At 42.6% G+C, this 107,500-nt stretch overlaps 6 protein-coding genes across 6 annotated transcripts; 3 read left to right on the forward strand and 3 right to left on the reverse strand.

Moving 5' to 3' along the window:
• The first annotated feature begins 11,221 nt into the window (after positions 1 to 11,221).
• PLXND1 (plexin D1) lies at positions 11,222 to 54,358 on the forward strand. The gene is made up of 36 exons (XM_053469893.1): positions 11,222 to 12,541; positions 26,834 to 27,010; positions 28,924 to 29,055; positions 29,157 to 29,257; positions 31,318 to 31,450; positions 31,779 to 31,953; positions 32,214 to 32,322; positions 32,537 to 32,633; positions 34,358 to 34,462; positions 35,400 to 35,489; positions 36,244 to 36,337; positions 37,184 to 37,347; positions 37,588 to 37,739; positions 37,901 to 38,000; positions 38,366 to 38,505; positions 38,727 to 38,900; positions 39,067 to 39,157; positions 39,540 to 39,812; positions 39,900 to 40,052; positions 40,523 to 40,637; positions 40,936 to 41,043; positions 41,462 to 41,574; positions 42,943 to 43,050; positions 43,319 to 43,449; positions 43,894 to 44,092; positions 45,603 to 45,749; positions 47,996 to 48,152; positions 48,825 to 48,928; positions 49,253 to 49,316; positions 49,554 to 49,588; positions 50,661 to 50,765; positions 50,890 to 51,053; positions 51,405 to 51,552; positions 52,106 to 52,246; positions 52,875 to 52,949; positions 53,050 to 54,358. The coding sequence occupies exons 1-36, from the start codon at positions 11,396 to 11,398 to the stop codon at positions 53,164 to 53,166; spliced, it is 5,637 nt and encodes a 1,878-aa protein (XP_053325868.1). The 5' UTR covers positions 11,222 to 11,395; the 3' UTR covers positions 53,167 to 54,358.
• A 1,517-nt stretch (positions 54,359 to 55,875) lies between these two features.
• LOC128500474 (protein B4) lies at positions 55,876 to 58,868 on the reverse strand. Its single transcript, XM_053469636.1, has 5 exons — positions 58,769 to 58,868; positions 57,141 to 57,415; positions 56,745 to 56,868; positions 56,443 to 56,498; positions 55,876 to 56,118 (listed from the first exon to the last, which is right to left on the reverse strand). Exons 1-5 carry the CDS (start codon positions 58,866 to 58,868, stop codon positions 55,876 to 55,878), a joined length of 798 nt encoding a protein of 265 aa, XP_053325611.1.
• Positions 58,869 to 62,231: 3,363 nt separating this feature from the next.
• RHO (rhodopsin) lies at positions 62,232 to 66,364 on the reverse strand. Its single transcript, XM_053469773.1, has 5 exons — positions 65,902 to 66,364; positions 65,318 to 65,486; positions 64,427 to 64,592; positions 63,580 to 63,819; positions 62,232 to 62,891 (listed from the first exon to the last, which is right to left on the reverse strand). Exons 1-5 carry the CDS (start codon positions 66,260 to 66,262, stop codon positions 62,763 to 62,765), a joined length of 1,065 nt encoding a protein of 354 aa, XP_053325748.1. The 5' UTR covers positions 66,263 to 66,364; the 3' UTR covers positions 62,232 to 62,762.
• Positions 66,365 to 69,209: 2,845 nt separating this feature from the next.
• Positions 69,210 to 95,080, reverse strand: IFT122 (intraflagellar transport 122). Its single transcript, XM_053469942.1, has 29 exons — positions 94,961 to 95,080; positions 94,280 to 94,346; positions 93,542 to 93,626; positions 93,029 to 93,107; positions 92,381 to 92,457; positions 92,231 to 92,297; positions 91,640 to 91,786; positions 91,258 to 91,333; positions 90,587 to 90,778; positions 90,360 to 90,498; positions 89,102 to 89,304; positions 88,553 to 88,690; positions 87,139 to 87,303; positions 85,514 to 85,711; positions 84,756 to 84,896; positions 83,913 to 83,966; positions 82,004 to 82,165; positions 81,462 to 81,628; positions 78,158 to 78,329; positions 77,823 to 77,925; positions 77,477 to 77,617; positions 76,741 to 76,838; positions 76,228 to 76,328; positions 75,490 to 75,655; positions 72,562 to 72,673; positions 71,716 to 71,844; positions 70,775 to 70,851; positions 70,265 to 70,429; positions 69,210 to 69,376 (listed from the first exon to the last, which is right to left on the reverse strand). The coding sequence occupies exons 1-29, from the start codon at positions 95,017 to 95,019 to the stop codon at positions 69,287 to 69,289; spliced, it is 3,570 nt and encodes a 1,189-aa protein (XP_053325917.1). The 5' UTR covers positions 95,020 to 95,080; the 3' UTR covers positions 69,210 to 69,286.
• Positions 95,081 to 95,216: 136 nt separating this feature from the next.
• Positions 95,217 to 99,474, forward strand: MBD4 (methyl-CpG binding domain 4, DNA glycosylase). The gene is made up of 8 exons (XM_053469317.1): positions 95,217 to 95,244; positions 95,705 to 95,914; positions 96,034 to 96,689; positions 96,841 to 96,912; positions 97,063 to 97,197; positions 97,905 to 98,054; positions 98,534 to 98,637; positions 99,212 to 99,474. The coding sequence occupies exons 1-8, from the start codon at positions 95,222 to 95,224 to the stop codon at positions 99,287 to 99,289; spliced, it is 1,428 nt and encodes a 475-aa protein (XP_053325292.1). The 5' UTR covers positions 95,217 to 95,221; the 3' UTR covers positions 99,290 to 99,474.
• A 1,480-nt stretch (positions 99,475 to 100,954) lies between these two features.
• On the forward strand, positions 100,955 to 106,229 carry EFCAB12 (EF-hand calcium binding domain 12). Its single transcript, XM_053469637.1, has 8 exons — positions 100,955 to 101,470; positions 102,193 to 102,414; positions 102,702 to 102,861; positions 103,344 to 103,594; positions 103,844 to 104,057; positions 104,606 to 104,771; positions 105,429 to 105,563; positions 106,103 to 106,229. Exons 1-8 carry the CDS (start codon positions 100,955 to 100,957, stop codon positions 106,227 to 106,229), a joined length of 1,791 nt encoding a protein of 596 aa, XP_053325612.1.
• Positions 106,230 to 107,500: the final 1,271 nt, after the last annotated feature.

A 107,500-nucleotide genomic window follows, 5' to 3' on the forward strand; every position in this document is an offset into this window, starting at 1 on the left:
TGTTTTATGAGTTGGCCGGTGCTAAGCCTTCTAGGCTCCGAATACTCTCTGGCTTATCCACACGCAGGGCTAGTGGCGTGATTATTGCCGTCAGGGAAAGTGTAATTCTATTGGAATCTTCAGTGGCCAAACTTTTTGTCAAACACAATGATTGGGGGGAATTTCATACCACTTGGCCTGGCCTGCAAATCATTAAAATAGAAAGTATTCCCAATAGTACCCGGAGCCCACAAGTTCCCAGGTATGTCCACTGGGCATTTGCCTGGTATGCCAGGTAGCCAATCTGGGCCTGCACACACTCACTCTAACACTGTACACTTACAAATATACACTCACTGAACACTCTGTACACCTGTGTAATTGCATGTTAACACAAATAGCTAGGGGGCCAATCACATGGCAGCAACTCAATGCATGTGGATGCAGCCAAGAAAATTTGCTGAAGTTCAAACCGAGCATCAGAATGTGGAAGAAAGGGGATTTAAGTATCATTTAAATGCGACAGTCTACCTGAGTATTGTTGCTGACCGTGTCCATCCCTTTATGAGCACATTGTCCCCGTCTTCTGATGGCTCCTTCCAGCAGGATAATGCACCATGTCACAAAACTCACATCATCTCAAACTGGTTTCTTGAGCATAATGAGTTCACTGACCCCATAGTCACCAGATCTCGATCCAATAGAGCACCTTTGGGATGTGGTGGACGGGAGATTCCCATCATGGATGTGCAGCCGACCAATCTGCAGCAACTGCGTGATGCCATCGTGTCCATATGGACCAAAATCTCTGAGGAATATCTCCAGCACCTCATAGAAAGTCTCCCATAAAGAACAAAGGCAGTTCTGAAGGCAAAACGGGGTCTGACCCGGGACTAGCAAGATGTCCCTAATAAAGTGGCCAGTGAGTACATATATACAAATACACTCGCACTCTCTCACATCTACAGAAGAGCTCTGCCTCTTACCCCAAGTACAAAGCCTTTAGTTTTATTTGGGCCTGCTGGGCATCCAGGTGCCATCTACCTGCCTGAAGGTGCCCATGGCAGTCAATTAACAATACAGAGGGCTTTACCGAATCTGCATGGACCCTCCCGGTTTCCTATTGCCTAGCTCTGCATATCCTTAAAAAGCAGAGCACCGGGATATGACATCATATCCCGACACCCAGTAGTAATGACAAGGAGGGGGGTGGCTCATGGCACTGCCCTTGGTTTAGTCATGGGCAGTGCCAAAGATAAATGCGCCGCTGACCAGTACAGGAAAAGTCTAATAAGGGTGAACAGTGGGACTCATTGCATCAGTCACTGAGGGATTATGGGAAACGTAAGGCAATTTTCCAGTAATGCCTTTATAGATAAATTACTGTATTGACTCCGGGTATGACCACTCCATCTTTTACCATCAACATTATATCCATGCTCTTCCCTGTTACAAGAAAGCGCTGATTATGACATGAGACAAGCAGTCACTTTAACATGTCATGCATGAGATATCCCTCTTTGGAGTATTTAAATAAGAATAACACTGCAAAATTACCCAAAAAGAACTTTCAGGACAGCTTCATATAGAGGATGCTGACAGTAGATTCCTTGTAACATCTCCCCTGTATTCTGTTTTATTTCCACCAGAGGGTGCTGCAGACACAGCTGAGTATTTCATGTACAATTGGCTGTGTTCTGCATGAATAGCGTGTTCTGTATCAGTGTGAATGCATGAATAGCATGTTCTGTATCAGCGTGAATGCATGAATAGCATGTTCTGTATCAGCGTGAATGCATGAATGGTACAATGGTGCCAAGGAACGCGTGGGGATCCTCATAAAGTAAATAAAATAAAGGTGTTGGTTATGTTAAAGCTGAAGCATAACATGGGGTATGCTGTATATAACATGCATTACGCCACTCCTAACTCTAGAATTTGGCAGCAGATCAGACCCATTCAGCCCATCTACTCTGCCCATATTTCCTGATATAAAGACCTTAATCAGTCGTTGGTCTCCTCTTAGAATCAGGAGCCGTATGCTCATACCATACATGTTTTCATTCCTTCACTGTATTAGCCTCTACCACTTCTGATGAAAGGCTGGTCCATTTATCTACCACCCTCTTGGTAAAGTGCACATGACGGCTGGAGTGTCCATTTAATGCTGAGTGATTTGCCGTGCTTTGCCCAATATTAGCCACTCCAAAATTACATGATATCAGACAAACACGAAATTGTAAACCTAACATGAGAAAACCACCCCACCGAACGAAAATCACAAACTTTAACCCTTTCGCAGCTGGAATTATTTTAAGAATATGAGCACACACTACATTCACTGCTAGTGCCTAAAACGCTTTACACTATAACATCACAAAGTACAAAATATTACGTGAACACAGCTCCTAGCAGCTCAACAACGTCCGCCATCTTTAAATGACATCCTAAGACCCTTTTAACCCATTACGTCAATGTTTGCATTCAAGGAGAGACATGTGGACCTCGCAGGAGGATGTAGAGGAGATGTGGCAAAAACGTGCTCCAGATGGGCACTTTAACTCTGCTCTCTCTATCTCTGCTCTTGACCATCATGTTGTCTCCTGCTATATAGTTTATCGAGGACCATTTGTATGTGCTGCGGAATCGGCCGGCGCTTTATAAATAAATGTAATGTAATGGATGTGAGTTGTGTTTCCTAGAATGCCCATTTGCCATGGAAACAACATGCGCGAGTATCAATTCGCTGTTTAATGTTGTTTTAATTGGATGTGCCTCCCTGTAGGGCCACACAGCAGATTTTACTACCTCTAGGACTGGCTAATTGGATTCCCGGTACCCTTTTATTCTCTCTATAAACAGTTTACCCATGGTCACTGGAAACAGTGGCCCTTTTTTTAGCGCTATGTTTAAATTTGCTTCGTTGGATCTGGCCCCCTGGACTAGCAGAGCCTACTAGGAGTTGCCCCTATTAATCCGGGACTTTCACTATTTGGGTTATGCAGGGGGGTCTCGCTGATTACATTCTTTATCGAGGCTGCCAGCTCAGCTCCCTGCTTCCCCCGGATCTGCGAGGGTCTGCAATCTCAGACGGCTTCTTATCAGCAGGAAACAAAAGCCCAACGCACACAAACTGGAGCTCCGGCTTTCCTCGTTGGGAAATGGTGACCCCGATAGAACCTCCCAGTTAATCTTTCCCTTCAAATATTTGGGCGCCCACCTCATGCCCCCTGTCGTACGCAGGAACCCACCCATCACCCATGGAAAATAAAACCCAATCTGGCACAAAGTGGTTTTATCACCATAGCAACAACTGTGATGTTCCTGCTGAGTCAACCATCATTGCTTCGGCAATAAGACTTACTTATGAACGTCTACTCCAGAGCCGATTGTTAAACCTGTAATAAAGGGTTAATATTTGGGGGTCAGCTCACTCAGGTGGGATCTGGCCCCGGGGAATACATTATAGTGTTTCTTCCCTTTACACTGAGTGTCACCAAACACAACTGGTCATATAGCGACCCGTATCTCTGAGGTCATCCGTCTTTTTTTTTTACGTGATGTCATTTTCTGTTTACAGGCGTAAGTATTTCTTACATTTATTGCCATGTAATCACTCGCTTTGTGTTTCTGTTGCTGCTGTAGAGCACCGTGATAACGCACACTCATCCAGCAAACATTCTGAGCTCCTAAAAAGTGGGACGCGAAAGGCGCCTGAGTCCCAAAGAGTCGTGGGAGGTATACCACAGAGCTTTCGCTCTGATTGCCTCTTTTGTTGCCGCTGTATCCTGTGCTAACTTCTTTCTCCGAACTCCGTAGAAATCATTCTGAAAACCCATTATCTGCTGACGGGCCGGCTACTGGGGACGCGGGTCCTTCGAGGCAGCGACTGTCACTCAGTAAAGACCCCAATTATCTGCAGGAATCCCTGGGGTGCTGCGCGATGTGAAAAGGGAAGCGGGATGCAGGAAGAAGCTATTCTCACTCCGTTTCCACTCATATAAAGGGTCTCGCTGCCCCCCTGGATGAAGATCCAGGATGTGGTTATTGTCTGGAACAATGATTCACTTCCCCCAGTGATGGCAGCGCTCCCGAGGGCTGCACCGCGGGCTCGGAGATCACAGGTCCCATTTTATTAACCGTCTGAGCCCCGGGATAACCGGAGCTGTCTGCTGTTTAAGTAGTTGCCCTGGGTAAATAAATTAGCGGCACCTCGTTTGGGGTTTAATTACCAAAGTTTATTAATTCCATCAGCCATCGCTTCTCCAAAGCTCTGTACATTTCAAATGACCGAAGAGTCACACACTTCATTCCGAGGGGGGGGCTGGGGGTCAGGGGGGGGGCTGACGAAGGCTTTTCACGTGACGTTGTGATACAAAATATATTTATGTCCGTGAGTAAGGCATTTAAGCCTGACGATTTATTTTAGTTCCAAAATTATATTTACAAACATCACTCCTACTGTTTATAAACACACTATCGGTGGGGTTTAGGGCAGAAGAACCCTGCGATACCCTCATACCCAGCAAACATTCCGAGCTCCTAGAAAAGAGGGGCATCAGGGGAGGAACGAGGAACAAAGGGGTTTTGGTCCCATTGAGCGACTGTCCTTCCTAAACGGGGCATATCCCAGGATTTTAAAGGAAATGAAAGAAATTATATCTTTTGTAGTTTCAATGTTTGTATTAAATGCTCCTCTCCGTCTCTCCTGTGGGTCAGCGCCAGATGATGGACCTGCTTGTATGGTAATATGGCGTTATATATAATATATCGCATGGACCTAATCCATCTCAGAAGGGATTTTGCAGACGTTCTAAGCTTCCAGACCCCAGAGTTCCTCCAATTCCCAACTTTCCTGTGGCTGCCATTGTACCTACGTCCTGTTCCTCAGATGTGACATCCTCTCCGCTCAGACAGAACTTCCTGTGACTTTATTTCTTTAACCTATTTCCTCATTTGAAATAGAATGGTGTCCCCGGGGACCTGCCGTGGGTGTGCGAGAGATCCTACAACTGTATGGTGAAGGTTCCAGGCCCGGAGAAGCTCGAAATAAATCGAATAGAATCACTAATTGGAATGGGGCAGAATTCTAGCAGTTTTCACGTATCCACTGGGGCTTAGTGAGGCTGCCTATGGGCAAGCCAGGCCCTGGCCCAGGTATTGGTCAAGGTTCGGCCCTTTTAGGACATCATTCTATTCCTCTTTTAAAGGTAAAGGTTGTTTTGCTAGTGCAACCTCAGTACTCGGTGATCGCACTTTTTCCTCCCTTCGTATCATCATCACTCGTCCTGGAATATAAACGGTTAAACAAGAAGGAGCTGAGACTTTATTAAAGAAATAAATTGAGGAATTTCTAATCACGGACTGGAAGGAAAGTCTTTGAACAACAGGAATCTGTGTCTGTCCGTCAGCATGTTAGCGCTGGGCACTTCCTTCCTGACACCGCTGCAGAACGGGGTTATAATAAACACTGGGGTGGAAAAGCAACGAGGCTCTTTTTAATTCATTGTTTTTTATTTCTTAGTTGTTTTAGGGAACAAGGTAACCCTTTGTGAGCCAACTTGCTTTGGTATAGTGTGCCAGGAAGGACTCGCCGACGATGAACGGGTTAAATCACAAATGGCCAAATTGTGAATGCACATCTTAATTGATTTCCATGATGCGGCTCTCCAGGGAGGGCTATCCAAAATTAGCTGGAATATCCTGTAATTGAGGATATCCTAAGTATTGCATTTGTCCAGAATTTCGATTGTTTGGCTGAGTGTGATGGGAGCTGGGATTGACAGCACCCGGCATGCCAAAGGATGACCACACGTTGCCCAGAAGTATAGATTTGTTACAAAGCCTTAGAACTTTAGGTAACTCCAAGGATATTTCACTCCTTACCGACCAGGAGCTGCGTCTGATGCCACCCGGAAGGTTAAAGTTCTTCTCAATTGACGTTTCTGTTTCTTTTCAGCAGAGAAAATAGTTTTAGTCTCTCCCTTTTGTTTCTTCCCCAGAAAATGTGTCTGTAATTAAGCAAACATCGCAACGAGATTCCAACATTGCTTCCAAATTGGGGCAGGCCAATGCAAACAGCTGAAATTCGGCATTTTACAGGGAATGGTCGCGTAGGACGAGGAGGACCATTTGTGGCACACGGAATCCAAACTGATCCCGACCCCATATGTGACACGGAACTCACACCCGCATCAGCTCTGTTCATGGCCCGTGTTGACTCCACTCATCTTGGTCCCATTTGTGAGTCCCACCTGCCGGATCCCCATTTGGTTAGCACAGTATGACCAGTAGTTAGACGGCGATACTAATGTATCTTCCCCGATATGTTTGTACCTTGTTTATTTCCTCTCCAGTGGATCTACAGATTTTGTTTGTAGCTAAAGTTTTAATTTCTGGGGGAATTTTGTAATTCTCACACATGCCATGTCTGACTTTTAGTCCTGCTGGGGGGGAAGAATTTAGTTTGCACGATGCACTTCCTGTTTATTGTACATCTGTCTCCTGCTCAAATGTACCCAGGAATTAATGTAGGAGGAAGTAAGAAGGCAAATTGCTTCCTCTAGAATTCTAACAATTCTGTCACAAATAAAATGCTTTTTGTGGCGTCAGAATTTCTGTGTGACATTTATTAATGTGAGATCATTCTTTGTTGAAACTGGAACCATCCTTGTAGATTACCACCAGTCCCTACATGTGGTGGCTTTGAAGGTCTCTATGGCCGGGGCTCAAGGGCGGCCATAGGGTGTGAAATTGAGTGGTGATGGCTTAGGATCCCTTGCCACGTGCCTTGGGGGGGGGGGACCAGGGGCCAACCCTGCTTTGACCCCTTTTACTGTCTCCATATACAGGGGATAAAAAAGATGCAATGGATTCAGGGGAGGGCTCGCTGGATAAAGCCGAGTGCCTCCCCGGCCCCTTGCCCCCTATGCAGTAACTCATATACACACACTCACCCTAATACACACACTAACACATGCACACTCATACTGAAATATACACCTAACAGCACCCGCTCGCTCACACAGTGCGAGAGGGTGCGATACCTGCAAGGTCATGGACGAGACATAATGTGACCCCAATAGCTGGACAGGCCCAGTTTGAAGAATTTGCACTGGCCTGGATTTGCCCCGTTGCCCCTGGGTACTAAGGGAGTTAGTATCTAAAGTTGGCTCAACCCCGCTGATTCTGAGTCCCTAACTTTTACCTAAATTTACCTAACTTTTTATAAGTCAGGTGTTTTTTTCAGCAAACTCCAAAACTTGGTTATATACCTGGACCCCCCGCACCTGCGTGAGACCCCTTGATTTTAAATGACGTCAGCATGAGCCGCATTGCACTCTGGCAGGTTAGCTCTGTATCAGTAAATCCTACCACCCCCACTTATCACACCCTCCCTTCCTTGGCTGGACATCGAGATAATTTTAGGTAATTTATTTTTAACTCTGAGGCCAAGGACAGAAGAGACATAAAAGCACATGGCATCTCACTGATAACTAGCACACATATGGTTACATTGTCATTCCCAGTTTAACCCCTTCCAAGTAGCAATGTTCCATGGTGGAGTTAACCATTTAGGAGCCAGATAATCCAGAATGCCTATTTGTGTTTCTACTTAAAACTCCAGAAAGTCATTAGAAACTATCATGAGCATAACCTCCAGGATTTCAACATGTGATTAGAGGTGGAGATAGGGACTGAGTTTCAATACAATTTTTATGTGTTGTTGGGACCTATCAATGGCTATTTATAAGGCGTCTCTAAGAAGAAGAAGAATGTATTTTTCTGTAACAATTTTAGGGCTGCAACTAACGATTATTTTAATAATCGATTAGTTGGCCGATTATTTTTTCGATTAATCGATTAATCGGATAAAAAAAACAATATGCAAATTTTTCGTTTATTTAAAATAATTTAATGAACTGGATGTTAAAAAACAACTTAAAATTTACATTAACATTCTTATTTTGTTATGATGTAATAAAAAACAATATTTTCAAAGTACAAGAACCCAAACACAATATTTATGAAACAAAATAACCCCAAACATTCTGAAATGAGGTGGACTATTACTGTTCAAGAAACTTTGCCCCAGCCCTGGCACTTTGCACCCAGCACTTTGCCCCAGAACTTTGCACCCAGCACTTTGCACCCAGCACTTTGCCCCAGCCCTGGCACTTTGCACCCAGCAAGCACTTTGCACCCAGCACTCAGCACTTTGCACCCAGCCCTGGCACTTTGCACCCAGCACTTTGTACCCAGCACTCAGCACTTTGCACCCAGCACTTTGCCCCAGCCCTGGCACTTTGCACCCAGCACTTTGCCCCAGCCCTGGCACTTTGCACCCAGCAAGCACTTTGCACCCAGCAAGCACTTTGCACCCAGCAAGCACTTTGCACCCAGCACTCAGCACTTTGCACCCAGCCCTGGCACTTTGCAGCCAGCCCTGGCACTTTGCAGCCAGCCCTGGCACTTTGCAGCCAGCCCTGGCACTTTGTACCCAGCACTGGCACTTTGCACCCAGCACTTTGCACTGTGCCCCTGCACCCAGTCTCCAACTCTGCCCTGCACCCAGCCCTGCCCCCACATTCTGCCCTGCCCCCACACTTACACTCTGCCCTGCACCCACTCTGCCCTGCACCCACACTCACACCCTGCCCTGCATCCCCACCCCCACTCTGCCCTGCACCCAGTCTCCCACTCTGCCCTGCACCCACACTCACACCCTGCATCCCCACCCCCACTCTGCCCTGCACCCAGTCTCCTGCCCTGCACCCCCCACCCCCACTCTTCCCTGCACCCCCACCCCCACTCTGCCCTGCACCCACACTCACACCCTGCATCCCCTGAAACCCCACCCCCACCCCACCGTGGACCCCCACCCCCGCGAATCGCTCTGTGCGAATGGAGCCTCTCGCACAGAGCGAACCGCTCTGTGCGAATGGAGCCACTCGCACAGAGCGAACCGCTCTGTGCGAGTGGCTCCATTCGCACAGAGCGATTCGCTCTGTGCGAGTGGCTCTGTGCGATCCGTGCACATAGACATGAAGAATACTTACCTCCGGAACGCGTCACATCCGTCACGTAGCTAGAAGGCGGAGACTGCAGAGCGTGTAGCAGAAGCGGGGAACGAGGTAAGTAAAAGGAGCCGAGTGCTCCAACAACGAATCGATCACTCGATTAATCGATAACGGAAATCGTCGACAACGATTTCCGTTATCGATTATTATCGATTTTATCGATTCGTTGTTTCAGCCCTAAACAATTTAATACAATTTGTTTATGTACATTATTGGAGGCTTTTAGGGCTGTAGAACTCTGAGATACCTTCATACCCAGCAAACATTCTGAGCTCCTACAAAAGAGGGGTCACCAGAGATGGACAGAAGACCTAGATCCAGAAGAAGGATTGTCCTCCTAAAGAAAATATATATAAAAATTAAATAATGGTAAGAAGGGTCTGAAATAAGGAAAGGCTCTGAGGAAGGGAATGAGGAGGTTCACCACTTTCATTTTGGTTTTCACCCTTCCTTGTCTGAGGTTGGCCATGTGTTTAGCTGTAATCTCCTGTAGTTGGACGGCCATATCTCCAGTTGGACAATGAGTCCATGATAACAGAAGTACGCAAAGCAGTGGGGTTATGTTCACTAAGGGGAGTCCTGTCAACACTAGCAAGTTTGTTCTGCAAGGATGGTTGAGCTGGCCCTGTGTCCTGCATAATTCAAGGGGTGAGGAGACTTTCAAGAAGCTTTCGCTATAAGTTATACAGGGTCAGCCAAGCTCTTCCTGCAGCAGAAGCTTATTGCGGTTGGATCTTTATAATTAATAGTGATATCAAGACAATGAAACTCATCAGTCCTGACAACTCTCCTGTTAAATCTCCCTTTAGTGAATAGACCCCAATGTATGGCGCACTTTCCTGGAGCTCCAACGTATATAGGCCAGGAAGAGGCGACATTTATTAAATGTGTGTAGAATATGTTCAGTGTAGAACACACTGTCTTAATTACGTCACCTTTGATCAATGTGCCAGTCGCCATTAAATCGGTTTAATCTCCAGGCTATGAAAATCCTCTTTTTTGATATAGAGAATCAGACTCAATCTTATGTCCTTAAATTCAAACACAGACCCGTTTGTTAAGGGATTTGGTAATAAAACTTGTGTCTCTTCCCCCCACCCTCTTCCTCCATCCACTTATCTCTCTGCCACCCTCCGTCTCACTATCCCGCTCTCTCTCTCTCTCTTTTTTGGAAAAGTTTGAATTCTGGCAGATTTTGCAAACACAAAGGCAGAAGAATTCCAGTGAAATCCATAATCATCTTCACATGACACACTGGGGGGATACTGTCTGAGGAGCAGAGAACACACACAGCCCGTACGGAGACAGAATCCAGGGCAGGGGTCTCTCACACCCCAGAATCAACGCCATCTACGACAATATCTCCAGGCTGGGGCAGCCATGCCCTTCTGTTGCCCCTGCTTTATGCCCCCCTTCATTCTCTCCCTTGTTTAATTCACATTTTGCATCACATTCCTACTTCTTAATCTTCTCTGATTACATTTGCCCCAATTGCCTCCCCTCACCTTTAAAGGTTTAATAGCGTAAAGTTTAGTGCCCCTTCTTGCCCCCGTCTGTGGACGTCCATGCCAACACAGCTAGCGGGATATAGCAATACCCTGTCCGTTATACCATTAATACTGGTTTTTGTGGGGTTACTGGTACTCCTTGTGCACCCTGGTTTACGCTTAAATGAGAAGGGGGTTATATGTGGCATTACAGGCGAATCATAATATCACACCTCACCCACTGCACCCCAAGAGCTGAACCAGCATGATGGGAGTTGAAGTTCACAGTAGCTGTGATCTCTTAGTTAAAAGGTATCCCTTGTGACATGCTGGGCATGGTGGGAGTTATAGTCCAGGGCTGCTGGAGTACCAGGGGTTGCCTGGCTCTACTGTTAAATAATCAGTTTTCTGGGGATAATGGGAGTTGTAGTCATTACTGAGGATGTGCTGCCTGTTAGTTAGCACCCAGTGCCATGCGATTTGAAGCAGACACCGCATCCGCTGGAGTGTAACTTCTATCCTGCCAGCCTGGAGGAGGGGGAGGCAAGGGGAGGGTCAGAGAGAGAGAGAGGGAGAGAGAGAGAGGGAGAGAGAGGGGCTGGGGGAAACCAGAGTGACAACATCAGTATAGTGAAACATATATCCCAGAGAGGAGAGCCAGGGGTAGGAGGAGGGCCGCGAGAACAGAGACACAGAGGGGCAGAAGAGACCGGGAGAGGGGTCCAGCTGGAACTGGAGGGGCTTTGGTGGGTGATTTGCACTGGATCTGCTGACCATCTCTGAAGAAGGACCCTGCGTGATGTGTTAAGAGCTGAAGGTTGCCCGCTGCTCTCACCCTCATGCCCACTCATGGCATCTCCTGCACCCCCTCTGCTGCTCCTCTCTGCCCTGCTGGTGCTCCCGGCTTTGGGACTGGAGATGATCAACAGGTTCTACTCTCCCCAACTTACCAATAACTTTGCCGTGGATGGAGCGGGCGGCAGGGTGTACCTGGCATCGGTCAACCGGCTCTACCAGCTACAAGGAGACCTACGGCCGGAGCTAGAGGAGATCACCGGACCGGTGCCGGACTCCCCGCTGTGCCATGCCCCCCAGATCCCTGAGACCTCCTGCGAGTTCCCCAGGACCCTCACCCCAAATTATAACAAGATCCTGGAGCTGGACTTGGAGCAGGGCTTTCTGCTGGTGTGCGGCTCGGTGTACCAGGGGCTGTGTGAGCTCAGGGTCCCGGGTAACATCTCCCAGCTGGCAGTGCCCTTCCCACCCCGCAGTGTGGTGCCCAGCATGCTAAACATCGCTGCCAACCACCCCAACGCCTCCACGGTGGGGCTGCTCATCCGAAACCCGTGGGGGGACACCAGGCTCCTGGTGGGGGCCACGTACACCGGCTTTGGTAGCCAATTCTTCCCTTGGAACCAGAGCATTGTGGATCATCGGTTTGAGAACAGCCCGGAGATCTCCATCCGTGCGTTAAACGCGCGTTCGCCGGCGCAGCTCTTCACCTTCGATATTAGCCCATCGGACGATAACATCTTCAAGGTGAAGCAGAGCAGTAAGAGCCGGCACCGGCTGGTCTTTGTCCGGGCGTTCCAGCAGGGGCCCTTCGGATACCTGGCTATGAACGTAGAACCTGCACCCGCGGGGAAGGAGAGCCGCCCCAGCAGCGTCCTAGCGCGGATCTGCCTGAAGCCCGAGCCGCGGGGGGAACCGCGCAAGCTCACCGAGTCCTACATCCAGCTGGGGCTGCGCTGCGAGGGGCCCCGGGCCACACTCTTTGGCAGGGTGCTATCAGTGTTTGCGGAACCTGGACGGATATTCGGCGTGTTCGAGGGCAAGAAGGAGGCGGCTGTGTGCGTGTTCGGGCTCCGCCAGGTCGGGGAGGAGATCCGCGGAGCCCGCAGGCGCTGCTTCGAGAGCCAGGACCAGGGAGATGTGTCCGTTCTGGACAGCGTGGTGCAGGGCAGCGGCCCCAGCTGTGAGCGCAGGAACATCAAGGTAAACCGACTTCTCGACCGATATATCGCCAATCTGCCAGCTGTTACTGCTTGACATGTATGTGAGTGGACATATTTATCAAAGTTTTCCATTGTGACTGATCCACATGTTAAACACTTCCCCCAGATCTGCTCTTTGTTAATACCCCCTGTATTAACAGATTCAGACCAACAATAAGTGGGGTCAATTTCTCTGTGTGTGGAGCAATCACCATGGAAACCTACAGTTACTCATGATAGCTCCACAATTCTCACTTTGTTCCAGAATTACACTTATGTTTCCCCGATTTCTGTATCAGAGCCATAAAGATGTCCTCCTGATGTCCCAAAACAAAATTGACATCTTCAGGCACATCTTCAGGTACAAAGACACACTAACAATGTGTGAAGGGATCTCATGGGGTTCCATGTTAGTTGTGTATCCATAGAGTCATCTCAGAATAGTGAAGGACACCTTCACCTTTTGAGGCACCTCCATGACACCCATAGCTGCTTCCTAACAGACCTTCTCAACCATACCCAATACTAATAGTGTTTTGTATCAATCAATGAGCCAGACATATAATTCTGCCACAAAGTTTTGAAAGTGGTGCAATTATCTGGAATATTCAATTGGTTTCCCTTACCAACTGAACTTTGCCCCAGGACTCTGTCATGGTGGCCAAACATCAGAGAGTACAAAGAAAAGATATGATCAGGATAGGATAGGATAATAGCCATTATTACTGATAATTGGATGGGAAAGTGTTGGCAAATACAGTTCTAGGCCAGATGGGAAAGAACTGAACAGTTCCTTCCAGCCCTCCAGTTTCTGGAGTGTATGGATCTAGAAAAATAGTCTAAACTAGTACTCCAAGGTGCTCATGAATTTATAACATGAACTTATTACTTCAGTGTGAGAATAACACAGAGGACAATGAGAAGGACAGAGAGTTAGGAAGGGACTCAATCTTTGAAAAGCAAAACAAAAAGTGTCCAGTTATGATTATTGAATTAAATTGTTACAGAAAATATGTAAAGTTTGGTTAATGTGTCAGAATCCCAGGTCCATGCTCAGTCAAGAGACTTCAGTACTGAACTGGATTATCATCTTGATTTCCGTTGTCTCTCTCCTGGGTGTTTTTTGAAGTTCTCTTTGAATACTTTCATTTTAAGATATGTCTGAAATGATGAGCATCAGGTGTGCAATAAGTAAAAACTAAAATAAAATTCTGCATGGTGGGAGCTGCCACACTTGTCGCATCATCCATTAAAGCATGGAGGCCTGGAGAGCTTGGGACCCCTAGGCTTATGCCTAGAGTATCTAATCGATAATGTGGCGCACTACATTTTGTCTACCTAAAAGTCTTTTGTTATTGGTGTACATTGTGTATTACTTTATGTTGAAGTGCAGAATGACCTGAGGTTTCTTGGGGAATGGGACAAAGGAAATCTAAAGGAAATGTGAGAACTGCATATTTTAGGATTCTGAATAAAAAAGTGGTGAAAAGATGGGTTTATTAACGGTTTGTGTGCTAGAGGAATGGCCATTACCACCACTGCTTCCGCTGTCTGGCACCCTGTGGCTTAGAGGCACGAATGTAAAAAAAACCCACATTTTTTGGCATCAGATTTTCAAGTTGTGTGTTTAGAGAGTCAGAGGTTTAGATGTAATGTAAGGAAGGTTTACTTTACTGAGAGGGTTGTAGATAAGTGGAACAGCCTCCCCTTAGGAGTGGTAGCGGTTCACACACACACTCACACACACAGTAAGATCATTTTAAGATGCACGGGGTAGGAATAAAGCTATCCTGAATCTAAGGACTGATAAGGGTTTGAGTCTTACATCAGAAAAATGGGCAGACTAGACGGGCCGAATGGGTTTTATCTGCGCCAGGAAGGAAGCTGGCAGACAGAACCGTTGTGAGTGAGATCAGAGTGAGTGTGTGTTGTAGTGTCAATCATAATCGCTCCTCTGTGTGGCCGGAGGGTGCATTCATTCTTATCAGCACCTTTGGGCACTCTACAGCACAAGATCCTTTGGGAACAATGGCGTTTATGACCCCTGTGTGTGTGCTCAGTTTAGTGGCGGACACCTGCAGGTCGGGCACCCCTTCTAATAACATAGAGCTATAGGGGTATCAGAGCAGAAAAAAACAGCGCCCTGATAAGAGCTTCACAGGTGTCTGGAAATAACTAAAAGACAATAAAGTTCAGACGGCGGAGGATAAGTAGAGATAATGATTAACCAGCACTGGGCTTGTAAATACTGGATTTGTTGATGTAAGGAGTTTAACAGCATCTTTACCTAATGCATCAGTTTGTCTCAGTCTGTCGTTCTAGTTTTGTCAGACACTTTGAATGTAATAGAAGAAGCACTGTGTACAATTAAAGATAACAATAACAGTAGTAGTAGTTATAATCATAATAGCAGTAGTAATAAAACTGATACTAGTAGTAGTTGTAATAATAGTAGTAGTAGTAATAGCAATAATAGTAGTAGTAGTAATAATAATGATAATAATAATAATGGTAGTAATAATAATAAGAATAGTAGTATTAATAATAATAGTAGTAGTAGTAGTAGTAGTAATAGCAATAATAATGGTAGTAGTAATAATAATAATAATACGAATATTAGTAATAAGAAGAATAAGAACAGTAGTAGTAATAATAGTAAACATACTAGTAATAATTGTAGTAATACCAGGAATAATAACAATAGTAGTAGAAGTAATAACAATTGTAGTAGTAATAATAATAATAACAACAACAACAATAGTACTAGTAGTAGTTGCAGTAATAATAGTAGTAGTAATAATAATAAGAATAGTAGTAATAATAATAATAGCAGTACTAGTAGTAATAATAGTAGTAGTAGTAGTTATAAGAATAGAATAGAAGTAATACTGATAATAATAATAATAGTAGTGATAAGAATAGAAGTAGTACTGATAATAATAATAATAATAGTAGTAGTAGCAGTAATAATAGTAGTAGTAGTAGTAATAATACTAGTAGTAGTAGTTATAATAAGAATAGAATAGAAGTAATACTGATGATAATAATAATAATAGTAGTAGTAGTACTAATAATAATACATGTCTCTGCCTCGTAATTTGGTTCTGTGGTGCAGTAAGTGACGATATTTCACCCATTTCTCTGTTTTTACATGATATTGAATGTCGGAGAGTATTTTTCGGTGGTTGGAGGGACAGGTACTTTAACCGGTTTTGTAAGTAAAATGACGTGGCTGTTCCTTTAATTTCCCATCCTATCTCAGGGGGTAGCAGCCTTATCTTGCCGATCGTCCTTAACGTTTCTATATATATGTTGTTTCTGCTGTTTTATGAGACGGCTGTGGATTTCAAGCTGCCAGATGAATGTATTCCGGCCTCGTTTCTGGCCAATAATACATCTCTGGGAGGGAAATAAACCGCTTTTAGCGAAGAAGCAAATTTATTTTCCCACGTCCTCTGTCCCTAGCGCTCTAATGAGTCACAGGCGCTCCAATTCTGCTCTGAGCTCACAGCTGGTCCCGTTCCCACGTCCCCTCTGCCTGTACCAATAAGCACATAATGTCCTGACCCTCTTCTCTGGTCAGACCGGCCGTGTACCTACTACTCTTATCACCGAGTGCCTATATTAAAACACCGCAGCTAAGTAAAACAATGGGCACTGAGCTTGTAGCTCCTTCACAGTTGTAGACGAGCAGGTCCTGGAGAAGTTCAGCTGCTGTCTGGGAACAATTAAAGTGGTTATTGTGAACTCCGGGTAGACTGGAAGATCTTTGTCAGATGTGCTTATTTTATGCAGAATACAGTCCAGCTACGTCTGTAATGCCCCTTCTCTTGTACATTTGCCCTAGATGCCCCTCTTTGCCCCCCAGGCGTTTGGGAGTCACGTCGTGCATTCCTGGCCAGAACATTCGCTAGCGAAGAATCGCTGGAAATGGTAAATGAACCCCCCCACACACCCACCCCCTGATCTCAGGGTTAGGAAAATAGACCCTTGCTTTCTTTAGTCTGAGGAATCTGGGGGGATTCGTACTGTAAGCTTGTCAGGAACAGGCAGATTAATTTGTAGGCTCCAGTCCACGGCGTTAACGATTTCCAGTGTGCTGCTGGCAGAGCCTTCTCCGCCGGGGCCAGAGGGGTTCTACACGGAAAGGGTTAAAAGGGCTTCAAATACATCACATGTACCGAATAACGCCAGCTTCGGAATGGATCTCGCGGTACCGGTTCTGCTAAACCCCAGATTAACAATCTGTGATCTCCATCCCCCCGTCAGCATCCAAGTCCCTCCGTAAGAAAGATCTTAGAAGTTCGTTGAATTCTTGCGGCTCCTTCTGCGCCTGTTTGTTAATGTTTTAGGTAATTTGTATATATAACGCATCATACAATAATAATCACACAATACGCCGTGTAATCCTGCATCCTGAATCTAAGGCAAGACCGGGGACTGATGTAAGAACAAGAAGCCATTGTCTAAAACAAGAGAGTCGGAGGTTTAGATGTAATGGAAGGACGTTTTACTTTACTGGAAGGGTGGTAGATGTGTGGAACAGCCTCCCAGCAGAAATGGTAGAGGCTGATAAAGTGTGGGATAGACATATATCTATCTTGAATTGAAGTACTGATTAAGGTTTGAGTCTTACATCAGGAAAACTGGGCAGATTAGACGGGCCGCATGGGTCATTATTATTAATAATTATCATTATAGAGAAGAGTTAAATTTGATTAGAATTTGGCTACCTTAGCCTCGTGGAATCTCTGTATAGATCTTCTTTTTTTTCTGACCTTAATCTTGAGCTCATCATCCAAGTCCCCCCCCCTATCTAAATTGGTTTTATAACAAAGAATATAATTGTAATTCTCAAATTGCAACTTTTTGTAAAGAACGGATAACTCCGGAGGCAAAGAATTCCACAATAACTTTTGTCTGATAAGAACTTTATGACTCCATAGCAACAACTCTTAAAAGAAAATGAGGTTGTTATTTTGGTATAAAAGTGGTAATTATGTTATACAGCAGATACTAATTGCGTTACAGTTGATTAGTTGCCGCTGTCTGGCTATGTACTGGCCGCGCATTCATGTGTGAGTTGTGACATCACAACTCTGCTCACTGATTGCATCACTCCGGCATCGGGGGAGAACGTCGTATCTGTGATGATTCACCGGCTGCTCGATTTCATACATGAATTAAACATAAATAGCTAAAGGCCAGGAGGATGGGCCGTATCCGGCCCCACATTCAGCGTGTCTATCAGATTATTTATGTGGATATTTCTCCTCCACCTCTATTCACAGACCCTCCTTGTATTAAAGGTGATAAGTAATGGGGGGAAAGAGCCTCGAATGTCTTATTCTTGCACCCGAGGCCTGGAATTAGCGTAGTTTGCCAGAACATGGTGGGTAACCGCACTACTCCCTGACTGCGGAGCGCGGGGGGGGGGTGAGTTGTGTAAACGCTTCATTGTGTCATTTTCAGAGGGTTTTAACTTTACTCAGAGAAATCCCACAGCCAAAATTTCCCAAAAGCTGAAATAGATCCCTCGGGGAAGAGTTGAGAACACAAATAAGTTCTCGGACAGCTTGGCTGCTCGGTCCATACACATAAATCAGTGTCGGCGGTCTATACGGGTAGGAGGTGGGTCAGATGCCTACAGACAGAAAGCCACCAGCAATGGCCCACCGACAGTTATCAGCGTGGACAGCGGAGGGACCCCCTCTAAACAAGAAGGGTTTAGTTAGTATAACAAGAGCAGGAAAACATATATAAAGTTTAGCACGGGTGGCTTACAGGCGGTAGATCCAGTGGCCCCTACAGTATCGCCTTTCCTAGAGGGACATCGGTCACTAAGGGGTGTCAGAAACAATGTACGGCTAGAGTATTATCACAAAAATAGATACATTTCTCTGTTTTTGGAACAATACATGACTTGCGCAACAATGTTGAATGTCAAATGCGGTATAAGTATTTGCGTGATTTTGTTGCATCATAAGCCATGTGTGATGTCATCAGGTCGAGAAGTGGCTTCCAGGTCATGAGAACTGGCTTCTCTAACAGCCCAGAAACCCGATAGATGAGTAATTACGTCAACCATAGAAATACATGATAATTTTATCATTTTTAATGAATTAAAGTTTTTTTTAAATTAAAAATTGCCTATATATTCCTTACCACCACAGGCCAATAATGACATAAAAGTATATTAACCCTTTAATACCTCTCTCTTTTTTTTTTTTACGATGTATACAATGTAACAACATACTATGTTAACACAACATTACATCTTAACTAGCTGGATAGTTACATTTATGTTAATTAACCCCTTAATGACAAAGCCCAGGCTCAAAATGCATTGTTTTCAATGGGTTTAAGGACTGACCGTTGTCCTTAAGGGGTTAATGAAGGAAGATAGTATTAAGCCGTTTAATGTGTGTGGAATGAATAATTCTGTATATTGGGACTGGAAAGTAATGGTGATTTCTTGCTGTTGTGAATTGGAGGTACCAACAGCTCATCTAAAACAGATAAGGATCAGGAAACGGGGAGAAAACAGCAGAATAGCATTTTCTTAATAGAATGTAAGTGCTGTTTTTTGGTTATTCTGCGCCGTGTGAGTGACGGCTGAGTTTGTGTTGTTGTTCTAGTATGCGGGCATTGATTGTGCTGCTGCAGCGGGATTCGAGAGGTTAAGGTTAAAAAAACAAACTCAAAAAGCTTTCAATGGATATGGACTATTCTCAAAATAAAAAAAGGACGAAGATCTGATATGCTGATCCGGCCGGAAACGAGAAAAGGGAAACCGGGTGGGGAGGCGAAGCATTCTTATGTTACAAGCTGCTTATGGACACATCTGACGGCACAAAAGACCCCTTCGGCCCACCTAGTCTGCCCGACTCAGACCTTAATCAGTCCTTGGTCTCGTCTTAGATCCAGGAGCCATAAGCCTGTCCCATAAATTTAAATTCCCTCACTGTATTACCCTCTACCACCTCTGCTGGGAGGCTGTTCTGCTTATCTATCACCCTCTCTGTTTCAATATTCTTGATTCTGCGTAACCTTTTCTATCCGTTCTCATCGTGCAGAATGAACCCCAGATGTTTTCGCGTTATCAGACACGGTTGCTTGTCTCCGCGATGAATAACAAGCACATTGCCAGTAACTGCACGTCTAATTTAAAACAGTAGAACAAGCCCCCCCCCCCGTCATTGACATGCACAAAATAAATCTGATCTGTTATGAATTCAGCCGGACTCCCATGAAACGTGAGCGAACATGACAGTAAAACGATGAGGCTGCCAGATCTAAAACCAAACGCCTATCAACGTTAAACATTGTTGTCCGGCGTGTATGTAGAGTTCTTACAAGGCTGGCGGGGGGGGGGGGGGCGTTCTTCTTAATTACGATCAGGATCCCCGGCTGTAAATGTAATGTAATGTAAGTTTTACCTTAACGAAAGGGGGGTAGATTTGTGGAACAGCCTCCCAGCAGAAGTGGTAGAGGCTAATAAGGCGTTGGGTAGACATATGGCTATTTTAAATCTAAGATCTTTACACCAGAAAATAGGGGCAGATTAAATTATATAATATATATAATATATTATGCATGGTTTTAATATCTTTATATTCCAGTTTACATATTACAGTTGCATTCTTAATGCCTACCACCATTGCTTGGAACCTGTGCCTTGTCTGTACTACACCATAAGTGGGTTGATTGCCACTATCACACACTCATAAACCTCTTTCCGTCCAATCTGTCCCCCACCTCTCTCCTTCTTTCACAATCGAGTTTCCTCCGTCATTTCTTCGGTTCCTACTTGATCTTCTTTTGAAACTTTTGCCTTGGTTAGAAGGGATCCCTAATCTGGAGATCCCGGCTCGGAGAACTCGGTCCCTGCCACAAAGATCTCGCGACGGCCTTCAATGGCGTTAACTCACAAAGTGCCAGAACGGGCTTTATGGGGGGGTCCCGCTGATTTATTTGTAACCGGACTATGGCCCCCTCCCCCCAAAGTGTTACTACAGCCATCGTCACAAGTACCCCGACCACCGAGAAACGTATCCTTATCCGTGACACTCCTCGGCACTTAAAGGGTTAATGCGGGAATAAACCCCTTTGAGACGATCTGTTTATTGGGACAGAAACGTCTCCGTACGGCGGACATGTCAGCACCTCCTAATCCCACTTCACATGCTCTCAAAACACAAGTGGAGCGAGGAGGCTGCGATGATGAATCGGGAGCGAGGAGCCGGTCCCATGACGATCACATGCTGGGGGAGGCAGGGGCCGATCGGGTTTCCTCCCCGGGACACACAGCAGTAATTACACTAAAGTGACACAATACGCCAGCCAATCGAGCAAACCGCGTCCTATTAACACTTCTCTTCATGGGATGTACCCGGGGTATACCTCCCAAGTGTCCCTGTGTAGGGCAGACAGTCCCGTTTTGCTCATCCTTTGGGAATTTTACAGCCCTGGAAGCCTCAATAATTTAAATATAGACAAGCGTACAAATAAAACACATTCTTCTTCACTATATGCCCCCGAAACATACTTCTAACATACGTGCAGCGGATGTGATGTTGTGGTCTGGCTCTGCAAACACAGACAAACAGAATAATTCATTAATAAAATAAATAGTGCAGGAGGATGGAAGCGCGGTTAACAGTTTTCATAAATGTCACCCAATCATTTATATATTTATGGATCTCTCTAATATCCGTGTGATGGGCAGACGTGAGAAGTTTATGTCCTGGTTATACCCATAATGCGGGGGATGTTCTCTGTTTGGGGGTCTTGACTTTGGCTTTGTTCCCGTTAGGGGGGGGGTGTTAGTGGTAAACCCGCTACCTGACATTGAACTATGATGGTCTGTGGACATCTTGGAACCTTTTAATAGAACTGCCCCCTCTGGAGTGTGACACTGAGCTTGTGGGGGGAGATGGAGACGGGGTGAAATAAAGCCAGCACCTGTTTAAATGTGACAATGGACAGATCTCGGGCACCTGTGCTGGGTGTCAGATCCAGCTGCTCCCGGCTCCCGATAACGTGTGAAAAGCTGTGTCACGCTGGTGCCTCTGAATCCATCTCCTTACCGCCGTCCTGACGCTAATCTAATGTGTCCTGATAAAAAGCCTGATAATTCCCCTCTGCGGAGCATCAACTGCCACGCATCCCACCGGCCCTGGGTGGACGGCACGCGCGGCGCAGGAGACAGGGGCTCTCCAATCCTACGTGAATATAGACTCCGCGACATGTTTACTTGTCTATGGCTGTGACATTAGTTGACTTCTTTTTTTGGTGAGAAAATCCTTAGAATGGTTAATTAGCACCAATATAATAATAACAATAATAATAATAATACAAATAATAATAATAAATAATAATAATAATAGCAAGATGTATCTTGTCATTGAACTAAGTTTTGGGGCAATTTAAGGCACTCCCTGAATCTTACGCATTATTTACCATTTTAGAGAATTTTTTTGCTTATTATTATTATTTACTGTCTAAAAGTTTTCTAATCCAAGCTAACCCTCTAGATTGTAAGCTCTTGGAGCGAGGCTGTCTTTATCTTCTGTATCGGGCCATCTTGGTCTGTCGGTTCGAGTTTTGTCGGACCCTCTGAATGGACGGAGCGTAAGAAGCGCTGCGGCATGTGGTGGCGCCATATAAATAAAGGATAGTTATGATGTAGCAGCTGTTTACTTGTGATTGGTGTCGGAAGGAGTCATCGATGGAGCTGCATCTCCTGTAGTAAGGGCTCGGCCATCAGTAATGTTGGGAGAGCCAAATGTTTAACCTGTCCCTTGCCAGATGGGCATTGCAGATAATCTCTGCATTCATTGATGAGGCTCGTATAAGAAGTTGTCCGGTCTTTAGATCTGAATTACAAAAAGTAATACCAGAAACGTAGAATTTAACAGAACATAAGAAGCCTGCGGCCCGTCTGGTCTGCCCGTTATTATTACTGATATAAAGACTCAAACCTTAACCAGTCTTCCTCTCCGATGCATGTTGAAATTCCCTCCCTGTATTAGCCTCTGCCACCTCTGCCGGGAGGCTGTTCCACTCATCTACTAACCTCTCAGATGTTCCTCCCTCTCTATTCTGTTTGTGCCACTGGCAGGATCTGCAGACAGCTGTATTACAAAGGGGGGGAAAGAGTGGGAGGTGGGCTACAACTGGAAACATCTGGGGATGGAAATCCTGGAGAGCACATTGTGCGGGGACGTGCCGGGCAGTATTATAAGATATTCACGACCCCCCCAGCCCATACAGCTTGTACACCAAAGCCCCCTCTTAGCGAGTCCCGGCTAATGCTTGTCTGCCTGGACGGTGTTTTCATACCCAATTAAAATAAAGACCGTCTCGGGCTTTCATCTCTAGCAGCCCCGGCCGGCGCGTCATTAATCTGCCATGGCCGGTGTGTAAACCCAAAAGAGCTTTACTGGGTTAAGTACCGAGGAGCGAGGACGCGCCGAGCGGACGTAATGTTTATTATTTCTCCTGATGCTCTTTATACATCACATATGGTGGGTGAAGGAAGCTTTGTTTCACCGGGAGTTATAGACATGGCACGGTACGGCACGGTCCGACATGTCATGGCACGGTACGGCACGGTCCGACATGTCATGGCACGGCACGGCACGGTCCAGTCTGAGGAAACGCAAGGATGCGGGGACGCGACATAATGATTAATCATTATATACATTATTTAAAGAAAGAATTGTAACTGCCGCGTTTCCCGTCTCTCCCCTCAGAAGATGTATCCCAGCATGCCGCAGACCCCCCCCTTTCCTGATTGGATGTTTATTTTTCAGCTTTGGTTTAATGTGAAAATAAAACAAAACAGGAAACAGGAAGTGGTTTCAAAGAGTGTCCAGAGAGCCCAAATGCTTCGCAACGTGTGGGTTCAAAAGTCTCAAAACATAAAACTTGTTAAAATGCTAAACAGAACATTTTTTATTCTTTATTCATTAATACCAATTCTTTTTTACATGGCAGAGTTTTTACATCTCCTGGAAGACTTAATCCTGGTTTTATATACAATGAGCATACCTGGGAACCTTGTGGCCCCGGCTCCCCAGAGCCCCCTTTCGGGTTTCCGCTGATGTTGGGGGGCTCACACTTGTGTTGATGGGGAAGGTGGCATGGAGTGGGTCGCTCTCGCACCCTGGGGTTCCCCTGTGGTGACCCAGAGATATGGAGAAGCGGCGCTTCACCTGGAGTCTCTGGGTTTCACCAGGTATGACAATGAGCATACAAGGAACCTCCCAGGGTTTTTACCCCAGTCTCAGGGTGAAGGGGCAGATTCTCAGAATCGCACAGTCTGGAGCTGACTCCTTCCTATTATACCCCGCTGTGATCATACATAAGACTCCCAAATGGTGCTTTTGCGGTCAGTATGTTATGGTTGATATCCCAGCTTGAATGCAGGTGACTCAATTAAGAGTATCTGTAAATAATGACAAGTCAAGGTTTCCATGACGACCGGTATTAGAGCACTACATAAACTCTTGACAATGGGCTATTAAAGGGTTAATATTTCAAGAGTCTTAGGGTGCGCTCATCTTGAGGGTCACAGGTACGACAATGAGCAAAAAATCTATAGACTTCTTTGTTTTGTTATTTGTTGCATTTTAAGTGACAATAGAGTAAGAACGCAGGGCTCCATATTAATAACACATATTACAGGCGTGCATCAATATGATCCCAAACAGGGGGGCTTTTAAAAAATCTACATAAAAATAAAACAAAAACTCCTTGAAATGAAAGCATTAATAACACAAAGGGACAGCAGGATCGCTTTAGACCAACTGGCACCAGGAAGTTTGTTTCCGCACAAAAATCTAAAAAAAAGTCATTTCTTCCGAATATTGTGACATTTTCATTATTTTTGTGCAGAATAGTCACCATTTCATACACTGTACGGTATATTCTGAAACGTAAGATTATTTTCTTTATTATAAGTTCCTTAAAACTGGAAAGTTAATAATATTTGAAATTTTGTTGTTATGTTACAATCAGGAATATTTTATATTCAGAAAAAAGGTACATTGCGTATATTCCAACACACATAATTATATATACAGTATTTATATATATATATATTTATTTGCAGAGAGAATCACCCCTTATATACCATTTTCTGTGTGTGGCAACTTTATTTCCTTATATCTAAAAGATTTGGTAATGATGCTATGTGGCCACCAATAAAAAGATGAGATATATAAGTGTGGCTATATTTGTATGAAATCATAATTTATGTCTGAAATTGTGATTTTTGGTAATTATCACGCACTGTCTTCCAGTTTCTGTATTATTGCTCTTAATTAAGTTACAACGTGACACTTTGATCTGTTTCTGTACAAATTCAGACAACAGAGCAGATTTGATTATGTTTCTCCCGTCGCTTCCATTACTGAAATCAGGTCCCGTTTAACTCCTCGCGTCTCGGCTCTTTGCCACGTAACGAGGTCAGGGCACACCGGATATAACGATGGGACGGAGAAGTAACGTATTCTGATCTATTCCCAGGATCATTATGATAAACAACACCCATATAAATGCGTTCTTCGTTCCATGTAGATAGACCCGGAATCTGAGCGTCACCACGGGACACTGAGAAATTCGGGAATTCTACAAACACAAGTGCGATGGAATTCTCTAAATTTAGATGAAATGTTTCCCATGGCCCGGGGAATACTGGGGCCAAGAGACGTTATGGGGAACAGCCTGTATCCTGATTACAAAATCCCATAATGGAGGGGGGGGGAGTAACTTATTTGGATCTTCTATAGTCAGCGAATTGGATGCTCATCGAACACGATGGAAATTTACAACAAACTAATTTATCCCAAGATACGGAGCCAAATATGAATTCCATATAATTGTCTTTTTTTTGTTTGGTGAAGTAAGTCTGTCTATCAATCTGCATACTATCCGTAACACAGAAGACGCGGTGACAGTTTGTTTACAATAAATTATTCTAGCGCCGCGCATAAAAAGACTTGTCTGTGAATAATCCTCTTATTTAGGATGTAGTAGGATCTTTTCTGGCATCCGTCTGCTTCCCCAAAGCAGCATGGACAATATACTATATATATATATATATATATATATATATATATATATATATACACCCTGTTTTACGTACTGTTAAGTGTGCGGTATAACCCTGATTAAACATTGATTTCATTTCCATTGGGTATTACACCTTAGGTCACAAATCTGAAGGGAATACAAATGCACATTACACTACTTTGCAGCTCCAGAGGCCTATAATCCCTACAACACTCCCTATAATTCCCAGCAGTTTTTGGCTGCCTGACACGGCCAATCACTGTACAGAAAGCACTCACATTATAAATGGGGACCAACAAATGCACATATATGTGCAGAGAGTCTCTGCCAGGGGCGAGGAAACAGAGCAGATGTATAAAGAGGATTCTAATAAACATGCATTTGGCTCAAAAAATAATGAAGCCAACACTAAATCATCATATGGATAATATTTTCTTTCCTGGATTCCCAGATGTACGTATAAGGACCACATGTATGGAAGTGGTTTTAAAAGTGTCGGTGTCTCTGTGGTCAGTTACTTCTCTTGTGGTGGCTTCCACCATCGTGCTATATTTTTATTTCTGTGGCTACATTACGGCTCCTTTTTCATGTCTTCACCAACGCCCCCCCCCCCGTTCTTGTCCATTTGTGGCTGCGTTCCCGTTAGCAAACATTTTCGCAAGTATGGTTGGTTTTGTAATAGATTTGCTAAGATTTGATGAGGTTTTATTTGTAGAGATATATTGTTACACATCAGAAACCCTTTTTAGAACCTTCGGGAAAAAGTAGCCAGTTCACGAAGAAGGGAGAGAACTTTATTAAGTATTTTTATATCGGACTTTTACGAGTGTCTCTCGGCAGAACATTGAACACCAGGGTGGGTGAGGGGTGTGGAGGAGGACAGTAATATGCGGGGAGGAGGGGAGCGGGGTGCAGCGGAGGATGGGGGGGTGTGAAGCAGTTTGGCATGGCCCCAGATAATAGCATGTTTCAATTATCCCGGAGACTCCAGACAGAAACAATTACCTCTTGGTTATTTCTACTCCATGTTCAGATACTCATTCAGTACACTCCAGCACCCATGGGGTTAATGGTTATTATTCTCAGACAAAATCAAATAATTCATGCTTTGTTGAAATTAACCCTCCACGCGCTGATCATGTCGGTGTTGTATGGGTAAGTGCTTTCCCGCGTCGGTTCCCTGTGTCTCACTCCGCTGTGTATTCTTGTGCAGCTCCAGGACGAGCAGTTGGACTGTGGAGCTGCGCATCTTCAGAACCCGTTGGCTATCAATCGCCCGCTCTCAGCCACGCCAATCTTTCAAGCCCCGGGACTGACATCTGTGGCAGTGTCAAGTGTTAATGGCTACACCGTGGCATTTTTGGGAACAGCCAGTGGCCAGCTTTTGAAGGTACGTAACCACGCTTATGACCGATGTTGGCCAGTGTTAACAAATGAATATTTTATATACATAGAGAATTCCTTGTTGACTTTTGTACATCTTGAGATACCCTCAGCCCTCTCATGCCTCTAGTTACCCAGGGTCAGGCCAGATTGTCCATTTGTTTTTAAGGGACAACACAACATTCTTTCCTAGTAACTCATCTAGAGATTCATGTGTCCTCTTGAGCCTACATCAGACGTGTGGATGGTGAGCCACCTGACAACATCTCCAAACATGGCCTTTACAATATCTTGTCTACTCTTACCTTTTGACATTTCCATCATGATGACAATGATTGCCGGTGGTTGGCCACAGCAGAGGCCTCCAGTTCACAATAAACTTAAAGTTGTTGTCCACACCAAATAAAAGTAACACACTTTGCCCTTATACTTTGGTCATCTGTGGGTTTACCGCTCCCACAGAACGATGTTTGACACCATCTCTGTCCTAAATGTACATCTTCTCACCCGTTTTTTAAATCTTATATTTATATATTTGCTGAGAGTTACAGTCTACTCAAACAGGATCCCTGAGCAGGTATTATCATTTTATATGAAGTTTACAAGAGTGAGGGTAGAGGTAGGAGCCTAAAACGACTTCATATCTTCAAGGATCTGTGATTCCCCCAGTATACGGATCATTAATCTAATACACAATAACAGTGGTCCTACTTGGAGAGACCTTTGACCTATACGTAATAGCCTCTAATGGAGATTTATATTGCTTGGTAGGGCTTGTGATAAAGCATTAATAGAAGCGAAAGTCTTCCTCATCTACTTCCCCTCAGAGGCTCCTACAATCTGCCCTCGGGGGCCCAAAACATCTCAACATAGTTTATTTCATCTCACACCTCCGTCGCAGCCCCGTCACCGTGTATTATTACAGAATAAATGCAAATAACACATACTAATTGAGGTGATTTTAGGGCTCCGATTTAGGGTTGTTATTTTTAGGGCGTGATGGGGGTATCTTGTAGCATTGAAAATCCCGAATGGTTAAGAAAAAGGTGTCTGGAAATATGAGGTTTCAGCCGGAGATAATGAAGGAATGAAGAGAGACCGGCTAAGGGAAGAAGGAACTTGGGTGGGATTAGAGGAAACGGAGCATTGGAATTTCCTCAGAGCCCGGAGTGAACGTATTGTTTCATTGTCACTAAATTAGGCGAAAAGCTTAACATGGGGCCGAGACTTCCTGCATTTAACCTTCTAGCATCCACAATGGACTACTACACCCGCTGAGCAAAACAAGGCATGTCCGTTACGTAACGGTAGTTGATGCAGTGCATAGCCTTCCTGTAGAAGTGGTATGGTCACGTTCTAATACAGTAATGTAATCCAAGAATGCCTGGGAGAGATGAAGGCTTAGGCTATGGATTTATAGATGGTGAAACAAAAGACTACAGTAGAAGGCCCATTTAACTCTTGTTTACCATCACATTCCTTTCGTCGAAAGTCGCGAGGTGACTTATTACCAATATGTTAAATTCGTTACAACAAAGGGCCATGAAAAAGCTCTCAGCATGAGGCAACTCAACTTGCAGTATGATGTCATCACAGCAACAAAGAAAAAGAATGAAAAGGGGGAACTATGTTACCACGTTGAGAGTTGTTAACTTGTATTACTTTATAAAACTGGGCAGTTGTTTCTAAGATGAAAATATATATTTTTGTTGATATAAAAAGAGGTTTTAATAAAATCCGATCCCGGGGCGTCATTAGCTATGTTAGATTTAACATGTTAAGTTGGACTAGGCGTCATTCAACAGGCACGAGGAAGAGATTTTAGTTAGAACGCTTTACTTCGTGACGTGTCTTAACAGCTGCCGTGTTCTAGATCAGTAGGTTATTTTGTTAATTTTGAGCCATTATGTCTTTCTTAAGATAAACTTGAATGCCAGCTTGGCCATAGTGAGCAGACAGTCCATTACGATAGCCCGAGGACAACCTGTTCACCACATCATGCACTTTGATCCAGTGGATCCCACCTACCTCTACGTGATGACCTCATATCAGGTACAAAGTAAAGCCATTCTTTACCACAAGATGTATTATTATGTAGTCATTGGTGAAGCGCCATCACTGGGCGTATTAACCATCTTCTGCTTTTTCTCCAGATGACCCGAGTGAAGGTGGCAGAATGTGACAAATTCAAGACGTGCACAGACTGTATGGAGGCAGCGGATGTGTACTGCGGATGGTGTACCATGGAAGCCAGGTCCTCTATTCACCTCTTTGATCCTTTACTTCTTATCTTAACCGCCATTTTCTTTTTCCACTTTCTACCAATCCCTACCCTTCAAAAATCACAGAAGCGTAGAATTGGACGGCAGTTAAGAACCATTCTGCCCTCCAACTCTCTTGGAGAGTTATAGCTTCGTCACAGTTCTCTCTTCCGATATATTCATTACATTCTTTGTGTCCTCAAACATTCATTCAATTTGATGGATCTCCTCTACGGTCAACCATGTCCTTCCACTACATAAGCCATACTAATCACTTCTTTCCCAAGTTTTTATCTTTTATGCCCATCATAACTTTGTTCTGTCATCTTTACTGCCTCCCCATTTATTATCCAATTACTATTCAAATTAATCCCCAGCATGCCGAGTTTAATCCTCCTAGCACCGGCGCTGTCAGTGTTCTCCTCCATACATCCAGCTCTCATCGTTTGGCTTTAACACAACCAAGACCAACGCTCTCCTCGATCCTCCAAACCCAAATCTCGTTTCCCAGGCTCTATGCTCAAACCATCCATTCTTCTGTAACCACCAACAAAAACTTTTTGCCCAATTTATATTCTGCGACCTTCAGTGATAACCCCTGTTGTTATCTTTTGTCCACATTTTTTTGTCTCCACATTTTTAGCCCATTCCTTAATCTTCTCCATATACCCGTCACTTATTTCTTGTTGATTTACATTTTTTTTTTAATTTCTCACTTGTCATACATCCCCTCAGCTTTTTATGTGACAGACACGTCATCTAGACACACTTCTCACTTTTCTGATAATAATAATAATGTATTTTGGTAATGTACTAATTAAAGCACTGTAGGACAAATCACTGACAGAGTTACAGGCTCACTGAAATCTTTCTATCAAACGAATTAAGCACTTAAAACATAATACGCCCGATACATCGCCTTGAATATTTGATGCTGTGGCTGGATCATGGAGGTCATAGAATGCTGGGACTGTGCTGATCAGTAACTAATTACTCATTGCTATGCAGACATAGCCTGGTTCACTTTCATTAATCCCGGATCAGATTAGTTCCATTAACCTATTAAGCGCTCATGGTGTCTAGCGTGATGATACGAAGGTCTACAAAATCACCGGGAATATTGTTCATAAATGCTTTTTGTTGTTGTAAAATAAAATAAAATTGGTATCTTTAAGTTAAAAGGTTTAAAAATTATTATTATTTCCCATTATATTACTCCGATTAATAGGGTTCAGCATCCCTAGACTTTAAAGTATGTTCTTCATGATTTAAAAGTTAGGCAGCACTGTGGATGGTGGTTTATTTTCTTTACTTTTAGACTGAACCTTTAAGTGTATTTTGATTGCGTGGTTTTGAGATGTGGTTCATTCACTTGTAGATGTGGTTTATTTCAGGGATACTAATGCCTGAACGTAGGGCCGCCATATCAACTTTATTCAAGTCAGGGAACGGGAGAGGAGTGGGAAGGGGAGCGGCAGGGAGCGGGAGAGGAGTGGGAAGGGGAGTGGGCAGGGAGCGGGAGAGGAGTGGGCAGGGAGCGGGAGAGGAGTGGGAAGGGGACCGGGCAGGGAGCGGGAGAGGAGTGGGAAGGGGAGTGGGCAGGGAGCGGGAGAGGAGTAGGAAGGGAAGCGGGCAGGGAGAGGAGTGGGAAGGGAGCGGGCAGGGAGCGGGAGAGGAGTGGGAAGGGGAGCGGGCAGGGAGAGGAGTGGGAAGGGGAGTGGACAGGGAGCGGGACAGGAGTGGGCAGGGAGCGAGAGAGGAGTGGGAAGGGGAGCGAGAGAGGGAGGGGAGTGGGCAGGGAGCGGGAGAGGAGTGGGCAGGGAGCGGGAGAGGAGTAGGAAGGGGAGTGGGCAGGGAGCGGGAAAGGAGTAGGAAGGGGAGCGGGCATGGCTAAACGTTGCTCTGTTGCCTGGAGAAAAAAATAAATGGACCCGTAGAGATACAAGGTCAAATCTGGGGAGTTCTCAAGTATGCCATTAACATATATCCTGGAAAAAATATGGCAACCCTGCCCGCTTTTCCATTCTCTAATGACGGTTTTGGTTTCATTCAGGTGTTCCCTGCAGCAGGAATGTCAGGGATCTGAGGATTCCATGTTCTGGACCAATCCAAGTACAGGAGGGGTAAAGCAGTGCCCTTCAATGACAATCATCCCTGGTCAAATTGATATAGCTTCTGACACCAAGGTGAGGGCCATACCATAGATTTATGGTGAAGGGATGGCTGTAACAGAGTCAAACCATTGGTCTTTCATTATCAAATTATAAACTTCTAATTTTAAAAAAATTGTAACCATCAATAAACATAGATTTTAATTTTTTTCCCTAAACCTTAAACTAAGCATTTGTGTCCAAATACCCATTTTGTGCTGTTCTCAGCTGCTCTACTTAACAGTAAATAATAAATGTGATAGAGATGGTACATTTTTTATTTATTGATATCGTTAAACATTTTCTCTCCCTGTGTTTTGTACATTTTGCATCCATTTAAAGCATTCTTTCCTTTGTTCCATAGTCAATAATTTTGAACGTCACTGGAAATCTCCCCAACCTGATACAGATGAACGTGTCATGTGACTATGGCAATGATGAGCTCATGCCGGCAATCGTTGTGTATGATGCCACCCAACAATGGGTTTCCTGCTCCTTCCTCCCTTCTGACAAATTCCCAGAATTTCCATCAAACCAAGGTATAGTTAATTAAGGTCATTATGGTGAATCCTGAGTGTGCGTGTAATTGGGCTGTATTTGTGTCATCCATGGAATGGTTCTTTTATGATAGATTGTTTATGGCCTTCTACGTAGCATGCCAAGCCTTTGATGGTTTTATTGCATTTCTAAAGGTGTCCATCTCTATGCATTTATGAAATAAATTTAAACATATATTCTGGAATCTGGGGTATGTTACTCTACCTTTGCTCGCTCTAACAATGCTGCCATTCTTTCACAGATTATGTGACAGTTGATGTTGCTGTGACAGTTGGAGGAGTTCAGATCACTCAGAATAGCCTTGTCATCTACGACTGCAAGAGAACCCAGGCTGTTCACCCCAAGACTCCGTAAGATCTCCTCTCTATCTTCTAGTCTTCATAATAATAATTATTTATGAAATTATGTTGATTTATGCACACAGTATATGTCCGTTTATGTAAGATTATTAAAGCAGAGGGTTTATATAACCTTAAGGGAGTTATTCTTCTCTTAAGACTGTTATAGCCAGGATGACACGAAATGCGTTGGTTCAATCACATAGACCTCTAATCTCCTACACAGGTGCACCAGCTGCTTGACTTCTCCCTGGCCGTGCACATGGTGTTCAACCGATCACACATGTCTCTCCAAAACTTCAAAATGTGATACTTTGGTCAAGGTAAGAACATGATTAGGCAAAAGAAATGTCTGTTTCATAATTCACTGTGGACAATTTGCCGGTGGTGGAGTTGAGGTTACCCAAGTTGGACACTTTTGGAGCTCCCTGTGCATTGTCCTCGATGGGGACCCGCCAAGCATAGCATAGTTGTTTGAGGGGTACCCACAAGCTTGTCCTACAGATTTTGTAGCGGTACCAATGTCTGGTAGGCATTGTAGTAAAAGAAGACTGAGCCAAATGTGGGTCACACATCATGACGTATCATGACTACAAAGGCTAGAGAGCTACCTGTTGGCCACCCTTGAGTCACATTATTAAGATGATAATTCTCTTGTGTTCCACTTGGGCTAACTCAAGGTTTAATGAATATGCACTAATAACTGTGCTGTGCTTGTGATGTGTTGCGCAACACATTCAAAGTCTGCAATGTATAGGCTGGGAATGAAAAAGCTTAGAATTCTGGCCGACCTTGGTTAATATGATGGAGCGTGCTTTGAGTTTCTGGCTGGCACTGCCGCAGTGTATATGCAGAACTGGCCGTGAAGTATGTTCTATGACTTCTACCAGTAAACAGGCACATTTATCCAATCCCACTTTACTCAGCCGAGCAAAAACCAGTACTTACTGAGAATGGGTGTCCGTAGCGGCTAGCGTGCCAAAGGTTGCCTATCCCTATACATATATATCAGTAAGTTTCTCCCATAATCCCATTAGCCGGCTCCTGTTCCAGGACTGAAATTGAATCTCGTTTTACAGAGGAGTATCATCCCATAATTAGAGAAGATGGACCTAAAATTCATTATCTAATTGCCTACTGCATTAGAGGAGGCAGCTCTGTTATCTGGTCACTTTGCTGGTAATCAGTGAAATGCAGGAAGCTGGTATATATCTTTGGGTCCGCGTCCTAGAATGTGTCAATTGATTTCATAATGGAGACGTGAAAAAGAGTAACAGAGGTCGATGTAATTGATCCACCTTCCAGTTAAAGCTGCTGTTCCACCTACTCTGCTTTGCAACTAAATACGGCGTTACAAACTGGTTTCCTAATACTGATGGATTCCCAAACCTCTCCCAGAAAGAATTATTTTAATAACATAACATTTTGCCTCATTCGCCGTTTTTTGCTGGGGTCACTTATTTGTCATTTGACACCAATAGGCTGCTGCCACAAAAACTCTAAAAGCTTCTCACATTATCTAAGAAGAACGAAACATTACATCTCTTTTAAAGTGTGTTTGCTTTAAAATACCAGAGACTGCAATTAATGTTTTGTCCAAGTGGAACAGCACCTTTAAACCTTTAGCATAGTGTAGGAAAAAAGTTTGGGCTTCCAGGTGTCCTTGGACTAGAAGCATAAGCAGCCGGCAGAGAGTTATGGGAGTTGTTATCCAAGAAATCCCAGTCTGGACATAGGTCATTTCATTTAACCCTTTATATTTATTTATTTAGATTATCCGATATCTTTATATATTAAGAATCTGTTGTGTTACCGACCTGACATTACTGACATAAAGTAATAAACTGTAATGCGAGGCTCCACGCGCTTTACTATTAATGTTCGTGTAAGAGTTTCTTATTGTGTGCGATTCCCCTGATTGCAGCGGCGCTATGGAATCTGCTGGCTCTATATAAATAAATATGATGTAATATAAGCTTTGTGGCTCATCTCCACATCATGACATCATCTCTCTGACACATAACTCCGCGACTGTTCCATCTTACAGAACGACGACGAATGTCCGGTGATAACCACCTCACGTCTTCCCCCAACGCCCACCGGGGCCGCCAAAGATTTCACGTTGACGCTGTCTAATGTCAATAACTCTCAGGTAATTTACCTCGGTGAAGGGCAATATTTTTTATCTTCGGATTTATTATTTCATTATAAAATGAAGAGGTTTATTCACAAAAGGTAAGTTTCGGGTACTCCGTGGAGGCTCAGGAGATTGGTTACCATCTCGAGTATTACTCATGGGTGAGTCGCAGTTTGCAGAAGTACTCCCAAAAATATGTTCCAATCAACTCATGCTTACACCACAAGTTCCCCAAACATTACAAAATGTGGAGTAGTGTGTACAGAGAATCACTGCCCGGCTTATCTTATATATTAAAATACTACCAGCCTAGTCTCAAGTTTTGTTGAAATACTTCAACTTTGTGAAGCGTTTGTCACGTTATTCGTGTTATTCTGTGCGGGCACCGGTTGTCTTCTCGTGACTTTTCTTTACCAAAAGAGGAAAGTGATCTCTAAAGCAAAGATTCCAGACAAGTAGACTGATCATACATTAAAAAGCTTCTTTCTGCTTCAGTATAACCCCTCTGTCTCTGCCCTGCGATGGACGTCTCTTACCTGAGCCGCGTGAAGAGCGTACCTGGGACATTCTAAATGACTCTATAACTATTGTATCACCTCGCTCATGGTGCCAGTCGGTCAAATAACGGTCCTTACAATAAACATTGCTTGTCTGGTAAAGATATACTGGATGAAGTCAACAGCATTCAAGCAGGGGTTTTACTGGATGAAGTCAACAGCATTCAAGCAGGGGTTTAACACCAGGGACCTCTGAGAGATCTCGCAGTCAGAGAAACATAGGTCATTCTGTAAAAGTACAGCAACTCCAAGACAGAGGCTTAACCACGTTGTTCTTCATGGTGTCCGCTCTTAATTCTACTTGTAGACGTGGTTCTGGTATATATTGGCCCTTCAAGACACGCGCAGAGCTGGAGGGAACCTGACACATGTTTTCCATGTCTTTCACCCTCTAGGAACTCGATCTGGAATGTGACTTTGGAACGGAGCGGACGTTCTCCGCCAGATGGATAAATTCCAGCGCTGTCCTTTGCAGCGACGTCACGGTGAGGAGCCTGCGTGTTTAACTCACCACCATGTCTACGTGTGCGCCTGACAGACAATGGCTGCGTGTTAACGGGTTTTGTTTGATCTTACATGACACCGATTAGTTGTATGTGTGTTTGACTCTGACATACCGCTGGCCTTTACGTTTACCAAGTGTCCCTGTTTTGGAAGAACAGTCCCTCTTAAGAACACAATTCCTTCTTTCCTCTTTTCTAGGTATGAGGGCATACAAAGTGTACATCCCTAAAAGCCACAATAATGTGTATAGAAACAAAATGTGTTTATAGGGAGAGTTGTTTAAATAAAATACATTGTTTTTCTTCTGAATATCTTGCTCATCATCATTAATAGCTATGGCCAAGTCACAACGTCATATAAAAAAAGTCACATCACTAACCGCACCCAATAAAATAAATGCCCCTCTTGGGGCTTAGAACATGATAAATAGACAAAAGTATATTTGTTTGAATATTTAGGTAATTCAGATGTCATTGCAGGTTCACCGGTTAGTTAGAGGAGCTGCATTCAGAGTTCGTAGGAGATGTACATCTAGATCTGGGGCAAAGGGCAGACCTAGAACTTGGGACGAGAATATATCCAGATCCATTGATTTGACAGGGGGGGTATATTAAGATGTAGGGGGCAGTTGGGTGCAACAAGCTTCTGGAACAACGGCTTCATCTATTTCTGGATGGGGTCCAATCTTTAGTTTATATCAGTTCTAGAACTCATAAGTCTTTGTCCTCCTGCCAGCTACACACAACGGAACGGAGCCAGGACTTCCCAGTTAATCTACAGCTGGGTGGGCATTACGGACAATTCATAGACAACCCAGCAACGCTGAGCGGTGAGTAAAACTTGGTGAAGCCCTGAAATAATTTAATAAAATGGCTCCCTCGCTTCTGGTGTTTCTCACACTCTGGACTATATATAACGGGTAAGAGCAGCGTATGTATATAACATGCATATAAAGTATGTAACTTGGACACGTCTGAGTAACGGAGGGCCAAAGATGAGATAAAAGCCATATATATCCTTTTAGTTTATGTTTTCTTCAAATAACCACAATAATTCAAAGCGAGACACACCAGGCCTCCAGAATAATATGTTGGCCATTATCCGACAGTCACCTTAACTCTACTCCCTGTGATAATTACAGAGCTAAATCAATTTCCCGAGTGAGCGGCGCTGCGAGTGGAAGGTGAGGCTGCCTCCATGCGACTGCTGCTCTCCCACAGCCCGGTCTAACACTAGACTTCATATAATTTATAGACGGAGAGACAGACCAGACTGATAACCGGCTGTTGAAGTTGACCCTGAACCACCCTGAGTATTAAACACCCCAGTAGTAAAGGGGAAAAGCTCTGAAAGCTCCCTTTGTGTGGGAGGAGAGCCGGCAGAGGTTGGAGAGGAGCTTCTAGTGGAGGTCACATTATTCCAGAGTTGGATTCTGGGCTAATTCTACACTTTTATGCGTAACAGCTCCAGCTGTGAAAGACGTACGGTAGCCCAAGTTGAGTTCAGCTTGAGTATAGTTTAAACATCTCATGATTTTGGGTTAATCTTTGAAAATTCCGGTAATAACGGAGCTATCATGCCTTCTTCGCGGTTTTAGGATGGGACACATGTGGCGCCATATATTTTATTTATATCAGTAATGTTCCCGTCTTATTATGCCTGATCTCTCTTCCAGTGGAAGTCTATAACTGCGCCTCGGGGACCTCCGACTGCTCGCGCTGTCATGGACGCAGGGACCTAGGGCACTTTTGTACCTGGAGTGAGAGCAGCGCCTCCTGTCGGCTGAACAGTGAGCTTCAGACCGTCCTGGAAGCCTGTCCGGCCCCAGAGATCAGAAAGGTAAAGGTTTAACCAGTGGGGTTAGTGTAGCTGAGACATAAAAGTGACATAACATCATGAGGAATCCCTTAACCGTAACACAGCCTCGGGCCCTTAGACCAGTGGGGCCCTAAGCATCTGCTTATCTGGTGCTGAGGGGACTAGGAAAGCAATCCAGCTGACTGCCTGATCGTTTCTCCATTCACTCGGTCTTCATCACTTCTGAATGTATCTTTTGCTGAACTCTGATTGTTCCATTAGATAGAGCCGGTGAGCGGACCTCTTCTTGGAGGAACTCTTCTTACTATTCAAGGCCGGGACCTTGGCAGCCGGTTCAGTGACATTGATGGAAAGGTCAACATTGGAGAAATACCATGCTCCCCCATACCAGAAAGATACGTAGTATCCGAGGAGTGAGTATTCCCCTTCAGGCTATGATTATGTATCTTTTTATCCTGCACAGAATCATTCCCATTCGGGAGGAAAAATATTGATAAGGGAGCTTCTTTATGATAAGTGTCAGGAATTAATAGATAGTAAAAATGACACATATTATCTATATATCCATATCCAGGATCGTATGCGTAACCAGCATGTCCACAAAAGTGTTCAGCGACTTGGTGACCGTCAATGTCAATGGAGGCGGACAGTCCAAGGAGAAATATACTTTCATGGTAAGAAAGATTTCTCGTATCTCTGGATGAGATGTAGAATGTTTGTTCCTCCTCAGGGACAGATGGAGATTACAAAGTAGTGGCTTGTAGCAGCCTTTCAGTATAAATACTAAATTATCGCACTGCAATTATATTCAAGAATGCATAAATAAGTAAAATAAATAGGGGTATGAGAACTAGCAGACTGTATGGACGGTTGGCCATGTATGCCCCCACAGTCTCTGTCTCCGTTTGATTATTTGTGTGTTTTTGGTAGCATTATGTGAAACATAAGACAGAGACCTCTCAGTGCCTCTTCTGTCCTTCAAATATACACTTCTGATGACGTAAAATGGATTATTGTTCACCAAGCTCTACATTTACAGATGCCAGAGGTATATTCCATTACCCCAAATTTTGGTGCCGAGGCAGGAGGTACCAAAGTTACCATTTCTGGGAAGAAGCTGGACATTGGAAAGGAGATCCGCGTTCTGTTCAACGAGACCCTGGAGTGCAGAGACCTTGTGTGAGCTGCGATAATTGTCTTATTTCACATGCGGGACTTTATTTTGCCATCCTCAGTCCCTTCAGTATGTCTGGTAGACTCTCTGTCTCGCCTGTCTTCTCGCCCATCTCTCCGTAACTTGCCTTCTTTTCTCTCCATCTCTATCTTCACCCCTGTAAATCCTCTCCTCACTCCTCCATTCCCTGTACTCTTAGAGTAAATTTTACACTTTGAATCCACAGGCGCACAGAAAGTAGCATCCAGTGCACGGTTCCAGCTATGGGAAGCCTTCCCGACAGTAACGTCCAAGTGTGTGTTCAGTTTGAAAGAACGTCTTGTATCAACAGCGAACTTAGCTTCCAGTACCACGAGAACCCCGTTATTACAAGCATGGACCCCAGAATCAGCCCAATGAGGTAGGAAAGCCGTATGCGGTGTTTGGATATATGCAGATTTCGTAGATAATCAGGTGGATAAGAAATAAAAGTCCACATTTATTGATCCAGAAGGATCCATCATTATCTATCAAATCCGGTAAGATGCGAATAGCTTGGAAAGATAACTTACTTGTGTCCATTTCAGCGGCGGTCGGATTATCACATTAATTGGTGAAAGATTTGAACTGATTCAAGAAATGACGATGAAGATACGGATCCCAAAAGCCGTACAGACAGTAAGTGATCGTGGTTAGGTAGACATTGTGGTTTCTTGTAAATGAGGACAAGCAATGCAGTGTATGCAGTGTATGGCATGTCACCAAAGTCAAATGATGTATTGGTTATGACATCATCACCATGAAAAATAACAGAAAAGCTTGTAAATCTATAAAAATATGTATATTTCTCAAACCATAAACATATATGAAATGAAAAGCAAATTAATTGCTGCAATGTAACAAAAAGTTGTGCAGAGCCAGTGAAGTTAAACCTTTGTTTTCTTATTTTAAACAAATGTAAAGGTTTTTATAGTAATTGGCATTTGGATTGCGGCTGGGTATGAAATGTTAACCCTTTCCTGATGCCACCTGACCAATGCTTGCATTTTCAATCTTTTAGAATTGCACGGTCCTCAGCTCAACCATGATCACCTGCCCATCCCCTCCTGCCCCAAACAGCACCCTTGAAAACAGGAATGTCAGTTTGGACTTTATTGTCAATGGGGTGTATTTGTCAGATGAGGAACTTGATCAGGATCTGGCTGCTGAAGAGACCGTGTATGTTGGTAGCAAGTTCAGCCTGGAATATCAGCCAAATCCTATGTTCTTCACGGCCAAGAAAGAAAAGTTGATAAAGCATCACGTGGGGGAACCACTGACGCTGGTGATACACGTAAGTGACTAGATGATACAAAGTGTCTGAGATACTATACGAGGCTGATCCCATTATCTGTGCCTTGATTTCGTGTTTGTTTGATAGAAAGAGCCGGACAACTTGGGTCTGAGAGTGGATGAATACCAAGTGAAGGTTGGACAGATACCCTGCGAGTTAAACTTCATCTTCAACGACAAAGTCATTCACTGCAGCATCAATGAATCTCTGAGTTCTTCGGAGCGCTATCTACCTGTGACGGTAAGGACCAAGGGGACCTCACCCAGGGCTCTACACCTCCATAATCCCAGCCTTATGTCCAGACATCATCTTAATGCAACACAAATCAACTTTATCTGCTTCACACTTCCCATATATCTCCATCATTCTGCCCTCGGATCCAAAGTAGGGAGAAGTGAGACAACCTCAGTACTGGAACTTGATTAGATGATGGTAGTTTAGCCACATTTATAACACCAATATTAGTTTCCATTTGGTAAAGTTGTAAATTCTCGATCTGAGACACAATTATACTTATCGACAAGCCAAAAACACAAAATAGTTTATTTAAGATATAAATTGATATAGTTGCTCCAAAAGACGTGATCATGGCGGATCTCAGTTATTGAATGGTAGATGCGGGTATGATCTGGAATGACGAAATCTGAAGCACCCCAGTAGGGAAGTGCTGAATAAGATGAGAAATATTAAAATATGTTGTGGTTTCACAGATACAAGTTGGGAAATTCAACCAGACCATCACCACTTTGCACCTGGCTGGGATTGACACATCTATTATTATCTCAATCGTTATCTGCAGTATATTGTTACTTCTTTCCGTGGTCGGTAAGTATGACCTGTAACTTTTCTTTATGAGGCAACACGGTCTGAAATAGCTTAATATGGAAAACAACCCCTGGATTAGCTATTCCACCGCATATATTCCTCTGTTGGAGAGCCCCAACTGATGTCTTATAATGAGGATTCCTTATATTCAGAGGAACCCCCATAGACAATGAAACCCTGGAACAAGACTGCAGTGAGACACGTGGTATATGGTTGCTTCTCCCATAACACGTAGAACGTATCTTGGGGGTTCACGTTTTTGCTCCTCAATCCCTAAGTAAGTTTTCTCTTCCTCCAGCTCTGTTTGTGTTCTGCACCAAGAGCCGAAGAGCCGAGCGTTACTGGCAGAAAACATTGGTTCAGATGGAAGAGATGGAGTCCCAGATTCGAGAGGAAATCCGGAAAGGTAAGTCGGGGCTTCCGAATCGACCGTTGTGACTTTTTGAAGTATCCGGGACAGAAAAGTAGTAAAGGTTGACTAGAAGATCATTGTATTTACCCAAATCTTTGACTCCCATCATGTTCTGTAAGGAGAGTGCTAGGATATCACAACCAAATCCTAGATGGGGACATCCGCACCGTAGATAAGACAGATTAGGCCATTACATATCTCTTTTTGGGGGGTTATCTGATTATTTTTCCTTCTATGGGTGGCAGGAACATATTAATACTGTTTCTCCCACCTATAGAAGGGAAAATAATCATAAAACATGTGGGTGTTCTAGAATGTAAGTGTGTCAATGTTTACAAAGTTTATCATTTTGTGTCAAACACCAAGTGGAAGTTCTTGAGATGTTATCTGATTCCTCTCGTTCTGCTTCTAGGATTTGCCGAGCTTCAGACAGACATGACGGACCTAACCAAGGAATTAAATCGCAGCCAGGGAATCCCCTTTTTAGAATACAAGTATTTTGTCACACGTACATTCTTCCCAAAGGTGAGCGTGACCTCTTGCAACCTGAGTGTGACCTCTTGCAGCCTGAGTGTGACCTCTTGCAGCCTGAGTGTGACCGTCTGGGCGTGACGTGTCTGGCACGTAATGATTGCGCTCGTTGAGAAGATGAAGTGCCCCCCCTTTGTTGAAGCGATTGGAAAATTGCCTAATTAAGTCACATTACGGTTTCCTTTGCCTGACATTCAGCAGGCAAAATGTATAAAGTGTTGTTGTGACGCCGGGAAATGTGTTCCGCTACGTGCGAACAATTCTTATCAACAGGAAACAAAAAGAATGTGCGTGACAGCTGCACTTACGCCAAAAAATAAAAAGTTTTGTTAAATTTTGTTACTTTTAAAATTAAAAAATTGCAGTTCTGATTAAAAAAAATCTGAACAAGTTTGACCCTCACAAGCAAATTAGTTTAGCCCTCCCAGGTTAGATCTTCCCCTAATCCTTTCTTTTTAAGAATTCTATTTGAGATTTAAGTTGAAATAGCCACAGATGTGCGAATGCGAATAAAACCCATTCATGCGCCTACAACTTGTAATGCAAAGCATGGGAATATTAACACTAATGATTCTAATTAGTTACCGACATGGAACACCTCTGATTTGGAATATTTTGTCGGCGCAAAGATCTGTAAAAATGGCATGAAGTCCGCTTAGTCCAGGGTTAGACTGGGGGAGAGTAAATAACATTTCTCAAGAGAGGAAGTGAAATTGGTTGAAATAACTGAAAGCAAAAACATACAATAACTGTGCATCTATTCCACATCTGCACAGCTCATGGCCTTCCTACAAATAGAGAAGCAAAAGGAAACCACATGTTTCAATAAGATGTAAAACAATGCAAAATCCCCCATTTCGAGCTTCACAACTTCCCATGCCCCACATGCCTCCTGACTCACTCCATCCTCAGATGACTCGCACAATGAGGAAGTTTAAAGTTGCGCTATTACTTACTCAGCTTATATGAAAGATAATATTTAGCGTAGCCATAAAAGCACATTTTATGAAGGTTTGGGTAGTTTCATTGCGTCATTTCCTAGCAGGCGTGCGGCTGCCGCTGGTTTATTCTCACCCGGTCACTTTGACCCGGGAATAGTTCTGGCTGTCAAAAGGTTAAAATGATTTGTGAGATACCACTTCTAGGGATTTGGGAATATCAATGAGTTAAATGCATGTTGTTGAAATTAATTCTTGATCACTGGTAGCATTACGGCTCTCAGGGAGCGGAGATCAGGATGATCGTCTGGGAAAGATGGCGGCCGTGAATACCAAGAGTATGGCGATTCAGTAGATCTTATCGTCAGCCGTGTTGTTTGTGTCAAGGCTTTTACCCGGTTTTACCAAACCTGTCTCTTCGCAGTCTTCCTCGCTGTATGAAGAACGTTACATTCTACCAACGCAGAACTTTAACTCCCAGCTGGGGTTCCACGTGCAGGAGACGCACCCGCTGCTGAGTGGAGAGTGGAGGGTGAGTGTTCCTCTGGAATCTTCCTCCGGCTACTAGGGGGTTTTAAACATACGTTCTTAAATAATGAGGCGTTAACGGACGTATTTACTAAACCTAGAGTGTGAAGCCCACCCCACATTGTGTCCCTTGCGGCTGGAGTATTTATCAGCAAATAAATGCTTTGAAGAACATCGGTTTCTTCTGCGTGATGTCCTGAGATAATGCTTTCATGCTTATGTTCTGTCCATTAGCCAGCAGTGACTTTGGACTAAATTTGCTGACTTTGCAGGTACCGGAGAACTGCCGGAGCAACATGGAGGAGGGCATTTCTTTACTGAGCACCCTGCTCAACAACAGGCACTTTCTGATCACTTTCATTCACGCGATGGAGCTTCAAAAGGACTTTGCTGTCCGAGACAGGTACAAGGAGCTCCTATGGTGGGAAGCGCAAGATCTGTGACACAGGGGGGGTTAAGCTAAACAAGTGTGCAGAGCCACACGGGGTCTAAAAATGAGGCCGGGTGATTTAAATGACCCCATCCCCGCAGTCTGTAAGATTATATCATTTCTGGGATTGAAATAATATTCCTGAGACCAAAGGTCCACCAAGTGTTTGCTCTCCATGTCCTATGGCTTGTCCATCGCTGGGATTACGCGCAGAACAGCGGCAATGTCTCTGTAAGAGCACACCAGTCCTACTTTCATGTTAATTGCATATCGGAGACCAGTTCGCATGGACTCCAATGATAAACCCAATATATAATGATACAACCTTTATATAAGCAACCATCATATCTACAGAGTATACCCAAAGCCGTCGCCATACCTGCTTTCCCCTTCTTGACTTTGTTCCTGCTTATACAGGTGTAATTTGGCATCTCTGCTCACCATCGCGTTACACGGGAAATTAGAGTATTACACCAGCATTATGAAAGATCTTCTGGTGGATCTCATTGACTCGTCGGCTTCCAAGAACCCCAAGCTAATGCTGCGCAGGACGGAGTCGGTGGTGGAGAAGATGCTGACGAACTGGATGTCTATCTGCATGTACAGCTGTCTAAGGGTATGGAGAGCCTAATTAAGAAGCTTTCATACATGCATGTACATTGACAGTAGATAAGCATGTAGATATTTAAAATATTTTAACACGTCGGGAACTAGCATGTTCAAGTCATGAGTGACCCTAATATTCCCCCTATTCACACCCAGACCTTGCGATGGCGGTCAGGATTCCCGTGTACGGTCACGATGGACAGGCAGATAAATTAGAATTATTTAATATTAACCCCTAAATACAGAGGTCAGTCGAATTGGAAAACTAAATGATAGATATTGAAATTTTAAGCGTGGCGTTGCCAGAACGTGTCGCCTAACAGCCGGTTAACGTAAAGGGTTAATGCGCCAAGTCCTTTAGTAATTGCTGGAGATTTAACCTCTCTGCTTATTACTTTTCTCGGGACGCTGAGCACATAGGGGTGAAAGGTCGCTGGTCATGTTGTGATAGCGGTGATCCCGCTAATGACCATGCCCTGTTTGGAAAGTCCTCGGAAAGTGGCCTGGAATTGATTAGCTCCAGTCACTTGGACTCCACAAACAAGTCTTAATATAATTAAGGGGATTCCAGAGAGAAGGGGGAGAAAAAAGAGGGGAGAGGGGGATTTAGCCTCCATGACGGCATATTCCCCGAGGTTTGGTTGGTTGCTCTGATTTACCGATATTGGGCCACATTGTGAAGCTTCTTTGTGTTCTTTATTTGCAATATAACCGCTGGGGAGTCTAATGTTAGAAGTACTTTGGGCATCATCTACATGATCACTGGATCCTTTCTGTGCTCCCGTTATTTCCGGATGATAGATGTGTTCTGTCCTGGATAAGCGTGTTGCCCACCCGTTGTGTTTTAGGCTCTCCTGATTGTTACAAGCCCTTTAAGACCATAGGGACCCCTGAAGTTCTAGGGTGAAAACCTGTTATCTCTCAGCAGGCTATCCACGTGATGTTGATGTTACCCTTGCTGGTTCCCCTTGGAGCAATCAGGGAGGATTTGCCCCCCTCACCTAAGCAGGGATCCATCACCCGGATACATTTGTCATTTACAATGTCAGTGTCACGCTCCAGCGCCTGACCCCTGTGTGTGTTTGTGTTTTGGTCTATAGCAGGAATGTTACAATTAAATCAAATTACTGGCTCAGCGTGTAGACCCCAGCCAAGCCACGTTCCCAACGTTCACATATAATGAGGTATAGATCGATACCTATACGTCAATGTAGCCTATACCTCCTATACAGAAGAGCGTGTCCATTAAAAAAACATTCACATTGATGATAAATAAAATGAACAATAAGATAACACAAGTTAAAGCATCCCGGTACAGAGGGAGGAGACCCCTATACCAGGTGGTCTTAGAGCTATGAGGCTGGGGATCCCTCATCTCCTGGCCTAACTATAATGTTCAAGGCTGCCAATGAGGGAACATCGGAAGATTGACTTGTCCCAAAATTGGGGTTTTAATTTCTTTTTTTTTTTTTTTTTGCTAGAACCGAGCTCCGTGTAACAGATAATTTGTTTTTCCGCAGGAGACCGTGGGTGAACCGTTCTTCCTACTGCTGTGCGCCATAAAGCAACAAATCAACAAGGGGTCCATCGATGCCATCACGGGGAAGGCCAGATATACGCTGAACGAGGAGTGGCTTCTCCGGGAGAACATTGAAGCCAAGCCCATGGTGAGAAATGACACTGGCGTCATACGGTGGGCATCAGTGGTGGGGGCATCGGCTGCGTCTGTAACAAGGAAAATATCCTCACGCTGTGGGTACTCCGTTAATGTCTTTTGACGGGTCCTGCAGGTCAGCATTTACCCGACTTATAGGGTCGGAGCTCCAAGAAAAGAGCCTCATCTTGGGGAAAAAGAGGCATTGTGGTCCCAAAGAGTGACTGCTCCTCTTGAAGAGGGACACTTGGGAGGTATGTGGTGGTTTCAGCACATTCTCACAATGTATTCTAAAAATACCAGCGTTCCAGATGAGGGAATTTAGCTCAGAAGCCCCTTTGGTGCTCTTTCTGATGGATTAGATGGATGAAGGTTCTGTCCTGGGGGAACGTTGATTTATAGCCCCTGTCTCGGGAGGAGAAGGGGGCTGCAGGCTGGAGAAGGGGTCTTCATTTCCTCCGCCGGGTTTCAGTGTAAGAAGGGAACCTTCAGGCTGTAATTGGAGAGTCTGTCACCTTGGAAGCAGTTCATAAACCCAGACAGGAACACACGCATGTCTAAAGCCCTGGATTTGGGATCCGATGTGTTCCTTTCCACAAAAAAATAAATGGAATTAAAAATGCCAAATACTGGCTGTTTTGTACGGAAGCGAATTGTTCTCGATGAAAAGCGGAACTGAATCTTTAATGTTAACATTAAACAGTGAGAAATAGCGATAAAACGTGTGTTTCTTATGTGTAGCAGGAGTTAAAGGGTTACAGTGTGCCTTTTTCACCTAGACGAGCAATGCTGAAAATTAGGGCTCTTAACAAACACCAATATTGTCATACTGTTCAAGTGTCCTTGTTTAGGAGGAACAGTCCCTCCGTGGAAACCAAACCCCCCCCCTGTCCCCTTTTTCCTCCCCATGATGGCCGTCTCTCGGGGCTCCTCTTTAGCGTGTGTAATTTTAGGGAGGTATGCGTTAATGGCACCTGCTTGTAATTCACCCCGTGTAATTAATGAATAATGTATAATTGGCTGCCTTTCATTAGTCTGAAGATAAGTCTGAGCAGTTTGTGTGGCCGAGTCCCTGGAGGAATTGGGGTCATGGGACAAAAACATCAAAGAGCTACTCCTATGGTTACTCCAAAAGTCCCCTTTTAACCCTTCAAGCACCACAACTGTTCTCACGCACACCAATAGTGTAGGACAGTGCCGTTCTGGTGCCAAATCCCTCTGCCCCTCTTTCCTCCTCTGATGCCCCTCTTTCCTCTCCTAATGCCCCTCTTTCCTCCGTTAATTTCCCTCTTTTCTCCCCTGATGCCCCCTCTTTTCTAGGAGATCAGAATGTTTGCTGGGTATGAGGGTATCGCAGGGTTCTACTGCCCTACAAGGCACAATAATATGTATAGAAACAGCAAAAAACCCACTTATATGTTAAATTGTGTCCCTGGGCCAAATCATACAAACAAAAGTGTGCCCTTTTTTTCGTTTTGAAGTGTTGGGAAGTTTGAGAAAGTATCAGTTCTGTACAATAAAATTACTTAGCGATCCTTTCTGACATTACAGAGCAGTAAAGATCTTATATTATACCTGGGATATACAAATATTAGAGCACTTTGAAGAGGAATTATGTGCTTTAAACATTGCTCGTAAAAATATCGTCCAAAGGGGGTTAAATATAAAAATTATTCTAGTGGAGAGTTCCTTAAAACTTTTCACACTTTGTGCCAGGCAGGAATAACATTTCTGGTTCCGTTTCACACGTTTAGGTGTAAATGTCTCCAGTAATGGTATCTTGAGATCTAGTTGTGGCTTTGGGATCTGGGCATGCACTCTACCCTAATGACCTCTCTGTTTGTCGGAAGAGATGGCATCTGCTTTGGGGGCCACCTCTGTGGCTTCTGATCATCAGATTACAACCGTATAATCCAATAAAGCAATAAACCTGTAAGCAAATGGTTAGGAGTTGGGTTGTCTAATGCCAAATAAAACAAACACACCATACAAGGCACATAAACATGGATGATTATTTGTCTGCCCTACATGTTATTACATTCCTGTTACTGCAAGTTAGGTGACCTAGGTCTCATGCTAGGAAGAAGCCTGACCATCAGCAGGGGATCTAACATTAACTGGCCTTTTTGGGGATTTTTTACACTTATTTTCATATTTGTGGATTAGAATGTTCATCATGGCTAGAAAGCCGATGTCTGTTTCATCCCTAACATGTTAAATAAATTGTCTAACATGAATCCCTGGCTTCTCTTCCGGCAGAATCTCAACGTGTCCTTCCAGGGCTGCGGCATGGACTCCCTGAGTGTGCGGGTGTTGGACACCGATAGCGTGAGCCAGGCCAAGGAGAAGATCTTAGAGGCATTTTGCAAGAATCTGCCCTTCTCGCAATGGCCCCGAGTGGAGGATGTGGACTTGGGTGAGTGCTCATTTGTATCGTTGGAACAAAACAGTCCGCAGGTCTCGAATAGTTACGAAATCACACAAAATCTGGGTGATGCCCTGGGACATGCCGTAGAGTTTTAGATAAATAGCTAAAACTCCGTGAAGGTCGCGGTGCTACTCAGTTACACTCCAAAAATTAAACCATGAATCATTTTCTAACCAGAAAGGAGTCGGGTCACCTGAATTTGGCCTCTTTAATCATTTCCAGACTTTGATTTTTTTATTTTTTTTAGCTGGTTGTCATTTGCCACAAGGTGTTTTTGATGTTATTAACGTTCCTTTAAAACCCGAGATCTCAAGAGATCTGTTGGTCCCAAATCAATCTCTGGCCAGGGCAAAGTAAACCAGGCATCAAATGGGGTGTCCTGGAAAAAGATAGTAGAGCGAAACTGCTAGCCTGTTCCATAAAATTACCACAATGTATCAAATTCAGTATTTATTGAGTCAAACAACGATTGTCCTGAGTTGGGTCCCCATTGTATCAGTTCCAGTAGAAGGTCCAGTCCAGCCAAGTTGCGTCTTGGTTCACTTCAGTCGATGCAATGATCAGCACATGCTTTTGTTAACCGACCCTGCAAATAATTTACTGGCATGCGTTTTCGAATGAATTGGTCAAATCTTTTACCCCTCTTCTCCCCGACCTCAGAATGGTTTCCCTCCAGCTCCAAGAGCCTTATCCTGCGTGATCTAGATGACACGTCTCTCATGGAAGACGGGAGGAAAAAACTTAACACGCTAAATCACTATAAGGTAACCAGCAATGGGCTTTGCATGGAGTGATGATTTTTTACATTGGAAGCTTTGATTTTAGGTTAAATTGTCAGGATTTGACCATTTTCTAAGTACAGCAAAACTTTGTCGATGTAATACCTTTTGTACCCAACTCAGTATATATATATCTTTCTAATCTCTATTTTATGTTACTTTGTAACTATGATTCCGACATTTTTAAGGCAAAGTTTCAAAGGTCATATGAAATAAAAAACATGGACCCTGCCATTGTGCATGCATGTGGTGTACACTACATCTTTATTGTGTATACGAACACACAACTGACCGTTTTTGCCCCAGCAGGTTTGTGATGGCGCCTCCCTGGCCATGAGTCTCAAGGACAAGAGGGATAACACTTTGGGGAGAGGTGAGTGGCGGAGGGGCTGCGTCCGTAAACTATATTGGGGGTACAGACAGTAGATGCTGGTGTGGAGATTGCGTTAGTGTAGTTGTTGTCTGTGTCTTCTCCATCAGAGCTGATTGTGTAAGAACGTCGCCCTTATTCCCCCGTAAGATGTCATACCCGCCATAAAGTTTCTAAAAACTCTTTTTTTTATTTAATTTAAAAGTGACACTAATGTATGTACTTTTGTTTCTCTTACAGTGAAGGATCTGGACACAGACAAGTACTTTCATTTAGTACGTTCACAATCATTTCTCTCTCTTTGTCACGGTGATGGTGGGCTTGCCAGCTGTTTTAGTTGGGGGGGTGTTCGTAAAAAGACATGATTTGGCACAAAACATGGCACTTAACCATTTCAGCTTTAAAGAAATGCCCGTGTTGGCTTTGTCATTGTTTGATTAATGTATGAAAACTGTATGAGGTCTTTGGTAGCCACCTGGCCAGGCCCAGACCTGGCACACCAGGCAAGGTTCGGACAGCAGCAGGTCTGAGCTGAGGATGTAAAGGAGGCCACCAAATGGCATAAGTGTGGCTGCCGGCTGGATACGTCTGGCCACATGCTGCATGAACAGCTGGCAGCTGCTCTTATGGCCTTTGGTGGCCACTAGCCTTAAAGTGCCAGTGCTGCCTTGTCATCCCTAGGATCTGCTGCTCCTGTCCTTCCATTCCCGTCCCTCTCCTCACCCTCACCCTGCATTATCTCATTTGTTTTTACTCAACTGTAAAACATAATATTTGGGGAAGGAGCGCATCCTCCTTTGCTCACAGTAGCTGATTATACAGCGAGTTAAGGGGTTAAATGTTAAGGGGTTATGAGTATAGAAGGGGAAGAAAGGATCCATAAGGCTAAACCACAGAAATATTTCAGTAGAAGGGGAAATATATGGACATCTTTAGAAGTAAACCAGAAAAGCCAAGGGGAGCGCGATATAATGTTACACGTGCCGCACGGAGTCGGTCTAATTAGAAGCAGGACTAGTCTGCGACTCGGATAACATTCCAGGGAGAAGAAGGGATTCCGGGGTCATTTCAGGAATGTCATGTTCCATGTTCCACGGTATGTGGTGCCCTGCGAGCTCTCCTCTCGGTGGGCTTAGTTAGATAGGTCTGATTTTGCAGAAATAAACAGAAAACGCGGCGGTGACGGTTACGGTCATTGACGGTTACAGAATGTTGTGACGTTTTCAGTTCTCGCCTCTAGAGCCACTATCAATAAATCAGAAGCGATTTTAATTTTTGCTCCAAGTGGGGATGATCTCCTTGTCTGTTACTGGGTTATATTAACGATTCTGTGTCTTTATCTTGAAGGTGCCCCCAACCGATGATTTATTCGAGAACAAGAGGTCTTACAGACAGAGTCACCGGAAAAAGGTCCTACCGGAGATCTACCTGACACGGCTGCTGTCCACAAAGGTACAGCGAGTCCTCAGCGTGGCCCTTAGCCCTACCCTGAATAAACATTATTATAGTACAGAAACAGACTCATTTCATCCCCCCACACCCCACTCAGCTGCTTAATTATTTTCTTCGGCTACAGGGAACATTGCAGAAATTTCTGGATGACCTGTTCAAAGCTATCCTCACCATCCGGGAAGACCGGCCACCACTTGCCATCAAGTACTTCTTCGATTTCCTGGAGGAGCAAGCCGAAAAGCGAGGAATTACTGACCCCGACACGCTGCACATTTGGAAAACCAACAGGTGAGGGGCGCGGAGCTCTTGGGGCAGATACTCTGCATCGCTGTATAAATATCCCACATATAGCGGGGAATTTGTCACCTGTTGTCCGCGTTTGGCAAGCGTTTGCAGAGCTGCCAGCGAGCCACGGAAGACAAAATGAAAAAGAAAAACAAGTAGTTCTTGCATTTGCTTGCCCAAAGTATGGCTATTTGTGTCCCGTAGTCACCCTGTGAACCCCGGCACTGTTGAAACAACCTTGACTTTATAAAGTCCTTGACACCGAACCCCACTTTTTCTCTGACCTTTGAAAGAGTCATTCTCCGCGTATATCTCCACGATGTCCTACTAACCCCCGGCGCGTTTTGTCTGCAGCCTCCCACTGCGTTTCTGGGTGAACATCCTAAAGAACCCCGAGTTCGTGTTTGACATGGAGAAGTCGGATCACATGGACGCCTGCCTCTCGGTCATAGCTCAGGCTTTTATTGATGCCTGCTCCATCTCTGACATGCAGCTGGGCAAGGTGAGGAAGCCAGAAGACACTAAATCTATCAGACACTTTTATTTATTAATGTGTGGTTACCCTGAACAATTTTACCTCTTCCCATACTCCAAACTTTTTATTATTATGTCTTGTTCTTTAAGTTTTTTACATTAATATCTCGTTGGTTATTGGTCTGTGATTGGGGATTCCGCCATTTGTGTGTTCTTGACCCTGTAGTGTTAAATAGCTGAAAGGTTACATATACACAGCGGTACCATGGGTGAGTGCTTCGAGTTTATTTGTGGCTGTTCTGTAATGACTTCTGGGGTCACCGAAGCCAAATCCACAGCTGGAATTGTTTTAGGTGACAAGAGTTCAATAACTCAAGCCAGAGATAAGACCGTGTAGTGGGGGTGCCCAAGGGGATGGTCTTCACAGAATGGGAATTAATATTACAAGCATCCCACGCAGGTCCTTTGTAGTGAGAGGGCGAGAGTAGACGAGGGTTGAGGAGAAATGGGGTGAAACAGTCAGTGGATGGAGGTCTCCGTTCTGCTCTTCTTGTATGCAACTATTTTTGTGGATTTTCCAGGATTCTCCCACCAACAAGCTGCTCTACGCCAAGGAGATTCCAGAATATCGGAAGATCGTGCAGCGATATTATCGGCAAATCAAAGAAATGAACCCGCTCAGTGATCAGGAAATGAACGCACACCTGGCCGAGGAATTGCGGGTGAGAGAGAGAGACATCATATTCACGCGGACCGCCGCAAGCGCGCTATAACCGGCCGTTACCTATTAAATGCGCAAATCCCACCGATTCTGACCACCCACGTGTTAATACCAGGGACAGGGGTGGTCGGTTTTTGCAGATAGTCTTTTTAATCTTAACCAAGGCTTATTAATACCAGAAGCATTACCATATGGCCGGCCATTTGTCCCCAAACCTCATCCCTTGGGGAACGAGGTCAAATGGAATAGCAGATTTAAGGGGGTACTTCTACCCGCATAGCTACTGACCTTGGATGAAAGATGCTACAGGTGGGGTGCACAGGTCCTGAACTTTGTAGCTTCCCCTTCCAAGATTTGTATCCATTACCGCTTGGATCTTAAGCATATGTTGGGCATATCATAAATCCAGAGGCTCGGATTTTTCCATCTGTGCTCAAGTTGAATGTGGGGATATCCTAAAACCTGAATTGTAGGAGGTTTCTGGAGCTCCTTTTGGACTTCTAACTGCCATGAATGTCCAAAGGATGTGAGTGACCAGTATTGGGTTTGCAGTTTACCCAGATCCTCCAAAGAATCCTCTTAAGATCCTCTTAAGTTTTTTTTTTTAACTAATTTCTTTTGCGTTACAGAAATATCGGAATAAATTCAATACAAACGTCGCAATGGCTGAAATCTACAAGTATGCTAAGAAATACCGTACACAGGTAAGCGGCCGACACAACATACCGTGACAATATCAATAACGAGACATTGACAAGTTTCATACATATGACCTCACTAAACGTGTTAACTCTGACCTCACAGATCGTCACCGCCCTGGAAGCGAATCCCACGACCAAATGGGGTCAGCTGCAGCACAAGTTTGAGCAAGTGATCCTTTTGATGGAGGATGATATTTATACAAGTAGCAGCGAGGCATAGGAGGCAAGCAGGGACGTTCCAACTCATGGAAACTACATAATAAACCCCAAAGCCCCTCTCGGCTCCGCAAGCTCCGGCTCCTGTTGGCGTGGTGAACGACCCAACAACACCTATTAATCTGAACCGCAGGAAACCATTATACCAAGGCAGATGCCACATAAAATAAACGCAATGACAGCAGGATGCAGCACTTTTCCAGGACCCCGGGGCAAGTCAAGAAAAAAAAAGAGATACACGCCATGCCATTTATCTTTAAATGAACTCCTTAATTTACTGTTCTTCTGAAGTTCTAGTCTTGGAGGCTGATGACCACAAATCCTCACTTGATTTAACGCTTGATGTTCTGTATCTAGCTTGAAAGGGCTGTACACTAAATTTTAAAGTTCAGCTAAGTTCAGCTGGTTGACGACTCCTTCCTGCCATCTGGGATTCTGAAAAAGTATCTCCAACCATCATACCGAAGTCATTAAGACGTCCAGAAATCAGCATTGTATTTGGATACCAGGAAAACGTGTGCTATAAGCCAAACTGGGCAAGAACTGAAATGGGGACAAACACCTTCTAAGCCACAACTCACAGCCTTAGTCTCAATAAGTCGTATACCTTGCCAGGGTTGCGTCTACAGCAAACTCGCAAACAAGTCAACTTGCGCGGCTCCAGCTGTCCTCCGGTTCCCGTAGCATGAGCTGCTATAGAGCTACAGGTCGGCTAACTGCATTAGAGCGCCACGTGCGCTGGGAGTGCCTTATCGAGCTAAATCTCAGGATAAAGGGAGACCGCAGAAGCTGGCTGTTACCAGATAAATGATACAATGTATTCCTTAGCTTGTGGTATTATATATATATCAGATATGTAATATATCACCCTAAATGTAATTTTCAGCATATCGTAAAGGCTTGATTATAAGCCATTCAGATCGCTGATCAATGACCCCGGTGCCGATCTGTAAGGGATTCACAGGCTGCTAGACCCTTGTCACGCAGTAGGGTCGTCTAGGTAGGTAACTTCATACCGTAACCTCATGCGTTAATGAATTATGAGTTTATTGGGCACTTTTCCTGCTTTTTGGCACCAGGGAGGTTAAAGGTGCATTGATTCATCTGGAGAGAGAAACATAACCATGATTTAAAAAAGAAAGTTCTAGCACTGATCTGTTTACCGAAGGCGCTGAAAACGACCCAAAGACTAACAATTTCCATCCTCAGCCAAGTCGAGTTCATTCAGTATTTAACCCTTTAGTGACAGATATCAAATCTGAAAAAAATCTCAATGCTGTGAATTTCTGCTGAGCAGATACCAATTCTACAGAAGAGAGCCGACTGATGAAAAGCACACTTTCAAGAAAATACTAAGAGCTTAAGAAGTTATATTCTGTTTAACCCCTTTTATGCCTGGACGCTGCAATTCATTGTGGACCAATGAGTTGCAAGACAGACGTGGGATTTTGCTTATAGCACTGGTGCAAAGGAGCAAAACTGTGCAGTCACCATAGCAACCGATGGAATCTGTCGATTGCTCTACTTTAACTACAGTGCACCAGAATGTTTTTTTGTTTTTTATCCACCAAGAAGGCAGAACGGTTTAAGAGTGTTGCGTCATAACCAAAAAAAAGTGCATTTATATTTCCGGTTGCATATTTTGAAAGAACTGCCTTCATCTGCCACCAACCCCTAGGACTTTTCAAATACTGGCTACTTGAGCAAAAGGTGTCGATCAATCACCATCACACCTTTCGCTGGACCACAGATACTTGATGCATTATGTATCTGATTTCAAGCATTCCTTATTTGCCTTTTTCAAGCAGATGGCAAATACAAGTTGGAAACACGAGACAAACTCTTTGAATGCCTCCGCACTCCTCTAGAAGGGAACTGGCATCAATGATACGCACTGTATGAAGATGTATATAAGTGAATCCTTCCTACATGTATTAATGTTCTATTGTGAGATTCTTTATGAAGTGTTAAATTTGTAATAAAACAGATATTTAAGGATGATAGATTATTTCGTACAAATATGCCCTTTAAACGACCCATTATAAGAATATAGACCTGAGCAAATAGCTCACATCCCACCCATAAGATGAATCTGTACAGGATGATGTCAAAACTGTTTCATTGATCTATTTTAGAAGGGGAAATTGGACACCATGGGACTAACTTGGGCTTTGAATTAAATGCACCCCCCCCTCTTAGATAGCCCTTTCCAGCAAAGTCCTAAAGTGACACCCCTCCTGGACAACGAATGCCTATCGAAGAACATTTAATATGCCTATTAGACCTCCTTTAGTAGAAGCTGCTGCAGCAGGGCTTCGGTTTGGACACACACACTTCCATGTTAGTACGTGGGGCTTAGAAAGCTGAACACGGAGTCCATACTGCTGGATTTCTCTTCCACAGTGAGCATCCGAGAAGCAGATTTGAAACGGCACCAGGTCAGAGTATCTGATGATATTTTATATCTCATTAGTGCCTTGCCACATGGACCTCACAAACCTTGCTTGGCAGAAGGTGGCAGAGTACCAGGCAAATGGGCAGCTGATCCAGCATGCTGGATGCCAATCCTCACTGAACTCAATGAGTCGCTGCTGTCTGTCACAACTGCACCACTAGCCACCAAATAAAACTAACCAGAAATGTGTGAACACTTTATTAATAGAAATAAGTTAGTCAGAATTTACAAAGTTTAAAATCCCAGCACATCTGTCAATCACTTCTTCCCCTTCTTGGTTTTTGTGGTCGGATTCTCTTCTGGGTCCTTGGTTTCTTTTGAAGTCTCTCCTTTTTGAGCTTTCTTTGCCGGCACTTTCTTAGCAGGGAGTTTCTTGGGTTTTTCCTCCTCGTCCTCTGGCTCGGGAGAATCCGCTTTAGCCTTCGACTTCTTGGCAGGGGCAGCGACTGCCTTTTCCGGATCAGCATCTTTCTTTGCTTTTGCAGCAGGCTTGGGTTTCTCCTGGCAGGAGAGAAGTTCATACCGTTTAGTGGAACATGCAACACCATGCAAATTCCATAATTCATTTTTATGACACATGAGGATGGGGGGGGGCCCCTCAGCCCAGAAATCCAACACAAGGGTGCAGAATGTTTACATAGAGCAGAGCCTTCGGATGCTGGTTATCTTTTAGTGGCTTACCCTGGATCATAAGTGACATTTGCCAATGATATCCCCCCCCTCCCCAAAACAAACCACCAATGTCATTGGTAAGAGGCAAGAACTCTTTGGGATCCATCTTTCAACCCAGACCCCCCCCCCCCCCCAAACCAACCAAACACTTACTGAATCATCTTTAGTCTTCTTACTTGCAGCTTTGGCCACCTTCTCAGGTTTCTCCTCTGCAAAAGTTTAATTTGTCAACAAATCTAGAGTTGTTAACACAAACAATGAAGCCGTGGACAGCAAGACCACCATCATCTGGACCAGAGAAGGTTTTTCATATAGCGATGGTTACATTGCATTGTTTCATTGAGACAAGCTAAACTGTTACAAACTTAACTAGGACCTAATCAGATTAGATCCCTGAACCGTTTGACATTCCTTCTCTAGAACATTTTAAGAGATAGCATAACATTTAATCTGACCTTTGGCAGCCTTTGTCTTCTTGACAGGCTTCTTTTTTGGCTTTTCTGCCTCTACATTTGGATCTTTGTTCTCCGACATCTCATTGTTCTTTTCCTCTTTCGATTTTTTCGGTGCTTTGGCCAGCTAGAGAGGAAAAGAACTTTAAGCCTCTGCATGTAGTACATCACTCTGTACAGACTGAAGTAACCATAGACAGCATGGTAGATCTTGGTCTGTTAACCTGATGGACATCCCACCACCCCCCTTATAGCATGTAGTTTGACCATCAGAATCATGAACACAACGGTTAAGCAAGAATGTACAATATAGACTTATCAGTTATAACTGTTAATGGACGAGTTCTCCATTAGTAGGAGAAAGTCATGCACTCAGGTTAGAGCAGACGTGATACACACCTTAAAGCGCCCAGTGGCTCCTGTGGCACTTGAGTTGAGAGGTCGTATCAGAATGCCCTTCTCAATGCCCTTATTCAGGGCAGATCTCAAAAGGAACTTCAGTCGCACAGGGTCCACAGTAGGATGGGTAGCCAGGATACGATTGCGTATGGCCGGCACGGAGGTCCCCTTCCGCTCAGTGTTCTTTTTAAGAACCTCAACCACCATGGACAGAGTTGGCGGATGCCCTATTGGCTTCACTACTTTGGAGAGACGACGTTTGGCCTTAGCCTTACCTGTAGAGACATTGGAAATCCATGAACACAGAGCATCAAGACTGAATGGACATGAGGGATAATTATCACTTTAATGACATACAGGAATAACGTGTGTGAAGGTCACATAGCTTTACAGACAAATTGCACGGTTGTGTTAAACTAGAGGGTTATGTGCAGTCTGGGCAAACTTTACAAGTGGAGTATAAGTGACTTAGAACAAAAGCTCCCCGCTATCCACTAGAAAACATACAGATAGGGAGACAAGATACCAAATCATTGGTATAGTTTTCAGTGCCGACTAAAGTTTAGGCTGTTGTGTCCCGTCTCTGTGAAGGGTTAATAACCTTCATAAATAGGGTAACACACAGCCCATCTAACTTGCAGGGTTAATACGTTCGTCCACACATCACAGTAACGGTCTAATGAGACATCCACTTCCATACATTGGGGGATGGCTGTAGAGGGTATAATGTTTCTAAGCGTCTGCACAAGTAAAACATGAATGGAAGTAACAGTCACCTCCCAGCTTTTGGCCGCTTAAGCCCCGTATGAAGACCGGGGCAGCAGGACATCGTTATATCTGCCACACGGGAATAGATTCACCCCGCATTTAATTCTCAATCACAAGTCTCTGCTAGGAGAAGACTCTTTAAGCTTCCTACACCTCAAAATCATTAGCAGTGTATTGTGAATTTTAGCCAAGGTCTAAAATCGACATTTGACTACAGAGAGGGAGATGCCTAAAACATGGATCTGCAAGGGCCAGTAGGAAGATTATCTGAAGCATCAGAAGATACACCAGGTCCCAAGATCATGGATGGTATGGTCCATTAACAGAGCACCAAAGAAATATTAGACTTTAACAGCACAATACTGAAGTCACAAGGGGCTGCTGAGACAAAGATTAAAAGGGAAACCTTCATTCTCTCATCATCAATGTTCCATCTAATTTTTCTTAGTTGGCGTGCACAGAAGATTTCTCGTGCAAAAATTTTCAGAGAGCAAAAATTGTGTGCACACAATATCCACACCGCATAAAGTTCCAAAAATTTACTTTTTTTGGGAAAAACTGTTGTGCGCACAATTTTTGGACGTGTACGCTCTCTAAAAAAGCTATGTGCGCACGCACAAGCGCACAGCTTAGAGGGAACACTGCTCATCATATCACATTTTAACAATAAGACACACAGTTATATAGCACAGTACAATGTACATTAGAGGCCCCTACTCTTTCATTGAGCCATGTAAGGGACAATTAGTAGGAGAAAGAAACCCCTGAGAACACCCAAGGATTCACAAAAAGTACAGAGTTCCTTCATTCTGCTGAGACTTGTGAAGGTCTCAGACACCAGACGGTCCATAACCACTGACCTGAGGCAGGGCCTGCTTTTGGTTTCTCCCCATTAACCGGTGAAGCCGCTGGAGCCACATCAGGCTCTGGTGTTACTACAACTGCCTTCTTAGGAGCCATCACAGAAAAACCCAGAGCACTTCACCTGGAACCTGCGCCGAGCGCACATTTTATACACCTGCAAACCACTCCTAGTGGAAGGAGGTGAAACAAGGTGAAGCGGGTCAGGTGGGAATCACCTGTGATCAATCTGGGTCATCACAATTAAACCCAGGGATATTTTGAGTCTGTTCTCTATAATCCCAACGAGGTCAATGCAGAGAAACTTCACGGCGTATTTGGTGAAATAAAAATGAAATGTATCCAGAATAAAATGTAATAAGAAACATATAAGTAGTCCCTGAGTCTGTCAAACTACAACTCCCATGACTCCCAGCTAGCTTTTGGTAAAGCGAACCTGGTCGTATATCATGAGATGGTGTTCAGTATCAGTGGAGTTACCGTCTGGATATCTTCGGGGGGCTTTTGAGGAGTTTTCTCTAGAAATCCCAACCGTGTCTGGATATTTATGGAAAATGACGATTATGTATATTATGTGCGTGCGTTCCAGGGGTCGCAGGCCGGCAGGTTAAGGTAAGGAGGTCCATGGGTGAGAACACCATATAAGAAGATTAAGCAGCTCCTTGAGGCCCTCATTGAGCCACGGGGCCCCCTTCTGAGGATGGCGAGGCGCAGATACCCCTGATAGAACGTATCTTGTTCGTGAACAAACTTGTAAAGTTATTATGTCACTTTGTGTAGAATTATCACTTAAAGCCTGGAGCCACCCCTGACCCGGGTATCTGTATATGTGATAACACTGCAAGCTGCTCGGTGATAGGGCACCAGAAAGATACCGCCCGACGGGTTATCATTACGACGCGCATGTAACGTTACGTCCCACCAACATGCTTCTTTTCCGCTCCGGCTGCCTGGAGATGGATGGCTGCTCAGAGCATAACGTGCCAGATGTTCTTATTTTGCACCTGAACAAGGGACCTCTGAGGTCTTGACAGCTTATGTGCTTCTAGATTTTACTCTTATATATTTCTATGCCTTGTAGGTGTTGGCCCACTTTTAGAACTATTTTTTAACGTCCTTTGTTGCAGGTATCCCGCAATGTCAATGATTTGGGATTTTAGGCATTCTGTCCCTTTTTATTTTATCAGGGAAGCGACCTGACAACCGGCGTCTGGTGAAATCAGATTTTTGTCAGTATGCTTTGCTTCCAATTCACACATTTTTAGAGCCCTGGTGAAGACCTTGTTTTTATAAGGTTGAAACAACAGCTTTTTCATGTTTGTAATAAATTACATTTTCCTGAAGAAAAGCCAATCATTTCTCCTTTTGTACCTATGGTGAATCATGACATCATCACCCAGGGCCACAGAAATTATTTAACGTAATGCATAGAAACACGTATTGCTGTTTATCTGATTCGGCTTCAGCGATTTGTCTCAAAGGAGGTGAAATGTCTGAGGCTGAGATGTAATGCAGATGTCATGTCAGGAAGTTTAATTTACTGGGAGGGTGGTAGATAAGTGGGACAGCCTCCCAGCAGAGGTGGTAGAGGCTAATACAGTGAGAGGATTTAAACATGCGTGGGATAGGCATATGGCTCCTGAATCTAAGACGAGACCAACGCCTGATTAAAGTCTTTACATCAGGATAATACGGGTAGGCTTAATTGGGCCGAATGGTTCTGATCCCCAGTTGTGATGCTCGATAACCCGGTTTGTTTTGTACCCGAGAAGCTTATAAACACACACAGACAATTAAGCAGGAAATGTGTTTTTATGTTGAAATATCTACAGTGCTGTACAGAGTCTAAACGGCTACCGGTAAAGAGAAACTCTAGTACATAGATCAGATTGTCCGTGTCACGCCTTGGGTGCTGAGGGCTGATTTGCTGTCAACCATCCAGCACTCAAAGGGTTAACCACATCCAGACAGACGTATATATATATACGCCTGAGTGCGTGCCTGCGGAGACATACACAAAAAACTTTATTCATTCATTCATTCACAAAACGATCCATACCTGGGAACCCTGAGAATCTTGGAATATTAACCCTTTAATAGCTTGTCGAGACGCATCTATGCCGTGGCTTGCCAAACGTGTCACCCAAATGACTTTAAACCTTGACTTGTCGCTATTTAAAGATACACTTAATTGACTCACCTGCATTCAAGCAGGAATATTAGGCATAACATGCTGGTAGCAAAAGCCCCAGTTGGGAGTCATATATGACCCCGAGAATCTGCCCCTTCTCCCTGAGTTTGGGGCAAAAACCCTGAGACTCAGGGGCAAACCCTGAGAGTTCCCAGGTATGACGTGACTCTATGAATGTTGATAGCGTTTCATTCTCACTCCTCATGGGCAGAGCCACTCTCTAGTTCTCCATTATTCATTCTTCGCTGAGTTCTGTGGGGCTGGAAGGAAGAGAAAAGGGCAACAAGCCTCTGTAGCCCTTATCTCTCTTACATGTTCTATACAGCCATACAATACCTTGTAGGAAAACATAAACCTGTTCCCAAACCGGTCAAACCGTCCACATGTCCAACCTCACAGTGGCCCTGGACTATTTAACCCCTTCACCGCTGAGAAGAAAAATACTCAATGTCTCTATTGCACAAGCGGAGGGAGACTTGCTTTTCTCATTGACCTTTCCTCTCTGGCTGTGATGGGGTTAAACAAGCTTCCACAGAGGACGCTGTCACAATTGTCTCAGATTTCAGTGGAAGGGACGGAGTACCTGGAACAACTGCTATGTTTAGAAAGGGGGGTCTGTCTTACAGTTTCCTCCAGCAGCAAACTGGTTAATCCACCCACTGGGACCCATCCTTCACAAGAAGACAGGACGCCCACCGTGTGTTTTTTGTTGGACCCGCAATGTCACAGTCATGTCTTTGGAGAGAGAAGCAAAACAGAAAAGTATTAATAAATATAAAAGTGAACTATACATAGGACTATATTCTCTTAGATTGTGAGCTCTTTGACCAAAGCCTTTTTTGCTCATTGATGTCTAATAGTTTGCTTGTGTATGTTGAGTCCCAGCCTTCCAGCTACACACAATGTGACTAAATGCATGAGCCTGAAATAATATTTTGTATTAACATTTTGGGGGGAAAAAATCTTTTTACCAACACATGTCTTTGGTGGCCTCTTCTTGCCCTATCACTCAATGGCGTGCCAGGGGTATAGCACTGGGACAATTCCTCTGAAGACCACAGCCCTGGCACCCCAGAGAACTACTTTGTTCCAATATATATAATAGATTTTCTAAATTATTAAGAGATCGATGGAAATTATTTTGGGGTGCAGAGATACAATGTCAACCCAACAAAGCCACTTGGGTTCTAAATGAGAAGCCCTCTAGGCGAACCCCGCGGAGGGCTAAGAGCCCAGAGAAGGGTTCAAAACTTAATAATAAAAAAAAGACATTTTGATTTTTTTTTTGTTTTTTTTACTTGCAAAGTGCTCTTTATTACAGGGTTTCTGTGCGAAGGGTCTGTCTATCCTCACGAAAGGAGCTGATTGGAGATCTGATATTATATTACAAAAATAACCTTCAGTTGCATTGTAAAATTGGAGGGGCAAACCGGCTAGAGACACAGCAGCATCATCCTGTCACCCCAAAACTGACGGCTAGTCGGACATTTCCAAAGTCTCTTGTGTTCTTCTGGGTAAAATATTTAAACTAATGGGAAATTTGCCTCGAAGTATGTACAGCCATTATTTTCAGTATTGAACCCCTTCGCTGCCCCAAGGACCTCATAGTATTGCAAAAGCAATGTAATGGAGTCCATTTCAGCAGCGAAGGGCTCAATACATGCACTCGCCTCCAGCGGGCCGGGGCAAGTGGGGTTAAGGGTTACACTGTGAAATCCGTCGCCTTAGCAACATATTGACGAAATCGGGGTAGTTTGAACTGTATGAGGCAGCGGATCCTGAGACAGGCTTGGTTGAAGATCTTATGCTGGAGAAACCTGGCTGGAGGAGACAGATGAAGCTTCTGTCTTGGAGGTGGCTGCAGATGAGGTCTCCTCATCACCAAAGGGATTCTTGCCACAGCACAGGGTGGTGATCATGCAGTTACGGAACTGGGGGGAAAAAAGAGTAACAGAATGAAGAGCTTTTACTCTTGTTTTGCATTTGGGTGCAGAACAGTAGTCTTGGTTGGCAGAGGGATGATTCTGAGACTGGGTTGGGTGGACATTTATTGAAGGACAAAGTTCAGGACAAGCATGGTGAGATTTCAAAAGAAAATTGATTAAAGATCTAAAACATCAGCGTTTGGAGTAGAAGTTGGAATGTGCTTGGGTATTAAGGACAAAGTCAATTGGCCTAAGGGTCAGAAGATATTAGGAGAAACAGTCAGAGGTTAGGAAGGGCTAGGATTATATAAAAACGATAGGTAGGAGAATAAATTGGTGAGAGGGCAAGAAGAAGGAACATCATTCAAAAGGCTGTGAACCAATGTGGCTTCATAAATGATGAGACATCATGGAAAGTGAATATGAATGTCATGGATTTAGAAACAAGGGAATGCGTAGTAAATCAGAACATGTTGATGGGCAGGTGAAGACCAGCCATGGCTTTAAAGTTTGGGTGAGCATGAATGTTGTAGTGAGGTAAGTGGATAAAGTGGGAAACAATGTAGAAGAGCATGAAAGTGAAACAGATTGATAGCAGACAGGGAAGAAGAGGCTGTATTGAGGATGGTAAACATACAATGGAAAGGAAAGGAGCGTAGATAGAAGGGTGATCGTGCTGGGGGGGAATTAGTACCTGTTTATTTAGGACAATGTAGATAACAGGGTTGTAGATTGAAGAACTCTTGGCAAAGAAAGCAGGGATTGTCATGAAGACTGGCCCAAAGTCAGCACCCTGGTGGGTGAAGATGAAGAATGCCACAGTTGCATAGGGCGTCCAACAAACCAGGAAGCCAACAACCATGATGATGACCATTCTTGTGACTTCCTTCTCAGCCTTTTGGGTTGTGGCTGATTCTTGTTGCTGAGCTGCAGCCTGTGAGAAAAAGAAATAAAAGCTAGTGAAAGTCATCCGATGGACATAAGGCTATCATGACTATAAGACAAGGTCCCGGACCAAGCTGCGCTTCAGGTTTTTATCGCAGAAAAAAATGGTCAGGCGAGATGGAGCAAATGTTTCTTATCTGCTCTCAAATTCTACGGCTCTAAGGAAGAGAAAAAGACGGTAGGAGTGTGCATGCGGAATATGATGGCGCTATATAAATCAATAAGTAATAATAATAAATAATGAGTGAACTAGAAGTAAGGGAAGTAGCTCAGAGAGAGAGGGGAATGTGACAAGGAGACTCAGGAACGCAGGACTTCACTGGGGATTCCAGACAAATGCCTCTTTCTCTGTCTAATGGGCATTTGCCCTTAAAAATGTATGCGCATGTTGATTATGTGAGTACATTTGGTGACACCAGTGCACCTCATGGCAGTTGCCGCGCAGGGTATGTGGGGGTTGCAATGAGTACAGTAGTCATACAGATACTACGACGGAGTACAATATACATATATTGGGAAAGGAGATCCCTGCCCTTTACAGTCTAAATGGAGACAGAAAGGTCATATCCCAGGATGAAAAATAACAAACTGCTCACCTCTTTCACAGTGCACACCAGACGGCCATAGCAGAAGAAAATGACCACTAGAGGAATGATGAAGTGGACAACGAACATATAAATGACATATGACTCGTTGTTGATCTCAGGTTTCAGAGTATAGTAATCGATCCCGCATGAGCACTGCATTCCTTCAGGGATGTACCTGCAGAAAGCAAAGAGATGCGCTGTTACGTTTTTGCTTTGAAACTAACCTTTTTCCGAAAAATAAAAAATGATGTTAATCAGCTGAGCTCATTAAAAAACCGCCTATTTGCTGCGTTAATATTTTTAACACACTGCCGGCAGAAATCGACTTCGGACTGAGATTAGGGCAGCCATCCATACCTCCTCTCCCCCTCTGGATTTCTTCACCATGAATAATAATGAAAAATAATGACAAAAAAAATTGCTGCTGATCATGAAGCTGAAAGACGGGGATGGCGAAGCAGCCCTGGCACTTTAAGGCCACCAGCCTCCAAATGATGGGCACCAGGATATACAAGGCAGTATGTCATATAGACTTCACTCTAGCTATGGGGTTTATTATGCTATCGGTGTTTTGGGCACTCACAAAAAATATTTTCTATATTCAGAGGCATTAATCAGATTTACTACACAGAGATAGAAAAATAGAAAATAGGCAACCAACCTGAAATGGGTTGGGTGCATGCTGGGAATTGTTGTGTTCTTTGCAAGCGCTGGTTGGCAAGAATTGTAGTTAAAAGAATTCTTCTCGCCAGCATGCATTAGATTTCAGTGTGTATAGGGCTTAGGTGACAAAGTCCATGCAAATGTTGAATAACAGCCTAAATTCAAATATAATCTATACTCTCTATGTAAAGGATTCTTTTTTCAGGTAGGTGCTTTATTTTCTGGCTCACGACATACCTGGACCATCCAACGAGAGGAGGAGCAGCACATGCCAAAGCCATGATCCAAGTGAAGGCTACTCCCATGATAGCATGGTTCTCCCCAAATCGGAAGTTGCTCATGGGTTTGCAGACCACCACGTATCTTTCAATGGCCAGAACCACCAGGGACCAGAGTGCGATTTCACCTGTTAGAGGAGAAGCAGAGTATGTAGGAATCCCAAAATTTGGCAACATCAAACAGGAGCATTAGGATACCTTAACGTGACGTGAGACGAGAGGAGAAGGCTATTCTAGGAAGATCTATATTCAAGGTAATCTTTACAATACCACCAGAGCTTCCAGTTCCCTTGTTCTAGTCTTATTAGATCTTGTAATAGCTCATTAAAGACTATTTCATAATATATCAAAGGATTCTCTGATTAGTTAACACATTTTTGTGCACTTCTATGACTATGGATTGTGATAAAGTGGAGATTACTTTCTTGACACATAAAAAGTGCGGTACGTATTCATCAAATAAAACGACAAGATTTTTGATGATTCTCCCAAACCCTGAGCTCAAAGGGATAATTCATTCGCATTGTACTTATTGATACTCACCACCAAGTGTGGCACAGAAGCCTTCAACGTAGCACCCGGTCTGTCCGAAGACAAAGTAGCCGTGCAATGAGGAGTAGATTGTAACAGTGAAACCAACGAGGACCATGAAATGATTGGCAAAAGCCAAGTTGAGAAGGATATAATTTAGTGGTGTCCTGAGTTTCTTGTGCTGGATGGTAACATACAAAGTTAGGAAGTTGACGGGAAACCCAAGAAGGATCAACAGGAACATGTAAGCAGCCAGTATGGAATATTTCCATGGTTCTGCTAAATAATATTGAGGATACTCAAAGGGGCTTCGTACCACCCCAGTCTTGTTGGACATGGGAATATAAAAATTTGGACCTTCTGTTCCATTCATGGTGGCAACTCTTAAAAGTCCTTTCCCCTCTAAAAAGAAACCAGTGTGAGTTTCTTCTTCCTCTTAGGGACCCCTAAGAAGCTTGTGTTCCCGCTAGAGCCGCTCTACAGAGTGAGCCAACGCCACCTCGTCTTTATAACGTGCCACTTTGAGTAAGCTGCCAACTCTAGTGTCAGCACCAAAGGATTTAAGACTCAAATAACCATTGTAATCCAAGCTAAGGTTGCAAAGTGTTAATAGGCTTCTCATAAACGTATTAAGGGTACACCTGTCTCTGTGTTAAGTACACTGAAAGAAAGTGTATTTAAAAGTGACACCGAGAAATCCAGGTCAGGAAGAAAGCTGTGTGACCATGTAGGAGAACTTAATAGGCTATATGGTTTATTCATTGTATAGTGAATACATTCTCCCACCTGATATACATACATAAAGTGTCTTCATTAGATGAGATTCCATGGCTCATGATGAGTTTGTTTCAAAATTGTTTTTGTTTTTAAACAAGGAACGTGGTCATAGAAGCAACAGTATTGATAAATATAAGGTAATGCATTTGGATAGTTAGAAGTACACATTATATTTATGAGCCAAATGGGATAAGATTGGGGATATCGTGTCTTGCAAAAAGTGGCTAGTTTACCCGGAATGCAGTAGCCATTTGAAATCTTAAGTAGCAGCTTCTCAGGCCAATAAATGATGATATAAAGAGTATCCAAAGCGAGGAATACGGTATGATTATCTACAAAGCATTAGGAAAGGCATCATGTGGAATATACAGTTCTATTCTGGGCACCAATTCATAAGACAGATGTCATTTAATGGGGAAGAGGACAAAAAGGAGGGATGCAATTAGTAAATACAGTTTTGTTATTTATTATTCATATCACAGACGTGCCTAAGGGGTTAACTTATCGCAATGTGCATGTCTACAATAGAAATTGCTACGCAGGGAAACCTTCATCCAACGGACAAAGCAGGTAGGAGGCCATGTGATGGCTGTAGATACTCTAATTTAGAGTAAACTGAGTTAATTTTTTGGCAAGAAATGGTATTTATAAGAATACTCTGCAATGTAAACGTTGTTGATGCATGGATTGATTCACAGAGGAAATATTCCACTTCAAAATACAGTTTTGTTTTTGGGGTGTGATTAGAGGCATCCGTAGGAAAGAATATCGTTCAGACGTTTATGTGACCGAGATCTATTCTTCACTACTTAAGTGACTGAGTTAACATATATTTTTTTTTAAATGTATTTCCTATACACAATTTTATATATATAACACATAACACACATTGATGTAGCTTTTAGGGCTGTGGAACACTGTGATACCTTCATATCCAGCAAATATTTCAAGGTCCTAGAAAAAAGGGATATCAGGGGAGGAAAGAAGGACAGAGGGACTTATATCAGAAAGAGACAGTGCCTTCTAAGATGGGTTTTGGAAAAATGTTTAGATTTAGCCTTTTTGTTAATGAAACAGCTATTTATGTGTCTGCCACCGGTTTGTTGTGCAATCCCAGGGCAGGTTGAAGGGTCCAGAAAGTGGCTCTAATTATTGGCTACAAAGCATTTAAGAGATAAGAGTCACTAATCTTGTTAATCAAGTAAGAGATTAAAGTTCTGACGGGTATATAGCTGTTCTGGCTTATTCCTCCCCCTACACATTCTAACTCTCTTCACTAGAGGTCTCTTCCATGGGGAGGAGAAGAGGACGGAGCCAAGCACCACTTCCACAACCTGAAGCTCAGAGCACAGCCCCTAAAGACATGTAATCAATGATGGAGGGAGCCGTCCAAGGCTCTTTAACCCAAATAGTTGCTCATCCCTCTAGTTATAAGAGGCAGGTTAATGCAGAACTGAAAAACAAAGTGATCCACACCAGGTCCCTTTGTGTAAATGTGTTTGTGCATAAATCCGAGGCATGCTACATCAGACTCTAAATCGCACAATGTATGTACATAAACATACACATGAAATTGCACGAACATACATGGATTTTGTAAACCATTCCATGGACGACACAGGCTCATATTCTTAACAGGGAATATAGAAATGATCATATATGTGAGTAAAAAGCATATTAGAGTAGATTTTGCATTGAAACCAATGGGCGTTCAGCTCATGTACTTTGAGTTTAGCAGCAGCCAATCACATCCATGCTATCTGCTCTTCAGCCGTGTGCATGACGTGTACTTAAGTAGGTTTCCGCTTTCAGTAGAGGCAGCTGGGGGTGGAGGAAAACGAAACAAAAAATCCATGTGATTTCTACACATTTCATGGTTAATGGCATTAAAATATGCATTAAATGGGGAACTGTAGTATCCCTTTAATAGTACAGTTTTAACAACATGCTCTGCACATGTCCATACCCCAATGAAATATTACACTATGCAGTCCAAAAAGCAAAACAAAATTCTACTAAATTACTGATTGCCTTTAATGTCAATAAAAATAACAACAATACAAAATTTATGGAAAAAATACATATAAAACACATCTGGAAAGATTGTACTTTTGCACCTTTTTTTAATTAACTTTGAATATTTGCTTCCTTGGTTCTTTGTATAAATATATATATGCTGTATAAATATATGCTGTTGTACTTAATATATTTTTTAACCATTTTATTGACATAGCTAAACCCCAAGCCCCTAGACACACATATATATATTACAGATCTAGATCCCTAGTTCTCAACATGTCAACTCATCTACGTTTTGTCCCTTCAATTACGTGTAAAAACAGTGGATCTCGGCTTATCCATAAATTGCACCGTGTAGGGTTGTGTAGAACACAATATGACAACGTTTCGGTCCTTAATCACAAGAAGATTTGCTCAGCTCTATATGGGATAATTCATTGTATATTATTACTAAGGGTAATAAACATTATACGTTTCAAACAATATCGATCATATGGTCTATAGCAATGGTTCTCGGGTTTTGTTGGATTATTGTTATGGATTGTTGGCTATGGATTGGAGGTGCAGCATGACGGCTCTATTGATGGCGTAGGTGATCATATCACAGCGTGGACTCTTCTATGGGTCTCCGACAGTACGGGCAGCAGTTGTGCTGCAGAACCAGCAGTTCATAGTCTTCTGTGTGGAACATCTGGTGCAAGAAACAAGAATATGTCAAATACAATTTAATTTAAAAATCCATAACGGATAAAAAGAAAAGTGCCACTGAATTTAAATTCGGAACAGCAAAGTGACATAACAGAAACCCATGCCTGTATCTATGTAGTTACAGGCATTATTGAATACTCAGCAAATGCAGAACAATTTCTAAAGTGTTATGATAATCAACGGCCTGGTAATTACCAAATCTAATCAAATAAAAAGGTATCAAACACGTAGCGTTACGTACAATGGATGTACGGACTGCAGGTATATATAATATAAGCCATTTGTTTGTCTCCTCCACGACGACTGAAGAAAACATCTCCTAAGACTCCTAATCCCTTCCTATTAGAAGGTTACCTGAGGTTACTGGATCCTATATAAACTTTAAACGATATTCCACTTATAAGCACAGGGCATGTAACCCCCACTACTGCGCTGAAAGTTATACGGTAATATATATATAATATACATATTTAAGCAGAAGATAGAAAAATGCTTCCATACTTATATTAAACAGAAAGTCACTGGCAAACTGTCCTGTAACACGCATGATGTACCATAGCATCTACACGCTTCCTACTAGAGACCACCACTCAGCATCATGCTAAGCACCTACCGCGTGTACCTTCTAGGTTTTACCATATGCAATCTCTTGATTATCAGTGAAGCAATAAAAAGCCCTGGTCATTCTGTGAGTAAAGTGTCTGAGAATATTCTGCCCTGGTCAGCAAGTAGCAGATTATCCTTTAATATGCGTCTCACAGCAGCCCCTGGGAGACTTTTTCTAATTTGCTGCCGTCCTTCTAAAACAGGAAATTGTAATATTTCTAATCATTCTGAGGGACAGTGACCTAAAACGACTAATCTGGTGTACCTGGAAGCAGGTGGGACACATTGTTATAGAGACATCGGGGAGCAAGGATCGGAAATACTGCCACTTCAGGGGCCGAGACCAGCGTTTGATGAGGACGTCTCTTCTGCTCATCGACCTCAGGACAGCTCGGGTCACAATCACAGGGACAAACTCGGAGCCTCCTTGCTAAAAAAGGGAGATCCATGTTATACTAAAGACTGAACACATTACACTTACAGACAATATTTCTAGGTGACGGACTAATCACTATTAGCCAGTCGGTAGCCTTCTTGTGCAGGATATATGTATAATATCCCAGGATTCATTTTCATAGCAAAGCTTCTTCATAGCAAAGTACACCACTGTATGTATATGACTTTATGCAATACCATGCGATTAATAAGTAATTAATATTGCAGCCTGTAAGCCTAGCAATATGTCAGTAATATTAAGATTTATATCAGTCACTATTAGCCACGTGTACTTTCTGTAAGCAAACAAGGCGGTGGTTCATTTTGAAAGCAATCTCACCTCGAAACTTAGCTTTGCAGTAAATGGATCATCATCCATCTCTCCTTCTTCTTCCTCCAGCCTCAGGGTTTGTGTGTCTGGTTGTCTCATAAAGGCCAAAACAAAGGGTTCCAGAACATATATATTTCCCCCATTGCCCCGCAACAGAAAAGGGGTAATAGGAGGGGTGCTGGGTTTTGACATCATAGCCCACACTTGAAGCACCAAGAGTGCAGGTTCTATCTTAAATCCAGGTTCCTGGTAAAGTTAGTCTGCTCAGCTTTGTTATACCGTGATGAGATGTTATTGTGCCAGCCTGACATTTGTAGCTAACTTGTATATTTCAGTAAGTAATTTAGACTACAACTAGAACTGTCAATCTGCTCTCACCCCAAAAAGAGCCGCACAGGTACCATCATTTTTTGTATTATTCCCTATTTCAGTTATTATACTGACTTACACGCCTTATTGTTTTTTTGGGGAGTGAATGTGGCAACAGGGCTTATATTAGAGGTACATGGCATTTGTATCAAATGGCAACAAGACCCAAGAAGCATTTACCGTATGGTAAGTGACAGCAAATAATCCATGTGTTTTCTAGTGACATCATAGAATATCCAGGCTAAAGTAACAGCTTTTATTGGGGTGTTACTTTAGAGGGGTAGTATAAAAAGATACTTTTGAAGTCCCATCTTTTTCCATGTTGGCCCCCCCAAAAAGTAATGCCCTTCAACCAAAGGCTCCATCTTCTTTTAGGCTTATATGGTTATATACATGTGCCTGCATACATATGGGATTTTAATCACTGGTCTACTTAAAGATGCCCCCACTCACCGGAACATTACGCTCTCGTTAGCAGGTCCTTTATATGACCCTTGTCACAGCTGCTTATATGTGCATGCATTACTCTATAAGATCATATAGCTTCATCATCCCTATGAGACTTTATTTGCAAAGGATACCAGCAGAGGACGTCTCCTGCCATTTCTCTTTCTTTGGGTTGCTTCTGGGTGCTTCTAGGTCAATAAGTGACACGGCCTCTTCATCAGAGATCCCATCCTCCAGGTAAAATTCAACAAGAGGCAGCACTTCTGGATAACGAGAGGTGACGCACATTGAAGGCAGTTAGGTGTCATTAAGTCACTGTTAAGCTAAGGCTTTATTGTAAATATAGATAGAAGACGATGAGATGGATAGGATCTGAGTAGTGGGAGAATACTGCATGACAAGTAGACTCGATTAGGTGAGGGTGATCAAGACAAAGCAATAAGAGATATAAGGAGCATGAGAACATTTAAGAGTGAAGGTCAAGCAAAAGAGCAGGTAGGAGCGGGGAAGAGAAAAGGCTGCCGTCGTTTCCCTTTACTTTAATTGGAGCAGCCCCTTTAAGGAGAACAAGGAAATTCCCTCAGCTTTACTCCAAATCCTTTCCAACAATATTCACAAATCTGTCTGCTAAATGAGCTCTGTTGTGTGCAGATTAGAATAGGATTAAATCGATGGCCTGTAATTACTTTTAAGATTATGTCTCTCTGTCTACTGCGTGTGGATGAATGAAGTGCCCCATTCACACTGCATCCCACCCCCTCATCCCCAAGAAGTCAGGGGAGGCTGTAAAATATCCAGTTGTGGCTGGATATGGGGCAATACAGGATCGATAGATCCAAGAAGATACAAGGGGTCACATATATTCAGAGAACCTCTACAGCGAAGACTCATATGTTGTGCAGTCACCATGGCAACCACTGTAATGCTCATGCTGATGGTTCACTGCTGACCTTCCATGTTCATGGCACTTGCTTACTCACCATATGTTGATGCTGAAAAAACAAACTGTTGCCTGCAGTTGATGCAAACATTGCCCAAGTTGTTCAGGAATGGATTGTTAGTGGAGCATCTGTAACACATGGGGACCAGTTCCTGTAGATGGAAAAGACAGTCAGTCAACTTTCAGGTTGGTTTCCCCGGTGGTCAGGTGGCAAACAGATAGATTTGAGCTTGAGCTTCAAATCTTCTTCCGAACTTCAAGTGTCTTGTAGAACATTTACCGCCAATCTTACTCCGCGAGACGGCCATCCAGTAGCACCAAGTTCCAAGGCCAGAAACGAGTCCTGATCCTCGAAAGGTTAGGACCCACGGATCTACAAATTATAACTTATACCTTACAAATAGGGCTTACAAGATAAAATCATTCTTATAACAGACGCTCACAGGCAATTTTCTTTCTTTCTTTTTTTTTTAAATGTGAACTTCCTATTTGGATTGCAATCCACAATTTATTTCACTAACGCGTCCTAACGAAGTGCTTTTCATAGTTCGGTGCAACTTCTGAATGGTGGAAATTGGCAAATTATGTCAAAATGGAAATTATTTACAAGTAATTTCCTACCAAGAGGATTGCCAATAAATAGCTTAGAATTTTCGAGATTTTTCTACAGGAGGACCAGAATTTTAAATTAAATACTAAAAGACAAAGAAAGCATTTAAAAGACTTGTTTATTATAATAAGATGGACATGTGGTTATGCTAAGGGGTTTGTAACTTCTGGTGCTTAATCCAAGAAATTATTGATTTCCTGGGTTCATCGGGTTACCAGAATATAAATAAAGGCTCTACTTTTGAAATTTTACTTTGTGCCCAAAGAACGGATCTTGAAACCTTACTTGGTCGCACAGGAGTTGTCACGGGAGTTTGGTGGCAAGCTACCCAAGTGGACGTATCATCAAGCAAGCTGTCGGACCATGAATGTGAAATTAACCCATCTTCTACTACATTCCACATTCCCTCACCTCTTTTGTTAAAAAGCATGCAAACATTTTGTTTGAAAACATGTCGTTATTGTACTGCGTCAAGTCTTTTAAGACTTGCACTTTGCTGAACTGTTAAACCCCATCATCAATTTTTGATAATTATAGTCGCGTTCTAGAGCTCCTGACAGAAAGCTAGAATGTTTTCCCTGGGAAAGAATGTCACGGCACCATCTATCGATAGTTATCTGGAAAGAACCCTGGAGTTCTTCTAACTGAAAAAGCTGACAGGTCCCGTTGGACGTATTTCACAAGCAGCTGCAGAGCCGGTGACTGTTGGAGGTCTGACTGAGCTTATAAAGAAAAGAATGAAATACAAGATAAACGAGACGTGTCTGGCGTTTGGAACGCTACGGGCTTGGAGCTTTGAATTTACTTTACTAGGAGACACTTGTTACTTTGCCAATATTCTTGGGTTTTAATGGCCTAAGAAAGCATTTGTAAGCCTCTGGCATTCAAGGATACTTAATTGAAACAGATGTGCACTTCTGCAAGGAAATTAACTCTTTCCATTATGTTAATACTTGGACAGCGTAATGATGTAGTGATGAATGAATGTAGTTAATGAATGTTCCCGCTAGAGCTCGGAGAATATCTGTACCAGGGGAGCTTTATATCACAACTCCCTTTAAAAACTAAAGATATCATTAAAAATCCAGATAGGAATGCAACAAAAAGATTCAGAACAATCAGGGTGACAAGCCATCTATACAACAGTCATAATCTACTAACTGGGACCTGTATTGGACTTGTGTCTCTTTTAGAGGACTAAATCACACTAGCTTTACTGTAGCTATTGCTGGTATAAAAACGTAGTTTACGGGACACTTACCTCTTGGCACATGTATTAAAGTTGGAAACATGCTCTTTACGTGATAAAAAAGAAATTTCTGTAGCAGCGCGTTCAGTATTGATGTTAAGAATCATAAGCCAAAGTCACAACGTTGGCAGAAGTCACACATAGCCTGTATTAGACGCATTTACACAAACTCACCCCTTAAAGCTTACTTTTCTGAAGGCTACTGTGCTGCACAAACTCTCATGACAATGGCCTCCCAACGTTGCCACCACAATTAACATGAAATGGAAGTAGACCTCTTATGTTGCCTCCGATTCACTGGAACGGGATCTTTATATGCTCCGTAATCATTTATATGTATGTGGCCATGGTTCCTGATCTTAGAGGTTCCCGGTTGTTACCATTCTGGCATTAATACAATAGTTCATTAATTTGTTCAGACACTCGCTGGTCTATTTATAGGACCTGTACGTTCTATCTAAGGCCTACAGCATTCCACGGTTCTCATGAGCTGCTCCATACACTGGTTTAACGTGCTGTTCAACAGATGTTTTAGATTGTAGAGTATCCCACTTAAAACACTGAGCCTATTTGTGGATACTAGAAATCTGGTCCAGCTGGGATCCTTAAAGAGGCAACGTTCCACCTTTTCTGCTGAATCCAACACTTTCATTAAATATAGCGACACATCCTCAACAGTATTTGTCCCAAACCCTGTCCAGAAATAATGTCATTATCTAATTTGTATTTTTCAGGGGCTGCTTAATTCTAGCCTGTGGTCATGTGACACACATAGAGGGAGTTGATGGGGTGAAAGGCTTAGTTGCAATAGAAAATAGTCCCTAAACCCATCTGTGTTGCTACACGGGAGCAGCTTGAGAATGTTTATATCCAAAATACCATAAAGTGAGCTCAATTTGCTTAACAAAAGTCACAGAGGACACTTCTTCTGCACCCAGTATATGATGGGCTGTCACCTGGAGTTGGTTACATCCAAGCCCTACCATCGCTCAACAATATCTGAAGCTGTAGGCCACTACCCAGCTCACCCGCCACTATTCCGGAATTGTATAAACATGGCGTCTTATAGTGTTTATTTTAAAGGAATCAAAAACCAGGTGGGAACTTACCTCATTGTCATGAAAAGGTTTAGATCGAATGGTGATGTTCCCAAGCTCAACCGTCTCCTGGAATCTGCTGGGAATTTTCAAACCCTGTAGCCGCTCGTACACGTGCCGTGCAAGTTTATATGCTTTCAGGGCTTTGCTCTGTTTCGCCAGGGTGTACAAAATGTTTCTAGTGACAAAAGTTAAGGTTGCTAGAAGATGGCATAAAACGACATCACACATTATATAGGAAATAAATGTATTTTAACTGTGGGTTGGCAACCGTACCATCATCAAAAGACCAGAATTAAAACTAAATTTGCAGTGATTTTGCGAATATATAAACATTTTGTTTTTGTATTATACTTTTTTCTGGATGGGCGATGTGGAAGAATTTACAGTTTAGGTGACATGCAGTCAAATTCTACGTTTCAAATTCTGCTTATTTGGGGGTATTGAGGCTTTACTCATAATATGATTTAAAAGTAAGTGACTGCTGATAACTTTATAGGCGTGCACCAGTCTGATGTAATTATATGTTAAAAGACATAACGCAGGCATTTGTCCCAATTATTAAATCGGTGGTTAATTCCAGAAAGAGGACTCTGCTGTGGACCATCTACGGCAGGGTAGCAGAAGTAGTCTCTGGGGTCTGATGGAAGGGTAAAACTACATAAAGGATGCGGGGATGAGGAATATACTGATATGGGTAGCATCTAATACACTCTCGAAATCATCTGTCTCTTCTGAGCAGAAGGATACACTTTGGAGATGCCCAGCGGAGTCTCCTTGGTGAGACTGTGCAAAAGGAACCTAGAAACGTTAAAAAGTGTTTCTGGAAGGTGGGAACTGAACGGCTCATCCTGAAATGACACACGGAGGTTGGAAAAGTGATGTCAAGACATGTGAATAGCGCTTACTAAGCAAGGCTTATCGTCCAACGATCTTAAAATTACAATATGCCCGATAGAAACATTCTATCCGTGATTTTAATGAATATTTATTTTCTTAAAACCAAAAGCAGTTTTAATAAATTGACGATGCTAAAAATCATGTGGGTCACAGACCTGATTTAATGATCTGTGAAGTCTTTTGTTTAAGTCTGTAGAGCAGATTTTCTATGTGGAGCTGCTAACATGCGATAAGAATGCGACAAAGAGTTTAATAACTTCACATTTCAGAAAATACCCCCCTGAAGACTAAATCTTTGTTGTACTCCCCCTCCCAACAATGTAAACCGCCCCATCTTATATCCATAACCCATAGCGACTCAACTGTGTATCTCTGGATGGAGTGGTACACGTGGTACAGTTCAGACAGATGCTGAAAGTGGTGAAACTTCGGAAGCATGGCATCCTGCTGCTGAACGCTTTCTAGAGAAGGGAATGACGGACAATAATAATTAAAGACGCTGTTCCACAAAACACCGTTATTTATAGTATGTTTATCTAGCATGCTTGATCACATACTCTGAAACCTAAGCTTTTTATTGTTAGGTGGGGAAGGAATTACTAATGCATTTGTATGTATACAGGCGTTCAATTCAGCGCGGGTGGAACGTCCTAACTAATGGTGTAAAATGTCATTTCTTTGCTGAAAGCCTTTTTTTTTATGATAGATAATTTCTGTCGGACCACGTTGTTTCAGGGACAATGGACTACATCTACAAAATATAAACAGTAAAGAGAAGTCTTGCTAAATAAACGTATAGTTAAGTTCATCGCTATAACAGTAAATGGTAAATAAATAGGGAGGTTAAACAAACAAAATACTCAAATTGTTATTTCTTTCCTTGTCCGATTGCGTCATATTTTTCCAACTTTTTACTTATTAGTGAGTTACGTGTATCAGCAATATCTAATTTAATTTTATAGGTAAAACACACAACTGTGTACAGTAATAATTCATTTGAAAGGAAGAAGGACGAGACGAAGGAGCAGACGAAGAAGATTTGTTTTTTGCAAGAGTTTGTTCACACCACATATTCCACAGTTTTAGATTTATTTCTTACCTTGTGCAATATCAAGACATTGCATGGACAAAAGCCAATAATAATAGGCAGCATCATTGAACCTGCTCTCCACGACGGCATTATGGGTGAGCTGCTCCAGCACTCTGACTGCGTCGCCCTGTCGGCCGGCTTTGTGAAAGGCTGAGTGAGAAAAGAGTCAGAGAGAAGAAAACCCAGCATGTCAATGTGAGATATGGATTTTCCCTGTGTCAACACAGCTGCGGATAGAAGAAAGACACATGGTTCACCACCTCTCCTGTAGCTGCTAGAAGCAGCCATGACATTTCAGAGAGAGGGCAAAGATTTCGAGCAGTTAAATCAAAACAATTCTAGAATTTCGTCTCACCCTTTTGTGCTTCTTCAAATCGGTCATTCTCTGCCAGCCACTGTGCGTATGGGACGTATACCTCGTCTTTGTATTCTGGATACTTTTCCACCAATGAAAAGGCCTAAAGAGAAAAGAAAATATAGACTCTTTACAGTCTGGATCAGAGGTCTCCAACCAGCCTGGGTTTATCTATAATCCCATCTTTTTAAATGCAGCAAAGTGTTGCAAGCATTACAAACATACAATAAGAGGAAAAAGACAATTAGCTTCACATAATGCTATATCTTTTGACAATTGTGCCTGTATCTGGATATAAAGACTGGACACCAAGATGTCCTCCTGAAGCTCCTTACCTCCTCCCAGTGCTGTGTCTCAACGTGTAGCTGGACCAACGATTTGAGGTCTCCGATCTTCAAGTATGTCTCAGCCGCGTACCCGTGGTGCTGCAGCTTCTTGAAATAATAGGCACACTTTGACAGAGGCTCCCTCTCTGCCTTGTCAAGCTTCCTCGCAATGTCAATGAGCCTGTCATGAAAGGGACATCAATAAGACGACACAGTCAGAGGGTCCCAAAGAAAGGCAAAAATACAATTTATAATCGGATAAACGGCATTTAACGTAAGGTGGATGGTGCTGTCTTAACAGCTATCAATCTTCCATTAGCAGTAGAAATGCTTTGTCAGGTACATTGATTTGCTGGAAAATAAATATGTATTATTGGATTCTTGTGCTTTCAGTTAATTTTGCAGCTTAAGTTGGGAGAAGTTGTAGAACTTGGTATGTTATATTATAGTTATATTATAGTACATGTATTTCTGGTCATTAACATTTTTCCTTGTTTTTCATGTTCGATCTCCATCACGTTTTGGTTTTTGCTGTTCTTTGGATAACATCGAGCACGCCATGATACAGAAATAATTAGTCTACGACACGAACCCAGATTGTTTACCCAAGAAACGAGAAAGAGGAGAGTTTGTTTTCGGAATTACTTTTCCAGTCCAGTATTTCAATGCTTGCCGGACCAATAACGCAATGCTGTTGAGTGAGGAATAGCAGATGGAATTCATGGTCAACTCTCTGCTTAAATGGAAGCGATCCAGATACTCGTACGCCATGAGTCTCTCGCTTCTGGTAATGTCTAAACTTCCTATAGCTGGATGTACAGCGGAAGTTATATGAAGAAAAACGCTTTATAAAAAAAATAAATAAAGTGGTAATCCAAAGGGGTCCTTCTGAAAGCATCATGTTTTTATAGTATAAAGATCCCAGTACCTACTATAAAGTAACCAACGCAACTAGGAGGCGTAGACAGATATGACCCAGCAATTGCAGGATTTCAGGGAAAAAAACTAATTCCCAGGGGCTATAAGTCCAACTGCTTAACAAAACAATGCCTTATTTCTCCCAATATACAAGCAAAAATAACATTCAGAACCGGTAGGAGGCAAAACGGAGAGAATATAGACAAGGACATGAGAGACAGAAAGAAATGCACATGACATACAAACTGAATTCGACAGCACATAAGAACGGTTCATCTAGTCTGACATTCTTCCTGGTGTGGAGACCAGACCTTAATCAGTCCATAGTCTCATCCTAGATTCAGGAGCCACATGACGATCACATGCTTTTAAACTGGACTAGTGAGAGCCCTTCCATAACCCTCTTAAAGGGTCCCCAGTGAGCCAAAAACAGACCTCAGGGCATATATTTCTCCCTAAGCCCCATCTACACACGCTGTTCAATTTAATAGACCTTCAAAACTACCTTTAAATCTATCGTGTTTTTTATGTGTAGAGCGAGCTCTAAAAATCTTTCTTACCCCATAAAAAAATAATAATAATAAAAACCACTAAAATATTTTTTTGCACAGAAGTATCAGGGCACGGGTACAACACATACCTACTATTGTAGACCAGGAACGATCAGACGTTTATCGCTATTGTTTTATTACTTAGTCTTCATAATATCATTGTTTGTTGTCACAGAGGTACTGGAAACTTGAAGGATTTGCAGCAAGCTTTGGAAAGGACTCAACTAGGAGCTTGCTTTTCCAGTGAGGGTTATTAGAATATAAACGGCTGTTAATCACGGGTAATAAATTCTTTTCCGGCCAGGCTTTCTATTAAGCAAGCAGTGCCAAAGCAGCACGGCGTATAAATCTCACTAAGAGTGCCTTCGGTGAAGTTACCTATAAGACAAGCTAGGAATTGCAGTTTTGTGTCTCGCTATAGCTGGTATGGTAGAAGAGGTTGATCTTTGAACCTCAAAATTATACTTTAGGTGTTTCATACTATAAAGGTAGGTAACCAAAACTTGAGCAATCCTACCAGAACTTTACAAACCCGCTACTTCACCCGGTTCCATGGCTTTAGAAAGCCTTAGAAAGCAGAGGTCGTCCTGTTCAGCTGCACCCTGCAGAACCCTAGATAGACCCATCAAGATGTTGAGGAACACTACAGAGTTCAATCACTTCAGGATAGATGCAGGAGTGGACATCTTGTCGAATATCCCATTTAAACTCAAGGGTGAAAGTTGAGGGCTTAAGACATATTAACTTCACGGGCACAGTTAAAGTCTTCAATAGACTGATGAACAAAAGGGATAAAAAGGCTGGTGGCAGCTCTGCTAATCTACCGTTAGAAGTGGAAAAGATGAGCAGAAGCAGCGCTCCACCGGAAAGGTCCAACTCGGGCGGCTGGATATCTGCTTCCTGCTTCCCCCATTTATTTAGACTTCCTGCAGGTACGGAGCGAACACAAAGGGCTAAAGATAACCAATATGATATCACGCACATCTGGACAATATCCCATTTGTTCTCTCCAATGCTTGGCGAAACAGTTTCCTACTACTTGTTTTCATGTTTGTGAAGGTAAAGGGCCAGCAGACAGCCCTGCACTCGGCTCTTTACCGCTGTGATTGTTGGACGGGGAGGGAAAAGCTGAAATGCCGGAAATCAAGAGCAGCTGAAGGTAATTTATAAGCTACATTAAAACAAAGTCCTAAACATGTGCCCGGCGAGCAGGTGTCCCTGTCAGCACCATGTCCTGTCTCACTCACCAAACTCACATGGGAGACCATTATTTGTGAAGCCCCGTTAAGTTAGCCGGCCCCTCGGGAGCACCGGCACTAAACCTGCCATGACGTTATCCCGACTTAAATGTGTTTATTGCAGTGGTATAACAATGTACATAGAAAGGCTGCGTTTAACACTCAACCTGCCAAACTAAGAAGGCCCAATAAAAATATTATTCAACTTGGAAGGCTTTAAGCGAAGGCAACTAAGTTAATTAAACAGGAGAGTTTAGTTATGAAAATAATGTTTCCAGTTTCAGTTTACTTGGAAAAGAGGGAACTTGCATGGGTATATAATTATCATATGAAAGTATATAAAATACAAAGGCATTTCTAGAAGTCTCTATCAGTATATAAGCTAGTCATTTTTTTTTTTAATTAAATTAATTTCTATGAGGAGTTTGCACACGCGGAAGTGTTACATTGAGAATAGTACATGGAACAGCACCTTTTTTCCCATAATGTTAATTATACATTATAGAGTTCACTGCAGCAATCATTGCTGGTTGGCCATTCCATGCACCCTCCACTCTTTGTGCACCATTACAATTACACAGACAACTGATCTGTTTGGATACTCACATTTCCACCCAGCCATGGTCTCCGCTTAGTTCTATGGCTTTCACGTGCTCTCCAGCGGACAGGTACATTTCAGCTGCTGCTTTTGGTTCTCGGATATTTCGGGCCCAATCAGCCTGCTTTGTGATTAGATTCTTAGTCTCTTTGGGGTCTCCAGATCCCAGGAACTCCTGAAGATGAGAAATCGATCAGCTTATTAAGGAATCGCTTTTCATTGTATCTGTTGCTTGCCTGTTCCTCCATGAAACGCCGACGGGAAGGCAAATAACAAAATCCACAATAATAGAAAAGTGAGGGATCTGGAACATTGTCCATCTTGCCATTAGTGGTGAAAACCACATTTTGGAATACTATGGCTTCGTTGGCAGAGTTAGATTGGTTTAGGAATGACTAGTGGGGTTTAAATCACTTTAATTACATCCCGTAGTTCCATGAATAAAAGTATAGGGACTCCAAATAGAAGCAATCAACTTTAACTACCATTGGACTACTTCCACAATCAACACTTGCATTACATCCTAATTTATACATGTGTTTGCGTTTACCTTGGCGTACTCGAACATTCGGAGGTCCGTGTACATATCCAGTGCCCGGTTCTCATGCCCACATTTCTTATAGAGCTTGGCGGCTTCGTGGACCTTCCCCTGGTAAGCGTACACATCCGCCAGGAACAGGTCGTCGCTGGCATCGCCTCTTTTTTTCCGCTCCTGCAAATGAAGTGGCAAGATGTTCTTGAAGGGAAAACATGTAATCAAACAATCACAATAAACTAAAAGATGAGCGGGTAGCCTGTGGTTAGCTTATTAAATAATTAAATCTCAAAGGAGATCAGAAATCGAGTAAAGCCAAGATGGTGCCTTCATTGGCTGAGCAGAATTAAAGTGCAAGCTTTCAGGACCACTTACGGCTTTTGTTTGTACATGCCTGGAGAGGAGACCAGGACCAGGAGTTGTAATAAAAGTTTATACTGTAATTCTACTCTGCTTTTGCTTGTTTCAAGAGGATTATTGGAACAGAGGATGCAAAATCATGCTCTGAAACAGTGATTTTAATGGGATTTCTTACACCATATTACACCATTACATTCATTCTGCTGCCCCGAACAGCCTCACCAAACATGAATGCATATTAAAGTGCTTGTTGGCAAAAAAAGAAGCGAGGACCCCCTGGAAATCTTGCGGGGGGGAGCCCTGGAGCTGGATTGAGGAGAGGACTTTGTGCAGTTATAAGCAGATGTGTTCAGCCAAATGCATCTTCTGCAAAGGACCGGAGCCGGGAATTGGGGAAACAGGCTAAATGTATAGAGAGGATACTGAGGAATCTATCTGAGCATTTCCATGGAAGAAAAAAACATTTATTGCAAGTCATCATATGCATTAAAGCTCATATACGGGACACGATGTACCTTTAGGTGGTAGTTGCTATTAATTTAGTTATCAAATAGTAAATATAAATCATCTCTTCACAAACTGCTATCCAAGATTTCCTGGCCTTCACGTAAGGAGGGCATCGAGAATATCCAAGGATGGCAGGTCATCCCACTGGCGTTTATTTATTAACCCCTTCACAATTACTTGTCATTAATGGGTTTAAGGTCAACACGTTGCCCTTAAGGGGTTAAAGATTTATTTTATTCAGAACATTTAAAATGTTATTTAGAACACTCCTAAAGTCCTTTATTACATGCGTTGACTTGGTCATCGTTGCAAACACTAATGAAAAGTTTGAACGCAGACAAATCCTTGCAAGGGAATCTCACGCCAGATGTGTTGGGTGGTATCACCTGGAATCGAGTGAAAGCGGCATTGTGCATCACTGCGGGTCAGGGACAGACTGGGACGGGGGCCGACATGTAGCACATGGAATTTATTAAAAGCCCAACAAGTATAAACTCCCAACCCACCAACGAATGACAATGTCAGTTATAAATCATGATGAGGGGCGAAGCGCAGCTTCTCATGCACCAGGCGCTCATGGAAGACGGGAATAAACCTTTCGAGTCCCATTTACATTAAGGTTATAAAAACTAAAAATCCTAGCGAAAACGACTAACGACACATATAAAAGAGAAGATTTTCACACACGGTAAATACAAATGTAACAGAAAGAAGAGCGATGCATGCCCTTAAGCAAGTAGGTCATTTTGTATCCACTCTGCATCATGGCTATCATTGGATCATAAGAAAAATGAATTCATATAAAGTAATCTCAAAAATGATGTAATCCAGTCGGACCGGCAAAAACAGGGACAGGAAGGAAAAGGAAAAATCTGCACAACAAAGCGTGCCGCTCCTAATCCCAGCTCCTCGGGGGGCACTTTGACCTCTCCTGTCTAGGTCTGTATTGTTGGCAGAATAACTGGGGTGACCAAGAGCGCCATTAACCCGCAAATCACTGGAAAAAACTGTGTTAGATTATATATAGCAATAACATTGGATTAAGTTACTCTTTTACCTCGATGCTGTTGATGAGTTCCAGGTAGCGCAGATCTCTAACGCGTATAAATGCCTGGTAAGGACATCAAATTAAAGACATTGAGTGAAGCAGGTGATTATACTTTTAGAAACTATACAACCGATGGTTAAAATCCCTGATCCGGGGGATTTTTCAGAAACGAATGGGTGGACTGAGATCCCACTATGTATTGAAGAAAAATGCTTTCTAAAGCAAGGAATCGGAGGCATTTAATTCAATGGGCTGTGTCTGAGCTAGGCCACTTACCTCGCAGGCAAAGAAGGTAGGTGGCAATATAAGCCCAGAGGACCCAGGGCCAGCGAGACATGCCCTAAGGCTCAATTGTCCCTGACCAGGAAAGCCAGTAATGTGTATTTATTGCATCTTTTCACATGTGAATATTAGAATTGTTGAAGATAAATGTATTCACAGGACAATTGATTTGCATAATGCTTAGATTTGTACGGGTTGTTCACATGAATGTTAGCAGCATATAACCTCTTGGATGTATGTGTGTTACTACAGCTACAGGATTGTGTCACTTGTGTGCCACTATCATGCATACAAACAGCTGTTGTTGCCTAGCTGTTACTGGCCTTATCGGAGTGTATGAATGGGTTACTTTTGTTTGTGGAGTGTGTGTGTCAGCGAGTTGCCAGTGTTTTTGTGTCTGTGACACTTTGCTCACTAATGTCAGCAGATTTTACATTCCAATCCTAGACAGGATGACCCCGTGAATGGCAGGATATGCTTAGCACCCTCAGCCTGGAAAATGTGCAGCAAACAAACAGATCGCACGAGGTCAGACGCAGCAACCCCGCGAAATAGGAAACTGCTCCTCACCTTCTTTGCGGTCTCAAAGTCCAACCCTTCCAGCGACTCCATGGCTAGGTCCTTCCAGTCCATGTCAGTGACCCCCAGGCAGGCGATCTGATAGGCGTCTCTGAACAGCTTCCTCTCCAGGTACTGGTACATGGGAGCAGACTGTCGGCAGGGCAAAACAACCGGTCAGCAAACACGTTAACATCCCAGTAAAAACTTCAATAAATGCCAAAAAGTAAAATGGATTTGTGGCCTAGGAGTTGGTAACAAGGAAGATGTTTCTTATCAAGAACTTTTGGAGTTTCTAGTTTAATTGCAGGAGCCGGATAATCAAAAGCACCTGGTATGGAAATGGTCTTTCAGATTGCATGTCTTTTATAGTAGTACTAGATACAAACCACCACTTATTTAAGAGATCGTTCACCCAACAGAAATTCAAACCCCATATACTCTTTGCTACTAAATTCAGAAGTTTGTAGGACTGTGCTTAACAAAGGCTCAATCCATGTGCTCTGGGCCACCGAGTTCTGAATCTCTAGCAGGACATATCTGAGTTTTATCAAAGCCGAAGCGGCTGAAACTCTATAATTTCATGGTCTGTGGGCCCTAATGAATAGGTTTTAAATGCGGAATAGACATATGTCCACCGATCTTCCAATGGTTAAGATGAACATGACGATATTAATAGAAGGTAAGCATGATGGGACTATAACAAAATATAAAATAACAACTTCTTGAATTTGTTTGTGACCATGGAATACACAGAGCGTTATTAGTACCTGTGGCACATCTACAGAAGACATGGAGTACACGTGCAGGCAGAATATCTTGGATCCGTTGTAACCGACCACAAACCCTTGCAGCTTCTGCTGGTGTACTGGGAAGTTACTGGCTTTGATGTTGAGGTATCCCCCGCCGGAGAAGCAGAGCATGTCCTCGCACTGCGTATTCCATGCCACGCTGTTGGCATTAGGCTCCTAGGAGAGGTGTTGCAAATTGTGATTAATGTTATAAAGGACGGAAGAGGAAGACGATTCATGTTTCATATTATATATATATATATATATATATATTATTTATATATATATATATATATATATATATATATAGTAGAGTAGAGGTTGTAGCCGTATTAGTCCAGTGGTGTCAATATCAAATAACAGATGGAATAAGTAACTTGTGATAATACCTTTTTTTATTGGACTAACAGGATTTTGGAATGACAAGCTTTCGGGAGCTCTTCTCCCTTTCTCAAGTCTAAAGCATATCTGAGCAAAACGACACATTGAATTCAATGTAGTGTGGCAGGAGAGGGGGGTGCTTACTACCCAGATCTGATAAGGGAGGGTGAGATGTTGTAAAAGTATGTGTCCCTCCAGAGGGTCATAAATGTTCTGAGTAGGGAATTTGGAGGGGGGGGTTTTAGCACTGCTGAAGATAAATTAACAAAAAAAAAAAAATAAAAACATAAGATGGTAGTGCTCACATACAGGGAATAGGAATGCAGTGATTAATATAAGAATGGAATGGGAATGTATATGTGTACACATGTTGTCATATATACAGGTACATATAGATGAACATGGTGCACTAAAAATACAGTACATATAGCAGGTGGGGGGGGGTTTATGTAAAACCTGGGACAGGAAACCCAAATCGACATTGAGTCCTCTATTCTTGCTGTTGAATAGTTGAATCATTCTGACTTCAAATGTTTGTCTTTCTTTGGTATTACTGAAGTCCCCTTTCAGTACTTTGATTCCATCTGTTACTTGATATATATATTTGCCAATGATTGCACAAACCCCTTTTTTCTCCCTGTGGACACATACTGGCAAAGTTATAAAATTCAATTTTCAGATAAAGTTCTAATTGTTATGAATATTTATCAATCTCGAGTGAATTTACTAGACAGTAGCTACTAGTACGCACTAGACAAAATACAGGCCAGCAGATCGTCTATCAGAATAACCTCCTCATTGAAATAAAAGCAGCATAGAAGGTCTGGTCTTGGATTAAGTAAAACACGTTCCAAAGAGCCTGCCAAATCCTCTCTCACACAATGCGTATGTACATAAGGGGCAAGGGATCTGCTGTCAAGTGTAAGTAATAATATGTCTCTCTATCAGCACGGTCATTAGTTTAAGTTGATGCGCTGCCGTGCACATTTAGTTGACATGAGAACACGTTTCCAATTCTTCCCCCCCCCAACAGGTGCTAACGTGGAGGCAGCCAACATAAAGCACTCTGAAGTGCTTGCATTATTTGTATCCCGAGAGAGGGTGCTTTTTTACACGATTCAAACATCCTACTGCATTAGCTCATCCATAATCCAGTTGGCAGATCGTGTGTGTTTGGCACTTTCACAGAAAGCACAGAGTTTATCATAAAAAGCATGTCTGACCTGGAAGAGCAGGTCCTTGGTTGTGATGTCATATACCAGGCACGTATTGTGTTCATCCACCACCGCAAGTTTGTTTCGACTGGCGCTCATATCCAAGCACCGGACGGATGTGGCCTGCTTGAGTAGGGTGATGGCAAACAGGTTGTCGACAAAGATCTTTAGAATCTGAAGAAGAGGAGAATAAGTGAGACAATGGAGAAACTGCAAAAGGTTGCAGAGGCTTCCACCAGAAAACGAGTATTCGTGAATATAAAAGGCCTGGTTAGTCATCTTAGCTTGAGAAATCCGTAGTATTTAATAAGATACACAATGTATTTTATAACTCCGGTGCAAGCTGGGGACCGGTGGCTACACCATAGCAGAGGGGTTAGGCAGCCTAGGACCCGCGACCCGGTTGTTGCGCAATAACTCATTCTCTGATCGGAAAGACAAAAATGTAATATAAATCTCTGTAGCAGTAAAAGGAGATGAAGCAAAAACAACGAAAACGACCTACAATTAGTAGACATTTTATAGGAAAAAAAGCTTTTTTTCTCAATAATATATTTCGATTTTATGGGCGCAAGTCACCACCTGCTGGTCAGTTTAGGCGAGGAGCCCTAATGAGGGAAGGTCTGCTTTGACTTAAGCATTCTGATCTATAAATTGCACCTGCGTACGTACAGATCAGTACATATAGTTATAGAATTATAGAAATGTATTTTTGTAATGTATTGCATTATGACATCAAAAGCCCTTTATACAATAGACACAAGCACAGTAGAAATTAGAGGGCTTGCATATTTAAGCAAAAAACTCAAAATATGTATTTTATGGTAACCTCCCAAATATTAAAAACTACAACTGGATTTAGACAGGCTTATCCAAGAGAACCACGTGGTAAGTTGATTCATCTGTTGTGCCGGAGACTTTTATTGTTTGAGAAGGGGAGTTGGTAACCACTACTCTTGGCTACTGGTTTTCCTCCACACGTGATGGCCCCATATAACAATTAACCAATTCAAATTTACAGGGAATAATTAAAAAAAAAAGACACCATTTAGCAAAAAGAAAATTGTGAATCACTAAAGAGACTTACAGTAAATTGTGGCACTGTCAGTAATATAGTTTTCGTGCAGAGTTTTACCGTTCCGTCCATTCATCCGAATAACGAATGAATAACGGAAACAAAACATGCGCAATTCTTCGTTCATTGCTGCGGCTGCCATTATATCTACACTAAGAGGAGAAGAATCTCGCCATTTAAAAAAAAACTCGTTTTCATGACAACTGGACGGACGAATGGGATTTCCCAAAATGAAAATGTTGGACGAATTTAAAACACCCCCCCCCCAAAACGAACTCCAATTTTCCGCCGGCGCCCAAGTCTAATGGAAATGTTAGCTGTACACAGAGAACGCTACATATATCTTACCTGGCCGTTCTTGAGTCCCACCAGTAGACCCTCTCTTCCTGGTGGACCTCCAATCACTTTGATGTACCGGATTAGCGACTCCATCATCCACTCACGCTCTTTCACACCTTTAAAGGACAAGCACTGCAACCGCTTTTCCTAAGACAATACACAATTATATCAGTCACGAGTCGCTTTAATAAAAACACCCAAACCAAAGGGCCAAAGAACATTTAGAATATGTTAGCAAGGTTTTATCTTTATTGTAAAGCATTTTCTAATTTTTTGTCCCCCTAAATTGCATTGTACATCGCTACGGAATTTGATGGTGCTATATAAAACAATAAATAATAATAATAAAAGGTACTAAAAGAGTGTGGAATGGAGTGTGTTATCGGTGCCCTCTAGTGGTGCACACAGTGAGGGCTATAATGGGAAAAAAATCTCATTGCTCCTTGTCAACTTTTTTAAGGCAGAAGCCATCATGATTGAAATTTAAATATGAATGCCACAGTCTCTGTTTAAAGACGTTAGCATGCAGAGATATTACAGCTGGGATTAGGTACCTACCTGACATAGGATTATATGATGTGAACAGACCACAAGAAGATTGCATTCAAATTTTTTGACGATTTTGTCCTTGACCCGGTAATGCATATCAGCGGCGTCCTCGGAGTACAGCTCATAAATTAGGATCTTTTCAGGCATCTGGATGGCCAGTCTGTTTTTGTAGATTGCAATCTTCTTCACCAGCTCCCGACATTTAATTCTCACTTTGATAGGCAACATAAGATTGAGATTCAGGCTCCTGCAACCCCACAACTCCGCACGGCACTTCCCCTAAAAGCCAGGTGCCGCCATATGACGAGGGGAGGCAGGTCTGCCCTTAGTTAGGTCTAGGGCAGCATCAACGTAAATACATCGCTGGTTGTACCCCAATCATAATGTCTGTATGAATGCTGAACTCACTATAAGACTGCACTTATTGTACCTCCTCTGTAAAGCGCTAAGTACAGCTGCTATACATACATCATACCAATCATACCAAGGTGAAAAGTATAGGACAAGTAAAGGGCCACACCACAATAAAATCTGTAATGCAAACACTTGGGTTGGGAAAAAGTCTAAATAGTAAGAGTGAGTTTTATTTTTTAACTTTTAAGGCTTCCAGTTTGTTCATGTATTCAAAAACATTAGCGTTGCTATAATAATTCAGCTTTAGGATTTATTTTAAAACGACTATAAAAATATAGTCTTTTGATAAATATAATGAAAAAAACACCAATGTGAATAAAGACTTGCTTAAGAATAGAGTCCACACGGAAGAAAAAACACAGGGGGCATCGCTTTTGGATACTTCACCCATGGTTACACAGGGTCACACAGTTGCATATTTTATTTTTATTTTATTTTAGACATAGCATTTTAACCACACTGTAGGGTTAAAAGTGCAGGATGCACAAATATACCCAAGCGGGGCATTTTAAGGTTTTTATATGCAATATTACTGTTCCTGTGAAACATGTCAGGGGCGACATGCCAGTCAGTGTATACCTAGCTGAATGGACTATAACATGTCTAGGAAGGAATATACAGTAAATTACGTTTTACCATTGAGGTTAATAGTTTTTTAATCATACCACAGTTGCAACAAAAGTTATTACCTTCACATGAATGTAAACATATTTTAAGGAAGATTCTATGATCACATAATTAAACCCCTTCATGACAAAGCCCGTACAATGTACGGGCTCACAATGCATTGTTTTTAATGGGTTTAAGGACAACCCATTGTCCTTAAGGGGTTAAATGGATCCTTGTCACTTACCTTTCTGCTCAGTGATTAGATGCTGCACTATAACATCCGTCATGTTATCCCTGTAAGCATAGCGGTCTTTATAGAGCCCATGCACCGTGCTGAAAATGAGTTGGTAGAAAGCAAGAGTCCCATCCTGGCATCCGATCACCTGCATGAGAAATAATACACGCTTATAGTAACCTTACCTACAAGTCACAGAAAAAAACCACACGCGGGCCGATCACATCTTTTCTTACCACATAGTTAGAGTCTGGTTTAACCCTACATGTCCAAACCCAAGAGTTCTGCTCTCCAATGGTTCCTAGACGCACGCCATCCTTGGTAAAGAGCGACACCTGCTTGTCAGAGCCACCCAGAACTATGTATTCTCCTTTGGAGAAATAGCTGACACAGCATGGGTCACAGTTCAGGGATCTGTCCTTCCCCACCTATGGCAAAAATAGGTATAACAACTGAAACAACATTTTACCACTCATACAATATATTATATTTATTATATAAATATTTATAATAAACTATTTTATTGTACAAACATATTATGGAACTTCAGTCTCACGTGCAATTCAAGAGCAGCTGGGGAAACCTTAGTTTGTCTACCTGGAGGCAGACTTTGGCAAAAGAGGTCTTAAGGTTTTTACCCCTACATCAGTGGTTCTTAATCTTTTTGGTGTTACATCTCCCTTATGAAAAATCTTATGATCCACGTCTCTCATGTTTTAATGGCCCAAAACTTAGCCTTAAGGATGAGTTTGCATAAAACAATTTACACTTGAGAGGCCACTCAAACCTCCCATGGAGTCGCTCCAAACCTCCCCAGGTGAGGCGTACGCCACAGGTTAAGAACCCCGGCACTACATTAAATGAAACAAAACCCTTTCATAAAATACATTCATGCTTTAGATGTTACCTGCTTGCCACTCAGCTGGTAGAAGGATAGCTTCTGCCCCCAGTCTGCCACGGCCAGTATATCATTGTGGTCATCCCTTACAATGCAGACAAAATGGGAAATGACAAAAGTCAGATGAATATATCAAAAGCGATACGTTAGAAAGACAATGCTCAGGGTATGAATTTACTATTAATCCTAGAGATGTTGATTTTTATGATCCATGGTTAGAAACACAGAACTTGAAGGAAGATGACTGTCTGGCATTTCTATACATAAAGACTGCTGCCGTACATGTGCTTTGTTATCACTGGGCCGATTTGTATTTCTAAATTTAGGTGATCCAGGAAAATCAAAGGGTCACCAGCCCATGTAACATAAAGATCCACACAGATCCACTTACTTGGATGGGTTCCAGCAGATTGACCATATAGGTGACAGAGCTCCACCAGGACGCTCAATTCTGACCTTCTCCTCTCCATTTTTGTTCCTTATACTGACAATGCCATTGAACATCCCCAGAGCAAGGTACTGTCCATCATTTGTCCAGCTAACAAAAAAAAAAGGTTTCAATTTTAATAAATCAAAAAGCAATAGCGTTAAAGTAAAAGATAATGAGATTTAATCTTAGCCAATAAATAACAATTTTCTACTCACTTATCTCCTGGCATTTACCAAAGTATACTTTCAGCCTCTAGACATGTTTGTTTAGTTAAACTTATTTATAATGAAACATAGAAGTAAGACCTCAGATAATGACATTTTTGTACCAGTCATGCTTACTGCTTCCTAAGCACAAGCTTTTTGCAAAGGGAAGGGGATTGGGGCTCATAACTCCTAAGTGGTTCTTTGCCAAAAATATCCAGTAGTATAATTCCTTAGTTTCCCGCAAATTATTGATGTATTAAATGCAAATCCATGTGTAATGAAATAACACAATTGTGTTTAGTCATTTTTGTTGTAAAGATATTGATTTACAATATTCCGCAATTACCTGCAGCAAGTGATTTTACTGTTTACTTTGTTCTTAGAAACCGATTTCTGCTCTGGAGACCAAAGGCCTGAAAAACACAGTAAATATGATACAATAAATAAAGAAGACGGTCAGTGGTATCCTGCAAAACATCCATGGAAAACTACTTACCAAAATCACTAGACGAGCAGGAAGCTAGCTGGTGCGTCATGGGATTGTACGACACACATTGGATAGAGTCGTTGTGCCTGAGGAGTTAAAGGTGATATTTAATAAAAATACGACATTATCATGAACTAAAAGACAATACAGCACGAGCTCTGATTACCAAATACAGGCACAATAGACGCAGAACTACATAGATTGTTAGGACAAGACAAAATGACTCGTCCTACTATACATGAGCGGATATTAAACACATGCTAGAGCTCAAAAGTTTGGCGTCACTTAGAAATGTAATTTTCTTTAAAGAAAAGCTAATTTTGTCCATTAAAACAACATGAAATGGATCAGAAATAGAACGCTGACGGGGTTAATGTTGTAAAAGACTATTGATTTTTAATTGAATCTCTTCATAGGTGTACAGAGGCCCTTTATCACTCCCATCACTCCTGTGTTCCAATGGCACGTTGTGTTTGCTAATCCAAGTTTAAGTTTAAAAGGCTGATGGTTAGAAAACTGGTTTGTAATATGTGACAGCTAGAAATTCCTTTGTTTTTCATTAAAAAAGCTAAGTGGAAACTAAGTGGGGAAAAAAAGCCTTGGAAACTATTCAAGAAAAGTGTGCTGAACTTTACAAAACAGTGAATCTTTACTCACGTGTATTTTAAGATTCCTTCTAATTTGGAAGTCCATATTATTACACTTTTGTCAGCAGATCCAGAGGCAAATCTTTTCCCTAAAGTCACAAAATGATGACATAACATGAACATCAAGCATCATTTTGAAATAGATTCCTTCCAAGAAGCTTGCAAGGGGGATCGTTACTTAAAAGGCAGAAAGTGACCCCAAATTTCTGAATGTAGCGTATTTTGAAGATCCAAACGTAGTGACCTTCTTCTGTAGGAAGGGCTCAGCTTGGTTAATCCATGAGATGTCATTAAGAAATTCCCCTATCTTAAGTACACTTTATACAGGGCCAGGCACATCTTTTAGTAAATATAATTTGAAATGGAATTTCCATACAAATTCTTATAATTTATAAATGTTGATAACTGCATCCTTACAGGTGAGCAAAATAAAGGGTACAATTAATGTCAAATATGATAATAACCACAATAAAATAACATTGAAAACACGCTTCATAAATAAATTATTTAAAGTGAGAATTACCATCTTTGGCATAAGCCACACAATATACGGTGTCCTTGTGTCCTTTTAATGGCTGAATCAAAGTCCCGTCAGATGTGTCATAAACCTGCAAATACAGATCAAATTACTTTTGTCCATTACCATAAAAGGGTATTTTTATTTTCTAAAAATAATACAGCTGTTCTGTATGAAGACAATTGCTTATTACATTTTTTTTTTACATTCTTTAGATGTTTACATTCAAAAGCTACAATGAATTTTATAGAAACAGAATTTGATGACAGATAAGAACCGTTCGGCCCGTCTAGTCTGTGCATTCTTACTGCTGTAAAGACTCAGACCTTAATCAGTCGTTGTTCTTGTCTTTAGATTCAGGAGCCCATACATGTTTACTTTTCCTTACTGCGTTTACATTTCCTTACCACTTCTTCTGGGAGACTGCTCCACTTAACTTGGTTCATTAGAGATAACTATAATCATAAATAGGTTCAGGAACGTGGCATTATAGAAAGGTAATAACGAATGAGATGATGTCACAGAGTTACAAATCAGCGAGGTCCTTGGGGTGGCTAATATTTATGGACCAGGATACTAATAATATAGACGGTGCTTCTACGTGGTGTGCTTTAGCATATAGTAATCCGGCACACACAGTTGCTTACCACATGTCCTAAAGCTGATTAATAGAGAAAAACTAAACTTGATGACAATAGGATGCAAATAAGGCAGATAAAGGCAAATATTAACAGTTTACGCTACCAGTACTCTGTTCCCCGCAGCGACGATCAGTTGAGTTCCATCGGGTTTAAACGCAAGGTCATAAATGCTGAAACAGGATACAAAAGAAAATGATCAGCATGCAGTCAAACATCGCTTTAAGTGCCAGAATTGGGCAGGGATCGTTTGCCAACGTGCCGTTCTATGGCACCGCAGCGCAATAACCAGAGCCGCTACACGGAGCCGGGGGTCATCTGTGAACGCAGCACACAGGAGACTTGTAAACTAGGACCAAGCGCACATTTAACCCCGACGCTTCCCATTAGATGTCAATAATTGGTGACAGTATTTATTATCTGAATAATGAGGTCTGTAATTAGTGCCTGGCTTAAGCGGAGAGTAAACATTTAAATACTGTCCCTTACAGCACTTTAAACACACATTGGGTTTATTTTCCCCCTCATTAGGTCTAAATACTTTGACCGTTTTTTATGCACTTTTTACCCAAAAATATCTGGGTGCCATGCACATGCTGCCCCTTAGTACTTGGTTGCTATGCACTTCCTGCCCCTCAGCACCTGGTTGCTATGCGCCTCTTACCCCTCAGCACCTGGTTGCTAAGCATTCCCTGAACCCCAGCTCCGGTTGCTATGCACCTCCTAACCCCAGCTCCTCGTTGCTACGGGGCTTTCTCGTAGGCCCTGTTGCTAATGTCTCATTTACCATTGCTCCAACTTATCCCGGTCATGGACTTTATCTATCCACGTCGGTACGGCCCTCATGGCTCGGGTATGTCAGGGATACCGGGATCGGTCACTGTGCGATCGGCCGCTCTGAGAGACAGTCAACTGCCCGGGACTAATTAACATTTCACACTCCGCCCCCTCGACGTACTGTAGCAGGATGCGCAGAAAGGAATAGGACAGACTGGGCATGCGTAGTGCGGCAAATCCGTGCAGTCACATGACTGAGCAGAGCATCAATATGGCTTCTCCTGCGCCCGACAGGTAACTGGATATTTCGTTTAAGATTATAGAACAGCAGACTCTTAAATATATTCAGTCTTAAACTATTTAGTTGCCCGGTGTGAACATTCTATGTAGTGGCTTGTTAACTAAGTTTCACTAATACCTAATTGTAACCTGGACTAGGCATTATTTAAAGATACACTTAACTGGGTCACCTGCATTCAAGCAGGGATATCAATCATAACATACTGATAACAAAAGCACTAACAGGGAGTCTTAGATCTGATCGCAGCTGTGCAGAATAGAAAGCTCCAGGCTGTGTGACCCTGAAATTGGGGCTAAAACCCTGAGATTCAGGTCAAATCCTGAGAGTGTCTTAGTGTGTTTATATGATCAGACCAAACAACCTCTGCTTTAGCTTAATACAAAGTTATGAGGTCATATGAATGCCGAAACTGCAGATCTAATTTATCAATATTCTCATGTGCTTTATTTACAGTTCGGAAGCTACCTACCCCGCCGATGACCAGATCACGGCTCCCCAGATTACTACACAGCCATTGTCGAGTACTGCAGAGTCCCTTGGGAATGTAGATTCCAAATTTGCCAGTTCAGATATTATTTGTAGCATTCCAGATGGATGGAAAAAGATAATAAAACAGAGGCAATCGGGCAAAACAGCCGGGAAATTTGATGTATTATTTCTAAGGTAAGTTCTTGAAAGCATAGCATGTTTAATTGGTACTTTTATTTATTATAATTGTATAATAACGATCTTACACTCTGCTAGGATTGGTAATATATAATATCATATGTGTCTCTTTACAGCCCCCGGGGGACAAAGTTCAGATCCAAACGTTCTATTAAAAATTATATTGATAACAATAAAGATGCCAACCTTAAAGTTGATGACTTTGATTTCTCCTCCTCGTTTCCATCCCATCAGATAGTAAAACAAGACAATATCACTCAAGCAGGAAAAAATGAGAACACACCAATGTGTAGTCAATGCCTTGGTAGCCAAATTGCTGCGGAAGACATACACGTTCTTGGAGAAAAACAGATAAATGGTAAAGATCCCAGTAGGAAAAGGGTTAAAAGTCTTAGGACGCTGTCAGAGAAATATATGAAGGATGGCGTGAAGATCAAAAGGCCAAGAAAAAGTTCTTCTTCTAAGCAAGATTCGCAAACTAAGCCAAAACGAAATACCCAGAGCCGGCCTGGGAAGAAAAATGTTGGTGACAGAAAACCAAGAGAAAAAAAATGCAATGATTCAGAACCAAAAGTTAAGGCGAGTTCTGTTGAACCACTCCAACATTCTGAAAATGAGATGCCGGAGATGCCCGTGGAGCAATCTGAAGGAGTATTAACCTCGGAGAAAGGAGAACATCAAACTCCTCCATGTCCTTTGGAGTCCAGTGACTCGAGTAATGACTCCTGTCCTGATGATCAAAATACGATGACCTCCATTAAAAATGCAAAAGGTAAAATTCATATAGGAAACTATATGTGTGTATACATATATATAATATATAATATATAATATATATATATATATATATATATATATATATATAATATATATATATATATATAATAAATCAAGATTTATTTGTCCCGTTTCTTGTTATTTAGATTTAATCCCAAGATCACAAGTGGAAAAACGTAAAACCAGTCCTTATTTCTCCAGCAAAGCGATCAAAGAAGGTCAGGATTGTGCAAAATACTATTTTCATATCTAATCACTGCTTCTCTCTGCCTGGGCTGTGGTATACTCCCCGTGTCGGTTCTCATTTTATGCATTGCTAATGGTGACTTTAAACAAGGATATGATTTATTGGTTTTCTCTTTTTATAGCGCTGGAGCCTCCTAAAAGAAAAGCCTTTATGAAGTGGACTCCCCCTCGGTCTCCCTTTAATTTAGTTCAGGAAACTTTGTTTCACGATCCATGGAAACTTCTCCTCGCTACCATCTTTTTAAACAAAACCTCTGGTGAGATGCCTTTTATTGGAGCTATAGGAAATCAAATATTTATAGCAAAATTTATACAAATATGGAAATGGTTGCAGCAATAAAAAAAAAAGATGACTGCTTGGTCAATACATTTATCTGAAGATACTGGGACATGTACAATAGCTTCTCGTTAGAATTCCTTTACCTGAGCATATGGGAAATACGCCAGATCTTCTTATTCCATCTGACAGTGTTGAGGTCCCAAAAACTTTTGTGACGCTACATGACATGACCTATGACCCCAGCCCTTCAGAGAAGTGGTTATACTGGACGATTGACATTAAGAAGAACTGTCTTGGGGCAGATTTACTAAAATAGGAATGTGCAGGAGAGATCTTGCCAGCTTCGACTCCGAATAAGTTTCTTCTACAGGAAGAGCTCGGTTGGTCCAAGCATCTCACTCCTTTTGCAGGAGAATGTGCCATAAGGGTATCTTAAGATGCTGATCTGAAGCCTTGGGTCTCTCTCGGCTCCCAAACTCCCACTTCAATAAATATACCTTTTTAAAGCTCTCCGACCCTGTCCAAGTCACGCCCTGCGAGTCCTCAGAGACTGTTACTGATTTCATTTGTGATTAGAGCATCATCCATAAAGCTGTGCTTTCCCCAATGATTTGGTAATTTTATTGTAAGACAGCAAAGATAGGAAAGGATTTTTTTAAACCATAATCATGTGTACTCTTACAGGAAAAATGGCAATACCAGCCCTGTGGGACTTCTTGGAGAAATACCCAACTCCTGAAGTAACCAGATCCGCAGATTGGAAGGCAATGTCCGAATTACTGCAGCCGCTGGGACTCTATGAACTCCGGGCGAAGGCCATCATCAGGTTTTCAGGCATGTCTCCTGCTGGAAACCATAACACTCCGTATTAATTATAAGAGATCTACTGCCGTTATGAGGCCATCATATAAATCGATGTAGTAATGCAAGCAGGCGTATTGATAGAGCCTGTTAACCCTTTCGCTTTGCTTCACCAAAGTAGTTTGTTAATGGCAGTTTTTAAGGATAAATAATATATATTTACAGATTGACAAGATTTGTCAAGAATACCTAAAAGATTTAGGACCAGAAAGATGGTAATGGCAGCGTAATGTATTTATTTTATTAAATCTTAGTTACTGTTAAAGAAGACAAGGGAAAGGCAAGAGCCGTGTCTGGACTACAATTCCCATGATGCTGAGCCAGCATTCTGTGACCCATATTTAGCTATGGCCAGCTTAAGCGCTCACTACACTATACATACGTATATTATTCTGCTTATTGTCTTCTTAAAGTTGTATGAAGTAAAGTGATGTCACTGATTTGCTATCCAGATGAATATCTGACCAAGAGTTGGAGATATCCCATTGAACTCCACGGAATCGGAAAATACGGCAATGATTCTTACCGGATCTTCTGTGTGAACGAGTGGAAAGAGGTACAAACCCCAAGGATACATGATTTGTGACACAAATTTTCTTAGCACTTCTCCATTAGCTTCAAGTAATAAATGAAGTGTCCCTGTACCTTTTTTTAAAAAAAAAGTCTGCTTTTCCCAGTCAAAAAATCAGTGCATTTTGTCTTTAACATAAAGTTGATTTTAAACAAAGTATGTACGTTAAAAATGTGTCCCTTTCGCAAATCCTAGATTTTAGGGTTCAGTACATTAAACGTAGAGGCCAGTGGTGCATTCACCTCCGGCGCGCCGCTGTGGTTTCTACTAGGTGTCCGGTGACCAGTGAGCTCTCCTTCCAGCATTACAATAAGGCGATCAGGCTCCCGCTCCTGGATCTGCTGCCCTAGGCCTAGTTTGCCTAGGTCAGAATATGGCACTGGTAGAGGCTAATACAATGAGGGAAATTCATGTAACAGTCATAAGGCTCCTGAACCTAAGACGAGACCAACGAGTGATTAAGGTCTGAGTCTTTACATCATGAAAAATTGACAGACTGGTTCACCTTATCTGCCGTGCAGTTCGATACTTGTATGTAAACGTGTGTTATATATTCCAGGTCCACCCAGAAGATCACAAGCTCAACAAATACCATGCCTGGCTGTGGGAGAATCGAGATAACCTTGGACTGAAATGAATAATATTGGCTTTTATGCATAAAATAATTCACCTATTTGTATGTTTGGCCCGTTTTATAACCGAACTGTCTTTCTGTCCTAGTATCCGTATGTCAGGCTTTTAACATATCAAATTTTATATTACTAAATTATTTTTTTATATTTAATCAGTTCTTAAATAACTAAATAAACCATTTTTTTTTTACTTCTGTTCATAGAGTGTGATGTGTAGAAGATTAATGCAGAACAAAATCCCCTAGGTGTATATAGGTCTAAAACAACACTTAGGACATATGTGCGTTTCAACCCCTTGGGCAGGGGGTCAGCATGGGCACCCTGACTGGTCTGCGGCTTTTCCTTCCTTGGACCACTTTTGATAATTACCGACCACTGCAGACCAGGAACACCCCACAACACCTGCAGTTTTGGAGATGCTGTGACCCAGTCATCTAGCCATCACAATCTGGTCCAAAGTCCTATATACACATATACAGTACTGTGCAGAAGTTTTAGGCAGGTGTAAGAATGCTGTTATTAGTAGTAATAGTACTTTTTCATTTCGCAAAATGATTGAACAGAAAGAAAATCAATTTATGGTGTGACCTCCCTTTGCCTCCAACACAGCATCAATTCTTCTGGGGGCACTTGCGCAAAATCAGGGATTTTGTAGACGTATAGTGCCTCTGCAGCAGCAAATAAACGCGTTTATTTTATTTTCCCTTTTTTGATCATACTCCTAAAGAGATAATGTTATTTTTGTGCATTCTTCTTTTTTGTGCTTCACTTTGGATGTATTTATATATATATCTTATATTTGAAAATTATATATTTGGATATGTATACGTACATATATGTATGTATCCAGGAAAAAATATATAATTTGTGTGGGTTCACTAAATGAGAAACTACAGCTGAAGACATCGCAAAAACGCAAAAAATGCTTTGGTCCTAAATAGCCCGGGCCGTTCAAACAATCAGTTTTATAAATGTTGTTAAGTGACCTAAATTAAGAAATGTCTACTATTACAACCAAGCGATCACATGGTACATAAGGCATCGTGCTGCGCTCACCGAGCTGCTCTGCTTTGTATATACTGATCACATGACCTGCCCACAGACTCTATCAGCCAATCACAGCTCAGAAGGGCAGAACTGTAACCAAGCCACCAGACTAAACAAGCATTGAGGGCTTTACCTGGAGTTTGAAGCTCAGGTAAAATAACTTTTCAATAATATAGTTATATAGCATATTCTTTAGGGTATTTTACTCTGTATTCATTTGCTCTGCAGTCTCAGTGGCTGGGTGGGGGCGTAGATGTGTCACTGTGTTCTATATCTTGGAGTGTTCTCTTAAGAACTATTAACTCTTCCTAGCACCCAAATCCCTAACTCGAGTGTGTGTGTGTGTGTGTGTGGGGGGTTGTTGACATGGCCTGCCGTGGCCCCCCCCACAGACAAATGTCCACTAGATGTGACACAGTGTCCATGGACTATGGATGCACACCCAAACGGTGAATGTAGAGCTTATAATGTAACGTGTGTCACGCAGCAGTATAGAGCAGCATGGAATTTTGGTATAAAGCTAGAATAGTAACCCAAAATCACCAAGTCGGAGCAGCACAAAGCACTACTCGCACTCACAGAAAAATGTAATTTCCCTTTTTGCACAGACACTGAATTTGAGGATGGCAGGGGAGGTTACTTTTAAAGACTTCCCAATGTCTGAAGAGATGATTCTGAAGCAATACCGCCGGCGAGATCTGTCTCATACTCATGCGTTTCGGATGGCCTGCAGTAAATCGGGTCCTCCAAAGTCCAGAACGAGACGTATAATTGCCCCTCCTATGGAAAAAGTAGAATCTTGGGTGTCACAGCCGGGATGGGTAATACCAATGGACCCTAATAACAATCACAAACCCGAGACTGTTAAAACAGGAATTACCAAGACAGAGACGGGGCAGAGCTGCTCAGATTGGATAGCGGCCAGAAAGAAATTCCGGCAACAGCTGGACAGCATGGGAGATGTTGAGGAATTTCTAAATGGGAAGCCAGTCCTAACTGAGTTGGAGACCCAAGTCGAGGAGAGGATAATACAGGAACGGTCAAAGACCCTGACATCTCATGGAATGACTCCAGACACAGAAGTCCAGGAAGGGATGTTAGAGGAAAAATCAAGACGACCGATGTCAGTTTCAGTCATGGTGAGTTCGAAAATAACCACAACTCTAAACCTAATAACCCAGTTTTTGCTAAAGCCGGGTTTTTGGGAAAGCATCTTCTTGTTTTCTCTGTTCTGGTCTCTTCAATATAAAATATTATTATTGTATGATAAAACTCGGTGTTAAGAAACAAACCGGCATCTTGTTTTAGATCCAAGAGTTGCACATCCGTATAGTCATGGGGTTGTCCACCTTGTCCCACTAAGGATGCAGATATGCAACATTGCATTGTTTGGCTTACTGGGACACCTCCCAATTAAATGGGTTTAGTACTTTGAGTATGTTTTAAGTAGAAAAGCATGGAAAAGGCTTGACCAACATCACAGAGCTGATTTGCCCATCATGAATCCATGTTATCTCCAGCATATGCCTCTTCTGCTACTCACATATGATGTGTGCTATCAGACTGCGACATTGGACCAAGGGACACCTGTGTCCTCTCTTGCAACGCATGGTAAAGCAAATAGGCAAATTCTGCTCCAAACAATTGTTTCCATATAGTTTTATAGCATCTCTCTAACGGTAACTAAAGGCATGCACGTTTTATGGAGTCTTCCCACAAACCCCTTTTTGGTATGTTTCTTCTACATAGAGTTAAAACTGTTACCAGTCTGAGCAAATGGATTTGCTGCAGTAGGTTTTCATGTACATAAAACATACCTAATTTATGGTTCTTAGTGTTTTCTTACATTGTTTTATTTTAAACCAAATGTGTGAAGTCACAGGTAACAGAAAGCAGCTTTATGAAGAGTCCACAGAGCCACATTGCCACGCCGACCCTCCAGTCTCCAAGCCCAGATGGCCTGGGCATCATGGATAATTATTTGCATCAGCGCCGTCTGCGCCTCATGGACCTGTACAACCAGACGGACAAGACGAAGAAGAAGAATATATCCACCAGTGATCTTAAAGCTGTCAGGAAAGAGGTGACTCGGCAGATGTGTAAATATATGTGTGGATGTCCTAAAGAACTTTGCCCTGAGGCTCTGGTTTCACATCTGAATACTGAGTCTCCTGGGAATTCTGAGTTTCTCTGGCACAAAATGAGCATATATATCATGCATAGTATATCCCAATGATACCCCAATACAATGGGGAGGAAGTCATTGAGGAATTACTAGTCCTTTAACAATCGAACATACGTGTATCTTCCAACAGTTGATCTCCTTTGTCCTAGGCCATAGTCAGTAATCATCCTTTAATCTTTTTCTAGGCTGGATTACCAATCAATGACTGCCAAGTAGAACATATAGTTATTTCACTGAGTGGCAAAACCCCAAATTATGTCAACTATAAGGAACTTTCGAGAGGGAGGTCTGCATGGAAGAAGGAGAATATGGAAGAACACTTAAAAAACATAACCTCACAGCCATGTAAGGAAGGTATACCCTGCAGAACAGAATACACCCTGACCACGCTCACTCCCTCCAGTACCAGAAAAGCTGACCCCATCCAATTAGACTTTTTGAGGGCCCTGCACTCTAACCTGTCTCCATCCCAAAATACTGACTCCAAGAGCGTGAGTCAACCATTTAACCAGGTCTCATTTTCAGACATGGGGAAATGACCATGTTTTGGCCTATGGGAAGGATGCCCCTGATGCTAAGGGACATTTTATGTGCCACCAGCTAGGTGATTACTGTACAATTAATTGAATTGTGAAACAAGAATATGTAAAGTTGTCATAATGACTAAAATGATCTTCTTGATAAAAGTAAGACACGGCAGGATGACACGGTACCAATGGCTTTAGGTGCAATGGCGGAATAAGATAAGAATTTGGAGTAAGATTAAAAGGATTTTGGGGGTACACATCTCTCAAATTGTTTTAACTTTGTGTTGTCTGTAACTGCAGTAACTTCTCACAAAGGACAGAAATCCATGGATACCAATACACAGTTTGCAAAAATGCAGCATGTACAATCCAAAGTTGGTGAAGGTTCAAGGAGAGGATCTTCACCCCAGTACAGCGAACAAAGTGAGGAAAGCAACAGATCGCAGTTTCTACAGGTACCCCCAACTGACCTGGGAGAGAAAAGATCCCTCAGTTACGAGGAGATGGAAGACGTCATCAAGCATTACAGAGACAGAAAGCGCAGAGCGAAGGTGAGGAATGCAGCTAAAGACAGTATATTTCAAGTAAAAAAATACAGTTTTGGACATGTAGAACCTGATAGGGCTGGATATGTTGACTAAAGTGGAGAAAAGAAATCATTGATCAGTGCCAGATCTACTAACAGATCCATTTAAAAGTCAATAGTCATATTATTACAAACATTAAGCTTAAACAATTGTTCTGGTGAACATATGGGAAGTTTATTCTAGAATTAGGTGTGTATGTTTGTTTTCCCTCAGAGTAGCACCCCGTGCGAGCGCTGGTCGGATCAGAGTCGTACTATCCGCACTTGGAATGATGCAGTGGACACTCACTCTCAGCCATCCACACTGAGCGAAGAGATGGGAGAAAAAGTGGATGCGTTCCGGAGAAAGTGTCTGTGGCAGTACCATGAAATCTCAAAACTGTGTCAGATTTACAAAGTGGCGCTGTCTGAGAAGCTTCTGGAGAGAGGTGAGAACACAGAGAGTTATGTCATCGGGACCGGATGATGTATTTTGGCCTTTATTTCACATATTCATCCAGTCGCAAGTGCGCTTTATATCACATATGGTGTTGCGATGTCATGAAGTTTCTCATATCTGCCTTTTTGAATGTGAATATCCAATTCTGGCACATTTAATACTATCAATTCTATCAGATGCACTTCACCTAAGAGGCGTAGAAATTTAAGGCAACACATAAAGAGTCTATTTAATTTAGAAACGCCGTATTTAAGCAGTCTTCAATTACTTTAGTGCAATGTATAGATCAGGCCGCATATATGTTTTACACTTACTGTTACACTCTCTAGAAAGCAGCGCACACTTGGGAATTCCTTATCACGTAGCCAGTGTCATCCTTTAAAGTAAGAGGAGGATCACAGGAGCTGTAATTCATAAACCGCTAGCATATAGAGTGCATGCTGCATTCTACAAACCATATCTGAGTGATGCTTTGCCATTCCCAAGTGTAAGTAATAGCATGTAACTCTTCTGCCCCGTTTGTGTCTCCCCGAGCAGCATTGTTGCACCCTGGGGACAGATGGATTCACGCTTCAGGACAATCCTTACAGATCCGACAACCTGGAACAGCGGCTTTTTCCACCAAAGACGTCCCTAAAAACCACATTCTTGCCCTGAAGGAATTTCTAAACAGTGGTAACACCGGCAAGGAGACTCACGGAGGGTGAGACGTGTCTTTTGTCTATGTGCATAGCAGAAACTCACATAGATGGAGTGTACCTTATTCAACACGTTTCCAAGAAGCGTAGGTGATGTGGCCATCAGAGGCAAGCATGGCAGCCAGCTGTGTAAATGCAGCCAAGCTGAGTTATCAGTCTTTGACGCCTTGTCCCCAGTCATGGGATACTTCAGCAGACATAATAGCCCCAGAAGGATCACTTAATTCACAATCTAAGCAGGCCACCATATTTGTAAATTCTGGTCAGTTCTCCTTGGAGGCTCCTGATGCTCTTGTAATCTTAGAGTAGGCTCCATTGATTAGTGTGACCTGTGTCACCTCAAAGCCCAGACATTGGCCCTTGGGAGCACTACCAACTAGCCACATGTAGCTCGAAGAAGCGTGTAAGCTTCTTTGAGCAGGGCTTTTCCACCTTTTGTTTCGGTATATTAAAAATGTTTGGTGATGCACTACTTCTTATGTCCAGTTTACCCATTGTACAGCACTGGGGAATATTATTTTCTATAGGTACTGCAGGTACTTTAATTACCCTATTCTCGCTGATCATTTTACTCTTTTTCCCCTTGAATTCCCTCCAATTACTACCATTCTTCATTCATTTTTATAATTCTCTGAAACAATCTTCTCTCCATTTTTCCCCAGAATTCCCGCTCATACGCCTTACCCACCAAAAGCCTATGTAAATAGAATCAAAACCAGGGTGAGGGGCAATGCGAAGACTACCAAAGAAACGCTGAACTGCTGGGTCACTTTTGAGCAGTTCCAGGGGATGATCTGGTAGGGGTCTACATCATCAATATCTTAATTCAGAGGGTTTAATGTAATTTTATATGATGGACACTTTAATAACCTTGTTTCTCGGCTCTACAATATGCCTTCTAGAGCTGTTTTGTAAGTTGGTTGGCCCTGAAGGATCAGCATTAGAACATGACCTGTGGCTGCATGTAGCTAACCGTTCTGGGAGAAAACCTTTGTCAATACCTGAAAAGCATTGGGGAGAAACACTTTGCACAGCAAGCAAACTCTTGCCAAAATATACATAGTTCTGCATGCGTTTGAGTCATGATGGTAGTCGAGGACAAAACCATAAGGTTTCAGTGGTAATCCCCAAAAGAACAAATTTTCACCAAGCTACAGCAGCACATTAAGCATTATTGGCAGTTATAGTAAGACTGATCATGAATTTAGAATTTTCTTCTGCTTTTGAATTATAGTTTATGATCAGTTTTGGACATTTTGTGCTTTTTCAGTACTAAGCGTAAGTAAACAATGGGCAATATTTCCATTACTAACCACCAGTTTCTTCATGTCTTTAGCAATCTGAAGAGGAAGCACACTTACTGTTTCCGGGCTACCGAAGACAACGCTTTTTGGCCTGGCCATCTTCTGGAAAAACTTTGTCTTTATTTACCCCAAGCTACTCAAACACAATTGAAACCATAGACCCATATCCTCCAAAAGGACTTTTATCCTTTGTAGGTTGTGTGCCCACTATTTTGTATCTTTATCTATATTTGCTATGGATTATTTGCTTTGATATAGTGATGGAATCCGCAATATTTATGCCTTAGGTGTTTTTTGAATGGTATTTTCTGGGTATGCGTTGGATTCTTGCTTTATTTTGAGGAACACATACTCAGATATAGAACAGGATGAGGATCAAACCTGATGTTCATGCCTAGGAGCTCTCTGAAATCACAGCTGATTCCCAAGCCTCGCCTTAAAAACCTTTTCCACATATATACATGTCTAGCTTAAACAGGACTCCATTAAAAGGTATTTTCAGCTCTGCTCATTCTTTATTCTGAAGACAGTTTTCAGGACGCCCAAACACACTTTGTATTCCAGACTTTTGAGCTCCGATACCTTCATTGAGAAATGAAGACATTATAACCCAGGGATAGGCAAAGTTGTTGCCGAAATACATTAGTGTCTGGGTTATGACTTTAAAAAAGTGAATTCTGGGACATCAAACCATAGAGGGCAAATACCAATAGCCCCTGGACCCCAGACCATTAAAATGCTGGATTAACACAGAGACTAACCACAGTCCTTGCAGTAGGGCAGTTGCAAGAAAGAAATTCTAAGAAGAGTCGGACAGTATGGAAAATATCAAGGAATTTGTGCAGAAGGCCAAGTTCAAGAAAGGATATAATTTGGCAAGCATATGTGGAACCGTATAGCATCTAAAAAATAGTTGGTGAGCAGTTACTTGTGATTAGCACATTTAGGGTTTTTAGAAGAGTTTGTCACTTCCACTCAGATCCCACTCTTCCTCCATAAAGAAATGGTCTTGCTCCCACTTTATCTTGTATGAGGGTTTTGTTGAGGGTGAGGGAATGACACAATTACATCTTAAAAGGATGAGATAGCTAGCTTATTGTGCGGGGCTCAAGTTGTCTATTGCTGTGAACCACTGGTTGCCAATCATAATAATAATAATAATATTGTCTAACTTGGAGATGTTTAAAATGACCGTGACGCATTATTTGAAAGGTGTCAATCATTTGAGGGAAAGATTAAATTGTCTTGGTAAAAAAAAGACTCTCTCTCTATATATATATATATATATAAAATGTATTATTATTAAATAAACCAGTATATCATTTCCAACATAACTGGTGTGCTGATGGGGTATTCCGATTAGGTTAGCTGGTAAAACTCCTTTGTAGAAGCATTCTCTGTATTGACCGTACTGGGACCAGTAACAGGAG

This window comes from Spea bombifrons, chromosome 6 (genome assembly GCF_027358695.1).
Source record: "Spea bombifrons isolate aSpeBom1 chromosome 6, aSpeBom1.2.pri, whole genome shotgun sequence".
Taxonomy (NCBI): Eukaryota; Metazoa; Chordata; class Amphibia; order Anura; family Pelobatidae; genus Spea; species Spea bombifrons.

Coding starts and splice junctions, on each gene's coding strand:
- PLXND1 (XM_053469893.1), top strand. CDS start 11,396: ATGGCATCTCCTGCACCCCCTCTGCTGCTCCTCTCTGCCCTGCTGGTG. Junction 29,056..29,156: donor ACGTGATGACCTCATATCAG/GTACAAAGTAAA, acceptor CTTTTTCTCCAG/ATGACCCGAGTGAAGGTGGC. Junction 40,053..40,522: donor AGCGCTATCTACCTGTGACG/GTAAGGACCAAG, acceptor GTGGTTTCACAG/ATACAAGTTGGGAAATTCAA.
- LOC128500474 (XM_053469636.1), bottom strand. CDS start 58,868: ATGGCTCCTAAGAAGGCAGTTGTAGTAACACCAGAGCCTGATGTGGCT. Junction 56,869..57,140: donor GAGCCACTGGGCGCTTTAAG/GTGTGTATCACG, acceptor TTTCCTCTCTAG/CTGGCCAAAGCACCGAAAAA. Junction 56,499..56,744: donor GAAGACAAAGGCTGCCAAAG/GTCAGATTAAAT, acceptor AAACTTTTGCAG/AGGAGAAACCTGAGAAGGTG.
- RHO (XM_053469773.1), bottom strand. CDS start 66,262: ATGAATGGAACAGAAGGTCCAAATTTTTATATTCCCATGTCCAACAAG. Junction 64,593..65,317: donor CCTCTCGTTGGATGGTCCAG/GTATGTCGTGAG, acceptor TGCTTTCTGCAG/GTACATCCCTGAAGGAATGC. Junction 63,820..64,426: donor TGGTGTGCACTGTGAAAGAG/GTGAGCAGTTTG, acceptor TTTTTCTCACAG/GCTGCAGCTCAGCAACAAGA.
- IFT122 (XM_053469942.1), bottom strand. CDS start 95,019: ATGAGGGCCGTACCGACGTGGATAGATAAAGTCCATGACCGGGATAAG. Junction 90,779..91,257: donor ACCAGCTGAGTGGCAAGCAG/GTAACATCTAAA, acceptor TTTTTGCCATAG/GTGGGGAAGGACAGATCCCT. Junction 89,305..90,359: donor TCTAATCACTGAGCAGAAAG/GTAAGTGACAAG, acceptor TGCCTATCAAAG/TGAGAATTAAATGTCGGGAG.
- MBD4 (XM_053469317.1), top strand. CDS start 95,222: ATGGCTTCTCCTGCGCCCGACAG. Junction 96,690..96,840: donor CTCCATTAAAAATGCAAAAG/GTAAAATTCATA, acceptor CTTGTTATTTAG/ATTTAATCCCAAGATCACAA. Junction 97,198..97,904: donor CTTTTTAAACAAAACCTCTG/GTGAGATGCCTT, acceptor GTACTCTTACAG/GAAAAATGGCAATACCAGCC.
- EFCAB12 (XM_053469637.1), top strand. CDS start 100,955: ATGGCAGGGGAGGTTACTTTTAAAGACTTCCCAATGTCTGAAGAGATG. Junction 101,471..102,192: donor CGATGTCAGTTTCAGTCATG/GTGAGTTCGAAA, acceptor GTTTTATTTTAA/ACCAAATGTGTGAAGTCACA. Junction 105,564..106,102: donor CAGTTCCAGGGGATGATCTG/GTAGGGGTCTAC, acceptor TCATGTCTTTAG/CAATCTGAAGAGGAAGCACA.